At 49.9% G+C, this 131,234-nt stretch overlaps 11 protein-coding genes across 20 annotated transcripts in view; 7 read left to right on the top strand and 4 right to left on the bottom strand.

The window, feature by feature from the left end:
* The window catches only part of MARS1 (methionyl-tRNA synthetase 1), a 17,341-nt gene extending 12,581 nt beyond the window's left edge, over positions 1–4,760 (top strand). Inside the window, exons 12-21 of the mRNA XM_079775908.1 lie at positions 365–535; positions 974–1,069; positions 1,207–1,324; positions 1,702–1,915; positions 2,764–2,895; positions 3,002–3,106; positions 3,194–3,380; positions 4,011–4,082; positions 4,333–4,416; positions 4,539–4,760. Of these exons, the coding sequence (XP_079632034.1) occupies positions 365–535; positions 974–1,069; positions 1,207–1,324; positions 1,702–1,915; positions 2,764–2,895; positions 3,002–3,106; positions 3,194–3,380; positions 4,011–4,082; positions 4,333–4,416; positions 4,539–4,685 (1,326 nt within the window). The 3' untranslated portion in view covers positions 4,686–4,760. The remainder of the gene's footprint in view (positions 1–364; positions 536–973; positions 1,070–1,206; positions 1,325–1,701; positions 1,916–2,763; positions 2,896–3,001; positions 3,107–3,193; positions 3,381–4,010; positions 4,083–4,332; positions 4,417–4,538) is intronic.
* Positions 4,761–4,904: 144 nt separating this feature from the next.
* Positions 4,905–5,509, bottom strand: DDIT3 (DNA damage inducible transcript 3; the record flags this gene model as incomplete). Its single annotated transcript, XM_079775909.1, has 2 exons — positions 4,905–5,286; positions 5,372–5,509. The coding sequence occupies 2 exons, from the start codon at positions 5,507–5,509 to the stop codon at positions 4,918–4,920; spliced, it is 507 nt and encodes a 168-aa protein (XP_079632035.1). The 3' UTR covers positions 4,905–4,917.
* Positions 5,510–6,834: 1,325 nt separating this feature from the next.
* Positions 6,835–9,147, bottom strand: LOC307102360 (DDIT3 upstream open reading frame protein; the record flags this gene model as incomplete). The annotated part of the gene is made up of 2 exons (XM_079775910.1): positions 6,835–6,876; positions 9,085–9,147. The coding sequence occupies 2 exons, from the start codon at positions 9,145–9,147 to the stop codon at positions 6,835–6,837; spliced, it is 105 nt and encodes a 34-aa protein (XP_079632036.1).
* Positions 9,148–11,088: 1,941 nt separating this feature from the next.
* Positions 11,089–17,561, top strand: MBD6 (methyl-CpG binding domain protein 6). 3 transcript variants are annotated; one of them, XM_079773734.1, is made up of 13 exons: positions 11,089–11,374; positions 12,386–12,448; positions 12,599–12,735; positions 13,031–13,133; positions 13,244–13,406; positions 13,589–14,641; positions 14,813–15,474; positions 15,744–15,897; positions 16,078–16,247; positions 16,353–16,766; positions 16,850–16,917; positions 17,139–17,202; positions 17,345–17,561. In XM_079773734.1, the coding sequence occupies exons 3-13, from the start codon at positions 12,623–12,625 to the stop codon at positions 17,417–17,419; spliced, it is 3,039 nt and encodes a 1,012-aa protein (XP_079629860.1). In that variant the 5' UTR covers positions 11,089–11,374; positions 12,386–12,448; positions 12,599–12,622; the 3' UTR covers positions 17,420–17,561. The 3 variants fall into 3 exon arrangements, with proteins under 3 accessions (XP_079629860.1, XP_079629862.1, XP_079629861.1); XM_079773736.1 differs by having other exon boundaries at positions 16,865–16,917; XM_079773735.1 differs by lacking the exon at positions 11,089–11,374 and adding an exon at positions 11,448–11,707.
* A 913-nt stretch (positions 17,562–18,474) lies between these two features.
* On the bottom strand, positions 18,475–33,420 carry DCTN2 (dynactin subunit 2). The gene is made up of 14 exons (XM_079773737.1): positions 33,240–33,420; positions 32,295–32,363; positions 23,271–23,367; positions 23,035–23,096; positions 22,603–22,701; positions 22,200–22,360; positions 21,849–21,999; positions 20,997–21,062; positions 20,745–20,783; positions 20,492–20,569; positions 20,326–20,397; positions 19,986–20,088; positions 19,798–19,889; positions 18,475–18,915 (listed from the first exon to the last, which is right to left on the bottom strand). The coding sequence occupies exons 1-14, from the start codon at positions 33,273–33,275 to the stop codon at positions 18,829–18,831; spliced, it is 1,212 nt and encodes a 403-aa protein (XP_079629863.1). The 5' UTR covers positions 33,276–33,420; the 3' UTR covers positions 18,475–18,828.
* Positions 33,421–36,906: 3,486 nt separating this feature from the next.
* Positions 36,907–69,114, top strand: KIF5A (kinesin family member 5A). 2 transcript variants are annotated; one of them, XM_079775781.1, is made up of 28 exons: positions 36,907–37,262; positions 50,744–50,831; positions 50,925–50,998; positions 51,426–51,530; positions 51,781–51,829; positions 52,245–52,300; positions 52,541–52,628; positions 53,093–53,217; positions 54,879–54,983; positions 55,160–55,308; positions 55,430–55,578; positions 55,741–55,916; positions 59,434–59,502; positions 59,873–60,079; positions 60,389–60,535; positions 61,270–61,458; positions 61,837–61,954; positions 62,308–62,372; positions 62,479–62,588; positions 62,962–63,063; positions 63,589–63,649; positions 63,889–63,960; positions 64,120–64,224; positions 66,746–66,962; positions 67,420–67,573; positions 67,866–67,948; positions 68,347–68,374; positions 68,843–69,114. In XM_079775781.1, the coding sequence occupies exons 1-28, from the start codon at positions 37,134–37,136 to the stop codon at positions 68,919–68,921; spliced, it is 3,099 nt and encodes a 1,032-aa protein (XP_079631907.1). In that variant the 5' UTR covers positions 36,907–37,133; the 3' UTR covers positions 68,922–69,114. The 2 variants fall into 2 exon arrangements, with proteins under 2 accessions (XP_079631907.1, XP_079631908.1); XM_079775782.1 differs by lacking the exons at positions 50,744–50,831; positions 50,925–50,998; positions 51,426–51,530.
* Positions 69,115–76,210: 7,096 nt separating this feature from the next.
* Positions 76,211–88,927, top strand: PIP4K2C (phosphatidylinositol-5-phosphate 4-kinase type 2 gamma). Its single transcript, XM_079774363.1, has 10 exons — positions 76,211–76,481; positions 78,993–79,090; positions 79,763–79,859; positions 80,968–81,111; positions 86,492–86,638; positions 86,828–86,866; positions 87,362–87,475; positions 87,848–88,115; positions 88,280–88,383; positions 88,578–88,927. Exons 1-10 carry the CDS (start codon positions 76,308–76,310, stop codon positions 88,656–88,658), a joined length of 1,266 nt encoding a protein of 421 aa, XP_079630489.1. The 5' UTR covers positions 76,211–76,307; the 3' UTR covers positions 88,659–88,927.
* Positions 88,928–91,896: 2,969 nt separating this feature from the next.
* On the top strand, positions 91,897–97,052 carry DTX3 (deltex E3 ubiquitin ligase 3). Of its 4 annotated transcripts, none has more exons than XM_079774365.1 (6): positions 91,897–92,182; positions 93,472–93,536; positions 93,726–93,800; positions 94,177–94,906; positions 95,806–96,023; positions 96,358–97,052. In XM_079774365.1, the coding sequence occupies exons 3-6, from the start codon at positions 93,772–93,774 to the stop codon at positions 96,431–96,433; spliced, it is 1,053 nt and encodes a 350-aa protein (XP_079630491.1). In that variant the 5' UTR covers positions 91,897–92,182; positions 93,472–93,536; positions 93,726–93,771; the 3' UTR covers positions 96,434–97,052. The 4 variants fall into 4 exon arrangements, with proteins under 4 accessions (XP_079630491.1, XP_079630493.1, XP_079630492.1 ...); XM_079774367.1 differs by lacking the exon at positions 91,897–92,182 and adding an exon at positions 92,190–93,011 and having other exon boundaries at positions 94,158–94,906; XM_079774366.1 differs by lacking the exon at positions 91,897–92,182 and adding an exon at positions 92,190–93,011.
* Positions 97,053–97,362: 310 nt separating this feature from the next.
* On the top strand, positions 97,363–104,858 carry ARHGEF25 (Rho guanine nucleotide exchange factor 25). Of its 2 annotated transcripts, XM_079774361.1 has the most exons (16): positions 97,363–97,555; positions 97,843–97,957; positions 100,205–100,419; positions 100,555–100,650; positions 100,734–100,810; positions 100,990–101,056; positions 101,520–101,623; positions 101,818–101,887; positions 101,997–102,086; positions 102,179–102,271; positions 102,444–102,494; positions 102,669–102,746; positions 102,968–103,168; positions 103,315–103,495; positions 104,014–104,225; positions 104,518–104,858. In XM_079774361.1, the coding sequence occupies exons 1-16, from the start codon at positions 97,457–97,459 to the stop codon at positions 104,626–104,628; spliced, it is 1,860 nt and encodes a 619-aa protein (XP_079630487.1). In that variant the 5' UTR covers positions 97,363–97,456; the 3' UTR covers positions 104,629–104,858. The 2 variants fall into 2 exon arrangements, with proteins under 2 accessions (XP_079630487.1, XP_079630488.1); XM_079774362.1 differs by lacking the exons at positions 97,363–97,555; positions 97,843–97,957 and adding an exon at positions 98,298–99,285.
* A 1,921-nt stretch (positions 104,859–106,779) lies between these two features.
* Positions 106,780–113,943, top strand: LOC307101802 (solute carrier family 26 member 10-like; the record flags this gene model as incomplete). Of its 3 annotated transcripts, none has more annotated exons than XM_079775235.1 (18): positions 106,780–107,122; positions 107,573–107,683; positions 108,173–108,330; positions 108,519–108,683; positions 108,948–109,100; positions 109,794–109,876; positions 110,019–110,166; positions 110,268–110,381; positions 111,349–111,426; positions 111,516–111,611; positions 112,014–112,120; positions 112,233–112,302; positions 112,375–112,488; positions 112,635–112,668; positions 112,747–112,829; positions 112,921–112,975; positions 113,091–113,197; positions 113,766–113,943. In XM_079775235.1, the coding sequence occupies 18 exons, from the start codon at positions 106,780–106,782 to the stop codon at positions 113,802–113,804; spliced, it is 2,058 nt and encodes a 685-aa protein (XP_079631361.1). In that variant the 3' UTR covers positions 113,805–113,943. The 3 variants fall into 3 exon arrangements, with proteins under 3 accessions (XP_079631361.1, XP_079631362.1, XP_079631363.1); XM_079775236.1 differs by having other exon boundaries at positions 113,091–113,155; XM_079775237.1 differs by lacking the exons at positions 109,794–109,876; positions 110,019–110,166.
* A 537-nt stretch (positions 113,944–114,480) lies between these two features.
* On the bottom strand, positions 114,481–120,482 carry B4GALNT1 (beta-1,4-N-acetyl-galactosaminyltransferase 1; the record flags this gene model as incomplete). Its single annotated transcript, XM_079775911.1, has 11 exons — positions 120,413–120,482; positions 119,622–119,840; positions 118,904–119,068; positions 118,663–118,769; positions 118,187–118,227; positions 117,627–117,807; positions 116,557–116,655; positions 116,227–116,417; positions 115,600–115,740; positions 115,089–115,329; positions 114,481–114,698 (listed from the first exon to the last, which is right to left on the bottom strand). The coding sequence occupies exons 2-11, from the start codon at positions 119,837–119,839 to the stop codon at positions 114,481–114,483; spliced, it is 1,602 nt and encodes a 533-aa protein (XP_079632037.1). The 5' UTR covers position 119,840; positions 120,413–120,482.
* Positions 120,483–131,234: the final 10,752 nt, after the last annotated feature.

Genomic DNA, 131,234 nt, shown 5'->3' on the forward strand with positions numbered 1-131,234 from the left:
GTTTTGTAGTTTGCTTAATTGAATTAGTAATGAATCTTGGAAATCTATACATGTCAATTACATATAGGTCTACCTTACCCTTTTTAATGGCCTTATGAGTATTTTATTGTATCAATGCACCATATTTTCTTTAGTTTTAATTTTTTGCTATGATGAACAGTGCACTTCTTTATATACACATCTATACACTCTTGTGTGAATATTTCCATTGAAAAAATTTCTAGAAGTGGAATTGCTATGTCAAAGTCATGAGTCTTTTAATTTTAATATATCGCCAGACTAGTCCAAAAAGTTTGTACGTATTTACCCTTATGCAAACTGTATGAGGCTTTTCTAAGTCAGCCTTCTGTCTCTGCCTTCTCAGCTGGAAGACCGACTGGAGGAATGGTTGGGAAAGACTTTGCCTGGCAGTGACTGGACACCCAATGCCCGGTTCATCATTCGTTCTTGGCTTCGGGATGGCCTCAAGCCACGCTGCATAACTCGAGACCTCAAATGGGGAACCCCTGTACCCTTAGAAGGTTTTGAGGATAAGGTAAGAATCCTATGCTTTACTCATATCTCTTATTATTCAGCCTTGAGACCCTGGGCTAACATAATACATTGTTGACTATGTCTTGTTTGACTGGGTTTCCCAATTTAAAAAAAAAATGAATTTATTGCCAAAACCGGTTTGGCTCAGTGGATAGAGCGTCGGCCTGCAGACTGCAGGGTCACGGGTTTGATTCCGGTCAAGGGCATGTACCTTGGTTGCGGGCACATCCCCGGTAGGGGGTGTGCAGGAGGCAGCTGATCGATGTTTCTCTCTCATCGATGTTTCTAACTGTCTATCCCTCTCCCTTCCCCTCTGTAAAAAAATCAATAAAATATATTTTAAAAAAATGAATTTATTGGGGTTCCATAGGTCAATAAAATTATATAGGTATCAAGTGTATTCGCAATGTTTTTTTTATCCTACCGTGTCTCTCTCCAGGTATTCTATGTCTGGTTTGATGCCACATTTGGATACATATCCATCACTGCCAACTACACAGACCAATGGGAGAGATGGTGGAAGAACCCAGAGCAAGTAAGCAGTTCTTGGTTAGCCTGCCTATGGGGAGGGTGCATGTGTATATGTGCGTTGATGGGGGTAGGATTGGGTATTTGCTCTTTCTGCGGTCTTTGAAGGACTCAGGAGCTCTGTCTTCCAACTATATTCTGTAGGTGAACCTCTACCAGTTCATGGCCAAAGACAATGTTCCCTTTCACGGGTTAGTCTTTCCTTGTTCAGCCCTAGGAGCTGAGGACAACTACACCTTGGTCAGCCATCTCATTGCTACAGGTACCCTGGAAGACTGGACTAGGAATATTCCTAGGGAATGAGGGCTGAGGCGATACTTGGAAGGTTTTGGAAAGGTGCTAGGTCTTGAGTTAGGAGTTGAGATGAGATAGGAAATAATTTGAACATGAGAACTCAACCTAGAAGGAAACAAGAACCTGAAGAAAACAAGAGTCAAAAGCTAAAACTTTGTAATGAATAGAAGCAAACGGGGGGAAGGCCCAAATGGAGAGGCAGGATCTCCCAAGTTCGATTCAGGCCAGCTACTCAAAAAGTATTGCTGGACACCCATAGTTGAGTTCAAAGGAGAGTCAGTAGGTCAGAGAGGGAAGAAAGTGATTTGAGCAGATGGTTCTCATTCATTCTCTTTCTCTGTCCAGAGTATCTGAATTATGAGGATGGGAAATTCTCTAAGAGCCGGGGTGTAGGAGTGTTTGGGGACATGGCCCAGGACACAGGGATTCCTGCTGACATCTGGCGCTTCTACCTGTTATACATTCGGCCTGAGGGCCAGGACAGTGCCTTCTCCTGGACAGATATGTTACTGAAGAATAATTCTGAGCTGCTAAACAACCTGGGAAACTTCGTCAATAGGTAGGACTTGGTGAGGGATCAGTCAGTAGATGAACTGGGCTGGTGCTAACTCTGCTCTATGAAGTGGGAGAGATGGGAATGAAGAGATGCCTAGTGAATGGGCAGGAGGCTGGGAGGGATGGGGAGGATAATGTGGAAAGTGGATTTCTATCAATTGGGACTTGCTCCTAGAACGTAATAGGTTATGTATGCTTGGGGGAAGTTGGTTGTAGAAATGTGATTTAGCAAAGTTGGTCACAAAGTTTTGTAAATTCTTTCTTATTAATGTTCTTTGCAGAATTGGAAATGTGTTTTCCTTAAAAAAAAAAAGAAAAAGTTGCATGCATTTGAAAAGATTAACTGAGGAAAAGGTTTATTTTAGTGTAGAGGTAGGAGACTTCTGCTGTACTCTGGAGTTTTTGTTACTTGAGCTCAATTTCATTTTTGGCCCTATGTCAGCTATTCTGCAATCTAAAGAAATATCCTCAATGTTTACCTACCCTTTCAGGTTTGGTCATTAATCACATTTAACAGATAGTCCCTATTAGAGTATTTGATAGCAATTTACATATATTTCAATTTGATTATTCTGAGTGTTGATTTTTAAAAATAAAACGAACAGTTGCTTAACTTTATCAGGTTTCTTTAAACAAGGGATAATGTATGTGAAATGTCTGTTATGTGCAGTTGCATTCTTAGGGGAGAGAATAAAAAATTGCTTTGTTAAGCTTTGCCTTCCAGCTTGAAGGAGCCAGGAAGTATCAGTTCTGAAAGAATGTAGAATTAAGAAAATCGGGTCAAATTTCTATACGGAGACTGGGAAATTACTCTTTTTTTCTCTCCCCTCTCTTTCCCTTACTCCTATCAAGAGCTGGTATGTTTGTGTCTAAGTTTTTTGGGGGTTATGTGCCCGAGATGGTGCTTACCTCTGATGATCAGCGCCTGCTGGCCCATGTCACCCTGGAGCTCCAGCACTATCACCAGCTTCTAGAGAAGGTTCGGTAAGTAACCTACACCCGTCTCATCTGAGTGGTCTGCTGGCATGTTGAGAACCCCATACTGGTCCCTCCAGGACCTTATACTTTGGCCTGCCTCCCCTCTTCCCAGGATCCGGGATGCCTTACGCAGTATCCTCACCATCTCTCGTTATGGCAACCAGTACATTCAGGTGAATGAACCCTGGAAGCGGATTAAAGGCAACGAGGCTGACAGGTAGGTAAGGAGGTAGGGTTGGCTACAGGGATAAAGTGGTAGGCTGTGTCCTCTTAGAAATCCTAACTAATGCCTCTTTTTACCTAGGCAGCGGGCAGGGACAGTGACAGGCTTGGCGGTGAACATAGCTGCTTTGCTGTCCACCATGCTCCAGCCTTACATGCCTACGGTTAGCTCTACGATTGCGACCCAGCTGCAGCTCCCACCTCAAGCCTGTGGCATCCTGCCCACAGACTTCCTCTGTATCTTACCAGCAGGACACCAGATTGGCACAGTAGGTCTCTGAGGATCAGAAGAGCCATTGTCTCTTTTACTAGTAAAATTCCTACATTTGCCATGCAGTCTTTGGGGAGGGTCAGAGAACTTACTTTGGGCATGGGGCTTTCACAGCTATTCTCTGAAACCCTTCAGCACCCCTCCCCACTTTGCACTTAGGCTTGTTTCTGATATAAAATCCTTGGTATTGGCTCACAAGCCGTGTTATCTGTAGCCCATATTTTCTCATCGTCCTTCATGCCAGAACCCAGTACATGGTACATGAAACTGATATACAGTAGATGTTTGAAATAACACCATGGTCACTTGGTCTCCATAAGGCTAACAGGCAGTGAGCTGTGAATACAGGGTAGCCATTTCCCCTTTGACACAAGATGATCAAGTAAGTCCACCTCTAAACTTTTGCATCAACCTAGCATCGTTTAGTCTTGGGCCCTATGAATACTTTGGTTTTTCATAGTGACTGCTAGGGCTTTTCCTGGGTTCTTTACTGAAATCAGTGATACACTCAAGTTTGTAAAGCATTTAGTCCCTGAATGTCAGTGATTGGGGTTAGAGGGGCCCTCTGTATACTCTGATGGAGTTTATACCTAATCAGTGAATGATTCTGGAATTCTTTTTTTTATAGATCAGTCCCTTGTTCCAAAAATTGGAAAATGACCAGATTGAAAATTTGAGGCAGCGCTTCGGTGGGGGCCAGGTGAGAAAGCTAGACTGTGCTCTCACCCAGCAACAGCCATGGTGCCTTCTCCTAAGTGTCCCTAAGTAGTCCTCACTCATCACTCTTTCCACCTTTTGGCCCTGCTACTTCCTCACTTAAAGTTTTTCTTTCCTGTCTTAGCTAGAAGAGTCCCTGGCGTTAAAGGTAATCACTTTCCCCAAGATGTTATATAAAACTTGAAGTCGGGATATTTATGGTAGCAGGTGATAACTCTGTTATTATTCTCCAGGCAAAAGTGTCTCCCAAACCAGCAGTTGTAGAGACAGCTGGACCACAGCAGATACAAGTGCTGATGGATGAAGTGACAAAACAGGTATGAAGTTTGAATCCTATGTGGGAGACCAGAAAACTTGAATCCTACATAGGTCCTTTCTGTCTCACTATTGTTATTTCCGCGTCCCCCCCCCCCCCCCCCCCACCTCCCTCTTCTCTTAGGGCAACATTGTCCGCGAACTGAAAGCACAAAAGGCAGACAAGAACCAGGTTGCTGCAGAAGTAGCTAAACTCTTGGATCTGAAGAAGCAGTTGGCTCTAGCTGAGGGGAAACCTCTTGAAACCCCTAAAGGCAAGAAGAAAAAGTGAAAGTGAGAACTTGGCTTATAGAGAGTCACTTTAATGGATATGGACAGTAGTAAATAAATATGCAATCTCTATGTACATGCTGAGACCCTTTCTTCTTGTCTACCCAGAGCTTTCCCTCCACTGTAGGTATGGGGTTAAGGGTCACATCATTGACACTCATAAGAAGGTGGTTAGTAGCCACTTCTGGGAAAAGATGGTACTGGCTCAAGGGGGAAGTGATGGTCCCAAGTGTTCATGCTTGATGCAGATTGACCATTCGGTCAATTAGAGCTCGGCGAGTCACCTCCACTTCTCTGGTCAGACGCTCGATTTCCTGCTTGAGCCGTTCATTCTCTTCAGCTAGCTGTGCCACTTTCCTTTCATTCTCTTGTTCTTTATCCTTCATGCGTTGCTTTCCAGCCCGGGCTGGGGATTGACCACTCCGTTTCCGTTTCCTGGGTATTCCTTGGTCTTCCTCTTCTTCCTCCTGAGCCGGGGAGCTCTGACTGGAATCTGGAGAGCGAGGGCTCTGGAAGGTGCTTGTGACCTCTGCTGGTCCTGGCTCCTCAGTCAGCCAAGCCAGAGAGGCAGGGTCAAGAGTGGTGAAGGTTTTTGATTCTTCCTTCAAGGGAATGAGGAAAGGTTGGCGCTATTAGTTGAGATGGGAAAATTAGCATCCCCCCTAGCTTTATGTGTAGCATTCTCACCTCCTCATTTCCAGGGGGTGAGACATAGGCACGCCCGTTTTCATCTGAGGACAACACCTCCTGCAGGTCCTCATACCAGGCTTCCAGTTCCCAGCTGGACAGTGTCCCGAAGGAAAAAGGCAAAGACTCGGCTGCCATCGCTGCAGCTGGATCAGGCTCTGAAAAAGAATATACTTGGGATAGTGGGGGAAGGGAGGAAAGGATAGGGGGTGGAATGAGCACCACAAAGCAGTCAAACGGTTTATACTGCCATTTGGCAAGCAAACTGGTCTGCTGCCTGTTTTTGCAGTAAAGTTTTATTGGAACATGGACACATCTATTGATTTACATATTTTTTATGGCTACTCTTATGCTACAATAGTGGAGATGAATATTTTTGACAAACTGTGTGGCCCTCCATATCTAAAACATTTACTATCTGGCCCTTTAAAATTTACCAACCCCTGGTCTATAAGATATTCCCTCCTTGCTTTTGCCCAGCACTTGGAAGAAGTAAGTGCCTGGATAGACATTCTTATGGGATTGTAGTAAAAGTTAGCTGCCTGCCCTAGCTGGTTTGGCTCAGTGGATAGAGCATCGGCCCGAGGACTGAAGGATCCCGAGTTTGATTCCGGTCAAGGTCACATAGCTTGGTTGCAAGTTCCTTGGCCCTGGTTATGTGTGCGTAGGAGGCAACCAATTGATGTGTCTCTCTCACGTCGATGTTTCTGTCTCTCCCCTCTCCCTTTCACTCTCTAAAAATCAATGGAAAAATATCCTCGAGTGAAAATTAACAACAACAACAACAAAAAGTTAGCCGCCCTGAGAAACTCCATTGGTCGTTTCCAGGGGGCAATTACCACATCAGTTGTGCTCCTTTTTCCTGTGAGGAGTTCCACGGGTTAGTCTTAACTTTGATGGGGATTGAGGTGTGGTAAGACAAACCAGTTATCTTTGTTGGGGCTGACTGCTTACTCAGAGCCATCTTTTGATTAGGACATGTTTCTAAGAATAGTGATTTGGTCACTTTGTTAGGGGCAGGCCAGGTGGATGGATGTGGTCTGACAGCAAAAGTGCTCAGATGCAAACCCTCCTCTCATATCTTTAGGCGTTTTCACTTCTTAGGGTCCCAATAAACCAGTGGTTCTCAACCTTTCTAATGCCGCGACCCTTTAATACAGTTCCTCATGTTGTGGTGACCCCCAACCATAAAATTATTTTCATTGCTACTTTATAACTGTAATTTTGCTACTGTTATGAATCGTAATGTAAATATCTGTGTTTTCCGATGGTCTTAGGCGACCCTGCTGTAATTACAGTTATGAAGTAGCAACGAAAATAATTTTATGGTTGGGGGTCACCACAACATGAACTGAATTAAAGGGTCGCGGCATTAGGAAGGTTGAGAACCACTGCTAAAGGAAGGCTAAACAGCATCTCTTAGGAGTTGGTTTTGGGAAAGGGTTGGTTAACTTTACCTGCTTTCAGGTGTGGTGATGTATGAAGATACACTTCCTTCTTGAACACTGTGGGGAATCAAAGATAAATATGTTAACCATTTTTGGAAGGGGGATAGCCAGGTTCTTTTATCTCCAGCATCCTATTGATCAGTTCTTACTTCCTGTCTTATAGGGTATGGATAGTTAACAGTCCCAGTAGCCATTTTCAAGGACAGAGGAGAGCCTAATTTCCTTTATTTTTAGTTGCTGACATTTGTAGTCCTGATTGCATAATAGGAAAGCCCTGGCCATCTCAGCTTTCTCTAAATTCAAGGCAGGCTTCAAACCTGCCAAGGTAAGTAAGGACTACACTACAGGGAAGGGAACAAATCAAGTGACATTTTTCTAATTCCATTCCCACACTGATATCCTCCAAATTGTACAGTCCCAGTATAGACCTCTAACTCTGTTTTCTAACTGCTTACTTGCTGTCTCCTTTTGGATGTCTAATAGGCATCTCAGACTTCATATGTCTAAAAACAAACTCCTGCTATTCTTCCCCTTCCAAAGTTTTCCCTCTCTTGGTAAATGGCAACTCTAGTAGCTTTGTATCTTCATTGATTCCTCTCCTCTTACACCTCACAATCCAATCCAAACCACCAGCAACATTTCTTAACTCATTCTTCAGAAACCCAGAATCTAAATTCTTCTCCCCAATTCCACTGTTACTATCAAGTTACTATCTCTCTTGGGTGACTGCAGGTTTCCCAGTTTCTGCTCTGACCACCGTTCCCTGAGTCTATTCACAACATGGCAACCAGAGTGGGCCTTTTAAAACTTAAAATCAGGTCGTGCCATTCCTCTGTTCAAAATCACCAGTGACTTCTACTTTCACACATACTAAAGGCTAACATCCTTAGAGTGGCTTAGAAGAACCCACATAGTCTCTCCTTCTCTGCCCTGGATTTCTCACTGACCACTCTCCCTCTTCTCACTCTAGTCCAGCCAACTGGCCTGTTCCCTAAAGATACTCTGCGTGCTCCCACCTCAGGACCTGTTCTTACTGTCCCTTCTGGAAAGCTCTCCCGCATACCTGCATAGCTTACTGCTGCACCTCTTTCAGGTTTTTCATTTAATGGTCATTTCAGTGAGGGAATCCCTGATCACCCAATGTAAAATTAACCCTCACCCAAAGCATTCTCTACCCTTTCATTCTTTAGTTTTCTCTATGTCACTTAACTGTTTACTGTCTGCCTCCTCCCACTAAACTGTAAGCTCTGAGAGCACAATTTTTTTCTCTTATTCATGGGTGTATCCTGGGCCCAAAACTGCACATAGTAGGTGCTTGTTAGGAATGAATGGATAAATTCTCCCCAATCTCTCTTATAGGGAAGGGAGGGTGAAGCCAGAAGTAGAGCAGCAGCTGCCTATCTCTGGGGACTGTAGATGCAATATCGCCCAGAGTGTTTCTCTGCAGGACTGTCCTCCCTGGGGAGCCCTCCTTGCCTTCCAGAGCCTGGAAGGTGGCTTTCATCAGCAGTGGAGCCCCAGGCCAGAGGGCTGTAGAGCCAAACGGGACTGGCCTGATGCAATGGTTACACAGAGATTAGTTGGAGACAGGACAGGGAGAAAGAGGCAGGGACCACTCTCAGGAGAAGGACCATACACTGGGGAGACCCCAAATGACTTCCCACACTTAAGAGATACAGGATGCTCTCTTGTGCAGGAGGCCCAGGAACCTCTGGGGGAAGTAAAAAACCTATCTCCTCTCCCTGGCCATGGGCATCCTTCCTCCCAGGCTGTGTCAGTTTCCTGAAGGTGCGGAATGGCAGTCCCGTGTAAGGTTCCAGAGCCCGACTACCAACGTGGCCATGCTGGCACTGAGACGCTGCCTCCGACACGGGACTAGGGGTGGGGCTGCTGGTGGCAAAGCCAAGGCAGCGGCCTAAGCTACGGTCCAACAGGCTTCTCGACGCGGGGGTGTGTCTTGCTGCTCCGCCTCCCACCAGACTGGCCTAACGCGGAGGCCTGAGGTCAGCAACTGCAGAGAATAGAATAACTCCTGAGAGCAGCCGGGCCCCTTCGCTCCGGGCAGGGGTGAGTGCTGCGGTCGTCCGAAGGAAGCAGGGTCTGTAACACCTCTCCCGAATAAAAAATTCTCCCCATCTCTCCTTCGGACCGTCACTAACTTCATTATGGAGGGGGTGATGCCACATCCTGAAGAGATGCCCCTACTTTGAGGGGACGCGTCGCAAAGATGGAAGAGTAAAAGGTAGATGGACGGTCAGTACTCACCTCTCGCCTCAGATTCCGGCTCTGATTTTGGCTCTGTCGCTGCCACCCGTTCATCTTCAACATGATATGCACTGTGTCTTAGACTCAAGTCTCTGACCTCGGTATCCCCAAGCAGTGATCTTTTAACAGGACCTTGCCCTCCTCTCGGGGGCGGACCCAGAAGCCTACCAATCAGAAAGCGGCACGCCAGTTTTGGCCCCGCCTCATCCCTTACATCCGCCACTCAGGAGCTCCGCGGCCCCGCCCCTATCGCTCCCTCCTGCTTGGGGGTCCAGTTCTTGTTGGACCCGGAAGTGGCTCTGGGTCACGAGGCTCTACCGAGGAGGTGAGTGAGTCATGCGCGCGCGCGGAGGGGGAGAGCTAGAAGGGGGAGGGGAGGAAAGGGGGGCGGGAATGATGCAATGTTTGGCAACCCGTCTGTGCGCGCACGCGCAGGGGACTACGAGGGAGGTGGGAGGTGCGGGTGGGGGAGAGAGGAGAGAGGCGGGGCGCCAGCTCTTAGCACCCTACGGCCCCAACGGCTAGCAACCGAAGCTGCCCCTAGGCTGACGAGTGAAACCTCACTGTTGCTTGTCGTAGGAGTTCTCGGTCCGCCCACCTGGCATTAGCCCCCGTTTTACCTTCTCCATAAAGAGCTCCCATTTTCCTTGGCTCCCCTTCCTGCTAATAATGGGCACAAAGCCTTTTAAACCTTCCTTTGAAAGTTTGCATCCGTCTGCCAGGATTGTCTACATCTCGAGTCTTCTTAAAGGGGTCTGATCTTTTAGCCCCTAACTACCCAAAAAGGAGCCGAGGTACTTGAATCCCCTTGGTAGTCGTTTTCAGGTCCTTTCAGAAGAGGACCCTGAACTTGTTTTGATAAAGTTTCTAATGAGTTCTCAACATGCTAGAATTCATGTTCTTTTCCCGATGGGTCGGATTCCGTTTCCCCACTCATCTCCCCTCATGGCGCTCTGGTGCCCTTCACCAAAGACCAAGACCCGCCCTTTTCACTGTTCCAGACAGTAAGTCCTGTGACTCCCTAATGTGAGGAGCTGGGCATAGGCCTCCTGCCTCCTAGGTGTTTGGGCTACAGTAGTCTTGTTGCCTGGGATATTAAATGCACTTAAGCGCACAACTGCCTTGGACTAGGTTATCAGGAGAGGTCAGATTCTAGCTTCAGCTGCCCCTCACTTGCCCAGGGATCCCAGGCCAGCCACCTCTGTGCCTCAACTTTCTTGTTTGAAGAGGAAAAAAAAAAAAGAGTTGTAAAGGTAAAATAAGACAACTATGAACTTGGAGGCAACTTGAAAAAAAGTGAAAGGCACCATGCAAAATGCGAAATATTTTTCTTGTGCCATTAGGTAGAAAGCAGAGGCCATGTGGTGGCCTGTTACACATCCTGTCATACTTTCATGGGGACAGTGAGTTTGTCTAATTAGAAAATGTCAGAAGGCCGGTGTGATCTGACAGTGACAGGTCTTTGGTCAGGCCTGCTCTGTTGCTCCATTTCTCCATTTCCCCTCTGCAAACGGGGCTAGGGGTGGGTTGGACCAGATGCCCTCTCCTGGTTCAAAGACATGACCAGATTGTCAGTGACAGGCAGAGGTCATGTGACTTGACAGGCCGAGGTCGTGTTGTGACATGCTGACCTGGGGAGGTGGGTCAAGTCCCACCCAGCACATTACTCTGGAAGCCTTTGGGGCGGGGCAGGGCAAGTCGCGACTTTCATCTTTGGGGTCTGGCCCCTCCCGGACCTGGCATCCAGACTCCCCCCAACAGATTGTGGGTTTGGAAAGGGCCCCTCCCCGGGGAAGGCTGGGATTGGCCACCAGTGGTCTGGGAAGAGGCTCAGATCCTTCCGCGGGGGGGCCGCGGGGGGTGTTTGTTCTCTTGGGGATTAATGGGGGGTTGTGGGGGAGGGGGGGAGGCGCGCTCCCGCATGCGCACTGCAGCCCCTCCTGTTGGCTCGTCGTTGTCCGCTGGGCGGGGGCCCGGCCCCGCCCCTCTCCCGTCCGGGCAGCGGCGGCGGCGGCGGCGGCTGCGGCGGTGGCGGCGGCAGCGACGGCGGCGGCAGCAGCCTGCGCGGTGCCTTCTGGGAACGGAATCCCCAGGGCTGCCCCTGGCCCCCATGGCGCATGCGCGGGAGGCCGCTCGGTGATCCGCGGCGGCGGCGGCGGCAGCGCTTCCTGCTAGGACCGGCTGGGGCCGTACCGGAGGCTCGGGCTCCACCGACCCTCCTCCCACTCCCTCCCACTCACCCTCTGGGCCGCAACTGCGCAGGGCGGGGCCGGCCGAACCATGGGCCGCGGTGAGTGCAGGGCCCGGCCCCCCCTTTCCGCCCCTCCCCCTCCCCTCCCCTCCAGTCCCTACCCTCTGCCCCCTCCGCGTCCTCTCGGCCCCTTTCCCTGGCCTCATCCTCACTCCCCCGCCCTCACCTGCCCCACCGTTTCCCTCTCTTAACTGCTTGACTTTTGCCTTCTTCACCTCCCTCCCCTCAGTGCTTTGCCCACCCTCCGCCCGCCTTCTCCCCAAGTTCCTTCCTACTTCATGCGCCTTCCCCTCCTCCCCAAGCGAAGGGAAGCAGGCTGGGTGACAGGGCGCCTTGTTATGAGAGGGAAAGTTTTGAAGCCACCAGTGTGAGGTAGGAGCGATGGTGAGGTTGGGGAGATACTTGCAGGTTTGAGGGGCGGCCCTACATATTAGAGAAGAATCCCTGTTGGAGCTAATTTGAAGTCTGTGGATAGGAGGTGCTGAATCCCCTTGCCTTAGGCTTGGAAGGAAATCAGGAGCTTCTCGGGATCCCGGGAGAAGACAGAGCTGTGATTCCAACCTTTCTTAAGACCCAAATGAACCAGATCAGCAATGGTGGGGGCGAGTTCTATTCGTACCACCCGAACAAGCAGTTGGGCAGCAATGGTCTAGTGACCTGTGGGGCAATCTGTACTTTTTATATGATCTTCCTGGGGGCGGGGGGGGGGGGGGGCAGCAGGGGCCAGACTCTCTGGGAAACTTCCTACTGGCCTGGCATTAAGGGAATTTGCCCACACTCCTGGATGAAGTCTTCTGTCTCTGACCGGGCAATAGGACCCTGCTCTTTATATGCCTAGGGATTGAGCTGTGATGCCTTGGTCCCTGGGAGTTGAGGCTTTGACCTAGGGACTGCATATGTAAAAGGTTGATTGTGGACTCAGCCAGCAGATCCGAGAGTTTTATGGGCACTTACTTCATTAAGGATCTTTTCCTTGAGAGTATCTTGAACTGTTGTGCTCTCTTGAGTTGGGCAGATTCCTGACAGTCCCCTCTCTCTCCTGTTTTGCAGGTGTGGGCTAAGCCGGCGGCCCGGCTTTAGACTGGACCCCACAATGTTTGCAGAGATGTTCAGGTAGCCATGGTGGTGGGATGTCAAAGGGTTCCCCCTCATTCTCTCACCCAGCTCTCTAGGGTCTCCCTACAACCTTTATCTTCCTGGAGTTCTCCCTCAGGTACCCAGCCGTTTAATCCTCCTAATGCCCATGGATGTCTGTGTTATCAGGCACGTGGGAGCTGATTACACACAATGAATGGGGGCAATGAGAGCAGTGGAGCAGACAGACCTGGGGGCCCTGTGGCCACATCTGTCCCCATCGGCTGGCAGCGCTGTGTTCGTGAGGGTGCTGTGCTCTATATCAGGTATAGATTCTCAGAGTTCCCTGAATTCTATCCCCAGGCCCTTCAGTTGCCCGATTGCTGTCTCCCACCCTACCTCTCAAAGCTCAGATCTCTGGTACCCTGTTGCGCTCCTGTTCCTCCTTCCTTCCTCAGCCTTTTTGCTGTCTCTTTGAATCTACTCTCCCTCTCCATCTCTTCCCATATTCCTTACCCTCTGCCCTTCCTAGGAAAGTATTTGACTAAGGAACTGTCATTTAGGAGTGTCTCCTAATTCAGTGTCAACTAACCCCATACTCTCCGACCCTTCCTCTCCCAGCCCAAGTGGCACAGAGCTGTCTTCCTTGGAGCAAACCCGGAGCTACCTCCTCAGCGATGGGACCTGCAAGTGCGGTCTGGAGTGTCCACTCAATGTCCCCAAGGTCAGAGAGTACAGGGATAAGCCTAGAGACAATGCAAATCACTGCCCATGGTAGCCTTTGTCACAGATTCCATCCCCTCAGGGTCCCTGTCCATGCCTTCTACCTCACAGGTTTTCAACTTTGACCCTTTGGCCCCGGTGACCCCGGGTGGGGCTGGGGTGGGGCCAGCATCAGAGGAAGACATGACCAAGCTGTGCAACCATCGAAGGAAAGCCGTTGCCATGGCAACCTTATACCGCAGCATGGAGACCACCTGCTCACACTCTTCTCCTGGTGAGTCTTCTCTACTTTATAGAAGAAAACTGAGGACAACTTAAAGGGCCTGGAAGAGGAATGATGGGAAGAGCTTTATGGGAGGGATCAAGAAGGAAGGCGTGGAGAGCGGCTTGGTGAAAGGAGGGCACAGGGAGGTTGGGAATTTTTGAGGCTAACCCGTAATTTCTCATTTATTGCAGGAGAGGGAGCGAGCCCCCAAATGTTCCACACTGTGTCCCCAGGGCCCCCCTCTACCCGCCCTCCCTGTAGAGTCCCTCCTACAACTCCACTTAATGGGGGTCCTGGCTCCCTTCCCCCAGAACCATCCTCAGTTCCACAGGCCTTTCCCCCTCTAGCAGGCCCTGGGGGGCTCTTCCCACCGCCAAGGCTTCCTGACCCAGTCCCCTCTGGAAACAGCAGCAGTCCCTGTTTCCTCCCAAGGGGCAATGCTCCCTCTCCAGCTCCACCTCCTCCACCTGCCATTAGCCTCAATGCCCCCTCATACAACTGGGGAGCACCCCTCCGATCCAGCTTGGTGCCCCCTGACTTGGGCTCTCTTCCAGCTCCTCATGCCTCCTCCTCGCCACCTTCAGATCCTCCTCTCTTCCACTGTAGTGATGCCTTAACACCCCCTCCTTTGCCCCCAAGCAATAATCTCCCTGCTCCCCGTGGTCCCCCTGGTCCTTCCACTCAACCACCAGTGTCTTCAGCCACTATGCACCTGCCCCTGGTCCTGGGACCCCAGGGAGGGGCCCCCATGGTCGAAGGCCCTGGGGCACCCCCCTTCCTTGCTAGCAGCCTACTCTCTGCAGCGGCCAAGGCACAGCGTCCCCCCCACCCCCCTCCCAGCACTTTACAGGGCCAAAGGCCCTGTGGCCCAGCACCCTCAGCTTCCCACTCATCATCACCCCGTCCCACTCAGCGCCGTCCCCGCAGACCCCCAACTGTATTGCGATTGCTGGAAGGGGGAGGCCCTCAAGCCCCTAGACGGAGCCGTCCTCGTGCCCCTGCTCCTGTGCCCCAATCCTTTTCTCTCCCTGAGCCGTCCCAGCCTATTCTCCCTTCTGTGCTGTCCCTTCTGGGACTCCCCACCCCTGGCTCTTCCCACTCTGATGGAAGCTTTAACCTTTTGGGGTCAGATGCACACCTTCCTCCTCCCCCAGCCCTCTCCTCAGGGAGCCCTCCCCAGCCTAGGCACCCCATCCTTTCCCCCCTGCCTGGGACCTCCAGTGGCAGCCTCAGCAGTGTGCCAGGTACGTAACTGAATGAGCGTGGTAGAGCCCTTCCTCCCCTGGGGTGGAGAGAGGCAGCCACGGCATCTAGGGGAGAGTTTAGAACTCTGGGTTGGGGACAGGGAGGTTGGGCTCTTTGGACGCTGGGATAAAGAGTCTCCTTTGAGCTGAATTTTCTCTTTTCCTTTGCAGGTGCCCCTGCCCCACCAGCTGCCTCCAAAGCCCCCCTAATTCCCAGCCCTGTACTTCAAAGCCCATCTGACGGACTGGGGATGGGGGCGAGCACCACCTGCCCTCTGCCCCCCCTGGCTGGTGGGGAGGCTTTCCCTTTCCCCAGCCCTGAGCAGGGCCTGGCACTGAGCGGAGCTGGCTTCCCAGGGATGCTAGGAGCCTTGCCTCTCCCTCTGAGTCTGGGGCAGCCTCCACCTTCTCCATTACTCAGCCACAGTTTATTTGGCATGCTGGCTGGGGGAGGGGGACAACCGCCCCCTGAGTCCCTGCTACCCCCACCAGGGGGACCTGGCCCTCCTCTAGCCCCAGGCGAGCCCGAAGGGCCTTCACTTTTGGTGGCTTCCCTGCTTCCACCACCCCCTTCAGACCTCCTTCCACCCCCTTCTGCACCTCCTAGCAACCTCCTAGCCTCTTTCCTGCCTCTGTTGGCCCTGGGCCCCACAGCTGGGGATGGGGAAGGGTCTGCAGAGGGAGCTGGAGGTCCAAGTGGGGAGACATTTTCAGGTTTAGGAGACCTGCCCCCGCTATTGTTTCCCCCACTTTCAGCCCCCCCTACCCTCATAGCTTTAAATTCTGCGCTGCTGGCTGCCAGCCTGGATCCCCCCTCTGGGACGTCCCCTCAGGTGAGGATAGGGGGTGATTGGGTGGGACAGAACAAGAGGTAGAATCAGAGATGGGAGCTGGGAATCAAAGGCTTTCCGGTTTCTGTTGAGCTCTTCCTCAGGGCCTTTGGGGAAGGCTTAGTGCTTGGCTAAGGGTAGAATAGCTGTACGAACTGGGTCTGTATTTAATAAGCGTGGCCTACTTCATGTGAGGCTTCAGATTGTATGTGAAAGTACTAAAAATGTATGGACTACTTTACACATGTATTATAAGCATTCTTTCTCCTTAGCCCTGTGTCCTGAGTGCCCCCCAACCTGGACCACCTACCTCCAGTGTCACCACGGCAACTACTGACCTGGGAGCCTCCTCTCTGGGCAAGGCCCCCTCCAACTCAGGGAGACCCCCCCAACTCCTTAGCCCTCTGCTGAGTGCCAGCCTGCTGGGTAAGTCTGAGGGCAGACTCTGGTATGAAAGTGAAGAAAAAAAAAGCAATAAAAATTGGGAGGTGCAGGTGGATGAACTGAGGAAGAAAGTCTTTGACCACTGGATAAAGCCTAAGAGAATAGGATTTGTTCAACTTAATTGGTTTGCCTAGGGAGACCCCTGACTTTATAATTCAACAGGTGATCTGTCTTCGCTGACCAGCAGCCCTGGAGCCCTCCCCAGCCTGTTGCAGCCTCCTGGCTCTCTTCTCTCTGGCCAATTGGGGTTGCAGCTCCTCCCTGGGGGGGGAGCTCCTCCACCCCTCTCAGAGGCTTCTAGTCCCTTAGCCTGCCTGCTACAAAGTCTCCAGGTGAGGGTTTAGGGGTATGTTTGTCATGAGTTTTTTCCCAAACTGGAAATAAGCATTCTGAGTTACAAAGCAGACTGACTTGAGATTTTATTTTTTTGCCTGTAGATCCCTCCAGAGCAGCCAGAAGCCCCCTGTCTGCCCCCCGAGAGCCCCACCTCAGCCCTGGAACCAGAGCCTGCTCGGCCTCCCCTCAGTGCCTTAGCCCCACCCCACAGTTCTCCCGACCCCCCAGTCCCTGAGCTGCTCACTGGGAGGGGGTCAGGGAAACGGGGCCGGAGGGGAGGAGGGGGACATAGGGGCATTAATGGTGAGGCCAGGCCAGGCCGGGGTCGAAAGCCTGGCAGCCGGCGGGAACCTGGCCGATTAGCCCTCAAGTGGGGGGCACGTGGAGGCTTCAATGGACAAATGGAACGGTCCCCAAAAAGGACCCACCATTGGCAGCATAATGGGGAACTGGCTGAAGGGGGTGCTGAGCCCAAGGATCCATCCCCTCCTGGGCCCCATTCTGAGGACCTTAAGGTGAGTGCAGTGACGGAGGCCTGGCTGAAGGGCTCTGAGGAACGGCTGTAGCCATGCTGCCTTTTAACTTTCCCTACACACAGTCCATCTTTTCTCAGGTGCCTCCAGGGGTAGTCAGAAAGTCACGTCGAGGCCGGAGGAGAAAATACAAGTGAGTATTGGGCCCACCACAATCTTGGCCTTTCCTCACTTCTTACTGGGTTTGTAGAAATGACTAAGAGAAGTAGCTTGGTTTTCAAAAGGGCAAATATTTGAGTATGAATAAGGATACTATGCCTTTACTGTCCAAATGTAGAAAGTTTCCCACCCAAACTCTGAAATTCACATGGTGCTTGGGGAGGTGTTCCTGATCATCTGTGCCCCTTATTGCAGCCCTACCCGGAACAGCAATATCTCCCGCCAGGATGTTACCTTGGACCCCAGCCCCACAACCCGAGTAAGTGTGTACCAGTGGGTGGGAGGGGATGTATAAGGGATGAGGCAGGAGGAAAAAATGGTTAAAAGGAGTGGGGAGAAAATAAAAGACTTCTTGATACCTAACTGTTAGATCACTTCTTTCGACTTCCCCTCTTGTATAGGCAGCTGTCCCTCTGCCTCCCCGGGCCCGCCCTGGCCGTCCTGCCAAAAACAAGAGGAGGAAACTGGCCCCATAGCAGCCATACCTGGAGCTGGATCTGACCCTGATTGGGGAAAGCTGAGTGCTGAGCCTTGGGAGCCCCTGCCAGCCACCTGCACCTGTGGACAGTGGGTGGGGGCACTACTCCCCACTCAGAGCACAAATGCAAGCCCTTCCCCTACAATCCCATCCTGAGCCATTGCAGGGGGTAGGGAAGCTCTGCCCCTCCCCCCAAAGCCATGTCACTGAAAAGGCCTTGGGCGGGGGGGTAATATGGCCCGCTCCCCACCAGGCTAAGGGGAATACCCCCTCCCCCAGGTCTTTTATTTGTTTAAGTTATTTTTGCACAAATGACTCTTTTATATTTAATTCGACTTCATTGCCTCCCTTCTTGAAGCCAACAGGCTCAGTTTACAAACCTGTGAGCTACTGTTGGCTGCTGTCCTCCTTCCCAGTGAAAGGTACAAAGCAATAAGCATCATGCATCCTCCCCTCACCTCTCCAACACCCCTCTGTCTCTGGCTCAGGTTGCTCAAAGCACAGATCCTCTCTTACCCCCGTCCCCAGGTTTGAAACACATAGCCTCATTTCAAGGTGTAGCCAGCTTCCATCCTCTGGGATAGAAAAAAGGGGTAAGGGGGCAAAGAGAGCCCTCTGGGACTCTCCCCCCATACACACTACACTGCCCCTTCTCCCCTCCCCCCCATCAAAATGCTCAGAGACGTTGTGATGATGCGACTGAGGATTATGCAACGTGGTCCAACCGGAGCGGCCAGCATGACCAGCTGTCCAGGGGCTGCCTCCTGCCTTTTCTTTTGTAAAGACAAGACCCTTGGGAGTTTTAATTCTGTTTTGTACTTGCCCTGTGGGGCCTCCACTGCTTTTCTATGGGAGATACTCTTAATTTAACAGATGAGAATATTTTGAAACTCTGGCTCTGACTCTGTACTCATTTTTTCCTTAGTTCTTTGGTATGAACGGGTTATAATTTAACTCCCTCTCCTGTAGTAGACAGAAAGTAGCTTAGCCTGCCTATTATGCCATGAATGTCTCAGTGCTGCCTCTTCCCCAGGAAACACAGCAGAGGCCACACAGAGTACAACAGCATTTAATGGTCAGAAACAGTTGTACAGGGTTACAATCAGCCACAGAAACTGTGCTGCAGGACAAGACCCAATCCTTCCCACACAGGACAAAGCAGTATTGGACATGAGCTGGCATGTGGCTGGGCCCAAGGCCTGAGGGGAGACCACCATCTAATATCCCCAGCTACCACTCCAGTCATCAGAGGAGGGGTACAAACCCCACATGCAAGAAGAACCATTTGTTCCCAGTGTCAAATGGGATGGGGATGCAAGAGTTATAATTAAGAGGAAACCCTATGTAACCTGTTAACATAGTTCAAAGGGGTAGGTATTATCCCTATTCTCCATCTCCCAAAGGGGCTCACTTTCCCAGTTTCTTCATCCGTTCATCAATGTTGGCAAAATTCCCCTCAACTGTGGACAGGTTTTCACGCATGGTTGTCTGTACCTAGAAAGTGATAGAGATGTTTTATTCTTTGTCAATTCCAGGTGCTTACCTAGATGAGGACCTAAAGAAATTCTCTTAGGACAAAATGAAATGGAAACACAGCTTATGGGCCTCAGAGCAGGGAGGTTATAGCAGCAGTTTTCAAACTATTCTTGGAGTACCAAGGACCTAGGTCAGGGTCTGCCAAGCAGGCAGGATTCTTAAAAGGGCCAAATAAGATTTTGCTGAAATAGGGGTTTACTGATTGAAAGTTAGAAAATTGCTCCAGAGGAAGAACATTATACCAAGTAAATTTTTTCACTTATTTTGATGGTCCTGTGATGCTGGTCTCTCAACTTTAATGCTCCTCCTCCCCCCAGCACTGAAAACGGTGTCTCAACAGAAACCAAGGACTCACTATGTGCTGGACACTGCTAAAAGAATGAAGGAAGAAGGTGAAACTCACTGCTCAGAGTCAGAAATGAATTGGCAAAACCAGGTTGGAGCCTAGCTCCTGACTTGAAAGCCCATATTCCTTCCAATGTACTATGCTCAGGAGTACCTGGATGAGGACCCAGAGAGGGTAAAGCTAAACTGAGACTACAGAGGGAAAGGGTAGGTTTCAGAGGAAAAGCTGATGTTTACTGAACTAACAATTAACCCATGTTATTTAACCTAGTCCACATAACTCTGAAATAGGTATAATTTTCCAGAGGGCAAGACAGAAGTTCATAGGCTAAGTAAGTTTCCACAACCACTGAAAAGCAGTATGAAGATGCAAACCAAGCCCCTGCTACAAACGATGCCATCAAAGGGGCTGAGGCAGAAAACACTGAGATAAAGCTGGAGAATCTGGTCTGTGTGTCTGAAGAAGGGAGGCAACAAACCAATAACGGGACAGACCTGGGTCAAGAGGGTGGTGTTGTCCTTGAGAGAACTAGCGATCATCTGCTGTGTGGTGTCCAAGTGTGTCAGGAGCTGACCAAACTGCATGGCTACAAAAGAAAGGTATGGGGGAGGTTAGAATGAAAGACAAGAGGAAAGGGAATAAAAGTTGCCTATTTTCCAATTCCTCTAGACATGCTTCCCACCTTGCTCATGCAGCTGCTTGATGGTGACAAGTCTCTGAACCAGCTCAGGAAGGGTGGACGCGATGGGGCTCCAGCGCTGTATGGTTTCATATAGCTGGTGCACCTGGAGGGACAGGACAGGGCCCAGAGGAGTTGGCCTACTTGTCAGTGAAGTACACATGGACTTTACTAGAGTGGGGCGAGGTTAACTAGGTGGGGACAGAGCAAAGCACTACCCTTTCTCAGTTGGCACGGGTTTATAAAGACAGCCACCTGAGGATTCACTGCTCATTACCACCAGGATGACTCAGAGAACATAAGCAGGAAAGGGTAGGTAGATGGGGGAAGATGTCTTCCTGACCTTGCTTTGTGTATCTGCGTCCTCTACAGAAGCTTTATGCTTGGCAATCTCATTCACCTTTCCCAGGACACTCTGCAAACACAGATTTTAAGGCTGATAGGTAAGTGCATCCAGGCCTTCCAAAGTCCCAAGCGATCTGTAATCCACTTTGTCCTCCACTTAATACCTGTAGCCGAGCCTCCACTTGGTCCAAAACTGCAAGGTCCAGGGCGCTCACCTTTGCCTGCAACAGCTCTACAGTCTCCTGGGGGAGGGGGTTGGGACAAGTTTCATAAAGGGGAAAAGATCAGACTAGAAAGAGGCCACCCAATATTCTACTGGGAGTAATTAATATATAGATGTAGACCTCAAAATAATTCTCCAACCCGATCCCAATATCCCCTCGTAACCCAAACACTCCAGTTCTTTTTTACACTCACTGTAAGGCAGGCTCCCTGCAGACCTGCAGAAAGGGGATTCTGGTGGGGAAAAGGAGGAAAGAAATCAGTGATTCTACTATCTCCATATGATTACCACTTTCCCCATCCTTCCTGTTCTAGCTGGAAGCCCACTGGCTGATCCTAGAACTGAAGCCCTTTCCTGACTCCTCCCAGGATTCTGTGGAATGCTGTGGACCTCAGGCTGAGGGTATAGAATGTGAGGATAAGACTAAGAATAGGAGAGCACCTGACCTGAGCATCCTGATTACAGCGTACAGTTGCTTCCAGCTCCGTCAGGCGCTTCTCAAGTTCTGCAACCTAGGGGGAGAAAGGAGGTGAGATTTGCCATCACCTCCCTGCTGCTGCAGTGAGAGGTAAGATCCTGCTATTCTCTGCTTGTCTGCTTGCAAGTCCCCTCTGCTCTCCCCTCTACCAAGGGATGCCTTTCCAAGGAACATATATCCCGTCATAATCTTAAAATCTCAACTGAAAGTAGATGGGTGAGGGGAACATGAAGAATGAGACATCAAGAAGATCAGAAGTTGCCCTGACCGGTTTGGCTCAGTGGATAGAGCGTCAGCCTGCGGACTGAAGGGTCCCAGGTTCGATTCCAGTCAAGGGCATGTACCTTGGCTGCGGGCACATCCCCAGTAGGGGGTGTGCAAGAGGCAGCTGATCGATGTTTCTCTCTCATCGATGTTTCTAACTCTCTATCCTCTCCCTTCCTCTCTGTTAAAAATCAATAAAATATATTTAAAAAAAAAAAAAAAGATCAGAAGCGCCCTAGCTGGTTTGACTCAGTGGATATAGAGCGTCGGCCTGCGGACTTAAAGGTTCCAGGTTAGATTCCCGTCAAGGGCACATGCCCAGGGTTGTGGGCTCAATCCCCACTAGGAAGCATATAGGAAGCAGCCAATTGATTCTCATTTCTATCTCTTCCTCTCCCTTCCTCTCTGTAGTAAGAAATATATATATATTTTTAAAAAGATCAGAAGCACCCTCTCCCCAAGAACTGATCCCTTGGAGGAAGGCAGCAAAGTCTCTAGGGCCACATCTCCCCTGCCTCCCCCTTGGGCCCCCAACCAACACTACATACATACTTACTTTGGCAGCTTGAGAGAACTTGTCTTGCTCAGGCCTCGAATGTAGTTCGTAAGTGACAAGGCTGCTATCTGGGGGGGTCCCACTTGTGGTTTTTCCCCCTGAACCAGCCCCTTTGCTGTTCTTTGTTGCCTCCAGCTGTAGTAGTAGGCGCCTAGGTCAGAAGACCAAGTAATAATATCACGACTTGAAGGATGCAGGCCAGCCCAGCCACTCTTTCTCATTCTACCTCAGAGTAGTCAGCATTAAGGAACCGCGCTAGGCCACCTCTTCCCTTAATAGCCCTGTCACTACCTGGCTGAGTCCCTCTACACCCCAATTAGCAATGATTTCTCAACCAAGTAGAGCACCCACTTAGCCAGAGCTCCATCAGGGTCAGTAAGGTTGATCGCTGCATCTGGTCCCAGCAGCTTCTCCAGGTGGGAAGCAACCAGCTGCTGCTTCAGGGCTGCCAGCTGTTTAGCCAACACCACGGGGGTCAGCTTCTCCTCAGTGGCTGACTCCTTCACTGTTGTCTGGTACGAAAAGTAGACAGTTGAAGGGTGGCAAGAGTGAACTAAGAAAAAAAAAAGGGTCAAGACCCAGCTGTGGCTGGAAGTCACCTATAGCACTGAATACAGATTCGTGTATATTCCTAAACTCTGAAAACCTCAGCCCCCTGGATCCAGGAGCATAGGGAATCTTTCTCCTCCTGCTGGGAGCTCCTCCTCTGTTATATAAATCATAGCAGAGAGAGGAGAAGATAGTTTACAGTTACCTTTATTTTCTCAACTTCAGTTGTCAGCTCTTGGACCTCATGCAATAGTCGCTGGTACTTTTGCTGGGGTGTCTCCTTCACTCCCAGACCCTCTCCAAGCTAGAGAGCAAGCACAAAAGGTGATGTTATACCTCCCACTACAGGGAACCTCAAGAATTTATCCAAATCCTGGGCTTGAATTGTAAGGGTATTACATCCAACTCAGGATCTACTACACCCTACTGAACTGAGATACCTGGAGGCCTGGAGACTCTCCAGAGCTAACAGCAGAGGAATAAAGCATCCTCAAATGCATCCTGCTTGATTCCTCTTTCCCCATCCCCTCTGGTTGGGGACCCCCAACCAGATAGAAACTCAGAATCTGATGGTATCCCTTGATCTCCTACTAGAGAGGATCACTGTACCTTTCCCATCCACACACACACAACAAACCATCTCATAGTCTCCGGATTCATATCCTGTCCTCTTGGTTTTTCCAATACGATCTGAGAAATCTGTCAACAAAACAAGATGAAATTGAGGGCCTGATCTAAGCCCAAGGCAGTCATGGTCTCAGGTGACAATGAAGGTTTCCACCAGGGATCTCTATGAGGGACCCTTTCCCAAAGCAAAAGGCACTAAGGCCTGAGGACAGACTTCCCCCCAGCCAATTTACAGCCCAGTCTCACCAAGTCCCTTTGTCCCCACTCTCTTGTCTTTGAACTTGTCATAGGCAGCATTAGGATTGACAATGATGTGCTCTACACTTGTGCTCGTCAGTTCCTCCTGCAGAAATAGGTAGTTCAGGTGCTGGGCAGTCTCATTCACACTCTAGAACTTCCCCACAAAAACCCCCTATATATAAGTAGACTGGCTCCTACTTTCCAAGCTGCTGACCCAGGCTCGACCTAGGAAACGGAAGCTTCCTGGTAAATTGTAGTCTCAGTTGTATAAACATTAACACCCTGATTCAACTGGGAACAGAGGAAGCACAGCCTCTCCCACTCCCCCGCCCCAGCCAACTGGGCCCTCCCAGTTTTTTGGCACATACCATGCATTCAGGGTAAGAAATGAACCTGACCTCCTTTAACCTTTACTTTTTACCAAAAGTAAATGTCCTTGCTGCTGAGGAAGTCCATTTTCAAGCTAACTTCCATTCTTGCTAGAGGAAAAGAGGTGGAATAACAGACAATCAAGCTACCAACTCTAAGGGTGAATATTAGAACTTGAATATGCTGCTGAAGGGAAGACATCAGCTCTCTGATAGAAAAAGAAGGTTGGCTGACAAAGGGCCTGACCGAAAGTTCTGTTTCTAAGCTGCCATGAAGTCAGGGAATTCAGGGGAAGAGAGACAGGCAAGAACTCACTGTATTATTTTTTAAGGGACATCTTAGAAGCAACAAGCAGAAGCAGTATCTGCTTGCCAAGAATACCTATGGGCAAGGGCCATAGACAAGTCCTGAAATGGAGATAATCCAGCATCTATTCCAAGAGAAGCCCCAGCTCTAGCCCCCCCTGACCTCTGCTGGCTCTTAAGCACTGAAGCTACCCCATAAACGGGGGACATGGTAAAGAAAGGGAATGAGGTTTTACTCTAGAAATTGAGGCAGAGAGGCTCCCTCCTTACTGGTTATCTCCTGGCTGTTCAAATTCCAATAACTACACCAAGACTGGGCACTCAGACTGCATGTCTGTCCTTCAATTGTCAGCAGTCTGACAGCACTCACTACATTACTGAAGGTGGGGGGAGAAGACTCAGGAGTCCTTTTTTGGGGGGATGCTACCTCCACCTTCTACAGAAGGAAGACAAAGTAAGTCTTCTTTTCTTTAACTGGAATAATGGTTCTCAATCCTGGCTGCACAACAGAATCACTTAGAAAATATTAGGCCCTGGCCTAGAGCATCATCCTGATACACCAAGGTTGAAGGATTGATTCAAGGGTGAGGGTTTGATCCCTGGTCAGGGCATATACAAGAAACAACCAATGACTGCATAAATAAGTAGAACAATCATCTTCCTCTCTCAAACCAATTTTTTAAAACATTAGAAAGAAAAAGAGGCCTTGGCTCACCTCTGTATCTTCTGATTTATTGTTCTGGGGTAGGGCCAGTGCAGTAGGTCAGTTTAAAAGCTACTTAGGCTAATATTTCTAATATGCAGCCAGGACCCAGAATCTCTGCCTGTGGGTATTGAGGGGTTGGGGGATGATGGTGATAAAGAGACACAGATGGAGAAAAAGCAGCAGACAAAAGCTCCATCCTTCATCTCCGGTCTGCTATTAAAGAAGGAATCAGTGTGAGTGGAAGCTTTAAAAATAAGGGAAGAGAGGGGGTAAGGAGAAATTATCAACTTTGATATTTCCCTCTTCTTCAGGAAAGTGCTGGGCAGAGGGACAAGAGCTAAAGATTAAGGGAAAACAAAAGGGTTCAATGTCCCATATGCAAGGGCCTAGGGGAAAAAGACAACTGAGTCCTAAATTATTATCTCTTTAATCTTCTCTGAAATGTTATGGCCCAAGCACCCACCAGCCAAATAACTGTGTGGTCTCTAGCCTCTATAAGTAAAGTGTCTGAGAAGGACTCATGCTCAGGAAAGACAACGATATTCTCTTAAAGTTGACACTCAGTAATATGCCACTCCTCTTTGTGAGTGCCCTAATCAAGGCCCATGAAGTAGAAACCCATTAAAAAAAAATCCTCTTAAAAAGAGGAATGGGAGATATAGTCTACAGACCAAAGAAAGAAATTATAGCTCCATTTTGTTAAACCCTTATTATGGGACAGGCACTGTGCAGAGAACCTACTTTCTTATTTACTTTCCTAAAAATAGGGAAGGGGTGGAGTAAGAAAGGTAAATACACAGAACTGTGAGTTTCAGAGGTTCTGGACAGTAAGAGGGATGGACAATGCTTTCACCTCACTATTCCTGATACAGAAGCATGTCCTGGGTCAGGAGGGCTGCCTGACACTGGCACCCCTGAGGAGCCCTCTGAGGGTGTGGCCCTGGAGACAGGTGGGCAGAACACTTCAGTCCTCCAGTGGCACCTACTCCACAGTGTCTCAGAGATCTGGGGGCATGAGTTGGGGGCAGTGTCATTACAGTGACTTGTGAGGTGGGAAAAGGTTGTCAGCTGGGGTGGGGCTGAATAGATGAAAGATTTGGTAGAGACAAAAGGACAGAAAAACAACTGCCCATCACAGCACACCCCACTAAAAAGCAGATGAAAGGTCAGGCTTCTTACCAGCTCCTTGTGGTTTCCCCAGAGGTGAGAAAATCAAGAGTTAAAAGGAAAAGGAGTGGGGAAATGGGGGTGAGGGAGGGGGGAAAAAAAAAAAGACAAAATTGTTATTAGCAAATTGTCACATGCACTACATGACAGTCTTCAAACACACTGCACCACAGGGCCCAGGGAAGCCTAGCAAAATTTGGGGGCCAAGAAATTTCAGCTCGGGTTGTCACATACCCCCAGAAGAAAGAAGAGCTTGGGTCCCTTTCCTCTCTGGTGATGAGGATGTCATGAAGCTTTGCCAGTAACAGCAGCAATTCAGGATCATCTGAGAACTAGTAGTTAGATGTTGCAAGCTAGTGGCATGGAATAGGGAAGTGGGGGAAAGAAGGCTGAGGTGGAGGGGAAGCTGTAGAAATGGCAATGTGAAGCAGAGGCTATGGCAGTGATGGGCAACCTTTTGAGCTTGGTGTGTCAAACTTCGCCAAAATACTGAGCATAACTCGGGTAGTGTGTCACTTTGAGGAAAAAACTAACTCCAAGACTCTAGTCGCAAAAGTTTCATCCTCAGGAGCAGCAAATGTTTCATCCTCGGCATGCGGCCGCGTGTCATCAGAAATGGCTACGCGTGTCATAGGTTCGCCATCACTGGGCTATGGAGATTCTGAGGACCTGCACTGATTGAGGGTCCCTAATTCTCAAGGGAGGGGTTCATGGCTTAAGTTTTCTGTCCCCTGGTTTCTCTAGTGTAGAAGAATCAGGCATTTGGATGACTGAATCAGTCACAATGAGAGTGCTCATGTGGGTCGTCTGGTATAATTTTAGGTTTAGCAGAATAAAATATGTCAGGTACAGATGGTGAGTTTAGGGAAATACGAATCACCTAAATGAAGCCCCATTCTCTTTCTCTGCTGCTAAACGACACAGGGCGGATCCTGGTCCCTCGTGTAGTCCGTTTTGATTACTTCTTGAGTGATGGGTAGCTCACCCTGCAGCTTGGAGGGATCCAGAGCAATTCTGCCATGATGTGCTAGCACAAAGAGTGCAGAGGACACCAAGATTCACAGCTACCAGCCCATGTGCAGAACAGGTTTCTTCTATTCACAAGATTCACAGGGGTTGGAGGGTAGACAAAGGGGAAAGGTGGGAGTATTTAAAAGAGGCCTTATTTTAGTCCAGGCCACATAGATAAGAATCTCATTTCCAGGCAAGACTGGTAAAGAACTACCAGGAAGGGGAATCTAGCTGTACACCCTGCCTCTCCAGGAGCTCTACTGACGGGTAGATAGAAGTGCGGAGGGTCAAATGCTTCTGCTCCAGAGATTTCAGCTAAATATACCTGAACCTCAACCTCTCCAGACTGCCTGTCTGATGCCAGGGTCCACCCTAGCAAAGACTCCTCTCTGAGCTCAGGGTAGGATGAACCTGGGTCCTGTGGTCTAGGCTGGGATGTCTCTACAGAGTGGGTGTATGCACTCACATTTGCACGCATGCAAAACGAGGGGAGGCACACACACTACACATTTCTCTTACTTGCCCCACCAAGCTAAAATCAGTTTGGGAGAAACTCAAGGAGAAAAAGAGGACAATGGGCCATAAGTCAAGTTCAAATCATGAAGAACAATCAGAATGGGGGAGGACAGAAAAATCAAAGCAAAGGAAAATGGCATATTAGTTTGCAAACAATATATGCCACTTCCAGATCTGTCCTATGAGGAATGATGAGATTTTAAGCATAATTCCTGTAACCTGGAATAGTACAGTCACCATGGAAACCTACTACACTCAGCCACCTTGATTGGAAAATTCTAAGTGCCCTAATACCAGGTACTAGCTTATCTGGTACATGATTCCCAATCCCTCTCACTAATGAACTCCCAGACTCCCCAGAGCTGTTTGGCTAAATGGCTGTGCCTAGAGGCAAAACCTGAGGTTCTAGATCAGATAGGGGGAGAGGCCATTGCTGCTCTCTGAGCCTGTTCAGGCTCTATGCCAACTCTGCAGCCAGAGGGACTTTGGAACCATGAAGACAAGGAGCATGGATAGTACTGTAGAATAGAACTGTCCAGGATGGACCAACATAGTGCTGAGCAACCATCCATTTCTAAAGGAGGGGTACAGAAACAGAAAGACTCATGAAAGCACAAATAATCCAAGTTGTTACCTTAAAATTAGCATATAATGCCATTTTTCCTATCCAATTTACCTTTCTCTAAGGGCTCAGCACAGAATATTAAAATGAGTTTTCCAGGCATAATCCACAGACAGCTAAGAAGTGAGGGCTGTGCTGTTCCCCTTGTTCTTCATCCCTGTTTGGAATAGCTTAGTCATTCCTTTTCTCTTAACTCCATTTCAGTCTGAGAAAGGCAACCCCCTTCTACCTCTAGCTCCTAAATGCCTTATGTGCCAAAGCATTCCTAGCCTCCATGTTTCTATCCCATCCTCCATTGGACAGTTTTATTCTGCAGACCTCCCAAGAGGAAGAGACAATGATTCATGGATCATCATTGTGCTTCTAATCCTTGATTTTTGATCTTTAAACATAAGGCCAGCAGGCCCCTTAGTGACCAGCGAGGGACTCATTAGAATTTAAATTAGCTATAACAATAGCACAGTGACAGAGCATTGCATGCGATATGGCAGATGAAAAAAACATGCAGAGAAGAAGCATCGAATGGTCTTACTTGTGCAAACTAGTGTCCAGGCAAGGTGGTGAGGAGGGAGGATGGGGGAAGCATCAGGAAAAACTCAGGTAAGTTCAAGTGCGCCAACAGTCAATGAACACAATCAAGCATACTCTATGATACCCCAAACTCTAAGGAAGAGAACCTACTATTTGTCATTTCAGGCTGGTGCAGTGTCCAGCAGTACCTACCCTTTGGAAAACTGAAGCCTCTGCCAGGGCCCCCCCGAACTTTGGCAGGTCACTTTCCCCCCTTTCACATGGCATTGAGAATAGCTATGGCATAAAGGGAGAAACCAAATCCTACTTCCAGTAAGGTTTTCTAATTTTACTCCCCTTGGCTGGCTGGCTGGCTGGCATGGCTCAGTGGTTGAGCGTCAACTTATGAACACAGGAGGTCATAGTCTGATTCCTGGTTGGGCACATGCCTGGGTTGCGGGCTTGATCCCCAGTGGAGGGCATACAGGAGGCAGCTGATTGATGAGTCTCTCTTGTCATTCATGTTTTTCTCTCTCTCTCTCTCTCTCCCTCCCTCTTCCTTCCTCTCTGAAATCAATAAAAATATATTCAAAAAAATAAATTTACTCTCCTTGTTCCAGCAGTTCAAAAGTCATGAGCAGAATGCCTCACAAACCCAAGGCAGGCTATGGGCCCAGGAGAGATAGAATTCCAGATGGGAATTAGCTTTCTAGACAAGACATTTTAAGAAAAGTTTCCAAACAAGCCCATCATCCCAATAAACCCAAGAGTGTCTGAAATGCAGAGAGAAGATCCTCCCAGATTGAGGAAGATGGGGCTAGCCTGTAGTTTTCTGGCACATTCATTTGAGAATACTTTACTTCCTACTAAAATCATTTTTAAAGGGATAGTAGGAAATTCAGAATCATCTTTACCAAAATTAAAACCCATGGCCTGGCCGGCATGGCTCAGTGGTTGAGCATCGACCTAGGAGCCAGGAGGTCACAGCTTCGGTTCCCTGTTAGGCCATATGCCTGGGTTGTGGGCTCTATCCCCAGTGGAGGGTGTGCAGGAGGCAGCTGATCAATGATGCTCTGTCATCATTGATATTTCTATGTCTCTCTTCCTCTCCCTTCCTCTCTAAAATCAATAAAAATATATTTAAAAAACAAACAACAACATCAAAAAAAACCTTCTACGACTGTCCTAGAATTGTAAAACTTTTATGTTTAAGTTAAACCAGCAATTACAATCTTGAAATATTACAGGACATTATTTCCTTAGGCAGCCCCATTTCTTCTACAGTGGAGCAAACAGAGGAAGGAGGTTAAAAGACAGGGAGGATCAACCCTCTCTGACTATTCCTTTTTATTGATTTCAAAGAGGAAGGGAGAGGAAGAACATCGATGATGAGAGAGAATCATTGATAGGCTGCCTCCTGCACGCCCCCTATTGGAGATTGAGCCCAAAACTTGGGCAAGTGCTCTTGACTGAAATCGAAACCGAACCCTTCAGTCCACAGGCCAAAACTCCATTCACTGAGCCAAACCAGCTAGGGCTGATTATTCCTTCCAATAAAAATCTGGAGATGCCCAAAAGGTTCCATTTGAAACTGGTCATATTGGTTGTCTCCAGGGAAGGGAACTGAATGGTGCAGACAGTGGTGAGAAGAGAAACTTTTGTTCTATGTGCCTATATAATCTATTTTAAAAACCAATAAAATTAAAGTTGAAGGTTACCGAAAACCTCATGGTTCAGTCACAATAATGGTAATATGCACTGTCACCTGTGCTAGGTCTTAGGAGGGTAGATGAGGAGGTAGGCCACTGGTGAGAATCCAAGTCTCATGGACATGAGGTTTCTGGATTATCTAAGTACCACACACTGCTCCTCAAGTTGCACATTTACGTCAGTATTAAGAGCAGTGGCAGAACCGTTACTCAGCTGACTTACCGAAAGCTGCCCTCCTAAGGCCCACAGGGAAATGCAGGAGCCAAAGACATTAGCTGACATCAGGAAACATCTCAGTAGCCACCCCTAGGCTCCTATAGTAAAGGTCTCCCCACCCTTCTCACTCCTCCCTAGTGAGAGTTATTTAGCTGGGGCTTAAATGATGGAATATTCACCATCCAGATCCTATACACTTCTATACCGCATCCTAAGCAATGTGCCACAAGAAAAGAATACTTATGGTACCCTCTCTCCCCATTAGATGTTACTAAAATATACTGTTCAGGCTCAGCAGGGAGAAACAGCCAATCAGGGCTCCACATTCAGGTTCTTCCATGCCTGGAATGGGTGTCATCTTCTTTTTATTAAGAGATATCCCATTACCTTCAAAAGGAAAATTACAATGTGTTTTTTGGTTTGGAAAGGGGGCTACCTGTTTGTATCAAAGTCAGTGACAAAGGGACAAAGTTCCATTCATTATCTCACCATGAAGGGTTGATGTTTTACAGGTAGAGGTCTAGGCCAGAGTTGAGCAGTATCTGAACTGTGGCAGTAGAGTGAAGCCCTCAGCATACACATTCCAGCCCTGTGAGGTCAGAGACAGCTTCCTAATAGTATACCTCTTGGACTGACAGGTGCATATGTAGGTGCCTAAGCAATGACATCTACATTATCTCCAGATACTCAGTCTTGGGGGACAGACTAACATGCCAGCAAGTACAGAAGCCACAATAACACTGAGAGAGGGGACAGGGAAGGTGTTCCCCACAAAGCAGGAACCACTTCCACATAGGGGAAATCAAATAAGGAATAAGTGAGTACGCCAAGCCATACATTGTAAGCCAGCAACCAGCATTCTCCAGAACTAACAGCCCCACAGACATAGCCACAGGACTTACAGAAACGCACATTGAGCCTGTTCCCGCTGACTCTTGGTCACAACTTTATTGAGATCTCACACCATCCACATGACCCTAGCCCAGCTCTCTTTGGAAATAATAGAAACTAAAACACATCCTGTAAGACACGGTAACAAATCTCTGTTCCCCTTTGCACTTACATACAGAATTTTTCACTATGTTGATTTCTATTCACTCAATTTTGTTTTTTCTTCTGTTTCCTATATGTATCCTAACTTCCCCCATTAGTCTGAGTGACTCTTGAGAGCAAGTGCATTTCTTCCTTGCATTGCACCAAAAATAAAAATAAACACCTAATGAACAAATTCAATAAACAATGCTAAGTGGTTCCCCTCATTAAAATGTGTCCACAGCTAATTCCTTCCTCCTGAGTTCTTCTTGGATTTGAAAGAGCTACAGGGCCTCACCTCTACTGATGAAAAAAATTTATGTTCTTCCTCAAATTTGTTTTGCTCTGACCAGGTCCCTTATCTTTCTTCAGTCTCCAAATAATTTTCTTACTCTTTGCCCAACAGATACTGGACAGTCATATAAAAGGGTATTCCTCTCTACTTCAAAGTCTAGCTCTTGGTAGGATACTAACAAACACATATTGAGTGAAATATTTTATGAACTAGAAAGCCTAGACCTAACCTTAAGCAGTTTATAAAAGCTCAAGCTTCATGATTCATTACCATGGAATAGCATGCAGGGGGCTTAGGAGTCACTAGCCCCAAACCTAAATGTTTTGAGATATTTCAATTTTATTTCAAAGGCCAAGGATCAGATCTTGTTAGGTGGAATTCCACTGATCTGACTCTCCTTCCTGGTATTGCTCACTGGTGGCGGCAAGCCCGCCAAGGCCTTGCAACCAGCACACCACCCAGGCTGGGTTGGCATACCCGCTTATTGCGGTGGCTCCCCAGAAAAGAGAAAGGGCCTGCCTGGGGGAGAGGTCAGAGTCCAGAGGAGTCCTGAGGCAGCACATAGTCTTACCGCATCAAACTCTGCTTGGTCATCCTCAGGTAGGTCGCTGGTTTCATAAACATCTGGCTCGTTCCTGGCCTGCGGGTAGAAGCAGTGACCACCTGACTTCATCACACAGCATCCACCAACACCCCTGACCCTATTCCATTTGAACAAGTTAACAGAGAAGGCAGGCTGTGATACCAGAATCCTGTCCCTTCTCTTCCACCTGCCCAGTTAACGGCAGTTCCCATGTCTTAGACTTAGAGGGATTGGGGTGACAGTGGAGACAAGTGGGACTTGATGGTAAATGGTAAGTGTAAGTGATGACCAAGACGTTACCCTGAATCTGAAAGGGCATGGGTCCTTGGCAATCGTTATGTCATCAGCAGGAAAAGGGCTGTCCTCGATTTAGGTCCTGTACACCACTACGCTGGCACAAGGGTTGAGAGTGACTCAGGACCTTAGGTCCTGTAACCCAGCCCCCAACCCGAGAATGCAGCCAGGGCAGCACAAAAGAGGGTACATGCCCGCACGTGCGGGGGACAGAGTTCTCCATCCAGCACAAGGGTTCTGCACGGTCACCTGGTCCTTGGCAGGATGAAGACCATCACTAAGTGGCCTGATATGTGTGTCTGGGGTGGGGCTGGGAGGCTCATGGGAAGATTTGGGGAGACACGGGTGGTGCTGACACGGGTGGTAGAAACACTCGGGCCAAGTGGTAAGGGCCCGGAGACGATTTCTGGGCCGAGAAACCGGCGGCTGCCGGAAGAGGGACCTGGTAGGCCGACCTAGGCCTGGCCCAGTCGGATCAGAGGAGGCCGGAAGGTGCTGCGGCTCGTCCGGCGCGAGCGGCGGGAGCCGTGGGGGTGGTGCAGGGGCTGCAGACGGGAGGGTCACAGGTTGGTGCCTGCTGGGGGTCCTTAGGAGGTCGGGGGCGCGGTTCTAGGGAGCCGAGGCCGGCCCTGTACTCACAATGCCGGGAAGGTCGGCGTATTTAGGGTCCGCCATGGCGGCGGCGAGGCGGGTTTGGGGGACCGGGGCCTCGGCGAAACCGGGGCCGGAGTTCGGGTGGGGGAGAGGCTGGGTCCGGGTCCCGGGCTAAGGCGGCGGCAGAGGGAGTGGCGGAGGAGGCGGAGGAGTAGGAAGTCTCGCGACAGCTGTAGCACAGGAGGATAAAGCAAAAGTCGCGAGAACAGCCCGCTACCACACCCCTGTAGAGGCCGGGGTTGGCGAGAACAAGGCCAGGGAATGAGGTAATGCGAGGACGCTGACTGGGATTATGGGATATGTAGTCTTGGCCCACTGGGGCTTTGGCGGACGATGACAGTAACGCGCTTTTTATTTCATCCAACCTATTTTCTTTAGTTTTTACATCAAACCTGTGAAAGAGTTTTTCTAATTCCCGTTTTTCAGATAAATAAGTTTGGACTCCCCAGAAATTAAATGACTAGATAAAAGTAATACAACTAGGCATGTTGTGACACAGCCAGGACTCCAAAAACAAAGATAACAAATAAACTTTAATAAAGGCTCAGTCTTGTTGGGAATGAAAAAGGTAAGTAATCTTCCCAATTTAGGACTGTCATAAAATACAGGAAGCCTCATTAAATTTGAAATAAACAATAAATAGGCTTTTTAAAAAATGTTTTTATTGATTTCAGAGAGGAAAGGAGAGGGAGAGAGAGAAACATCAATAATGAGAGAGAATCATTGAAGGCTGCCTCCTGCACACCCCCACTGGGGATGGATCCTGCAACCCTGGCATGTGCCCTGACCAGGAATCAAACTGCAACCTCCTTGTTCATAGGTCAAAGCTCAACCACTGAGCCACACCCTGACTGGGCCCAATAGGCTTTTTAAGTATAAGTGTGTCCCATACCATATTTGGGACATAATAGCACAATAGATATTAGTTTTTTATTTGAGATTAAAATTTAACTGGTTATACTGGTTTTTTGTTTGCTTGTTTGAAATATATTTTTATTGATTTCAGAGAGGAAGGGAGAGGGAGAGAGATAGAAACACCAATGATGAGAGAGAACCATTGATCGGCTGCCTCCTGCATGCCCCACACTGGGGATCAACCCGCAACCCCAGCATGTGCCCTGACCGGGAATCGAACTGTGAACTCCTGGTTCTTAGATCGTCGCTCAACCACTGAGCCACGCTGGCCGGGTTGATTTTCCTGTTTTATTTTTCTTCAAATCTGGCAATCCTATCCAAGTTCGTAGGTAAGTGATGGCTCTATGTCCGAACACCCTCTGTGCTCTTAGCCACTTCACTGGTTTCAGAGCTTTGAATTTGACAGTTCAAGAAAATTAAAACAAGAACAACAAAATTTTGCGAGGATAAACATAGTATTGCTACCTTTTCATTTTGCCAAGTACATTAAAGGGAAGAAAATCTATTTACTATTGCCATCATTCCTTAGCAGAAAAGTAAGAAGGACATACTCTCAGAATAAATTCTGCTTTATGAAAAATCACACTGTGTGTGTGTTTTATTTTTGCAGGGGGCGGGGGGTCCTTACCCATAAACCTTTGTCTCTGACCAATGACCCTCCATGGACGAGCATTTTGAAACTCCTTTACTTAAGGATGCCACGCTGGAGCTCCTGGGGGCCTGAGGTTGGGCTGTTTCCCAGGATATACCCTAAGCTTTCAGGATGCTGCAAAACTTAGAAATAGTGACAGACAAAGTGACTAGAGAGATGTTTATTTTCCTGAGTTTGGAACTCATTGTCATTCTATGCATACCCCCTTGGCTCCTTCCAAAGCCTCTATCCCTCTTTCTTCATAGTCCTTTTGCCTTCCTATCCAGTTTAGTATTCTGAACCCTTCCCCTTCAGTTTCCTTAAGACTCAAGGTGGGTTAGAGGTATAGGCCCAATTTTGGAAACTCTCCCAGTTGAATTCTGAATGGTTAGGTCTTGTCTGGCCAGGCCATCATTCTCTCCCCTTCCCTCATAGTGTCTAAGTGACCTTAGACAATTGTTAGGCAGAACCTCTATCCCCTCCTCCCTTCTTCCATCACCCTGCTCCTCCTCTTGGCCTAGAGCCTCAACTCCTGCAGTCTAACTCTGTTGGCCAGCCGAGGCCTGTGATGTGGAGAAAAATCAATTTGGCCAGCTTCTAGATAGTTCTGCCCAGGGGCTGCAGCAGAAGTCTGACCTAAGGGCAGGAAGGACAAGTAATCTCTAGGCTTGGCTTTTTTTTTTTTTTTCCAGAGAAGTGGGAGAAACAGAGAGGGAAGGGGGAGAAACAAAAGAAGAAAGGCCTGAGGTGTTAGAACTCTGTCCAGTAGTAACTGAGACAGGAAACACACTCAAATAGGTGTCAAAACCTGCCTAAAACACAAATTCAGAAGTCTACCCCAGAAGTCCTCTCTTAAAGTCCCACTGGCCTTACCCACCCCATCGCCACCCCTCCTTCACTGCTTTCTGACTCCCTTTCTCTTGCAAAAGTTACTGCTGCCCACTTTCATTCCAGGCCCAACCTATGAGGCAAAAATGAAAATTTTATCTGCTCTTGAATTCTGATAGCCCAGAATGGGAGCTTGTTTTCCTTCAAACCGAGGACCTGGAATGTATGTTGGGACCTCACCGGTTTGGCTGCAGACTAAAGGGCCCTGCGTTGGATTCTGGTCAAGGGCAGGTACCTCTTACCTCGGTTGCTGGGCTTGGCTTAGGGCTGGATCTCTGGCCGTGGTTGGGGCACGTGAGGGAGGCAATCCATGTGGAACATCGATGTTCCTCTCTCTCTTCCCCTCCTTTCCACTCTTAAGAAAATCACTGGAAAAATATCCTCGGGTGAGGATTAATAACAACAACAAAACCCTAGCCAGTTTGGTTCAGTGGATAGAGCATGGGCCTGCGGACTGAAGGGTCCCAGGTTCGATTTCCGCCAGGGCACATGCCGGGGTTGTGTGCTCGATCCCCAGTAGGGGACGTGCAGGAGGCAGCCAATCAATGATTCTCTCTCATCATTGATGTTTCTATCTCTCTCTCCCTCTCCCTTCCTCTCTGAAATCAATAAAAATATATTACAAAACAACAACAACAACAAAAAGGAATGTATGTTGGGGACATACTGGTAGTAGACTGCACCCTGTATGCAGAGGGGAAGGGAATAGCCAAACCTCTGATACTCTTCTCTGAAAAAATGGGACCTGGACAGCCATCTCCATGGGGGTATAGGCCACTGCCCTTGAAGGTTGAGTGGGTTGGGGTGTGTGGAGAGGGACTAAGGAGAGAGGAGAGAGGATTGTGACGGGGAGGAGGATGCCCTGGAGTAAAGGGGGCTGGAAGTGCTCTTGATTCTCTTCCCTAGACAGGCTACAGGCCCTCCCCAGACCCCTATTCCTTTCAGAGGGGTGGAGTCTGCGGGAGGGACCGACAGGTTAGGGATGTGGGATGCAGTGAGTAACTTGGGCAGGGAAGGGGTGAGGACAAGGTTATCTTCGAGAGTTAGGGGTGAGGAGAGGAGGCAAAAGGGGAGGAAAGGTGCCATGGACCTGGGTGATGGACCTGGAGCGGCCCCCACATCCCCGCGCGAGGGAAGCCCCGCCCCTCTCCTCGGCCGCCGCCCCGCCCAGGCCCGCAGAGCGGCGCTGCAGCGCGAGGGGCGGAGAGGCAGAGCGCCCGCCCGGAGAGGACCAGACGCCTAGGTCGCCCGCATCCCGCTGCCGCAGGAGAGAGGAAGCGCGCCCCGGCCCTGCTCCCCAGCCTTCACCCGGGCGCCCCCAGACCTTTCTCGGCCCCAGAGACCAAGCACCTGTCCTGCGCCTCGGCCTCCGCTGAGCTCCCTCCTCCGGAGCACGCACCTCCTCTGCCGCCCCAGGAGAGCACCAGCCCCAGCCGGCGACCACCATGACGGAGACCAACAACGAATGCAGCATCAAGGTGCTCTGCCGATTTCGGCCCCTGAACCAGGCCGAGATTCTGCGGGGAGACAAGTTCATCCCCATTTTCCAAGGGGACGACAGCGTCGTTATTGGGGTGAGTGCCCCTCTAGGAGGGAATTTCGGGGAGGGGGCCGGTGGTCGCATCCTACCCCTCGCCGAGCCTTAGTCCCTGCCTATCACTCTGTGCCCCCTCTCCGCTGTTCATCCTCCATCGTTTCCGCCGAAGCCCCTCCTCTCCCCTGCACCAGGATGGCTGGGTGTGGCCTGGCAGGCCCGCGGCCAAGTCTCTGCAGAGTGGGAGGGGGCTATTCCCCCGCGATCGGGTCACCCCCTTCCCCTTGGCTGCCCCCTGCAGCGTCCCCACCCCCTTACCACCAGTCCTGTGTTTTTCTGATGTTTTCCCTCACCCGTAGAGAAAGCGTGTCTTCCCTTTGTTATTGGCTCATATCTCTACCCCCAGCTCCCAGGAAGGGAGGGAAGGGAAGACTAGTGGATGGACGAGATCCGAGAGGGACAGTCCAGGGTCTCTGCGGAGATGCACAGGGGAATGGGCTCTGGGACCCAGTCCTCCATCATCCCCTGAAATAGTTGCAGCCTGGTCTCGGAGGGAGGGCACAGGGCTGATGAAGCGTTTTCTGAGAAAGACACACATTGATGCCACACCTAGTTTGGGGGAAGCCTCTGGGATCCTAAGGAAATGTCTGCTTTTCCCTCCCAGGTACAGTAGGAAGAGGATTTCAAACCCCCCTAATTCTCCCTAACAAATAAAAACAACCAGACCCTGAGATCCTAACACGTATTTGCTTCTTCATCCTTTCTGTTGATCCAATACAAAGTAGCAAGCCACCTCTACTTCATCATGACAGCCCCTACCCATGGAGGAAATCGTATGAAGGAGAACTAATATCTGCTGTGTGGTTGTTACTCTACATATATTATCTAATCCTCAAAACCACACTCTGAAGTTGGCGTTAATATTTCCATTTTACAGATGAGGAAATTGAGGCCCAAAGAAGTTGAATGACTTTCTCAAGGTCACACTGTGACTTCATGGATGTGAACCTAAATGTGTGGCTCCAAAGCTCGTGTCTTTTTCTCTGTGGCATGTTGCCTCCACAGATTTCTGTTCTGGTCCTTTATGTGTAATGGTCCAAAGGGAATGTCTAGGGAACTCCTCACCTACCCCTCCTTTCCTAGGTTGGCAGGGATTGCCAGGCTAAGGGGTGAAAGGATTGGGGTGGAGTCCAGTAGGGCTTGAGGGGTGCTGGGCCAGGAAACCAGCCACCTTGAGAAGGGAGGGGCACATATGAGGACAGTCCTCAAGGTCAAGAGCACTTCCTATGTATCGTTGATGCATAGTGCTTGGCACAAGGCGTGTTTGTTAAAGAAATGAAAGAAAGAAGGGGCGGGCGCCTGGGCCTTCTGAATCAGTGAGAACGGCACTTAGAGTAAACAGGCCTTAGGAAGAGAGCTGCTGACATGTTCCATCCCAAGGGCCCCAGTCTGGCCCCACACCGAGCTCTCTCACCCACACTGTGAACTCAAATGGGTGCTGGTGCCGTGTGTGTGCTTATGCATGTGGATGTTTGCCACATTGAGAGGGCCCCCATCTCTGTCTCAGGGTCCTTAGGCCTCACAGGCCAGTGGATCAACCGTGGGGGACTCCTCTCTGAATAGTCTGGACAGCAGGCATTAGCTATGAGAGTTGGGGCTTCAGGTCCCTCGGAGATATAAAATCTGAGAAACAGGAGGGAGTTGGTTATGGGGGAGCAAATCCACAAAAGGCTTCTACTCTTATGCCTCGCTTCCTTTACTGTAGATTTTTTCAGGTAAGTCTAAACCAACTCCTCTAGACTCTCTGGGCTGTTCGTCTTGGCTTGGTGAGCATGGGGCAGAGGGTGATATTGGGAGAAGGAATTGTGGTGTGGATCTGTCCAATTCACGCAGCTGAACAGGAGAGACACGGTGGAAGGTGGGGAAGGAAGAGAGACGAGAGGCCCAGGAGGGCCCCCTGCCAGTTCAGAGTCTAGCTTAGCCACATCGCAGGTCCTTCCTTGTCTGTCCTGCCTGATACATGCAGGGCTGTACCTTCGTCTCACTCTGTATCTTCCCTTAGCCCTTCCTGTCACTCTCTCACTCCAAGATAAAGGCTTATGGGGGGCCATTTTGTCTCAGGCAGCATCCTTGGAGCTTGTCTTCCCAGCCTTACTATTCACTTGTCATTCAGGAGGCTGAGGGAGAAGTCGTTTTTGAGGAGACCCTTGAGGATCTCCTCAGGGGCCCAGGGTGTGAGAAGCTCTGAGGAATTAATGAAGGGAACTGCTTCGAGGTGTCTGGGAAGATGAGGGAAGAGTGAAAGTGGGAGAGAGTGATCTGTCCACACCCAGCCCCTGTTCCTTTCTCTAACAGCTCTCAGCTCTGCCTCTGCAGCACGGCGCTGGCTCTGGGCTTCAGACTCTCATTTTTGTGGGTTTTGTCTGCGTGGCAAAGGGCAGAAGAATAAGCTGGAGGGGCAGCTCTGTGAGCCTTATCCCTCCCTCAGTCCCCTGACTAGTCCCAGGAATCTGGGGCACAGGGCTTAGCCAAAGTTAGTGGCCTGAGTCACAGTAGAAGGGTGTCTGGGTCACTGTGTGTGCTGTGTACCTTGTTCTGCTCTGTATGTCACTCAGAACCCAATGTGACTTTTTCACCAGAACCAGTTAAGTGTCTCTTTTTTGGTCTTGGTGGTCAGTGTCCCAGGGCCTGCTTTTCTGTGCAGCTACATTTATACCAGATGTGGGAAGGGTGACAATAAAGAACACACACACACACACACACACACACACACACACACACACACACACACACACGCTTTCTTTCTCTCGCTCTTCTTTTTCCCTCCCTCCCTCCCTGAATCCTTCCTTCCCTCCCTCCTTCCCTCAAACCCTCCTTTCTTCCCTCCTTCCTTCAAGTATCCGTTACCTGCTACCTCTCTCAGGTAGTTAAGTAGGTTCTTAAGGAGGAAAACCCCCAGAACCATCAAGTACCTCATTTGGAAAAGCTAAGTTGGGACCTGCAGGATTATTAGAGCAGTCTTTATTGTTTGGGGTGGCCGGGGATTCCTTTGTTATTTGAAGAGGGGGCGCAGGCCGGTCTCCCCTTAGCTTTGGGGGGAGTCTCATAAAGGAAAATGGAGAGGGGAGGTAATGTTCACTGTGGCCCATGTCTCTCCAGCATTACCATGGCAACAATCCCCAGGGGTGTCACCATGGAAATCAGGCCTGGTGCTGGGAAGTTCAGCCTCTATTAAGCGTTTTACTGAGGGTTGAAAGGTTGGTCATCTTTGGACCCTGACTGTAGGCCTTCCCATCAGTTTTAGTCAATACACATAATGGAAAACTACTGAAAGGTGCTGGGAGACACAAATGGACAAGGAGACAACAAGGAGGCTTGGAGTGGGGTTAAAGGACAGCGGAAAGTCCTGGGCTTCGAGGCTGAAGAGAGGCTCTCCGGAGAGGCTGTGGGGAGTGCTTAGACTGCTGTCTGTGCGAGCCCTTGTGGGTCTCAGGGGCACTCCTCCAAGGAGCAGGGTCTCCCGGAGTGTTCCTAATTTATCAAGTCTTCCCCTCTCTGACATTGTACCAGCTTGTGGGGTCTTGGATTACCTGGCGGGGAGAGGGTGAGGGAGTCTCCTCGGAGAGGATGGGTGGGATAATTGCATAATTCTGAAAATTCGGTTGAGGTTGGAAAAACACAGTGACAAAAAGCTTTAGTTCTGTCTGGAAACATTAGGAGAAATATCCAAATTGGGGGCGGGGATATATGGGGAAGGGGGAAGGAAAAGCCATGATAAGGATCTGACACAGTGTTAGTACTTCAGTTCTTAGATCCCTTTGGCAGTGTGAGTCTGGAATCAGATTATTTGGGTTTGAAACCAGGCTCTACCATTTCTCCGCTGTGTGATTGTGGGCAAGCTACCTACCTCTCTGAACTTCAGTTTCTGCATCTATAAAATGAAATAAAAATAGTATCTACCTCCTAGGATTGCTGTGAGCATTAAATGAGATAATGCATATAAACTGCTTAGCACAGTGACAGGTACATAATAAACTCCTGATAAGAGTTAGATGTTATTATTATTTTTTATATGCCATCTCCCCACAAGCTAGCCTATGACACAATTAGGAAGTGGTTAACATTTTCCCCTCTTACTGATTGTTTCTCCAAACATCCAGGTCCATAGTATCTTCTTGCTCTTCCTCTATCAGTATCATTTTTTTAAAATATATTTTTATTGATTTCAGAGAGGAAGGGAGAGGGAGAGAGAGATAGAAACATCAATGATAAGAGAATCATTGGCCCTAGCCAATTTGGCTCAGTGGATAGAGCATTGGCCTGAAGACTGAAGGGTCCCAGGTTCGATCCGGTCAAGGGCATGTACCTTGGTTGTGGGCACATCCCCAGTAGGGAGTGTGCAGGAGGCAGTGATCAATGTTTCTCTCTCATGGATGTTTCTAACTCTCTATCCCTCTCCCTTCTTCTCTGTAAAAATCAATAAAATATATATTTTTAAAAAGGGAGAGAGAATCATTGATCAGCTGCCTCCTGCACGTCCCCCACTGGGGATCGAACCCACAACTTGGGCATGTGCCCTTGACCAGAATCGAACCTGGGACCCTTCAGTCCGCAGGCTAATGCTCTATACACTGAGCCAAACTGGGTAGGGCTATCAATATCATTTTAATGAATATTTATGAAGACCATCCTATGGGCCAAGGATTGTATCTGATGGAATTTAGAAGGAATCCCTGTGTTCAAGAAACTCTCAATCAATGTGGTAGTCCAGGCTTCGGAGTGGTCTGGGCAGAGGCCTGGGAGGGGGCATCAGAAATGGCTTTTGCTAGCTCGGCCTGTGTGGCTCAGTGGTTGAACGTTGACCTATGATCTAGGAGGTCACGGTTCAATTTCCAGTCAGTGCACATACCTGGGTTGTGGACTCAATCCCCAGTAGGGGGCATGCAGGAGGCAGCTGATCAATGATTCTCTCTCATCATTGATGTTTCTATTTCCCTCTCCCTCTCCCTTCCTTTCTGAAATTAATAAAAATATATTTTTTAAAAAAGAAATGGCTTTTGCTAACACATACTTCCCCAAATTCTGGAGAAACCCCCCACAACATACTATAGTCTGACTCAAAGTAATTGGATGTCAGTTACTTTAAGATATAAATAATGGTGAGATGCGTAGTCTAAAGGCAGAAAATGTAGAAAACCACTGGTCTAGTTATTCTCTTAAAAAGGTCTGACAAAATGAATTTATCCTGTGTACAATCAGTGGAAAATTAAAAGAAATTTACACTTTGACAGAAATAAAAATCTTAAGATAAAGATATGAAGAGCTAGACTTGGAATTTAAGGGAAATGGTAACAGGCCTTCCCAGAACCCTGGAATTATAATCCGTGGCTTTCCCTGCTCATGAGGTTACAAAGTGCACCATTTCTAGCTCTTGGATACATTTTATCCTCACAATACTAAGAATGCCACTCTTCCTCCCTCTCTGGTCTCTTCCTTCTTCCTAGCCTATGCTGAGGGAAAGGGGTTCCTCGGGCAATAAATGCCTTCAGCACTTGGAGAGCGCCCTCCGTTTTAATGCTCCTGCAGCACCCTTTTGAATTCTTTAACTGGGAGTGTTAGAGAGAATATGAGAATGAGTCTGTGTGGGGGGGGGGGTGGGCTTGAGAATTATACTTAAGCCCTTTTGGCTGCATGCCTGGCTTCAAGAGGCATGACTAGACATCATTGGTGGAGAAGAGGTGAGAGTCGTTGGTCTGAAATAAACATGGCTTGTTTATTTCTGTTTCTTGGCCAATGGATGGAAGAAACATTCAGTTATATTACAATTCAGGAATCTAGGTTCAATTAAATAATAAAGAAAGAAAGATAGTACCACTGAGGAGGAGAGGCATCAATGCCACTTTAAATTTGTTTGTTGTAACACTATGATTTTATTCTATGTATTAAAGATTTTATTCTTTGTAATGAAGTGTAATGACAAACTGTACAGATAAAAAGGATGGAAAATTCAAAAAAGTCCTACGAATAACCCATAAACTCACTCACATCTTAAAGAAAGAATCAAGGTAGACTTTTCTTTAATAATATCAAACATAATCTGATTACACATTAATATATTTTGGTTGTTGACAAAGTTAAAATCAAAGAAAAGCACATAGAAAAGACTAAACATCAGTCAAAAGTCCCCCAGCCCCCCCAAAAAAACACTGTTAACAATTTTATATATTTGTTTTTAGTTTTTTCTGCATATATACATATATTTTAATTAGTGTATCATAACCTAAATATTGTTTTATAACCTATTTTTTCACAAAATATCATGGCTATTTTATCATCAAATATTTTACGTAATTTTATTTTTTGAAATGTTTAATTTTTCAATAAGTCTCACATGCACATGTGACAAAATTCAAATAATATAAGAAGGTATACAATGAGAAGTAAACCTTCCTATCTCTCTCCTAGCTACCCAGTTCCCCTTTCAGAAGGCAACCTTATTACCAGTTTCTTGTGGATCCTTCTAAAAGCATACTATATATTTACAAGCAAATACATATACTATACATACTGTTCTTTGATTTTTTTTCTTAACAATGAGTCTGAGAGATTCTTTTATATCAGCACATACAGATCTATGTCATTCTTTTAAACAACTTTTTAACAACTGTATAATTTGTTGTAGGGATATGCCATAATTTATTTAACCAGGTCCATCAATAGGAACCTGGTTAAATAAATTATGGGTTATCCTAGTATTTGCTGTTTTTTTAAATATATTTTTATTGATTTCAGAGAGGAAGGGAGAGGAAGAGAGAGATAGAAACATCAATGATGAGAGGGAATCATTGACTGGCCGCCTCCTGCATCCCCGCTACTGGGGACCAAGCCCACAACCCGGGCATGTGCCTTTGACTGGAATCGAACCTGGGACCCTTGAGTCCACAGGCTGACACTCTATACACTGAGCCAAATCTAATACTGAGCCTAGTATTTGCTATTACAAACAGTTAGATGACCTTGTATATATGACTTTGCATATGTAGAATAAATTTTTAGAAGTGGAGGTCATAAGGTCATAACAGCTAGTTCCAAATTGCCTTTCATAGAGCTGGCCCCAATTTATATATGCCCTCACCAATGCAGTGTATCATCAAACTATTTTGTTTTGACCACTTTGATAGGTTAAAATGGTATTTCATAATCTTAATATGCATTTCTCTTACTAACAATTAGGCTGTGCATTAATTCATATTTTAAGAGCCATTATAACTTTATTTTATGATGTTATATTTCATGATAGCACTTACTGAGGTATAATTTCTATATAGTGAGTACACATGTCTTATGCAAACAGCTGGATGAATTTTATAACATATTTTGACACTCATGTAACCATTACCCAAATTGAGATCTAGAGCATTTCTGTCACCCCTGAAAAGTTCCCTCGTGCCCTCTTCCTATCACTATCACCCCAAGCAACCGCTATGTTGACTTCTATCACTACTGATAAGTTTTGTCCATTCTTGAATTTCATACAAAGGGAATAATATAGTATGTGCTCTTTGTGTTTGAGTTCTTTCACTCAACACATTTTTGAGATTTATTGATCTATTATGACATCATTTTACATAGCAGCAAGGAATAAAATATATGTACATGCCATAATTCAATCAATTTCTTACGTAAACCAGTCCCCTAAATGTTACTATTTGAGTTGTTTTCAATTTCTGGTTATTATAAGCAGTGTGACAATAAACACTCTTGTAAGTAAATATTTGCTACAAATATATCTGGGTCAATGGCTACATACAATTCAAGGTTTGATTATGTATTTCTGAATTGCACCCATAAAAGTTGTATCAGAAAATAATGAGGTGCTCATTTCAAGGAAATTATACTTCCTTGAACCTTCATCTACACTGGGTATTACAATCAAGTTTTTGTTTTCTAATTTGATAGGTAAAAAGTGATGTTCCTGTTAGTTTCCTTTATTTTTATTTTTTAAAAATATATTTTATTGATTTTTTACAGAGAGGAAGAGAGAGGGATAGAGAGTTAGAAACATCGATGAGAGAGAAACATCTATCAGCTGCCTCTTGCACACCCTCTACTGGGGATGTGCCCGCAACCAAGGTACATGCCCTTGACCAGAATTGAACCTGGGACCCTTGAGTCCGCAGGCCGACGCTCTATCCACTGAGCCAAACCGGTTTCGGCAGTTTCCTTTTTTTTTTTAAAAAATGTTGAACATCTTTATTGAACACTTGTATTTTTTTTTTCTGTTGTTAATAGCTAGCTCTTGCTCATTTTTAAAAAATTACTTTATTGATTAAGGTATTACATATCATTGTCCCATTATCCATCAACCCCCCCCCACACACACACACACACACACACTCATGCCCTCCCCCCTGTTGTCTGTGTCCATTTGTTAGGCTTATATGCATGCATACAAGTCCTTTGGTTGATCCCCACCCTCCCCTACCTTCCCTCTGAGGTTTGACAGTCTGATCGATGCTTCTCTGTCTCTGGATCTGTTTTTGTTCATCAGTTTATGTTGTTCATTATATTCCATAGATGAGTGAGATCATGTGATATTTATCTTTCTCTGACTGGCTTATTTCACTTAGCATAATGCTCTACAGTTCCATCCATGCTGTTGCAAATGGTAGGAATTCCTTCTTTTTTTACCACAGCATAGTATTCCATTGTGTAGATGTACCTCTTGCTCATTTTTTATGTTTAGTTTTGTGTTTTTGTTTCTAACTTATGAGAGCTCTTTATCTAGTAAGAATATTAATGTCTTTGTTTTAAAAACTTAAATTTTTCTTATTTAAAATTATGGGGTTTTTATTCTAGAAACATTTTAAATCTAAATCCAAAATAATAAAAAACTCCTAAAATCTCACTCTGCAAGGAAAATCACTATTAACATGTTTTTTTTCTATGCAAGGTATAAAAAAATATACTTTTTAAAAACAGAAATAGAATCATCCTTTACATACTTTTTTTTAGACTGATACTATTTTAAAAACCACATTTTTTGCTTATTATACCTTGCCATATCATTACATAGTTTATAACATCATCTATGTTTTATTTTTTAAATTTAAAAGCATTATGTTGGCTCTGGCCAGTGTGACTTAGTTGGAGCATTGTCCCATACACCAAAAGGTGGCTGGTTTGATTCCCAGTCAGGGCACATAGCCAGGTTGCAGGTTCAGTCCCCAGTCAGGGCGTGTGTGGGAGGCAGCCCATCAATGTTTCTCTCTCTCTCCCTCTCTCTAAAATCAATAATAAAAAAAGAATAAAAGAATAAAATAAAAGCGATATGTTGTCATTGTAAAACATTTAGATATCACAGAAAAAATGTAGTTAAGTATATGCTCCTGTCATTCTGTTCTCCACTGGTAACCACCATTAACAGTTCTGTATATAGTCTTCCATATCTTTTTCCTGAGGTTATTCTATCCATACTCCTGAAAAATATAATCACATTATATACATTGTTTTTATTTTTTTCACTTAACAATCGATCTTCGATATATAATATACGTGAACCAACCTGGCGTACTATTTTTTTTCCAATCTGGCTTATTTTAATGGGGGTAGAATATAGAGGTCTCAGAACCAACGTTTTGATGGATGTTTAAATTGTTTCTAGTTTTTCTTTAATACACATCTCTTCAATGAACATCTTTCAGTGCTTAAGCAAGTGTTGTAAAATGAATTCCTAGCAGTGCAATTGTTGATACAAATTGGTACACACAGAACGGACATTTAAATATTTAATAGAATTGTCCTCCAGAAAGGCTCTATCAGTTTACAGCTTTCCCTTTATTGTAGAGAGTGCCTTCCCAACTTCTTCCTCTTGGTGGATTCTGTTTTGGGGCTTCATAGGCTTTCACCACAGAGAGACCAGATAAATATTTCAGGTAGATTTTTATTATAAGCCATATTTTTCAAATCTTTCAATTATTATTTTTTATTTTTTTATTATGAAAGATAAATATTTTTAATATTAAAAATAATATTTATGCCCTAACTGGTTTGGCTCAGTGGATAGAGCATTGGCCTGTGGACTGAAGGGTCCCGGGTTCGATTCCGGTCAAGGGCATGTACATTGGTTGCAGGCACATCCCCAGTAGGAAGTGTGCAGGAGGCAGCTGATCGATGTTTCTCTTTCATCGATGTTTCTAACTCTCTATCCCTCTCCCTTCCTCTCTGTAAAAAATCAATAAAATATATATACTTAAAAAAATAATAATATTTATTAGTTTTCTTTTATGTACAGAAGTAACAAGAAGAAAACCAAATAATGCACTATTGTCTCACCCTCTTTGACATTAATTAAAAATCCTATCTAATAAAGAGGGAATATGCTAATTGACCATAACACCCTCACAAGATGGTGGCGCCCAGTCCCCTCAGCCCTGCCTCATCCAGCCTCAGTCCCCCAGTCCCCTCAGCCCTACCTCACCCAGCCAGAGTCCCCAGTCCCCTCAGCCCTGCCGGGGGGTGGCAAGCACCACATGCCTTATCCAGCCGGAGTCCCCCAGTCTCCTCAGCCCCACCTCACCCAGTCCCTGCAGCATCCAGCCTCATCCAGCCGGAGTCCCCCAGTCCCCTCAGCCCCACTTCATCCAGCCTCAGTCCCCCAGTCCCCTCAGCCCCGCAGGGGAAGGCAGTTGGGGACGATCATGCTGGCAGGGGAGCAGTTAGGAGTCAATCAGGCCGGCAGGGGAGTGGTTAGGGGACTATCAGGCTGGCAGGCAGAGTGGTTAGGGGCAGTCAGGCAGGCAGGCAGGTGAGTGGTTAGGAGCCAGCAGTCCTGGATTGTGAGAGGGATGTCCGACTGCCGGTTTAGGCCCGATTCCACAGGAATCGGGCCTAAACCAGCAGTCGCTCATCCCCCAAGGGGTCCCAGGTTGGAGAGGGTGCAGGCTGGGCTGAAAGACAACCTCCCCCCACCCCATGCACAAATTTCGTGCACTGGGCCTCTAGTATATAATATTAATTATGGTTTAAAGATGTCAGCAATCCAGGATACAAAATGAAAAATGAAAGCCTTCTCTCTTTCATCTTCTCTCCCCAAAGCCACTGTTTATACTTTTGTGTAATTCCTTCTAGAAAAAAATTATATATATATATATATATATATATATATATATATATATATATGTTGATGCACATTCCAGCTCTAGCCAAGTTTTATTAAAACATGTCTCCCAGCCCTAGTCGGTTTGGCTTAGTGGATGGAGCGTTGGCCTGTGGACTGAAGGGTCCCAGGTTCGATTCCGGTCAAGGGCACATGCCTGGTTGCGGGCTCAGTCCCCAGTGGGGTGCATGCAGGAGACAGCTGATCAATGATTCTCTCTCATCATTGATGTTTCTATCTCTCTCTCCCTCTTCCTTCCTCTCTGAAATCAATTAAAAAAAATATATATATATATACATACACCAGAGTTTGGGGGACATGTTTTATATATATATATATATATATATATATATATATATATATATATATATATATATGACATGTTATATATATATATAACATGTCCCCCAAACTCTGGTGTCCATAGACTTAGAGGTTTATAATTCAGTTAAGTAAAGATGGGCTCTGTAGTAAAACAATTTGACAATTAAGTCATAGTCGCTTTGTACTGCGTGGCAGGAAAATAAGACTGAGAAAAATTTTTTCAAATATATTTTTATTGATTTCAGAGAGGAAGGGAGAGGGAGAGAGAGAGAAAATCAATGATGAGAAAGAATCATTGATCGGCTGCCTCCTGCATGTCCCACACTAGGGATTGAGCCTGCAATCCAGGCATGTGCCCTGACTCGGAATCGAACCGTGACCTCCTGGTTCATAGGTTGACATCAACCACTGAGAAAATTGTCACGTGATGGAGAACAAGCATAGTCTCATTTAATCTTACCAGAAATTTTCCCTTTATAATTATTAGATATCAAATGTATTCTTTGTTTTTTTCCTTGGGTTGTGAATATTTTGGGTTTTTTTTTGTTGTTGTTGTTGTTTTGTTAATCCTCACCCAAAGATATTTTTTCATTGATGTTTAGAGAATGGGAGGGAGAGGGAGAGATAAAGAGAAACATCGATGTGAGAGAGACGCATCGATTAGTTGCCTCCTGCATGTACCCCGACTAGGGCCAGGGAACCTGCAACCAAGGTACGTGTCTTGACCAGTGTGAATGCCGCACCCTTTTGCAGCGAGGATTCAGGATCTGGAGAAGGGGCTGCATACAAACGGATACACTAGACAAGAAATATAAATTTCGAAGGCATCCGGGAGCCAGGCGGAGACCTTACTCTCTAGCAGAGAGGCTCTCTGAAACCCCGGACCCAACATCTTTTATTTAGTTGGATACACATTTGCCCTTTAGGAATGCAAACAGGCATATCAATGGTAAAGTTAAAAAACAATAAAAGGATTATCAGGTTAGAGGATTGCCTTCCAGCGGACTTCTTGCATAATTATGCTAACTTCTTGTTGGTCTTAGCCTCCAGCAGACCAGAATCAAACCCGGGACCCTTCAGTCTGCAGGCCAACACTCTATCCACTAAACCAAACTGGCTGGACAATATTTTGTATCTTTAGCATTCTTATCAGCACCATGATGTATAACATGTCACCTGAATTAAGCAAAGTACCTGTAGGTCTGAGTGACTTGCTTCATAATTTCTCTTTACTTAAAGCTAATTCCTTAAAGGTAGACCCATATTTATGATTTCATATAATCCTAAGGGAGCTGTGTTAATGTTTCCATAACATCTTAGCAGCTCAGTGTATGTATATTTCAATAGGGAACTCTCTCTCTCCATATATACTTTGTATCTTTCACTTAATACTTTTTAAAAAAATATATATTCTATTGATATTTTACAGAGAGGAAGGGAGTGGGATAGAGAGTTAGAAACATCGATCAGCTGCCTCCTGCACACCTCCCACTGGGGATGTGCCCGCAACCAAGGCACATACCCTTGACCGGAATCGAACCTGGGACCCTTCAGTCCACAGGCCGACGCTCTATCCACCGAGCCAAACCAGTTAGGGCTCACTTAATACTTTTTAAAAGTCTTTCCATATCAGGACATATAGATCTATTGAGGAAGATATTTTTTAATTCGGGTAGATTTTTAATGTTAATGAATTGTCTGCACTCTTCATAGCCTATGCCCTGTTGTCTTTTCCCACTTGGTTTCCCAGGGCAGGGGGTCCAAAGTAGTGGGACGCTACATCATGACACCCAGACTGAGGTCCCCTCACACAGTCTCACTGGGTGACACTCCTCAATGGCACCCTCTACCACATGGACACAACTCTTGGCGTCGATACTAAATTTTGTTTTTCTCTCGTTTCCCTCATCGCCATGGTCATCCATGCATATGGATGGTTGAAGAACGAGTGCCTCCTCAGGCTGATGGGTGAGGTTTCAGTGTTTCTTCTCCCTCACACACTGCCTGCTGAAGTCTGCCATCTTTTATTTCCACTCCAGGGGAAGCCCTATGTCTTCGACCGCGTGTTCCCCCCAAACACGACGCAGGAGCAAGTTTATCATGCATGTGCCATGCAGATTGTCAAAGGTAATGGATGTATTTTTGAATGTATTTGTTTAGGCTCCCCATTCCCTACCCCACTTCTCTCCACCAGTCCTCTTTCTCTGCCGTCTTTTCCAGATGTCCTTGCTGGCTACAATGGTACCATATTTGCTTATGGACAAACATCCTCAGGGAAAACACATACTATGGAGGTGAGGGTCTGATTTCCATGGAGGGTGAGGAACTGGGGATAATAATAGGAGACAAAGAAATCTTAGTGTGGGAAGGGCTAGGACTCAAGGGTTGCCTGGTCCAGAGGTAGCTAAGTCTAGAGGATGAACTGAGGAGCAATGATCTAGTGCAAGTTCAATGCAATCCCTTCGGCCTGCTACAGTTTACCCTCCTCTCCACTACTCCAGTTTTCTTTTTTTTTTTTTTTTATCTAAAAAGCAGCAACAATGAAAGTTCAAAAGGCTGTTCAGTTCTGTCCCCTTCCACAAAAAGGTAGACATGGCAGTGACCATCTCCTAACTTAGGATGGTTCCTATCAACTATTACCTTCGTGTTCACCTGCACACCTCTGAGTTGTCTCATTCTTCCTAAGCTCCAACCTTATTCTAGAATACCTTTACTCCCCAGGGAAAGCTGCACGACCCCCAGCTGATGGGAATCATTCCTCGAATTGCCCGAGATATCTTCAACCACATCTACTCCATGGATGAGAACCTTGAGTTCCACATCAAGGTGATCAGGGCATGACCTCTGGGCATCTTCAGATGGGGACTGGGAGGGGAAGATCTAGTATGAGCTCACTGAGATCCTGGGCACCCCAACTTACTCTCTCTTCTGGTTACCTCAGTTCTTCTCCCCTAAGATATTTTCTTCTGCTCTTTTCTTCCCACTACTATTGTTGGAGCAGGTCACATTTAAATTACCTGCAAGTTAAAATTACCTGCACTGTGACACCTCATACTCCTCCTTTCTCCCTAACCAGGTTTCTTACTTTGAGATTTACCTGGACAAAATTCGCGACCTTCTGGATGGTGAGTGGTGTTTAACCCCAGTGGATGGCGTTGGGTGTGAGAAGGGCAAGGAAAAGAAAGATCACATTGCTCTTGGGGTTAGGTACTGTTTGTCAAGATGCAGAGGGCACACAAGGCACGCACATCCATACCTGTGTCCCTTGACTCCACTCACCAAGATTTCCAAAAACTAAAAGGGTCAAAGGATGAGCTCAGATGCCCAGGCCTGCATACAAATAGTCTGAGACGAGCTGGACCCCTGGGGCTGGAATCCTGGAGAAACCGAGTCTTCAGTTTGTGCAGGGAGTTTAGGCTTCACAGGGAGTCTTGCTCCCTTTGCACATAGAAGAAACCACCATCTGAGTGGACTACAGGCTGCAGCGGGTGGGGGGCAGTGGAAGTGCTGGCCTTGCTCACCTGTACTGTCTTGATTCAGTGACTAAGACAAACCTGTCTGTGCATGAGGACAAGAACCGGGTGCCGTTTGTCAAGGTGAGAGGGGGAAAGGGCACCAGTGGGGCCGAAGTATTCCAAGTGTGGGATGGAAGTAGGATAGACCAGTGACCCAGAAGTTGGAGGGTGGGTCTCCTGGAGGGGTGAGATGTGCCAAGGGCCCAGGGAGCGTCTGGGGGCTTGGAAAAGTCATTCTCTAGAAAGGTTATTTTGTCAAAGTGCAGGTCATTTAATTTGCAGATCCAAGTTTATGGGTTATTATCCATTTGCCCCCTGCAGGGTTGTACCGAACGCTTTGTGTCCAGCCCAGAGGAGATTTTAGATGTGATTGACGAGGGGAAATCGAATCGTCATGTGGCTGTCACCAGTGAGTGGGGATACAAGGGGCTTTTGACTCTGGGGTCCGCCTCCCCTCTGTGCCTGTGGGGATTGAGGGACTTGTGAGAAAGCAAGGGAAAAGTGACCTCCAGAGAAAAAGGGACCCTTTAAAAAATTTTAATTGACTTCAGAGAAGGGAGAGGGAGAGAGAGAAACATCAATGATGAGAGAGAATCATCAATTGGCTGCCTTCTGCACACCCCACACTGGGAATCAAGCATGTGCCCTGACCAGGAATCGAACCATGACCTCCTGGTTCATAGGTTGATGCTCAACCATTGAGCCACATCGGCTGGGCAAAGAGGGACCCTTTTTATGTGACCCTGCTGCCTGGGAAATATAGTGGTGGGACCCTCTCTCTTGGTTGGTAGGGGTAGAGGTCAGGCGAAGCCCGGCTGAGGGCTTCAGTCCACAGGGGTTTGTACCAGGACTGTTTCTCCCTTCCTCCTGCAGACATGAACGAGCACAGCTCTCGCAGCCACAGCATCTTCCTTATCAACATCAAGCAGGAGAACATGGAGACTGAGCAGAAGCTCAGTGGGAAGCTGTACCTGGTGGACCTGGCTGGCAGTGAGAAGGTTAGGGTCTTGTGGGGGTCAGGTGGGGAGGGAAGAAAGCCTTGGGGGGAGGTGTCCTTTTCTTAAAATCAAACTAACTTTTAAAAAATTGAGACATAATTCATATTCCATAAAGTTCATTTAAAAGTGTGTAATTGAGTGGTTTTTAGGATGTCTGCAAAGTTCTGCAACCGTCACCCCAAATTCCAGAACATTTTCTCTTTTTTAAAAAATAACTTTTAAATTGATTTTAGAGAAGAAGGGAGAGGGAGAGAGAGATAGAAACATCAATGATGAGGGAGAATCATTGATTGGCTGCCTCCTGGACATCCCCTACTGGGGGTCGAGCCTGCAACCCAGGCATGTGCCCTTGATCAGATTGAACCTGGGACCCTTCAGTCCACGGGCCAATGCTCTATCCACTGAGCCAGACCAGCTAGGGCCAGAACATTTTCATCACCCATTAATAATCCCCTCCCCGGTCCCCTGGCAACTACTAATCTACTTTCTTCTTCTTCTCCCGCCCCCACCCCACTTTAAATTACAATGGTATTTTATTTTTTAAATGGTCACAAGATTTGACACTTCACACACACACACACACACACACACACACACACACACACACATACACACACACACAAATATACCACTAATAAATAACAAAAGTGGAAATACTTATCAAAGTTATAACAGACTTAATGTTTAACTGAGAATCACTTCAACAGAGTAAGACTCTAAACATACCAGACAAACCAATATTTGTTTGGAATAAAGTGTGTAACTTTCTTAATGCATGGGCTTATAGGTGAGTTTCCATGTGGTCAGGGGTATGGTCATAAAACTAATTTTAGCACAGTTGTGCTTCAGACTAAGTTTCAATAGTCTACACAGATGTTAAGGAATGCCCCCTATAAAAAACTAAAACTTGAAGACTTTTTTTCAAGAGTTACCAATATCCAGTAAATGTACATTCTTACCTGAAAACGCCAAAATTAATAGGTGCTGGTATTCAGATCTGATGTCTCAGGTTTTATGACTGACATATCTTAATGCTCCTAGACTTTGGGGTGTACAGAGCAACAATCTAAAATTTCTTTAGAATATAGGGAAAATTAAGATGAGGTGGGCATACATTTCTTGACTATGCCAATAACCCTCAATTCTTCATAGGGATAATCTACTTTCTTCTTCTTCTTTTTTTAAAATGTATTTTTATTGAAATCAGAGAGGAAAGGAAAGGGAGAGAGAGATAGAAACATCAATGACGAGAGAGAATCATTGATTGGCTGCCTCCTGCACACCCCCTACTGGGGATCGAGCCTGCAACCCGGGCATGTGCCCTTGACTGGAATCGAACCCACAGTCCTTGAGTCCACAGGCCAAAGCTCTATCCACTGAGCCAAACCGGCTAGGGCTACTTTCTTCTTGATGGGTTTGCCTTTCCTGGACATTTCACATAAGTGGGATCATATAATATGTATAACATGTAGGTGGGAGGGGGTGGTCTTTAGCAAAAGAATTTAGAGGCATAGAGGAAGGGCCTTCTCTGTCCTCTGTCCTTTTTCCATGTCATCTCCCCTCTTTGGGCTGAGCCCCCCCCCCCCCATGGAAAGGAGGTGGCGAGAGCCCTCTCCCTTTGCAGTGGCTCATGACACACTTGTCCCTTCCTGCCCTGATAGGTCAGCAAGACTGGAGCAGAGGGAGCCGTGCTGGATGAGGCAAAGAATATCAACAAGTCCCTGTCAGCTCTGGGGAACGTGATCTCTGCTCTGGCCGAGGGCACTGTGAGTGTCCTCAGGTCTCCTCACCCTCAAGTTCCCCCTCATCTCCCACCTTCCCCTAATGCTGCCCTTTAACTGTGCCCCTTATTCATGGATTGCACGATCCCTGGTCCACCACTCTGCTTTCCGATTCCCCTGTTAAGTTTATTTTTCTCATTCACATCTCCCTCCTCCCCCAGAAAAGCTACGTTCCATATCGCGACAGCAAAATGACACGGATCCTCCAGGACTCGCTGGGAGGAAACTGCCGGACAACTATGTTCATCTGTTGCTCGCCGTCCAGCTACAACGATGCGGAGACCAAGTCCACCCTGATGTTTGGGCAGCGGTCAGTGGCAGGGTCCCCAGCTCCCTGCCCAGCCCCCGCCGCTCTCGCTCTCCAGCATCAGGCCAGCCTCAGGCAAGCCGTAAGGGAGATCGCCTCACCTTGATACCCTCTCCTCACCCAGGGCAAAGACCATTAAGAACACCGCCTCAGTGAATCTGGAGTTGACTGCTGAGCAGTGGAAGAAGAAGTATGAGAAGGAGAAGGAGAAGACAAAGGCTCAGAAGGAGACGATTGCAAAGCTGGAGGCTGAGCTGAGCCGTTGGCGCAATGGTTAGAGAGGAGCTCTGTGGGCAGGAGAGGTGGTGGGAGGAGGAGGGGGCTGAGGGAGCCAGAGAGCCCTGTCTGGGGTGGTGCTGAGCAGTGAGGGAGGAAGGGCAGGTGGATGCAGCTTTCCCTTCTCCCACCCCTCACTTTGCTCTGCCCCTTTGCCAGGAGAGAATGTGCCTGAGACAGAGCGTCTGGCTGGTGAGGATGCTGTCCTGGGAGCAGAGATCTGTGAGGAGACCCCTCTGAATGACAACTCCTCCATCGTGGTGCGCATCGCGCCTGAGGAGCGGCAGAAATACGAGGAGGAGATCCGCCGCCTCTACAAGCAGCTGGATGACAAGGTGAGGACAATCGGGCAGGGCACAGAGATGAGCCCAGTGGAAGGAGAAGTGAGGGGTTAAAAAATTATGCCCTAACCGGTTTGGCCCAGTGGATAGAGCGTCGGCCTGCGGACTGAAAGGTCCCAGGTTCGATTCTGGTCAAGGGCATGTACCTTGGTTGCGGGCACATCCCCAGTAGGGGGTGTGCAGGAGGCAGCTGATCGATGTTTCTCTCGCATTGATGTTTCTAACTCTCTATCCCTCTCCCTTCCTCTCTGTAAAATATCAATAAAATATATATATATATTTTAAAATATATTTTATTGATTTAATATCAATAAAATATATATCTATATAATAAAAGCCTAAGCGACCGTTACCGCGGTCGACCAGAACGACTGGTCGCTGTGGTGCGCACTGACCACCAGGGGGCAGACGCTCAATGCAGGAACTGCCCCCTGGTGGTCAGTGCGCTCCCACAGCAGGAGCGCTGCTCAGCCAGAAGCCCGGCTCACGGCTGGTGAGCACAGCAGTGGGTGGTGGGAGCCTCTTGGCCTCCACAGCAGCGCTAAGGAGCTGCGAGCCAAGCGGTAAGCAGTGAGCAGGAGGGCGGTAAGGAACAAGGGGTCCCGGATTGCAAGAGAGCACAAGCCCGGCTGAGGGACCCCTCCCCGCTGCACGAATTTCATGCATTGGGCCTCTAGTATGTATATATATATATATATATATATATATATATATATATATATATATTTTTTTTTTTTAATATATTTTATTGATTTTTTACAGAGAGGAAGGGAGAGGGATAGAGAGTTAGAAACATCGATGAGAGAGAAACATCGATCAGCTGCCTCCTGCACACCCCCTACTGGGGATGTGCCCGCAACCAAGGTACATGCCCTTGACCAGAATCGAACCTGGGACCTTTCAGTCCGCAGGCCGACGCTCTATCCACTGGGCCAAACTGGTTTCGGCAATAATAAAATATATATTTTAAAAAAATTATGCCCTAGACCAGTGGTCGGCAAACCGCGGCTCTTTGGCCCCTTGAGTGTGGCTCTTCCACAAAATACCACTTGCGGGTGCACATGTACAGTGCGATTGAAGGAGTACCCTAATCCTACCTAATAATAGACAAATATGCAAATTGACCATACTCCCGACACACCCACAAGCCACGCCCACCATCCAATCAGAGTGAGTATGCAAATTAACCCAACCAAGATGGCTATAGCCACAGAAAGCAAGGTTTCCTAGGTAACAGAGATAAGCCAAGCTTTCTGCCTGCCCTTGCCAGGCCTAAGCCTCCACTCAAGCTACAAAGTTTCAATTATAGAAGGTAAACAAATTCAAACAGAAATGGTGGCAGAATTGAGCTTGAGAGAGCAGGCCAGGGTTGCCCCTGGCAACAGGGGAAGCAAAGCTTTCCACACACCCTGGCCAGGCCCAGGCCTCCATTTAAGGCTACAAAGTTTCAATTATAACCCCAACAGAAATGGCTGCCAGCCATGGAGGGAGCGCCAGGCTTGGCTCCACTCCAGGCTACAAAGTTTCAATTGTAGAAGGAAAATAAATTCCAGATACCAGGGCCTCCGCTTGGGTTGCCAGGGGGTGTGGCTGGCCTGCAAACCACCACAGGCCCCTTGCTCAGGCCGCCCCACGTCCCAAGGGAACCCCACCCTGATCAGGGACACCCTTCAGGGCAAACCAGCTGGCCCCCACCCCTGTACCAGGCCTCTATCCTATCTAATAAAAGAGTAATATGCAGATTGATCATCACTGCAACACACAATATAGTTGCCCCCATGTGGTCAAAGATCCTGCCCCCATGTGGATACAAGATGGCCACCACAAGATGGCCAGCAGGAGAGGGCAGTTGGTAGGCACCCTGCCTGCAAGGGAGGGCAGTTGGAGGTGATCAACCCTGCAGGAGAGGGCAGTTAGGGGTAACCAGGCCGGCAGAGGAGGGAAGTTGGGGGCAACCAGGCTGGCAGCAGAGTGGTTAGGGGGTGATCAGGCTGGCAGGCAGAAGCGGTTAGGGGCAATCAGGAAGGCAGGCAGGCAAGCAGTTGGGAGCCAGCAGTCCTGGATTGTGAGAGGGATGTCCAACTGCCCGTTTAGGCCCTAAACGGGCAGTCGGACATCCCTCCAGGGGTCCCAGATTGGATAGGGTACAGGCTGGGCTGAGGGACAACCCCCCCTCCGCGCACGAATTTCATGCACTGGGCCTCTAGTTAAGTTAATAACAATGTACCTACCTATATAGTTTAAGTTTAAAAAATTTGGCTCTCAAAAGAAATTTCAATCGTTGTACTGTTGATATTTGGCTCTGTTGACTAATGAGTTTGCCGACCACTGCCCTAGACGGTTTGGCTCAGTGGATAGAGTGTTGGCCCAGGACTGCAGGGTCCCGGGTTCGATTACGGTCAAGGGCACATACCTTGGTTGTTGGTTCCTCCAGCCCTGGTCAGGGTGTGTGCAGAAGGCAACTAATTGATGTGTCTCTCTCACATCAATGTTTCTCTGTCTCTCCCTCTCCCTTCCATTCTCTCTAAAAATCAATGGAAAAATATGCTTGGGTGAGGATTAACAAAAAAAAAAAAAAAAAAGAAAAATTAGCTTATACTGCTCTATATGATTTTAATAGGGGTAAGTGCTCATTATTAAAAATGTGGGAGATAAGTACAAATACATAGAAAGAAATTAAAATCACCCATCATCCCACTATTTAGAAATAACACTATTAATATTTTGCCTTTTTCTGTGCATATACCATGTATTAGTAATTGAGATATACTGTATATGTAACTGAATTTGATTTTTTCATTCAGTATTCTATCATGAGCAATTTCCTACTTTGTTAACAGTTCTTCATAAAACTTTTTAAAAAATATATCTTTATTGATTTCAGAGAGGAAGGGAGAGGGAGAGAGAGAGACATCAATGATGAGAGAGAATCATGGATCAGCTGCCTCCTGCACGCCCGACACTGGGACCGAGCCCACAACCTAGGCCTGTGCCCTGACTGGGAATTGAACCGTGACCTCCTGGTTCATAGGTCGATGCTCAACCACTGAACCACGCTGGCCAGGCCATAAAAGTATTTTAAAATGGCTGCCTAATGGTCTGTGTATTAGAATGTATTTAACCATTCACTTACTACAGGGCTTTTACTTTTTTTTTTTTTTTGGTATTGTTCTGCTATTATAATGATTAACTTTGCCTAAGACTTTGCTTTTGAATGATTTAGATAGAATGTAGTGATAGAGTGGGATTTCTAGGTTAAAAGATAGGAATATTTTAAGGTTTTTGCTATGTACTGTCAAGATTATACCAACTCCCAGGAAAAAAGGAATTTAAAGTGAGGGCAGGAGTTGAGGAAAGAAACTGAGGAAATTCAGACGTCTTTTTAGGATATGGTGTTTTGTGTGTTTTTCAAACTCAAAACCTAAACTATCTGGATTTTGTTCAGATCCTGTCTCTCCCTCAAACCCAAAAGTCCATCCCTTCACTCCATCTTCCCCCTTGCCTCCAACAGGACGATGAGATCAACCAGCAGAGCCAGCTCATTGAGAAGCTCAAGCAGCAAATGCTGGACCAGGAAGAGGTAATGGGGAGGAGGGACGATGTGAGAGGAGAGGGGGTTGTGTTCGTCCCTGGAAGCCATAGAAGGGACCTTCTTACAGTCAGATGGGAGCAGGGGCATTCTGCTAGGGTTTAGTCATCCCAAAACTATGGAGGTCTGGGGACTTACCTGGGGCTTTGCTTAAAGCTCAAATTGTGGCATCTCGGTGCTTCTTCATTCTGTTGCCCTATTTCTAAGAAGCCTAAAGCCCACTTCCTCTCGACTCTTACTTTGGCCCTTGCCTCTCTCCTAGAGCTATGCCTGGGCGGGGGGCTCAGCTTCCCTAGAGCGGGGGTCACAGAAGTGGTCACTGGCAGCAGACTCCCTCACATGCCTCCCCTCTCCCTTGAAGCTGCTGGTGTCCACCCGAGGAGACAACGAGAAGGTCCAGCGGGAGCTGAGCCACCTGCAGTCAGAGAACGACGCTGCGAAGGATGAGGTGAAGGAAGTGCTGCAGGCCCTGGAGGAGCTGGCTGTCAACTATGACCAGAAGTCCCAGGAGGTGGAGGAAAAGAGCCAGCAGAACCAGCTTCTGGTGGATGAGCTGTCTCAGAAGGTGGTGAGTGGCCGACTGGGGTCCGGGAGCTCCCCGGCCTCAGGACATCCCCTACATCCAAAGGGACCCTTGCTGCCCTCCAGGGCCGCACTGTGTTTGCACCTTTGCACTGGTGTTCAGTGTGTTGTGAGACCCTCCCACGGCTGCTCACCGCACTTTGTCCCCCTGACCCCGCTCTCTTCCAGGCCCTTCCGCAGGGCCTGTGTTCTCGTCACAGAAGCCACCAGGGTCATGCATGAAGGGAGAGGCCTCTGCTGGGCTGGGGAGGGTAACGGGAAGATGGCGATGGGATGACTGAGGGGCTGTCCCCAGGCCACCATGCTGTCCCTGGAGTCGGAGTTGCAGCGGCTACAGGAAGTCAGTGGACACCAGCGAAAACGAATTGCTGAGGTGCTGAATGGGCTGATGAAGGACCTGAGTGAGTTCAGTGTCATCGTGGGCAACGGCGAGATTAAGCTGGTGAGTGGAGAAAGAGGCAGCAGTTTTGTTCAGGTCTTTTCTGTTCTGGGCATTGGTGGGAGATGCAAGACGGGAGGATCCGGGCTGTCAGGGACACTGAGAAAGGCGGGCCACGGATCCAGGAAACACGCCCTCAAACTAGACCCAGGAAAACAAGTAGAGGCTTGCATAGACTCAACTGAAAATATACCTCTAAAGGGTGCTAAGTAAAGAAGCAATGGAACAGCATATGAGACCCGTTCCCTGGCATATGTGGTCAGTTTGGCTCAAATAAACTCTTATTAAAAGTCTCTCTCTAAAAAAAAAAAAAAAGAAGAAGAAGAAGAAGAAGAAGAAGAAGAAGAAGAAGAAGAAGAAGAAGAAGAAGAAGAAATGGAGATGTGGTTATAGCAGGAGTTAGAGATGGGGGCACAGAGTGAGAAATGATGTATGCAAATCTGTGGCAAGGACAATGACCCATATGGGTGATCAAGCAGAACTGTTTGACTGAAAAAGAAAATCATATTGCTTTATAAGATGGAAGAGGGTGACTGCTGGGATTGGATCTTTGAATGCAGGTAGAGGGATTTAGTGTGAAATGCCAGGTGACAGAGAGCTGCTAAGAGTTGTTCGGAGAATACCTGTCCCACCTGAGTCCCTCTGCATGTGGTGTGTGCGGGGAGAAGCAAAGTGGGAGGGAATGGATAAGAGGTTTTCCGCAGCAAAGCACCTCTTCCCTCCCGTGCCCCCTTCAGCCGGTGGAGATCAGTGGGGCCATCGAGGAGGAGTTCACCGTGGCCCGACTCTACATCAGCAAAATCAAATCGGAGGTCAAGTCTGTGGTCAAGCGGTGCCGGCAGCTGGAGAACCTCCAGGTCGAATGCCATCGCAAGATGGAGGTGACTGGGCGGGAGCTCTCATCCTGCCAGCTCCTCATCTCCCAGGTGAGTGCCAGAGGTTGAGAGCCTTTGGGTGCCGTGGGAGAAAGAGCGTGACCCTGTGGTTATGAGATAAAACTCCTAGCACCTACCTTTATGTCAGGTGCCCAGGGCCAACTGAAGTCAAGGACAGAAGAGCTGGGGTAGCGGGGGCGGGTCTGGGCCAGGGACGTGAAGGTTCAGCAGGGATACTGGCCTCTAAGCTGATGGGGTCTGAAGAGAGGGTCTCTAGAAGCATGGGCCCTGACTGTGCATCCTCATGGAAGGCATAGCAGGAGCAGAAGGCCTGGGGAGAGAGCTGGAGTTTACAGAGGTCTGTGCTGCCCAGAGTGGTGACCTTTGCCCCATCCATCCTCTTCCTCTCGCCAACCCTTCCCCCACCAGCACGAGGCCAAGATCCGCTCGCTTACGGAATACATGCAGAGCGTGGAGCTAAAGAAGCGGCACCTGGAAGAGTCCTATGACTCCCTGAGTGATGAGCTGGCCAAGCTCCAGGCCCAGGGTGAGGCCTTCTTAAACCTCCAACCCATCCATCCTGGGATATGAGATCTCAGAGGGGGCAGGGAGTTGAAAGTGACAAACATCGAAAGAAACCTCCCAACTGCACACTCCCCCAAATGGAGACCAACTCACATGCTACTTAGCAAGCTTTTGCATGTAGCGTATTGTACACGAACCATAAACACTCCATTGTCTCTGCCCCTGCAATATCCACTGGGCTGTCCTAACCCGCAAGAACATCCCGGTGGGCCCATTCTGGGTAGATGTGCCCTGCCCTGCCTGGAGGTCTGGTCACAATGTGAAGTTCTTCCTGGTGGAGGTGGGTGCGGTGTAAGCTGTCTTTCCCTCTTTTAGAAACTGTGCATGAAGTGGCCTTAAAGGACAAGGAGCCGGACACACAGGATGCAGACGAAGTGAAGGTGAGTAGGGAAGGTGTGGAATGGCAGGCCTGGCAGGGCTGTGCTGGCCCTCACTGAGCTGGTGTTGGGGAGCCTGGCTTTGAGCTCGGGGTGGTGTTGTTTGTAGAAGGCCCTGGAGCTGCAAATGGAGAGTCACCGGGAGGCCCATTACCGGCAGCTGGCCCGGCTCCGGGACGAGATCAACGAGAAGCAAAAGATCATTGATGAGCTCAAAGAGTAAGAGTTCCCGAGGGCGGCTCTGGTCTCTACCCGGTCCTCTTGCCCAGCTGTGCCCACTCAAATGCTCCCTCGGATCCTATTCTTTAACTTCCATGTGTCACTCCCCCAACAATGACACGACTTTGCTGCCCAACTCCAGGAGGTTCAGGAGTAAGGCCTCGTCCCAATACTTAAGGCTCTTCTGACTAGATAGCTCAGGGTTCCTTACTCTGTCATGGAAACAGTGGCCTGAGCCTGCCTATATATGAAGGGAGATACATCAAATCTAACTGGACTCACTCGTTCAAGAGGGAAAATGCTTGAGGACTGGTCTTCCCTTTCTCCGTTATTCACATCCTTTTGTTGTCGCCATACCTCTTGCCCTCCACAGCCTGAACCAGAAGCTCCAGTTAGAGCTGGAGAAGCTTCAGTCCGACTACGAGAAGCTGAAGAACGAAGAACAGGAGAAGAGCACCAAACTCCAGGAGCTGACGTGAGTGCCCGGGGCGCCTGCAGACCAGCAGCCACGGAGGCTGACTGACTCAGCCGCTCCTGCAGAGGCCGGGTGCCGTGTAGATGTGAATATGGTGACCGCAGAAAGCAAATGCCTCAAAAGAATAATTTGATGGGGTAGGGAAGGGGAAAAAAAGGAGACTTTCCGAAGTGACCTCTATTGAATATTAGCTGACAGGGAAAGGTGTTTGCGATGTTCTGTTAAGTGTAAAAAGCAGGTTACAAAACAGTATGTTAATGGTCCCATAAAATATTTATGGGATGTACATGAATAGAAAAAAAGAGTCTGGCAAGACGGACATCAAAATGTTAATGGTGGTTTGATCTGTGTGTAGTAGAATCATGGGCTTTTTATGAAACTCATCTTCCTTATCTTTTTTCCACCTTTTCTAATTTCTGCACAGTGAACATGGGTAACTTGTATAATAGGTAATTTAAAAAATGTAAAAGGAAAGGAAGCGGGAGAAGAATCCTGAGAGAATCTTCTGTTTTGCTCCTCCCCCAGATTTCTGTACGAGCGACATGAGCAGTCCAAGCAGGACCTCAAGGGCCTGGAGGAGACCGTTGTGAGTGGTTTCCGTCTGTGCTGAGTTCGCGGGGTGGAGGGGGCTTCGTCTCCTCCCCTGATTCTTCCTATCCCCGTTGCTCCTGCCCTCGGCAAAGTCAGTCTGTGGCATCATTAGGACACCTCTTTTCCTAAAGGATGAGTGACTCACCTGACTGGATAGACTGAAGGGTCCAGTAATTTCAGAGTAAAAGGTTGACCTGGTATTTGGCTACCCCAGTCTTTCATCTTTCTTTCCAGGCCCGGGAACTCCAGACCCTCCACAACCTTCGCAAGCTGTTCGTTCAAGACGTCACGACTCGAGTCAAGAAAGTGAGTGCCGTCCTCGCGCGGGCTCTTCCTGGCCCCCATCTTCTCCTCCTGTTCTCGGGTCCTCCAGCCCTTTGGTCTCCTGTGGGCCGGCTTGGCCTGGCCTGGGTGGGACCTGTTTGGCTTCAAGACAGCCCCGTGTTTCCCTCTGTCTTTAATCAGAGTGCAGAAATGGAGCCCGAGGACAGTGGGGGGATTCACTCCCAAAAGCAGAAGATTTCCTTTCTTGAGAACAACCTGGAACAGCTTACAAAGGTTCACAAACAGGTAAGAGTGGGGGGAAGGAGTGAAGAGAACTCTGGAGGCCAGGTGCCTGGGATACCAAATCCCCGGAGGCCCCTTGGATGTAGGAAAATCTACTTGCATGTTTTCCTTACTTTTCCCACTGATCCCTTCTTTAATACCAGATTTGGTTCCACTTTTACCTTTTTTCTTTGTTCCATGCCTGTTTTCCCTTCTCAAAGCTCCCAACCTGCCTTTGCTCAAGTGGAATCCCCAGGCCTCTATGTTGTTGGAGTGAAAGGTTGAAATGGATAGAGGTTTCAGAGGCAAGGGCTGTAACAATACACAGGGGATGCTGGTCAGATTTTAGCCAGAGATAGAAAGCAGTGAGACACGAAGCAGCCAGGGAAGTCGGGCTTTTTCACGGGGAGAGACGGAGAGAACTCCATCTGCCTAGGCCTGGGGCAGGCATGCAGGGAAATTCAATGATGTCCTCTAGATCAGCGGTCGCCAACCCTTCGGACCTCCCGGACCACCGGTTGGCGACCGCTGCTCTAGATGGCCCATCCAGCCCCGGTTGGCCCTGTGTATTAAGTCCCTGCCTCTCTGTCGCCCTCCTTGCTGCTGCGGTTCCTTAGGTGGATGACTGGGTGTCAAAGGTATGGGGTGGGGAGGTAGAGGGGCAGTCCAAAGGAGTCAGGACAGGAAATGTTTGGTGCAGACAGAGCCAAATAGCTGAGCCTTGAAGACAGGTGCAACAGTTAGCTGGCTCTTTTAACTAATTCATAAAATAAACCTCTACCTCTACTTTATTCCCTTCCTTTCAAATCCACTTTAAAATTCCATATTCTCACTAAACTGGACCTTAACTTCTTTTCCTCCCAGTACACTGTCCAGCACATAGAGTAGACACTCAATACATTTTTTTAAAAAATGACAAAAATCACAGAACTGTGGCCCCATGGTAGTCTGCAGGGTTTGTTTTATTTGAGCTTGCAAAGGACTTTGCTACCATCTCTTTCCCTTTGCTTATTAGAAAAATACATAATTTTATAGCAAAGTTGAAAGACGGGAGAAACATTTGTTATCAGTTCTGGCATTCTTTTTAATTTCTGCGTGTTCATTTTCCTTCTCCACCAAGATGCATATTATATTGCCTTTCCCACCAAATATTGTTATTGTAAAATACACATAACAAAATTTACCACCTTAATCATTTTTTCTCCAGAACTCTTTTCATTGTGGAGAACTGAAACTCTATGTCCACTAAACAATAACTCCTCCTTCCCTGCTCCCCCAGCCCCTGCACCTGCCATTCTCCTCCCTGTCTCCATGATTTTGACCACGCGTAGAAGTGGAGTCATACAGTATCTGTCCTTTGGAGACTGGTTTATGTCACTCGGCATAATGTCCTCCATGATCATCCATGCTGTGGCAGACGTCAGGAAACCACAGGCTGTCTCTCCCCGCCCCCCCCCGCCCCCCAGCCCCGGTGAAGACTGTGCCTCTGCTCCAAATCCCAAATTCCAAAAGCTACTCACTCACAGGAGAGAGGACTCCTCAAAATTTCCTACCTCAGCGGACACAGGCTAAAAAGGAAAATGAGATGTAGAAACTTCTTCATTAATCGGACCTTAAACGGCCAAGGCTATAGCCCCATTAAACTAAGTTATTGCCCCAGCAAAACACTGTTCGTAATCTGTAAACTGTCCAAAATTAAAGGGGTACAGAAGTATTTCCAGCTCTGTCCCTTCTCCCAGCATTGCCAGTCACACTGATTCCCCTGCTGTCTTCCAAGGCCGGCTCTTTGGCCAACTATAGTGCCCCTGGTCACGTGTGAGGCCCCGTAAAAAGCTCAGGACATCTTTTCTGGCTTCAAGGTGGTTGCTACCTGTAGCTTAATTTAAGTGGGGGAGGGACAGCTCAGGAAATCCTTGACTGTGAAGGTAATGAGCTCAAATGTTTGTGAATCTCAAACATTTTCTTTCCTTCCTATGGAGCATCGTGTGTATGTGTGGGGGTAGAAGGGGAGGTGGGGCTCCTGTATTCCAGCTTCTGCTCCTGCTCTGCACTGTACCTCACCTGCACTCAATGCCATATCCACTCTCCAAACTGCTACTTGCTGCCCCACCCTGTGCATGCCCATAAAGCCATCCTGGGTGAGGGGTGCCTCATCCCCATGGTTGCCCTGGGGCTGTTGGTTTGGCACAAGCTGGGAGACATTGGGGAGGGGGGCATCTCTAGGCCAGGAGGAGACTGGGACAGGGCGCTATCACAGGAGTTCTGGGCTACAGTGGAGTCGGCATGTTTTGCTGCCCAGAAAACAATGTGACGTTTCATAATGCCTGACCATCGTTTGTTCAGCGAGAAGGAAAGAACTGGCTAAAAACAGCAAGTTAGGTACAGGGACTGAGGATTTTGGGGAAACAACATGGCCTCCAAATCCTCTGACTCGGTTTTGTTTTTCTTTATTCTCTCTCCCCACCTGCACCCCACACTCCGCTGCTGGCTCTGTCTTGGGCCACCTGCCTTTCTTCCTGCCTCTTCCCTTGGGCTCACCCCGCAGCTGGTACGTGACAATGCAGATTTGCGTTGTGAGCTTCCTAAATTGGAAAAACGACTTAGGGCTACGGCTGAGAGAGTTAAGGCCCTGGAGGGTGCACTGAAGGAAGCCAAGGAGGGCGCCATGAAGGACAAGCGCCGGTACCAGCAGGAGGTAGACCGCATTAAGGAGGCCGTTCGGTACAAGAGCTCGGGCAAGAGAGGCCATTCTGCCCAGATTGGTGAGTGGGGAGTGGATGGCAATAGGTAAGGGGGGGGTTACCACCTGGGGAAATTCCTACGTGTCAAGAAACTACATTATTGGTTTTTACTCTACCTGCCCACTCCCAACCATACCCCCCAAAGTATAAAAGTAAATCCTATCTAATAAGAGGGTAATATGCAAATTAACCATCACAACGTCACAAAGATGGCGGTGCCCAGTCCTCTCAGCCCTGCAGGAGTCCCCCAGTCCCGGGGGGGTGGGGGCGGCCACTGAGAGCGGGCAGTGTGAGCGGCCTGTCAGAATGCTTACTTCGTCACCGTGGATGGGCCTCTGGGCCGCTGAGAGTCTCTGGGCAGCGGGCGTGGAGCGGCCAGGCCCTGCAGAGAGCTACTGGTGCACGGATTGGTGCACAGGGCTACTAGTTATCGTATAAGCAACTCGGTTCAACTCCAACTTTCCTTTCTTTATTACAGCCAAACCCGTCCGGCCTGGCCACTACCCAGCATCCTCACCCACCAACCCCTATGGCACCCGCAGCCCCGAGTGCATCAGTTATACCAACAGCCTCTTCCAGAACTACCAGAATTTGTACCTGCAGGCTGCACCTAGCTCCACCTCAGATATGTAGTGAGTGACCAAGGGCATAGGCTGGAACCCCAACCCAAGACCCTATAAGGCATAAGGTTAGGTCAGTTATTGGCTGAGACTTGATTCTTCTCCTAAGTAGCTTCATTAATTCTTTCTCATTAATCCTTAGAAGGTGGGCATCTGCCTTCCCAGCCTGCGACCATGTTTGTTTTCTATTCTCTGGGGAGTGGCGGGGTGTATGGCTCCATCCCTGAGGGTGTGGATGTGTCCTTGGCATAGTGAAGGGGCGGGGGGTGCCAGAGGCTGCATCTCTCTGCTCTACTCCACCCAGTTTTGCAAACTCCTGTGCCAGCAGCGGGGCCATGTCTTCTGGAGGCACCTTGGCTTCCTACCAGAAGGCCAGCATGGACAACGGTGAGTGAGAAAGATGGGTCACCGGCCTTTAGGATCCCCAGGGCAAGTCAAAAAGTATAAGTGACCCTGTACCTACAGCGTGCACACTGCCCATCCCTTCAGGGGCCTGGATTCCTATAAGTAGATCCCTCCCATTACAATATCTGTCCCCGCCCTTACCTTCCTTCCCCCTCCTCCTCTCCTGCAGGAGGGCCCCGGGAGGCTTCTTCTCAGCATCATGATGCAGCATGGGGCAGCTGTAGATAAGAGTGCCACAGGCCCAGATGGCAGCGAGGCTCCAAAGAGTGTTACCTTTCTCTCTAAGGAATTAGGATGGGAGAGGGTTGGGGAGACTGTTTCTAATGCCCAATCTCCTTTTTCCTCCTCTAATCCTGTGTCCTCAATGATGATCTCTTCAGGAAATGCCACAGATATCAACGACAACAGGTACACCCGTCCCCACTGCTCTTGGGTTCTCTGGGTGGGGCCAGAAGAAATGACTAAATGTCCCTCGTGCACCTAGTTAGACGTCCCCTGGAGCCTTCCGGGGAAGGAGGAGGAAATGAGAATCTTTCTTGCCATCACTGTGTAGTCCAGGAGATCCAGTCCCGCCCCTGCCTCGGTGCAGAATACTGCCCCCTCCTCCAATCCCATCTGAGGCTTCTCCCCATCCCAGTGATGGGAGTTGGTAGGAAATGCCCTGGTTTCTCTCTTACCTCTGGGAACTTTGTGACCTTGAGCAAGTCCATTCCATCTCTCTGGCCTTGCTTTCCCCTGTATTCCTGTAAAACCAGACTAGTCCCTGCCCTTCACTGCCTCACAGGAATGCTATGAGAGCAAGGTGACAGGAATGCTTTCATTTACACGGGGCTGACAGCTGACAGCGCTGTGACTATGCTGGGTCTCTTCTCCCAGGAGTGACCTGCCATGCGGCTATGAGGCTGAGGACCAGGCCAAGCTCTTCCCTCTCCACCAAGAGACCGCAGCCAGCTAATCTCCCGCACAGACGGCTGCGGACCTGCACTTCCAGGTAGCTTCAGGCCTCTTCCTCTGACCACCTCAGGTTCCTACTTTCTTGCCCTCACCTCGTGTTTCTTCCACTTTTTTTAATAATCTCAAAACTTTTACTACACAGCTGTCCCCAACTCCTGCCTTTCCCTTGGAGGGGCCACATTTGTGTTCCTCCAGGTCCTCTGGACACTCACCTCCCTTCCCTCTTACACTTTCCTTTTGGCCAAAGGAGTAACCAGGGTACCGCCTCTCTGCCACTAGGGGTCACTGCAACATGTTAAAAGAAGGGAGAGGGGGTGGATTCCGAGCCACACACGGGTCAGGGAACTTGGGTAGATACCTCCAAGACTTTGGGAGATCATCTCAACCCTCCCTCTGCCTCCACCTTAACATAATGTTGGATGGATAGGTATTTTCCAAGACATCTCCAGTAAAGGAGATGTTTGATTTATTCCTGCACCTGTGTCCTGTTCTCCTTATATCTGTCTGTTACCAATGAGTTCCAGGAAATACCCGAAGCGTCTAATTTTTTGTTGGAGGAGTGTTAGCATTCCCCTCTCGTCTTGCTCAGTGGAGGAGGAAAACAGCTGTGTCTCCACCTCCAAGCCCCGCTCCCTCCTCACCTCAGGCCCCAGGTCCTCTCCTGTAGCAGCACAGGCACCCTCCCGGTTCTTGTGTGTCACCCAGCTCCTCGCCTTGATGGCTTTAGGGCCCAGAACTGGGTACTGTGATCCTGTTCTATGGCCCACTTCGGGTCCTTGGAGAACTAGAAATGAGAGGACACAGCCAGTGTCTTACTGGGCTGCATCCAAACCGAGCCCTCTCTGGGGGTTTTTCCAAGACAGTAGGCCAGGCACCTGTAGGCAGAAAGGCAGGAGAAGCAAAGAAGTGGGAATGCAGAAGGAGGAGTTAGGAAAATCTGGGGTGGAGGAGGAGGGGCTGGGAGGATAGTGTCCGGTTGTTGGTATTAAAGGAACAGAGCTGTAAACCAAAGTCTGTACAAATGTCACCCTGTCCCTATCCAGTGGCTGGGCAGCAGGTGGTTGCTCACAACCTCTTTCTCTTTCTCCCCAGTTTCTAAGAGGGACTGAGGCCTCTTCTCTCAGCATGCTGCAAACCTGTGGTCTCTGATGCTAACTCCCTCCCCAACCCTTGTTGTTCGATTATACTACGTTTGATGTCTTCTCTTACTCTGTATCTCTTTGTATCGGTATATCAAAAGCTGCTACTATGTCTCTCTTCTGTCTTACTCTCTAAGTATCTAATGATGTATTTAGCAATTTCTAAACATAGTATACCCTCCTCATTTGGGGGAATAGGGAGGAGGGCAAATGTCTCTTCTTTCTCTCACATATGCGTCTCTCACACTGTGTGGTGTTAGTCACGGAGATGATAAAAGGTAAAACGGGAGCTAGAGGGTTGTGACCCTTCACACACACACACACACACACACACACACACACACACACACACACACACAAAGCCTTAAGCAGAAGAATGTCTTAACATCACAAAAAGATACAGAAATAGACTCTTCTTCCTCCCTCCTCTTTCACATACAGCACAGGGGAGGGTGAAGTGGGAGGACTACTAAATTACATGTAGAATTTTCTTCGCCCGAATGGAGGGATTTCAGGTGTGCACCCTTCGCCCGAATGGAGGGATTCCAGGTGTGCACCTCTGCCCTTGAAGTCTGCCTTTTGCCCCCCTCTTCCTGTTCTCTCCTGGATGACTAAGAGCAGAGATTGCCCAAGGGACCACTTCCCTTGCTCCTCAAAACTCCTTTTGATATTCTTGACCCCAGAGCTCCTGACCAGAACCTACAGGGCTTTGAAATATTTCGGAAGGTTGAGGAGGCAGACCCTTCTGACAGTCAGTCAAGTAGCTGCTCATCTGTCCATGGTGATATTTACAGGCAAGCATAGTCAAGTGAGTGCTTCTTCGGGTTGAGGGCGAACAGGCTGGGAAATTCCTAAGTATTTTTTGCCATGGTGATGAGCGGGGTTCCTTTCTCTGCCCCATATTGGGATGCATTTCTTCCCATCTCCACCTTTTGGTTTGGCGGCTTCCAGTTCGTTGGCAAAATGTCTATCTTGCGATGCCTTTCTTTCAAGCTGGAGCCTGCCTTTTCCCCAATTTACACGTAACAAACTTTTTTTTTTTTTTACAAAGAGTTCCTTCTATAATATCCCCATCTGGTAAGTGCACTTTAAAGAAAGGGGCAGGGCAGATTTTCCAGAGGTGGAGGAACCCCAGGGCTGGAAGTGGGTGTCTCTTCCCCCAAGCCCTTCAACCCTCATGCAATGGATAGGACTACTGTTTTGGTTTCAGACATCTTTTCCTTCTCCATGGTGCTAAGGTGGTTTTCCAGGTAACTGCAGGGATGGAGAGTGGAGGTCACAAGCCAGCCCAAATTAAGGAAGTCTGATGCCCAGATACCCAGTCTTATCGAGGATGGAAGAACAGGATCCGCCAGCAGCAGGGCAACCATCCCCGAGCTTCTAAGTCAGGGAAAAAAGCTCATTGTGAGAGGCTGTGTTAGCCCAGGCCTCCAAGGAAAGAGTCCTTTCTCCCTTTTAGCAATGAAGGAGCAATGCAGCGGGAGGGGAGAAATGTCCGAGGGATGTGGAATAAATCCAATGCAGTGATATTCAAACATTTTTCCAAAGAAATCTTATATAGAACCCTAATAGAAAAAATTACTAAAAGTGATGCAGACCTGGGCAGTTTGCATTTTCTTTGTTTGGTAGTAAATGCTTCACTCGTTGAGGAGTCCTTGAACAGTCCTAAGAAACTTTGAGAGTTCTGTAGAGTAGTTTGAAAACCACTGCTCTGAGGAATGGAGTTCAATCTGACTTCCCTGTCCTAAGCTTGCAACTCATAGCAAAGAGGGAAAAGGTGGGTGGGTGAGCCATCCTCTCTCCGAGACCCAGGTGGGGAGGAAGAAGATACCTGTGCACCTGTAGACTTGTGCTAATATTTGCCAGGAGGGCATTTAAGAATCCAGTGGGTTTTACATAATCTTGCCACCAAATGATTCTTTTAAAACACATAAGAGAATGTGAAGGTAGGGCAGATGCAGAGGGAGGTGATAGAGGAAGCAGCCTTCTCTTTAGCAAGAAAGATGTAAGAGAAATAGAATTCACTTACATTCGTCAGAAACAACACACACACAAAGCCTTCACCGGAAGGTTCACTCTACATCTTCCTCCTCCCCCCAACACTCACTGCATCCCTTTCAGAGAGCCAGGGTTACCACAGGGGCCCCTGGCCGGCCCACTCACATCTGCCAAATGTTGCATGCCAGTGTGGAAGACAAACCAAAATGCACAAACCCCAGTGTGTATTTATTTGATGTACATAGATACCTTTAAAATAAAATAAATTCAATGATATCTGTATGGTGGTGTAAATCTTTTCCTTCCCGTCTCTCTTTTCCTTGCATATTATGGCATTTGACAGTGTGGTATATATCCTTCCAGATGTTTTTCTATATATTTACACACAGAGTGTTTTCCCCCCACTTGACAATATCCTGGGAATCATTTCATGTCAATATACATAGATTTACCTTATTAAAACATATATATATTTTTTCATTGATTTTTAGAGAAAGTGTGTGTGTGTGGGGGGGAGTGAGAGAAAAACATCGATGTGAAAGACACATCAATTGGTTGCCTCCAACACACACCCTATCCAGGGCTGGGGATTGAACCTGCAACTCAGGTATGTGCCCTTGTCTGGGAGTCAAACCCGTGACCCTTTGGTGCTAGGGTCGATGCTCTAACCACTGAGCATATTGGCCTGCGCTATTTATCCTATAACTTATTCAACCATTCCACTATTGGTGGGCATCTTTCTAGGTTGTTGGTAATTTTTTATTTATTTATTTATTTTTTCAGAGAGAGGAAGGGAGAGGGAGCAGGAGAGGGAAAGAGAGAAAGAGAGAAACATCATTGATCATGCCCCATACTGGGGATCGAGCCCACACCAGGACATTTGCCCTGACCAGGAATTGAACCAACAACTTCCTGGTATAGGGGACGATGCTCAACCAACTGAGCCACACTGGCCAGGTGGTTGTTGGAAATTTTTAACAAAAAAATAATATCCTGTTCTCATTTCTATCCCAGACCATCTCCTCAGCCCCAGCATCAATTTGTTCCTTTCCAGTGTGTCTCTATCTTGCCTTTGCAAACAGCTCAGTTCTTTTGTCCCATGACCATCTCCCACAATCACCCTCCTTATCCCCATTTTAGAGCATACTCCTACCTGTCTTCTCTACTCATGCCTCAAAGCTGCTGAGATGAATGGAGACAACTGCACAATGAAAACACTGGGGCAGCTAAAAACAAAAAGCCTGCAAACCTATCTGGACCTTCCATGCTGTTTAACCTTTCTTCTGTGTATCCTTACAGTTTCCTCTCCTACCCCCAGGGCAACTAGTCTAAACCCTTACTCCTCAAGACCCCTTCTCACCTTCTCTCATAAGCAACAACTCTGCCTTAAAGGGAAATTTTAGCTTGGCCGGTGTGGCTCAGTGTTTGAGCGTCCACCCATGAACCAGGAGGTCACGGTTTGATTCCTGGTCAGGGCACATGCCCGGGTTGCGGGCTCAATCTCCAGTAGGGGGTGTGCAAAAGGCAGCCAATTGATGCTGATGTTTCTATCTCTCCCTCTTTCTCTCTCTCTAAAAAATCAATAAAAACATTTTTTTTAAAAAGGGGAAAATTAAGGTTATTGAACATGAACTCCTTCATCCCCCCCATACACACACCTTCTTACTTACATATATCTGCACAGATCCTTTCCTTTCTCTCTCCCTTCTGACAAGTGATAAATCTCCCTTCTCTAGGTTAAAGCAAGTTCCTTCTAGATCTTTCATTCTTGAGATACTCAGAGATTAATATATAAAACTAGAGGCCTGGTGCACAGATTCGTGCACCAGTGGGGTCCCTCAGCCTGGCCTGCGGGGATCGGGCGAACCCAGCTCTCCAACATCCCCCGAGGGGTCCTGGATTGCCAGAGGGCACAGGCCAGGCCAAGGGACCCCACCAGGGAGGGACCATGGGAGGGCTCCAGGGCATGTCCCACCTGTCTCGCCCAGTTCATCAGGGCAATCGGGGGCCAGCCAGGGAGGGACTGTGGGAGATTGGCTAGCCCCCCTGGAAGGAACACGGAAGGGCTCCAGGGCATGTCTGGCCCCTCCTGTCCAGTCCTGATCAGCCAGACCCCAGCAGCAAGCTAACCTACTGGTTGGAGCATCTGCCCCCTGGTGGTCAGTGCACGTCATAGCAACTGGAAGAATGAACAGTCGGACACTTAGCATATTAGGCTTTTATTATATAGAATAAGGTAACTAAAAGTGATGCAGACTTGGGCAGTTTGCATCTTCTTTGTTAACTTCTGTCCAATGATTTCTTCCCTTGTTTTTGTTTTTGTTTTTGCGTTTTTATTTCAAAATATTTTTTATTGATTTTTAGAGAGAGAGGACAGGAGAAGAGAGAAACATCAATGTGAGAGCATCCATTGGCTGCCTCCTGCACGCCCCCTACTGGGGATCAAGCCCAGAACCCAGGCATGTGCCCTGACAGGGAATTCAAAGAGCAACCTTTTGGTGCACGGGACAACACCCAACCAACTGAGCTATACTAGCCAGGGCTTCCCTTCTCCTTCTAAGGTCTCCCTTAAAGGTCCCTCTTTACTGTGTGCTTCTCTTTAAGAGACGCCCTATCTTGTTTTCTTAATACCAAATATCCAAAAAAAAAGTCCCAGGCTTCTGTCCCCACTTCCTCTCCTCCCACTCATTCTTCAACCCACCTTGATCTGGCTCTTGTTCTGGTGAAACTGCTCCAAAGGTCACTAGTTACCAAGTACAATTGGCACTTACTTCTCCATCCTTGTCTTGCTTCACCTCTCTGTAACATTGGACAGTGCTCTTCACTCAATCCTTCTTGAAACGCCGCTCTCTTGGCTTCTGTGCCCCTGCTCTCTCTCCTGGCTCCTTTACTTCTCTGGCCACCCCTTCTCAGCCTTTTCCCAGAAGTCTTTTTTAAAAAAATACTTTTAAAACATATGTTTGTTTGTTTTTAATTTTTAGAGAGGAAGGGAGAGGGAGAGAAAGATAGAAACATCTGCACCCCTCATCCCCCGACCCCCTCCCACCCCTGCCATGGAGCCTGAAACCCAGGCATGTGCCCTGACTGGGAATTGAACCGGTGACTTCCTGGTGCCTGGGTCCACACTCAGTCACCCAGCCACACTGGCTTCTTAAGTACTGGTGTACACCAAGGTCCAGCCCTTGGTTCTTTCCTTGCTCTCTCTCTGAGAGATCTCATCCATGCCCACAGATTCCACAACAATAAAATCTGTATTCCCAGCACAAACCATTCTGCTGAACTGCGGGCCTGTATGTCCAATTGACCTCAGGTACCCCTACCACAGTGGTCGGCAAACGCGGCTCTTTGGCCCCTTGAGTGTGGCTCTTCCACAAAATACCACGGCCTGGGCGAGTCTATTTTGAAGAAGTGGCGTTAGAAGAAGTTTTAAGTTTAAAAAATTTGGCTCTCAAAAGAAATTTCAATCGTTGCACTGTTGATATTTGGCTCTGTTGACTAATGAGTTTGCCGACCACTGCCCTACCATGTTCCAAACTGAACTCTTTTTGCCTAAACTTCACCTTTTCATGTCGCCACCATCTCTCTTCACCTCAGCCAGAAGCCTGCGATTCATTCTCAATGTCTCCCGTTCCCTCAAACTCCCCACATCACTAAGAATTTTCCAAATTGACATCAAACGAGACCTTTAGATGCCATCCCTTCTTTCCATCATAACAGCTACTGTTTTAGTTCATCACCTCGTGCCTAGACTTTGGCAGTACTCCAGGCACCCTCCGGAACCATGCAGAGTGACCCTTCTAAAAACAGGCACGTGTAATACCTTAAAATCATTTAAGGGTTCTAGTTCGTTAAATGCTTTGGGGTTACCCTCAGCCGGGAGGTTACTCCTAGAAACTGGGCAAAACCAGCAGGCGGCGACTTTGCAGCAAAGAAGCTCCCGACCGAAGAGTGAACAGGCCAGCCCAGGCCGCACCCCCGCGGCCTCGAGGACCTGCGAGGGCCCGCGGACCGCGCGCAGCCTCCGGGGACACGGCCTCCGCGCGCCGCCCCAGCGCCAGGGGAGCCCACCCACCGCAGTGCGAGGGGCCCCCCCGCGCGGGGCCAGGGGGCGGAGCCAGCGCCGCCCCGCCCACCCGCCTGCAGGCCCGCCTCCGGTCACGTGACGGCGGCTCAGGTGAGCACCGCTTCCGGGGTCGGGAGCCCGAACGCGGCCGGCTCCGGCTTCCCGTGGGTCGGGTACGCGGGAGGCCATGGCGTCCTCCTCGGCCCCGCCGGCCACCGTACCGGCGAGTACAGCGGCCCCCGGCCAGGGTTTCGGCTTCGCCTCCAAAACCAAGAAGAAGCATTTCGTGCAGCAGAAGGTGAAGGTGTTCCGGGCGGCTGACCCACTGGTGGGCGTGTTCCTGTGGGGCGTAGCCCACTCGGTGAGACCCGGCCCTGGCCCCTCGGTAGCCCCGTCCGAACCCCTCAGGCTCCTGCGCCTCGGGGCGCCCCTGACTCCGGGCTCCCGTCTGCGGTGCCCCTCGAGCTGCCACTTTCCCCTCCGGGCTGCCCCGTTCTCTGCTCACCAGCCTCCAGCTGTATCTTCTCACTCTAGACTTTTTTCTCCACCGTAGACTTTGTCTCCCTCTCCACCCTTGACTCATCCACGCTAGTTCCGCCTTCCCCGCCCGCAATCCAGCTCCCTGCCTCCCTGCCTCCCCGCCGGATCCAGCCCCAGCCCCAGGCTGCGGAGACCGGCCGGCCCCGGCTCCCGCCGGAAGGACTTTAGGGGGAGTGGCTCTCCTGGGTTGGTGGTGGTGAGGTCTCCGCCGGAGTGTGTGGAAGGGGAGCAGGGAGGGGAGCTCCATCAGGGGGATCGTTCACTTTCCTTTCCACCTTACTTTCCAGCTGCCGTCCTTGACTTTGGAACCTTGGCTTTGAGGGAAGCTCCAGGCTTCCCGGACCTTCTAATCCTGCTGTCCCTTCCTTTCCCTTCCGAGGTACAGCATTTCAGAGAAGCTACCCTCCCTGAGCCTGGCGGTTGCGCTCACTCAGCCTGTGGTCTTAACTGCATTCCCATTGTTGGCTGGAGTGATGGTGTTTGGTGTTCAGTGGGGGTCCTCTTGGACTGAAGCTCAGGTCGTGGGGACACTGGTGGTGAACTTTAGAAACTGCTGCGGAGGGTGTGCCCGGGAATCGGGAGGAGGCCCAGGAGGCCAGTGCTTCTCCTTTCCTGAGGCTACCTCAGGTGAAGGAATCATGGCCATGGCACCCTTCCCTTAGGCCTGGCGTCGGAGGCATGCAGTGACCTTGAACGTGACAGGCAGTATTTTATAAATCAACTTCCTTGAATTGTTATAGTTATGGCAGGGTTGTGGATGTGGAAGGGGTTGAGGAAGAATACAGTTTTTGTCACATTCTTAATTTGTGGTTTAAAATATTGTCTGGGGTCTGTCAGCTCCCTTTTGCATTTGTGGCTCCGTGGACTGCACCCAGCTCCCTGGGTGGTAATGTCTTACCAGTGTAAGGCTCTGGGTATGGGCAAGGCTGATGGAGGTAGGGCCACCTCTCAGGTGTACCTTCCAGGTGACTCATCCATCCCTTTGGGAAGCTTAATAAGAAGGGTTTTCTTTTAGTAAGAATGGAGGGAATTACACATAAGACCTGCCTCAGCTTCCCTAGGTATATATACCTTAGCCTCAGCATGCTACCCTCCAGCCAACACACATTTACTTCAAGTGTTTGGAATGGAGAAATTCTTTTTTTTGTTTTGGAATGGAGAAATTCTTTGAACATATGTCTTAGTGATGACTCAGCCTGTGTTACAGCCGATGGCAGAGGGGACATGAAGAACTATAGCTGAATTTTAGGCTGGGAATCTCAACTGGCTTTTTTTTTTTTTTTTTTTTCCTGCAGGACTGTGATCTGTCCTCCTTTTCTACCAAGAATAAGAGGATTTGGGTTTCACGGTAGTGTATGGGATTTAGATTAGACTGCACTTCATAACCTCTGTCAAATGCTCAAGTAAGGATAGGCAAGGCATCCCTCTATTCATTTAATAAACACTGAAAGACCACTGTGTGCCCAACGTTTTGCTAGCTAGGCAGCTGAGAGATGCAGGCACCTAGCACTGGTCCTTGGAAGAGCTCACAATCTAGATGGGGAATTTACATAAACTAGCGATTAGGCTTATGATAAGTGCACTGTTACAGGTGGGTGAAAGATACTGTGGCAGCACTGGAGAGAAGGCACTTCTTCTCAGGAACCCCCTTCCCACCCTGAATCAGCAGGCTGAGGAAGCATGTGATGTATCCATCCTTTGGTTGTGGGTTGGCTTGACTTTCCCTCTTAAATCAGCTGCTCTTCTTTTACTTTACACCTAGGCAGGTGGGACCTACTGCAGAGTACTCGGTCAGAGTGGTCTGGAAGCACTGGTCCTCTTTGTAAGGAGATGCCTCTTGCAGGATATGGACATCTTTGTTCTTGTTGCTGTTGACCCCTCAGAGTCCCATTAACTCTCTTGTGTACTTTTAAAATGCCTTTTGTTTTTAATGGAGCATGGAACTGTTTGTCTTGGGTCTGCTGAGGATAATTTTTTTTTTTCCTCTAGAATTTCTCAAGCTTTAAAAATAGTCCTGAGTTGCTTACAGGGTTTGCCTGATATAAAATGACTGTTGTGAGCATGAAGTTCCTCGGGGGCGGGAGTGTGAGGGGCTCTGTGTGAGGGTTGCTTACTGTAATCCTTGTTGGGCAGCAGAAGAGCTCAGAGACCGTCTCTCTCACCTCTATCAAGTGAATGCATAAGCAGTGTTTTTTTTAAAAGAATGAGGTTTGAGTTGCCCTTTTCTGACTCTTGCTCAGTTGCCCTTTTCTGATTCTTGCCCAGACACAGTATATGAGTAGTTCTCTACACCCCTACTCACTCACTCCCTATTCTTGTTTTGGCTTATCAGATCAATGAGCTCAGCCAGGTGCCTCCCCCTGTGATGCTGCTGCCAGATGATTTTAAGGCCAGCTCCAAGATCAAGGTCAACAATCACCTTTTCCACAGGTATGTGGGAATTCCCACCCTTCTCACATCAATCTTTGTAGAAAAGAGTAAATAATTTAAGAGTTAAGATTTAATGAGTTGAAGGTTTTAGATTTAGAAGGCAACTTATAAGTTGTATTGTCTAACCTCCTTCCCAGTGCACAAATTCAGTATTGTGCAAAGAAACCATTAAAACAGTTTTCAGTGTTCCCTGTACCCTTATATTTATGTACTAGTTTATCTCTTCTCTTGCCTAGCAATTCCATAAAATAAATTCATTTGGATGCCATTACCATTAGTTTCTGATAGGGACTCCCTGAAAAAAAAAATCTCGCTAAACCCTCCTAGTATCAGAAGATGCCATTCTAAAAAGTGGCATGTATTGCCAATTTTAGGGTGTCTCTTACTTGATTGAGATTTGGGAAATGCTGTTGTTTGGATGGGCAATAGAACCTAATTCTACTTAAGTCATTTACTAGTCAGGTGACTTAAGCAACTCGCCCAACTATCCTGAACCACAGCCTCCCCTTCTATAAAATGGGAATAATATACCTTTACAGGACCTCACAAGGGTTTTATGAGAATCAAATAAGGTAATATATAGGAAGGTACTTTGTAAACTGTCAAGTCCTCCATAAATGTAAGGTAATATTGTTACTTTGGTTTTTTTAACCTTGAAAACCCCTTTTTCAGGGAAAATCTGCCCAGTCATTTCAAGTTCAAGGAGTATTGTCCCCAGGTCTTCAGGAACCTCCGTGATCGATTTGGCATTGATGACCAGGATTACTTGGTGAGAGTTTATTATGGGCTGATGTCGGTCCTTTCTCCTTAACAACTGGGGAAGCCTTGTGACAGCCATGTTTGGAGAAATGAGACCCTTGGCAAGTATGATTCTTTACCTTTTTGTTGTCACAGACATCTTCAAAAATCTGCTGAAAACTATAAACCTTGTCCTTGAGGGGGGAAATGTAGATACATTAAACATTTTGGCCCCGGACGGTTTGGCTCAGTAGATAGAGCTCTCGGACTGAAGAATTGAAGGGTCTCAGGTTTGATTCTGGTCAAGGGCACGGTACCTCAGTTGCAGGCTCGATTCCCGGCCCCAGGCAGGGCCTATGAGGCAAGCAATCAATGTGTCTCCCTAACATTGATGTTTCTCTTTCTCTTTCTTCCTCCCTTCTACTCTCTCTAAAAAAATCAATGGAAAAATATCCTCAGGTGAGGATTAACAACAACAAATTTTTTTGGCCCTGGCCAGTATGGCTCCGTTGGTTGGAGTGTCATCCTGTACAGAAAAAGGTCTCAGGTTTGATTACTGTTTAGGGCACATACCCAGGTTGCAAGTTTGATCCCCGGTTCAGGTGCATGTAGTGGGCAACTGATTGATGTTTCACTCTCACATTGATGTTTCTCTCTCTCTCTCTCCGTCTTCCTCTCTCTCCCAAATCAATTTTTAAAAGAGCATGTCCTCAGCTGAGAATTAAAAAAAAATTTTTTTGCACCACTTTCAGTCCCTATATAGACACCAGATTAAGAAACCCTGCTCAACTTGTTATGCCAGGGTTTTATCTACTTTCAGACATATTCAGTTGACCATTATCCTATGACTTGCATCTCTGTATAAAAGGGGAAGAAAGCCCTAGCTGGTTTGGCTCAGTGGATAGAGCATCAGCCTGCGGACTGAAGGGTCCCAGGTTTGATTCCAGTCAAGGGCACATGCCCAGGTTGTGGGCTCGATCCCCAGTAGGGGACATGCAGGAGGCAACCAATCAATGATTCTGGTCATTGATGTTTCTATCTCTCTCTCCCTCTCCCTTCCTCTCCGAAATCAATAAAAATATATTTTAAAAAAAGAAAAAAAAGAAAAGAGTCCCTGGCTTATTGTGTGTCCCTAACAGGTATCTCTTACCCGAAGTCCCCCAAGTGAAAGTGAAGGCAGTGATGGTCGCTTCCTTATCTCCTATGATCGGACTCTGGTCATCAAAGAAGTATCCAGTGAGGACATTGCTGACATGCATAGCAACCTCTCCAACTACCACCAGGTGAGGCCTTATTTTTTCCCTCCTCTCTCTAATCATAGCTCGGCTGCCAAAGCACACAGGGAGACTTCCTATCCCTTTTCCTCCTTTACAACCTATTCTGCTCCCCAAGAAGTACTTGACACCATGTTTTTTTGTTTTTGTAATTGGAAAAAAAATTTTTTAATTTATTAAATTGATTGGGGTGACGTTGGTCAACATGAACATAGAAGTTTCAGGTGTGGGTTTCTTTTATTTTTATTTTCTTATACACCATGTTTTTTAAAAACTAGAAATTTCTGCCCAAGTTGGTTTGGCTCAATGGATAGAGTGTCGGCCTGAAGGGTCCCAGGTTCGATTCTGGCCAAGGGCACATGCCTGGGTTGCAGGCTCGATCCCCAGTAGGGGGCGTGCAGGAGGCAGCCAATCAATGGTTCTCTCTCATCATTGATATTTCTATCTCTCTCTCCCTCTCCCTTCCTCTCTAAAATATATTTTTTAAAAACTAGAAATTTCAAAAAAAGAGCCTCTGTATAGCTATTTGTGTTTGTTTAAATAGAAGAATTTAGACCATGTTCTTTCTCATTTGGTACTTAATGATCTAAAACCACTGTGGATTATACATAAAGTCCACGTGTGTAACAAAGTCTAAACTATAGACTTATAATTAGGTGAAGTGTTAGCACCAAATATACTATCTGGAATAAATGCAGTTTAGGGAGAAAACCAGGGTAAGTACACAATTGGGATAAACTGTAAAGTAGAAGCCATGATCATATCCAGCCCTAAAAAGGATTAGGGAGCTATTGTGGCTGATTAGCTTAACCTGGCATGTGGAGTTTGTGGAATATTTTGGTGATAAAAACACTGCCTAGCCCTGGCCCAGTGGCTCAGTCAGTTGGGAGTGTTGTCCTGTGCATCAAAGGGTTGTGGGTTCGATCCCTGGTCTGGAAGTATATGGGAAGTGGCCCATTGATGTTTCTCTCCTTTACTCTCTCTCTAAAAAGCAATAAAAACATGCTTGGTTGACAATTAAAAAAATAATAATAATAATGAAAGAAAAACACACTGCCTGAATGTTTTTCTAATGAAGAAAAAAAATCTCACTAAAACCAATGAACAAGGAATAAATGAAAAACTCTAAAAGGAATATTTGTTTTAGCCAACAAATATTGAATGTTTTTAATTGCTAGACCCTGTGTTGGGCTGTGGAGAAAGAGGTGAATGAAATGGTCATGGCCTTTGAGGATCTCTTAATCTAATGGCAGAGTCCAGTAAGTTAGCGTTAGCATGCAGCAAAATGTGTACAATAGTAGAGGTAGGTACAGAATGCTCTGGGGGGTGCAGAGGAAGAGCATCCCAGCCCATTGGCGGAAGGAAATATACTGGGAGGCTCAAAGAGACTTTTTTTTAGAGGGGGTATCACAGTAGTTGATTCTTGAAAGACTGGTAGGGACTAACCATTGGGCAATGTGCTAGGCAAAGGAAAAACAGCACTTGTAAAGGCACAGAAGCATGAGAGAGCTTAGTGTTACAGAACTGCAAGAAATTCAATGTGGTTGGAATATGGTATTGTGGAAAAATAGGCAGAATCCAGATTGTGAAGGGTTTTATAAACAACAGAGTTTGGACTTGATCCTGAAGGTGGTTTGCAGGAGAGTGATATGTATGTTACTTAGAAATATCCATGTGACAGCATTTTACAGAATGGATTGGAGGGAGGACTATTGGGAATGGAGATACCAGTTAGGATCTATACTAATAAAAGGGTAATATGCAAATTGGTCAGGACACCCTCACAGTAACGACCAAACAGCAGGCTGCGTGGGGCAACCAGGCCGGCAGGGGTGTCAGTGAGGGACGACCAAACAACTGAACAGCAGGCTGTATGGGGCGACCAGGTCGGCAGGGAGGCAGTGAGGGGCGACCAGGCCGGCAGAGGGGGGCAGTGAGGGGTGACCAGGCCAGCAGGGGGGCCATGAGGGGCGACTAGGCCGGTGGGGGGGGCAGTTGGGTGTGACCAGGCCAGCAGGGGGGCAGTGAGGGGCAACCAAATGACCGAACAGCAGGCTGCATGGGGCGACCAGGCTGGCAGGGGGGCAGTTGGCAGCAACCAGGCCGGCAGAGGGTGGGCAGTGAGGGGCAACCAGGCTGGCAGAGGGGGGCAGTGAGGGGCATCCAGGCCAGCAGGGGGGGCAGTTGGGGGCGACCAGGCTGGCTGGGGTGGGGCAGTGAGGGGTGACCAGGCTGGCAGAGGGGGGCAGTGAGGGGCAACCAGGCCAGCAGGGGGGGCAGTTGGGGGCGACCAGACAGGCTGGGGTGGGGCAGTGAGGGGTGACCAGGCTGGCAGAGGGGGGCAGTGAGGGGCAACCAGGCCAGCAGGGGGGGCAGTTGGGGGCGACCAGGCTGGCTGGGGTGGGGCAGTGAGGGGCAACCAGGCTGGCAGAGGGGGGCAGTGAGGGGCAACCAGGCCAGCAGGGTGGGCAGTTGGCGGCGACCAGGCTGGCTGGGGTGGGGCAGTGAGGGGCAACCAGGCTGGCAGAGGGGGGCAGTGAGGGGCAACCAGGCCAGCAGGGGGGGCAGTTGGGGGCGACCAGGCTGGCTAGGGTGGGGCAGTGAGGGGCAACCAGGCTGGCAGAGGGGGGCAGTGAGGGGCAACCAGGCCAGCAGGGGGGGCAATTGGGGGCGACCAGGCTGGCTGGGGGGGCAGTTAGGGGCGACCAGGTTGGCAGAGGGGGGCAGTTGGGGGTGACCAGGCCAGCGGGGGGGGGGGGCAGTTAGGGGCAACCAAACGACTGAACAGCAGGCTGTGTCAGGTGACCAGGCCAGCAGGGGCAGCAGTAAGGGGTGGCCAGGCCGGCAGAGGGGGGCAGTAAGGGGCGATCAGGCTGGCGGGAGGGCAGTTGGGGGTGACCAGGCCATCGGGGGGGGCAGTTGGGGGCGGCCAGGCCGGCAGGGGGGGCAGTGAGGGGTGACCAAATGACCGAACAGCAGGCTGTGTGGGGCAACCAGGCTGGCAGGGGCAGTTGGCGGTGACCAGGCTGGTGGGGGGCAGTTGGGGGTGATCAGGCCAGCAGGCAGAGGCAGTTAGGGGTGATCAGGCTGGCAGGGGGGCAGTTAGGGGTGATCAGGCAGGCAGGCAAGTGAGCAGTTAGGAGCCAGCGGTCCCGTATTGTGAGAGGGATGTCCGACTGCCAGTTTAGGCCTGATCCCTGAGATCGGGCATAAACCTAAACCGGCAGTGTCGGACATCCCCCGAGGGGTCCCAGATTAGAGAGGGTGCAGGCTGGGCTGAAGGGGAACCCCCCCCATGCATGACTTTCGTGCACCAGGCCTCTAGTCCTACCTAATAAAATAGTAATATGCAAATTGACCACACCTTCGCTACGCCCACCATCCAAAGCCACGCCCACCAGCCAATCAGGGCGAGTATGCAAATTACCCACCAAAGATGGCGGTTAATTTGCATACGCTGAGGGAGGAAGGAGTGAAGACTGAAGACAACTTAGAAGGAAGACAGAAAAGCAAGATGGCTGCCAGAGGGAAAGTCCGGGTGGGGCGAAGTGGAGCGGGGCGGGTGCAGGCGCGGCGGCGGCGGCAGTGCATGCGGCCGCAGTGGCCGCTTGCAGGATTTTTCCTGCAAATGGGCTACTAGTGTAATTATAATTGTCTAGGTGAGACATGACAAGGACCTGGAGGAATAATGGCAATGGAGATGGAAAGGAAGACTTAGGGTAGAGTTGTGGGAATTAAGGCAAAAGCACCTCTAAATTCCCAGTTAGGGGGGTTCAGGAAGCTCATTCACTAACACTTGGAAGCAGAAAAAAGAAACAGGTTTTTGGAGGAAGACAGTTGATTTAGATATGTTGAGTTTGGGGTTTCTGCAGTTGATCCAGATATCACTGTCCATCAAGTGTTTGGGAAATGGAGTCCAGGAAAGAGGATTAGAGTAGAAGTCTAAATTTGAGAGTTAAAGGTGAAGAGGTGGTAATTAAAGCCATGAGTATAGATAAGATTATTGAAGGGAAGTGTGGAGTGAAATGAGAAGAAAATTGAGGACAGAACCTTAAGGAGCAACTAGAGAAAAGATCCTTTAAAGAAGACTAAGGATCAGTGGACACTTGTAATTATGCCCCACTTCATTTCATACAGGATTTGAGGACAGAGAGGAGGGGAATCAGAAGAGTTGTCTAATGAGAACTGAGGGTGAAGAGAGTTTTAAGGAGAGACTGGTCAGTAGTATAAAGTGCCATTCAGTTGCTACAAGATAATGACTAGATATTCATTGAATTTGGCAACTGAGGGATTTGGGGGAAGGAGGAGTAGAGTGATTCCAGAGGAGAAATGAGGGTATATATCTGACTTCACTGGTTTGAGGTATGAATGAGAGATAGGAAGTGAATTGATTGCTAACTACTTTTCTGAGAAGTTGGTTATGAAGAGAAATAGGTAGTAATACTGAGAGAGAGAAGCATTGGAAGAAGAAAAATTTTTGCCCAGCCAGTGTGGCTCAGTGGTTGAGCGTCATCCTATGAACCAGGAGGTTATAATTCGATGCCCAGTCAGGGCACATGCCCGGGTTGTGGGCTTGATCCCTAGTGTGGGGGATGCAGGAGGCAGCCAATCAATGATTCTCTCTCATCATTGATGTTTCTATCTCTCTTTCCCTCTATCCCTTCCTCTCTGAAATCAATAAAAAAATATATATATAGAAAAGGAATACTTTTTTAAAATTGATTTTAGGGAGAGGAAGGAAGGGGTGGGGAGAGAGAGAGAGAAAATCGATGTAAGAGAGAAACATCAATTAGTTGCCTCCCATATGTGCCCTGACTGAGGATCAAACCCGCCACTCGGGTATGTGCCCTGACCAGGAATTGAACCTGCAATCCTTTGGTGCATGGGATGACACTCTAATCAGTTGAGCACACCAGCCAGGGTGAAAGAGGAATAATTTTTTTTTAAGAATCCAAATGATAGGCCATCAGGCAAACATTTTTACTGGGGGAATCTAAGAAACATTGATCTGGATAAAATCAATTTGTTGATAAACAGATGTAATTTCTAATTCTGTGACCATTTGCATATAAAGGTCTAATATAAGGATAATAACACCCCCATTTCCCATCTGAAAGAAAGATAAATATGAAATGAGAGAAAGTACTTTAAAATTAATAATTTGTATAATGTCTAGTTATGCAAATGATTAATCTGAGGAGATGAGTATTCAGAAACTTCACAGATGACCAGAGGCATCTTTAGAAAGTTCCCACCACTTTTGACCTTGTAACCTCTCTATTTGAAGTTTTCTGCTCAGTCTGGAATGATAGTGTTTGAATGCCCTTCCCTAAGCTGTTTGTGTATCTGCTGCTCAATCTCTTTCCATTTCTTCCTCTCTTCTACCCAGTACATTGTGAAGTGCCATGGTAACACGCTGCTGCCCCAGTTCCTGGGGATGTACCGAGTTAGCGTGGACAATGAAGACAGCTACATGCTTGTGATGCGCAACATGTTTAGCCACCGTCTTCCTGTGCACAGGAAGTATGACCTCAAGGTACAGAGAGGATAGATAGGGTGGAGGGGGAGGCTCCTGGTGGCCTGAGAGTGGGGAGGGCCTGGGAGGCTACTGAATGATTTATTTTAAAGGAAAGAAGCCTATGGGTTTGAATACTCTTCTTAGGAGCTGGATCTTGACTGTTCTTTTAGACACTTCTGCGAACTTGGTCTTTGGGTCTCTCCACAGGGCTCCCTAGTGTCCCGGGAAGCCAGCGATAAAGAAAAGGTAATACTAATTTTAGGGTGAGGGATGGGGGAAGGCAGGTGAAAGGGATCTTCTTAGGATAAAGAGGAAGGGATTACCAGAAGAGAGATGTAAACTTGTCCCAATCCATGGATTGTGTGGAAGGGAAAATGGGAATGGCTGCTTTGTCATTGGTTATTCCCTGTGCAAGGTTTGGGGATGGGTGAGGATATCAGACTTGAAGAGCAAAATGCTTAACCTCCACCTCCCACTCTGGGCTCTCCTATTCAAGCAGCTATTTTTACTTACTAAGAAGAAAGAAATGAAAACCATAAAGAGAAAGTAGTGGGATGTGATTTGGGGCACAACTGGAGTGACTGAGTCTGGGGAAAACATTGGAGGTGAGAACAGACTCTGAGTCAGCATCCCAGTGTGGAGATCACTGAGTTAGAGACAGAGCCCTGGGTACAGCAGGGTTTTCTGAGACCTTTGGGGAAGAGATATATATTCCCAAAATGTCCCTTTACCTATTCTCAGGTTAAGGAATTACCTACCCTTAAGGATATGGACTTTCTCAACAAGAACCAGAAAGTTTATATTGGTGAAGAGGAGAAGAAAATATTTCTAGAGAAGCTAAAGAGAGATGTGGAGGTGATGATTGGGGTGCTCTGGGAAATGGCTTTGTTTTCTTCTTTGCTCCCCTCAGGGTAGTTGTCTCTCCTCCCGTTCCCTTTATTCTTTGGGTTCTCTGCATTTAGGGAGTTGGGTATGAGACATGAAAACCCCCTAGCGGTGATGCATAGGGGGCGGGGGAAGGGGGGCGCGCTGGAATGAGCTAAAAGGATGATTTTAGACACCAGGACATTTAGGTACTAAAGGCCAATGTTATACTACCAACCCTCAATTTTTACACTTCCTTTCCCAGGAGGGCCCCAGAAATTCAGGGGTGGTGGGAGGTATAAGGGTGGTACCTGGGATTGGGGAGGGAGATTTGAGGTATCTGATTTGTCATTGGGGTCTCAGTTCCTAGTGCAGCTGAAGATCATGGACTACAGCCTTCTGTTGGGCATACATGACATAGTTCGTGGCTCTGAACCAGAGGAGGAGGGGCCTGTGCGGGAGGAAGAGTCAGAGGGGGATGGGGACTGTGGCCTGACTGGACCTCCTGCTCTGGTGGGCTCCTATGGCACCTCCCCTGAGGGTATTGGCAGCTACATGCTTTCTCATCGGCCCCTGGGCCCTGGAGAGTTTGAATCCTTCATTGATGTCTACGCCATCCGGAGTGCTGAAGGTAAGAGAGATCCTGGAAATTTTAAGGGTGGGGAGGGTAGTCCTTGTAGGACAGAGACCGGGGTGCTGGTTGGAGAGGCTGGTTAGCTTTCAGAGATCTGACTGGTTCCTGGGGAAAGGGAATTGGGACTATACTTGCTCTTCATTGCTGGTTACTCTCTCCAGGGGCCCCCCAGAAGGAGGTGTATTTCATGGGCCTCATTGACATCCTGACGCAGTATGATGCCAAGAAGAAAGCAGCTCATGCAGCCAAAACTGTCAAGCATGGGGTGAGGGTTCCCCGAGGCCTTTCCTTTCCTGTCTTGACTATTCCTTGGGAAGAGAGAGCCTCTTGTGCCAGAGCAGTGGGGTGACAAAAGGATGAAGTGTTGGGTATGGAAAGGGTGGGGAGTGGGATAGAGGATGAGGAATGCGGAAGAGTGGCGGGATGGCCTGACACCATGTTCCATACCTCTTCTCATAGGCTGGGGCAGAGATCTCTACCGTCCATCCTGAGCAGTATGCTAAGCGATTCCTGGATTTTATTACCAACATCTTTGCCTAAGAGACTTCGTGGTCACTGCTACTTTATGTTCAAGGTGGTGGGGTTCTGAGAGCCTTGGGGGAATTGCGGATATTCTGGTCACTAGTTCTCTTCCTCTGCTAAATTCAGGCTACAGGCTCCTTCCTTCCAAATAACTCCATCTTATTGAGTAGGCTCTTCCTGGCCCTCAGAAATACATCATCTTTTCTCCCCTTTGTCCAGTTTTCTCCCCTCTCTTTCTCCCCTTCAACATGTCTGCTTGCTTCATTAGAGTGTTACTGTTGATTCTCTCCCAAGTGCCTTGATTTTTGTAAAATATTCTGTTGTTTCTATAAAAGTAGAAGAATCTGGCGGGAGGGGGTTGTTTGCTGTCTTCAGGACCTGACTGGACAGATGGAACTGGCTCAAGCAACTACTCTGGATGCACTTTGTTCTGTGGGATGAACACTAAGTGTCTGAATTTTGCTGATAACTTTATAGAACTCTCTGGGGCATACCTGCTTCCTGGTAGGCCCTGGGATGAAAGACTTTCAAGATACTACGGGTGCAGGCGTGCACACATGATGAGATGTGGCCAATCTTACACACACAGGTGGGGTGGAGAGTGGTCAGCAGGCTTGCACCTCCTGGAGGTGGGAACTAAGAGGCCTCTTGTGATTGATTATGTAGAAAACTGGAGAAAGTCTCTGTCAAGGATGGACTCCTCTCTCCAAGCTCTTCCCTCACCCCACTTCAACCCTCACCTCTGTACTTCTGGACACAGGAGCCCAGAGATGGGTGGCCAGAGTGTTCAAGGCCAGGTGAAGGTGTTGACTGCTGCTGTCCCTCCTCAAGACCACACACCCCTTCTGGCGCTGGAACCCTTCAGTGGAGGAGTGACCAGTTCTGTAGGCTGCGATGATAGGCCAGGGGTCTAAGGTTCATCCCCCACGTTAAATTTCTTTTCTTCATGTCTAGCCCTCCCTGAGGTGTTATTCCCAGGAGAAGGTAATGTCTCTACCTGGGTCAACCCTGGACATTTCAAGAGAATGGAGGTCTCAAGTATAGGAACCTCCTCTACCCACTGGAGGTGTGTGCCTAGCACACTTCCTTCCCCCACTCCTTCTCAAACCCTTTTACCAGTTGGATTTGTTGTTCTGTTCTCTTCCACCCCATCTTATTGCTACTGTGTCTCCCAGTCATCTTCACTCTCTATTCCCAGAGAGGAATCAGAGCTGTAACTCCATCACCCAGCCTCCTCCAAAGACAGTGGACTGGATGCATGATATTCTCAGAATGTAGAGGATCCTGATGCGCCCAGATAGTGTCCTCCCCACCCTCCAGTGCCTTTGGGGCAAAGGCAGCCATTCTTCTTGCTATCCTCCATACCCCTGAGGCTTCTACATTTTAAAAAATATATAAAGATGGATACCAGCAACTGGCCTGTAGGGATGCAAAGATTATTTGCTCTTTATCTGGCTGGACTGATCTGTCTCACAAGAAGTCACGAGGTCATAAAGAAGAATTCCTGCCCTGGCTGATGTGGCTCAGTTGAAGCATCATCCCATACACCAAAAGGTTGTGGGTTTGATTCCAGTGAGGGTACATACCCAGGTTGCAGGTTCGATCCCTGGTCAGGATGCATATGGAAGGCAACCGATCAGTGTTTCTTTCTCCCTCTCCAAAATAAAAGAATAAAAGTAAAAACAACAACAAAATCCCCCTCCCCCTCCCCCTCCTCCATCTTTGACTCCAAAGTAAGTAACTAGAGGAGTCCCAGTTAAGGATTGGGACTTACAATACCATCCTGCCCAGAGCCTACCTTTCCCCTGGTGAATGCACTAAGACTCCATGACACCAGCAACTGTTGTTCTTTAGGAATGGGTTTTCTGACCATGTAGCTGATGTATCATGAGCAGTATGGTCTTCCATTTGTTGCTTCTAATTTTCATCTTTTTTATTAACTAATATAAAAGATATTGTGTATTTACTCCCATTGCTGTCACTATATAGAAATTAAATTATGGAATCTAAATTCCTCCACAGAAATGCCTCTTTTTTTTTTTTTTTCCTTTTCAGAAGAAGCCTGTGCTTAGGATTGCAGGGACCAGATGACAAATTCTGATCTTTAAGGTGTTGAGCCCCTAAGTAAGGATGTAGGTTTCTACTTAGATGGCTGTGAACTTAAAAGGTTGTGAGGATTGTGGCCCTGGCCAGGTAGCTCAGTTGGTTAGAGCATCGTCCCAATACGCCAAGATTGCAGGTTCGATCCTGGTCAGGGCACATACAAGAATCAATCAATGAATGCATAAATAAGTGGAACAACAAATCAATGTTTCTCTCTCTTCCTCTCTAAAAATCAATAAATAAAACAAAATTTTTAAGTTGTATTGTGCATTCTCCAACTTTATGAAAGTTGAACTATGGGAGCTAGGAAGAACAGAGAAGTGACCCTCCCTGGTCCCCCAGGATTCTGGGCTTGGTCACACCCCCTATCTCTGTCAAGGTGTCTCTCAGCCCACTAGCTAAAAGGAATTCAGTTTTCCCCCAGGCTTCTTGGGAAAGATGTCCTCTGCCTGGAGGGCAGAAATAGTACAGCAGGGTCCTGGGAAAGTGGAGAAGAAAGTGACCAACCCTCCAGCCCAGAAGGGGAGTGAAGAAAGGGGGTGGTGGACAGAAGCTGTTGCCAGGCTGGGAGACGGCACCTCCTGGCTGAGGAGGTCTGGCTGGTGGGAAAGCCTGGCTCGATGTGGCCCCAGGGAAGCGAGTTGGAGTTGGGCCGGGGCGGAGATTGCTCTGACGTGGGAAGCAAACAGCAGAGCTTTTTTTTTCCTTTGAGAGTTTTTAACTATTTGAGCCATAGACTTGAAGCCACCCCCACCCCAATGCATTTTTAAAAAACGCAATCGCTTCCCATTCTGCACTAGCCTCAGTATCTCCGTGGAAAGAAAGCAATCAGAGGCACCCACCGCAGCTGGGAGGGGGCACAGGCGGCAATCTAGGAAAAGGGAGAAGGGGGAGGTGACAAGCAGTTTATTCCTGGGGTTTATTGTTATTTTAGTTCCACTGCTTTTCACTGTGACTCTTCTTCCCATCCCACGTTCTTCCTCAAAGGCCCTTCCAGCACAAGGATCCCAATTTGCCGTCTCCCCGTGCACCTCGACAGGCACCCCTCGCCCACCCGCCACCGCCGGCACCCGGGCGGCCGCGCAGGGGCGGGGGCGGGAGGAGGGGGAGGGGAGGGGAGGGGAGGGGGCGGCGGGCGGGGGCGTCTCCGAGGGATGTAACCTCCGACCCTCAGCTCCGCGACGCCGCTGCCTCCCCAGCCTGGGACGGAGCCTCCATTTTTGTTTTGGGGGCGAAGGGCAGGGGCTCGAGGGCGGCGGGGGTCAGAGGAGACAGTGACTGCCACCTGGGAGGGGTGCAGTCCCCTCCCTTTCCCTCAGTTCGCACCCCTGCACAGCCCCCTCCACCTTCTCGGGTCCCCCCCCTTGTTGCTAAGGCCCAGGCCGTCATCCCAGCAACAGCCTCAGTCATGTGACCGGCAATGGCGGCGCTGACGGGAGGTAGGTGAGCCCGGCGCCCCCACACCCACCGCGCGCCCCCCGGGCCCCGCTCGCCCCCCACGCACTCTCCCGCGGCCCCTGCGCCCCCTCCTCCGCCTCCTTCCCCGCGCGCGGCGCCGGGGACCCCTTCACGCCCGGAGTTCCTCCTCCTGTCATCCTCCAGCCTTGGCCTCCATTTGGGGGTTCTAGGGACCGCGGTCGGGCAGACGAGCACCCACACCCACTGGAGGGGCTCCGGGGGCTCCGCGAGCGGGGACACGGGGAGCTGGTTCCGGGTCGCGTCTGGCGGGAGGTCGCCGGGGAGGGGGCGCAGCCTCCGTGGGCGCCCCCGGGGACCTGTCCTTCCCGGCGCCCCGCCCCCAGTGCGGTCCGCAGGGAGGGACCGGCCGCCGGGCCGGGGCTGCCCAGGAGGCACCGGAGACCCAGCGCTGACGGCGGCCCCGCCTCCCGTCCTGTGCCAGCGGGACTTGGAGCAAGAACGCCTAGGTCCTGGGTTCCCTCTGATGGGGGGTGGGGGGGCCCACCTGGGTAGACAGCATGAACTGAGGGAACTGTTCCCTTCTGGCCTTGAAGGAACTGTGATGGTGGCACAAATGGAGAGCTGCACCCCTTGGGATCAGTCAAGGAATTGAGGTCACACCAGTGGCCCCTCTTTTCTATTTGAGCTGCATTTGGAGGTGGTGTAGGGACAGCTCTGTAGCTGAGCATGGCAAGACTGGGGGGAACATCACACTCCTCCAGTGGAGTCCCTGCGTGACCCCACCCCCACCCCCACCCTAAATACAGACCAGTGGCTGACAGACTTGCACTTGGTGTGCTGGTTTAAAAGGTGAGAGTGAGAACTTTATTGCAGGGGCTGCTGCCACTTAGTTTGCATTCCAAACAGATTTCTGTAGAAGAAACTGGGATGGCTCTCAAGGAAGGTCCCCCAGCCATGGGGGCTGGATTACTTGGAAACGTGGAGCAAGGCGGGGAGTTGGGGAACATAGGAAATATTCTTGTCCATGTGATCTGAGGGAGGTGGCAAGGAAAACCTCCATCTGTGTGGGCTTTTCCCTTCCTGACTTCCCTTTTCTGTTCCCTAGGCTTTCTTGAGAGCCTCAGAGCTGGGAAAGAAAAAAGGAAAGTTAGCATGTTAAAACTCCTTCTTAGCAACTTAGGGAGAGGCTGGGGATGGGATTCCACAGAGAAGGAGAGGAAATAGAGGAGTTTTTCTTTTGTTTCTGGGCTGACTGAGGAAGATGGTAACATTTGTCATCATAACCTTTTACTCTCCCCTTCCCCCCCAGTCCTGGTCAGCTGAGTGTGGAAATAGAGGGATTCCTGCTGCTATTGTTGTCCATGGGCTTTCAAGGTATCTGCCACCCAAGGGAACCTCAACTTTCACCTTTAAGTTGGTTTTCTTCATTCTGTGTGCCAAGCAATCCCATCCCCAGTAGTTTACATCCAGGTTCCCGTCTTTGTTGTGTGGGTTGTTGGGTTGGGCATGTGGGAATGGGGCCAAGGGTTCTCACTGTCTCTCCTTTTCCTGTCCACCCACCAGGTCACACCACCTACAAGTAGGGAGCAGGGACAGAGAAAGAGCCTGCATGCCATTTCTAAGGTCTTCAGGATCAAAGTGAGCAAAAAGGAGGGTCAAAAATTCTCTCTCCCTTTTTCAAAAGACAGTTTTCACTCAGAGGGGGGAGGGGCAGGTTGTTTCTGTGACCTTGGGAGGAGTGGAAAGAGAACCAAGACTGATGCTTGGTTTAGATGAGAATAATAATGTTATAGAAACTTTCTTGCTCTTCAGTGGGTGCTGGGGATTTGAAAGAGAAGAGGAGACAGAAAATGAACTTGGGGGAGGAGTTAGTTGGGTGTTGGACTTGGAGAAAGCAGAGATAATACAAGGTTGGAAAGGAACCTAAAGTAGGAGGCACTGATGTTTGTCAAATGGGGGACCCCCCACCCTGAGTCCCTTTCACCCTGGGGGCAGTGTCGTTCGTCCTGTCCAGAATGGCAGCCTGTGGAGGCACCTGCAAGACCAAAGTCACTGTCTCCAAGCCTGTGTGGGACTTCTTGAGCAAGGAGACACCAGCCCGGCTGGCCCGGCTGCGGGAAGAGCATCGTGTGTCCATCCTCATCGATGGCGAGACTTCTGACATCTATGTTCTCCAGCTTTCCCCACAGGGCCCTCCCCCCGCCCCTCCCAATGGGCTCTACCTGGCCAGGAAGGCTCTTAAGGGGCTGCTGAAAGAGGCGGAGAAAGAGCTGAAGAAAGCTCAGAGGCAGGGGGAGCTTATGGGCTGCCTGGCTTTGGGGGGTGGGGGGGAACATCCTGAGCTGCACCGCCCAGGCCCACCCCCTCTCCGAGCAGCCCCACTCTTGCCCCCAGGGGCACGGGGGCTTCCTCCTCCCCCTCCTCCCCTGCCCCCTCCCCTTCCTCCCCGCCTCCGGGAGGAGGCAGAAGAGCAGGAGAGTACCTGCCCCATCTGTCTGGGGGAGATCCAGAACGCCAAGACATTGGAGAAGTGTCGGCACTCTTTCTGTGAAGGCTGCATCACCCGGGCCCTGCAGGTGAAAAAGGCCTGTCCCATGTGTGGCCGCTTCTATGGGCAGCTGGTAGGCAACCAGCCCCAGAATGGACGGATGCTGGTCTCTAAGGACGCCACACTCCTACTGCCCAGTTATGAGAAGTATGGCACCATCGTCATCCAGTATGTCTTCCCGCCCGGTGTCCAGGGGGTAAGGAGACTACCGCCTGCCTTTACCCTTTGTTTCCCTCTCTCCCCCAGCTCCTTCTCTAGGAAAGCTAGGGGAGGGTGAGTGTGTGTTTGAGATGTGATACAGTTTTGCTGTTTCCACTGTATGCCTTTTGCTATATGACTTCCCACTCAATGCCCTGGAGCTAGGAGGTCCCATGAGGCCCAGCTTTTCCATCCCCACAACCCCATAGCACACATGAAAATCGGGTATCAGAGGAAGGAATTAAATACTATTTCCAATTCTGTAAAGATGATGGCTCAGGTGCAGGCAGGCACAGCAGGAAGGGATCTAACCTTTCTCCCAGAGCTGGGAGTGTTACTCCATGCCAGACTTATGAGGGAGCAAAACCTTGATGACTGTAGGTTAAAATAGAAGTGATCAAGAGCCTACAGGTGACTTCCTGCTTGACAAAGAGTAATTTCCAGTTCTGCTTTGCAGAGGGATGAGGAAGCTCTGAAGAAGAATAGAAAAATGGAATAGGTTAGACAGTGGAAAAAGCATTGGGAGTGTCTTCAGGTAGAGAAGGGAAGGCTGAAAGATAAATTAGCCTGTCTTCACATTTCTGCTGAGTTATCCGGAGAGTAAGGACCAGCTACCTTCCATCACTTCTGGGACTCCATTTGTTGCTGAATTGAGACTTGAAGGATTGAGACCAGGAGAAAGAGCCTCTTAACAATAAGGACTTTGTCCAGAAATAGGCTCCTGCTGCCCAGACCCTAGAGTCTCTCCTTGCCTGAAAGGCTGTCAGCCTGTCGCTGCCCTGTCAGCCTTCACTGGGTGTGTACAGACAAAAGGCTGGCCAGGATGAACCTCCATTGGCATTATGGTCTTAAGAGGTCCAGCTACTCACTGCCCACTTCACTTCCCCCTCCTCCCAGGCTGAACACCCAAACCCAGGAGTTCGGTATCCTGGCACCACTCGGGTGGCCTACCTCCCGGACTGCCCTGAGGGTAACAAGGTGCTGACCCTGTTCCGAAAGGCGTTTGACCAGCGTCTCACCTTCACTATTGGCACGTCAATGACCACAGGGAGACCGAATGTCATCACCTGGAACGACATCCACCACAAGACCAGCTGCACAGGGGGACCCCAGCTGTGGGACACTTCTTCATTTCCCTCTACTTGGCTCCTCCCCTTTGTCTGTTTCCACTGAGAGAACAATTCCCTCTCTCTGGGAGCCTCCTACTTGGAGTGGGCCAGCCCCAAACTATTCAACCATCTCTTCCATCCCAGTTTCTCCTACATTTAACCTGGTCCTGATATGCCCAGTTTAACCTGCAAAAATAAGCAGAATTGGGCTGATTTATCTCGGATTTGGATTACATTAGGGGAGGGAGCAGAGGGCCCACAATGGGGCACCCAGAATGAGTGTGAGCATGGGGATAAGGCTGAACAGCTGACCCTGACCCTCATTTTTCTTTGCTTTCAGGTTTGGGTACCCAGACCCCACCTACTTGACCCGGGTGCAAGAGGAGCTGAGAGCCAAGGGTATCACAGATGATTGAAGGACATCCCCTTGCCAAGGCCCCTGCCTTTGTCCTCCACCAGGACCCAACAGAAGCCTCTGTTCTCTTCTCTCCCTCTGCTCCCCCATACCACACAGTAGGGGGCCTGTCTGACTGGGGAGGAGTTCAGAGAGGGATGGGGCAACCCCTTCCTCTGTCCCCACAGGCCAAGTGCTTCAGTGCAGTGTGAGCTGCTCCTTCCGGCAGAGGCTGTTTCTCAGGCTCTGCTCCCCTCTGGTGTACATACTCCCAGTCTTCCTGCCCCTCCATTGCCCTTGGCTTTTTCTGGTCTGTCTGTGCTCCAGTGACTAAGCTGAGAAAGGACCTGGGTGGGCAGGGGAGGGGTCTTGAACGCCACTCCCATCCCATACTGTTCCACTGCTGAACTTTGGTGCAGGGGAGGGGGAATCAGCTGGTGTGAGCCCCCATGGAGCGGCCCTGTATGTTCTTAACCAGTTCCCCATCTACCTGAGCCTTGTCCTTTCCTGTGTCTTTGTTTCTGTCCGTCTGTCTCCTGCTCTTCTCCGCCCCCTGTAAGGAGCCTCCTTACCCTGTTCTGGAACTGCCGCCAAACTGTAGCTTTTAATTTAATAAAAATAAAGTAAAATATGCAACTCTCTGCCACACCCGTTCTGTTCTGTGGACTGGTGGGGGCGGGGTGGGGAGCGGGACCTGCTGAGAAGGGGATGGGGGTGGATGAGGAAATCCCTGTGGGCCTCCCGAGTCTCTGCCGGCCCAGGGCCTGGGGAAACGGCATGTACTTAGTGCGATCCACAATAACACTGCGAAGCCCCAGGTCACGCTTCGACTTGGAATCAGTATTAAGAGGGGTTGTTGATGCACTATGGTTGTAGGAAGGAACAACCCTACCCCTTTTGAAAAGTTTGGCTGGGGTGGGAGTGGGGGCGGAGCCGGGCAGGGGGCGGACTCGTCAGCAGCAACTCCCCGGACGCGCGCAGGCCTCAGAGCCCCCCAGCTTCCGTACCCCTCGGCCTGAAACTTGGAGCTGGGTAGGGGTCCAGCATGAAGCCCCCAGACCGCCCCGCCCCTGGCCGCACTGACCGGATACTGGGGGTCATGGGGGGCATGCTGCGCGCATGCGCCCTACCCGGGCAGGAGGGGGTAAGAAAGGGCGAATGTGGTGGGGTTCCGCGGTCTTTAGGGGGCTTCAGGACGGCTGCACCCCACAACTCAATTTACCCGCAAAAGCAAATTTTGCGGGGCGCCCGCAGGAATCCAAGAGTTCCATTAAGAGGGCCGTAGCCATGCTCTGGGCGAACCGTTCCCTCCACCCCAGCCTTGGCGACCCTTTCACAACAATGTGGGTTTTGACAGCAGGGAGAAGGGGAAGGGGAAGGTTAAGGCTGGGCGTGAAGGGCGGGTGCCTGACGGTCATTCTATCCCCGCAGCCTCCGAAGAGAAGCCCCCTAGGGCCGGAGGGGACCGAGCCAGAGTCCGCCTGTACGGAGGGGGATCAGAGAGGGGAGCGCGAACCTGAGGTCCCCGCTTGGGCTCCGCTGCCCGGTAAGAAGCTGGCGGTGGGGTGGGGCACAGTTTGCCATCCTGCGCAAAGTGGAAAATTAAGAAAAAATGCTGCCCTTATTAGCATAAAGGTTCGCATCTAATTTGCATGAGACCCGTTTAATGGCTGAGACCTCCACGCTTCTTCTCGCCCTCTAGCCTGCTGTGTGTCCCCCCCTCAGCCGGTCCCGCGCCCCCGCAGGCGGAGTGTCCCCGCGCCCCACCCCTGGCCCCTCGCCAGCCCAGGCTCCAGGACTTCGCCTTAATTGGTGATTAGCTTCGGCTGGAGTCCCGGGCCAGGAGGAAAGAAGGGTCGGGTGAGAGGGCGGCACCTGGGCTGTGTTCCCCACAAAGAGCCCCCCATTCACGCACCCCCACCCGGGGGGGGGGGCTTGTCCACCTCTGCCCGGCTAGGGACAGCCCAGCTCCAGGCCCTCTTCGCACAGGCCAAGGCCGCATCCTTCGGGCTTTCTCCACCGCAGAGGCGGAGTGGCGATCCGTGCGGACCCCGCCACGGGCTTAACCCCCACCCCGCGCTCCGCAGTCCGAGCCGGAGAAGCAGGAAGGAGGGGAACCCCCGGGCTGGGGCGCCCAGGATGCGGAGGAGGGGCAGAGGCGCTGGGGACGTGGAGTGGGAACGTGGTGGTGCTGGGGGAGGGGGGATTGGGGCGGGAACCCGACACTGGCTAAAGGGGGAACGCGAGGGAGAGGGCGGAGCTGGGGCGCAGAGGCCCCTCCCCGCGGCGGCACAGCGGCTGGGCCTGTTATTCGTCTCGCCGCTCGGCCGGGACCCGCGCAGCGCCAGGGACTCGGGGAGTCGCCCCCCCTCCTCCCCTGCCCGGGCCTAGAACCATCCCCAACCCGAGTGGCCGGAGACGGAGCTGAAGCGGCTGCCGCATCCCGGCCCAGCCTCTCCCACCATCCCTCCCATCCCCGCTGGACATCTGGACCCTGGGCCCCGCACCGACAGGGCTCCGGAAACCCTCCCCGCCCAGCCCCGCGGCCCGGCCCGCACCGCCCTCACTGCGGAGCCCCCAGCCCTCCTCCAGACTAGACTTCCGCCTCCCCCTGGACGCCCCCTCCCGGTCCCCTCCCTCCCCCCCTCGCCCAGCCTGGAGCGGGGGTAGGAGGGAGGGGGGGTGTGCGCCCTGCTGCGTCCCCGCCCCGCCCCGCCCCCCGTGATTCCCCCTGCATGGCCGGCCCGGGTGGGGGGGACGGGGGGGGCCCGGGCGCCATGCGGGAGGGGCACAAGGGGGGTCGCTGTGCCTGTCCCAATGTGATCCGAAAAGTGCTGGCGAAATGCGGCTGCTGCATCGCCCGGGGGGGACGTGGTGAGTGTGAGGTCTCCAGGGCTCAGCGTTGAATGGGGGGCGGGCTGAGGGTTCAGGACTTGTTTGCCCTGGCCCTAGGGATTTAGAAGCTGGAGACTACCTGTATTTTCCAGGAAATACTTAATAGATGATCTCGAAGATCCCGTCTACCTCCAATTTTCTAGTTAAGGAAATTGGGGAAGGGGCAGGGCTTTCCTGTAGTCAGCTGGGTCGGAGAAAAACCCTCCACCATCCCCTTGGGCCTAGAACCGCATCTTCCCTCACATCCTTGTGCTAAGATCCTACTTCAGCTCTGAAGAGGGCCAGGGGGGGTGGAGGAATGAGGAATGAGAGGATCTACCAGGGGCTTTCTCAAAAATCGCAGCTCCTCGGTCCCTGAACCCAGGCCAGAAATAACCCAGATAAGCTTTCCTAACTTGCCCCTTCCGTTGGGTTTGCGCATGTTGGGGAGGTGGGCTGCAGACGGTCCTTTTTTATGATAGTGATCACTGACGTTGGTGGAGGAGGGGCTGGGGGTGGCAGATGTGCTGTTAGCTCTTCCTACCCCGCTTCTCAGAGAATGGTTTGTACCCATTGGAAGGGGGAGGGCTGTAGGAGAGCAGATGGCCACCCCCAGCTTCCAGTGTCTGTCCAGATGGCTGCCCCCACCCCCATATCTGTGCCATGCTCAGGATATCAGGGGAACCTCCACGTGTTACTGGGGGTTCCAGGCCTGGGGAGCCAGGCATTTACTGTCCTTCCAAGGGTGCCCTGGTGAAATGTTCTATCCTGGCTAACTCAAATGAGGACGGTAAGAGAGTGAGCCCTGGGAAGAGGGGCTGAGCATCAGAGAGAGGAGACTCTGAGAGCTTCCTAGGGATCCTGAGTCTGGAGCTAGAGCAATATCTATCACCCCTTTTCTCTCTCCCCACCCCATTAGAATCCTACTCCATTGCTGACAGTGAGGGGAGTATCTCGGCTTCAGCTGCCTCGGGTCTGGCTGCCCCCTCTGGCCCCAACTCCGGCCTCAGCTCTGAACCCTGTTCCCCGGGCCCCCCAGGGCCCATCAGTGGCCTAAGAAGATGGTTGGATCACTCCAAACATTGTCTTAGTGTGGAAACTGAAGTAGATGGTGGCCAGGCTGGACCATATGAGGTGAGTAGGGAACACCACAGAAGCATGTAGGACATCCATGCAGGACACTGGGAGATAAGACAAGTTGGGGGCTATTGGTCAATAGGGAGACACAGATACTGTCCCTGACCTCGGGCACTTGACCTTGGCCCCTAGAACTGGATGCTGGAACCAGCTCTAGCCACAGGAGAGGAACTTCCAGAATTGACCCTGCTGACCACACTGTTGGAGGGCCCCAGAGATGAGACGAAGGTATGATGATGAAACGGGTCTGGGTGGCTCCCCTCACCCAAGAGGCATCCATTTGCTTCCTCTAGGATGTTCTTTTCTTTCAGCTACCTGAGGAGGAGAGTTTGTCCCAAGCCCCCGAGAGTGAGGAGGAACAGAAAAAGAAGGCTCTGGAAAGGAGTATGTAAGTGTCCGCATACTCTGCCTCCCTCCCTGCCACTGTACAGTGTCCAGAGGACTGCCCCTCACATTTTAGATTTGAGAATTGGAATTTCCTCTGAGGTTGGTTGTGGAAATGAAGGGGCTTCTAGTCCAGGAGAGAGAAAGTGGCTAAACCAAGGATGTGCACTCCTTTCTTCCCAGGTATGTCCTCGGTGAACTGGTAGAGACAGAGAAAATGTATGTGGAGGACTTAGGACAGATTGTGGAGGTAACTCCCCTTTCCCTTCCCAGCCCTGACCCAGCCCTTTCCCTCTGCCCAGGGCTAATTTTAAGAGATGCCTTGCCCAGCTGGCATAGCTTAGGGGTTGAGTGTCAGCCTATGAACCAGGAGGTCATCGTTCGATTCCTGGTCAGGGCATATGCCCAGGGTTGTGGGCTCCATCTCCAGTAGGGGGCGTGCAGGAGGCAGCTGATCAATGATTCTCTCTCATCGTTGATGTTTCTGTCTCTTTCTCTCCCTCTCCCTTCCTCTCTGAAATCAATTAAAAAATTTTTTTTTAAATAGAAAAAAAAAGGAAACAAAAGAAAAATTTTTTAAAAGAATAAAAGATGCCTTGATGCTCCTTTGTCCCACCTTCCCAATCCCCCTACATCCTGCACTTATTATGGAGGGAGTGTTCCCACCAGGACTGGCCCCACATACCTATGTGCCCACCCCAAACTTCCCACAGGGTTACATGGCCACCATGGCTGCTCAGGGGGTCCCAGAGAATCTTCGAGGCCGTGACAGGATTGTGTTTGGGAACATCCAGCAAATCTACGAGTGGCATCGAGAGTGAGTGGTGGAGCCCTGAGAGCAAGAGGGAGGGGCATTTGTCTGGTTGTCTCAGTGTCCCATCCATGGCCCAGGAGCTATTGTTGCCTGAGGAGGGTTTGGAGAGGCTTCAAGGGGAGCATTACTAGGGCAGACAACCCTAAGTTGCAGGGGTGGGGATATTTGACCTATCTTTTCCCTGCCAACCCCACTAGCTTTCTCCTGGGGGAACTACAGCGGTGTTTGAAGGATCCTGATTGGCTGGCTCAACTATTCATCAAACACGTGAGGCTTGAGAGGGTAGGGCTGGGGAGGGGCTTGCGAGTGGATGGGACTGTGGAAGTGCTCTTCCTTTTCACTCATCTTGCTCTTTCTTAAACTTTACACCTCCTAGGAGCGCCGGCTGCATATGTATGTGGTATACTGTCAGAATAAACCCAAATCAGAGCATGTGGTGTCAGAATTTGGGGACAGCTACTTTGAGGTCAGTGGCTGAGGTACCTTGGGAAAGGAGGGACGGAATCCTCATGAGCAGGCTTTCCAGGCTGCATAACCCCTGTGTATCCCTGTCTCCAGGAGCTCCGGCAGCAGCTAGGGCACCGATTGCAGCTCAATGATCTTCTCATCAAACCAGTGCAGAGGATCATGAAATATCAGCTGCTGCTCAAGGTCAGGACCACCTTCCAGCTGGCTGGGACAGCTGTTTCTTCATTCATCTCCTCAGGGTTCCTAAGGCTTCCCCCAGACTTCCTAGAGGCCTCCACCTGTGTCCTGGGGGAGGCTGTGAGAGCTTCTGAGAATGTCCTCATGACTTCCCTGAACATTCTTTTCTGTGTCTTAGGATTTTCTCAAGTATTACAGTAGAGCTGGGATGGATACTGAAGAGCTGGAGGTGAGGACTTCTAGGTCTTCCAGGACACATCACACACACCTTTATCTTCTTAGCCCCCTGGATTCCCCCAGCTCCTTGGGTGGTATAGAGCTGTCTGGTTTAAGGGGAGGCTGTAGGGGGTCAAAACATGGCTCCTTCCTAATGACACTGCTTCTCTCTTCACTTGCATCCCAGCGAGCTGTGGAAGTCATGTGCTTCGTGCCCAAGCGCTGTAATGACATGATGACCCTGGGGAGACTGCGGGGATTTGAGGTATGGGGATGGAGCAGGAAACCTGAGGACCAGTGCTCTTCTGTCTCAGTTTGAGATTCAGGAAGTCCTTATGGGGAATTGTCCTCTCTTGGTGCTACCCTGTGGTTGGTTGGGAGTGTCAGGGGAAGGAGGGAGGAGCAGAGAGTTGCCTCTTTTTTCTTCTTGTTTTTTTTTTTTTTGTGTGTTTTTTTTCTGGAAGACCAACTGTCCTTTGGTTCTAGGGCAAACTGACTGCTCAGGGGAAGCTCTTGGGCCAGGACACATTCTGGGTCACAGAGCCTGAGGCTGGGGGGCTTCTTTCCTCCCGGGGTCGTGAGCGGCGTGTCTTCCTCTTTGAGCAAATCGTCATCTTCAGTGAGGCCTTAGGAGGAGGAGTGCGAGGTGGAACACCGCCTGGATATGTGTACAAGAGCAGCATCAAGGTGGGGAGGGGGCTACAAGGGACGGGTTTGACTGGGATGAGGGGAGGCCTCTGAGAGGATGCCCGGCTCTTGGATTTGTTGGAGGGGGCAGGAGCTAGAGAGGGCCTGAAGAATTTGGGGGCACTATCTCCTATTTGCCAATCCAGGTGAGCTGCCTTGGACTAGAGGGGAACCTCCAAGGTGACCCTTGCCGCTTTGCTCTGACCTCCAGAGGGCCAGAGGGTGGGATCCAGCGCTATGTCCTGCAGACTGCAGATGCTGCAGTTAGTCAGGCCTGGATCAAGCAAGTGGCTCAGATCCTAGAAAGCCAGCGGGACTTTCTCAATGGTGAGTTCTCACCCTCTCTCCTCCACATGCTCCCTTCTGAATCCCTTACTGCCCAATCTCCCATCCCTGCCCTTTGACCCTGGCTTCACTTTGTCCCCTATTCCCACTTCTCTACTAATAGCTCAAGAATTGGTAACTCAGCCCTAGCTGGTTTGGCTCAGTGGATAGAGTGTCGGCCTGCGGACTGAAGGGTCCCAGGTTCGATTCTGGTCAAGGGCACATGCCAGGGTTGTGGGCTCAATCCCCAGTAGGGGGTGTGCAAGAGGCAGCCGATCAGTGATTCTCATCATTGATGTTTCTATCTCTCTCCCTCCCTCTCCCTTCCTCTCTGAAATCTATAAAAATATATTATGTATATAAAAAAATAATTAGTAACTCAGAATACTCTAAAGGTCAATTTACATGGATGACACCTTTGGAGGGAGAGCAAAATGGGAGGATGGCCTGAACAGAGCCCTGAGGGAAAGAAAGGACCTGTCTCTGCTGTAACCCTCCTTCTGTTCTTCTCTTTGCCCCAGCATTGCAATCACCCATTGAGTACCAGAGACGGGAGAGCCAGACCAACAGCCTGGGGCGGCCAGGAGGGCCTGGGGTGGGAAGCCCTGGGAAAATGCGGCCTGGAGACCGGGCCCAGGTCAGCACACACAGGCCCATCAATGGCTCTCTCCCCTCCCTGCTGCTGTTACCCAAAGGGGAGGTGGCCAGAGGCCCCCTGCCCCTGGACACACAGGTACGAAGAATGGTGTTGCCTGGTTATAGGGGTAGAATGGGGAGGGCCTCTCTTGTTCCAGGATCCCCAAATCCTTCTCCCCCCTATCATTCCTCTTCCACTGCCTTCCTTCTGTCTACTCCTTTCTACTTCCCATCTCTTACCCTCCTCCCTCCACTTTAACTGATGGTCTCAGGTAATCTAAGATGTCTGTCTGGCAAAAGGTGCCTTCACTAGGGGCTTACACTGAAAAGAGAGGAGTCGGGGTGGATTCCTGAACTTTTTTGATTCTCTAATTTGAGTCTTTCTTCAGGCCCTCAGTGACATCCCCCAGATTCCTCGTGACTCTCCTTCAGTTCCACCAATTTCAAACACCCCTCCCTGCCAGGCCAGACTTGCCAAGTTGGATGAAGATGAGCTGTAACTGGTAAAGACCATGGGGGTGGTGCTGACTCAGCTACTCTCTTCCCCAAGGAACTTCAGGGCAATCCTTCTGGCACTGCTCCAGAATTCCTCCCTCTTGGTGTATCTGGAGGTGGGCAAGGCTGGGAGTGGTGTCAACTTGGAGGAGGGTACCTAAACTCAAAAAGACTTCTTTCTGTCCCGGGAACACAGGTTCCTTCAGCTCCCACCCCTATGCATGCATCACAGGTCCTCCACAAAAGAAGGATATGTGGGTGGGTGGGAGGGCTGGGGCAAGGGCCAAATAGAAAATATTGGTTTTGATTTTGTTTTTTCTGTTTTCTGAGAATAAAGGTTTTGTTATATCACTGAGGCTACTGTCTTGGCAGAGGGAAGGGGAGGCTTTGGTAGGGGTAAGTGGGGTGAAGTGGTACGGAAGAGATCAGCTGACCTCTCAAATCAGGTTGAGCAGGGGCTGGTGAAAGGAGAAGGGCACAGGCTGTAAGATAAAAGACGTTGCTACCTCTCAGTCCAGGCCTGGGACTTGGGGCCACTGGAAACTCTAGATCCTTGATGAATCCTCCACCTTACCCAGCCCTTCTTTCTCTCCCATTTGGCCTCTGATCTAGACCCCACTGGAAAGCCCAATGTAATCTGATTGCCCACCACTCTCCCAAAATCCAGACGCTAAAGTACCAAATGCCAACGTACCTTTCCTTCTGAGGCTTCCATGCCCAGCTGAGGTAGAATGGGAAGGTGGAGAGGATGCTGGAGACCACGGCCCCTTCTGTCTCTGGGTCTTCTTATTTTTGCTGTCTGGGAAGTCATAAGGCATGTCCACACTGAACAGGAATGGATTTCTCTTCAAGCCATAGACCCAAGATTGTAGAGGCCAAAGGGGGCTTCACCCCTCCCAACTTCTGGGACAGCCCAGGGACAGAGAAAGCTAAACGTGCAGAGATCCATGTCCAGATTCCCTGTCCTGGGTCCTTGGTCATCGGTGTGCCACTGTCCCTTTGTCCCCTGGGCCTGGTCACGTGTACTTGGGCTTCCTCAGCAGACAATAGACTGCTAGGGTGGGGGTGGTGAGGAGGAGCTGGAGCCTCCCTGTGGGGCTGAGGTCCCTCTGGCCGACAATGCGGGGAGGGGCCTCTTAAGGGGGAGACAGGACGTACAGCCCAGATAAGACTTAGGGGGAACAATAGAAGGAATTGAAGAAGAGAGACCCACCCTCACTGTTCCCCACCCCCAGGACTTTGGGGTCAGGGACTGGGGACCTGAGGGTGATGGGGAGGGGTGCTAAGGATTCTTGAGAGTGGAGGAGGGGATGGGGCAAATAGGATGCTAGAGCTCAGAACCTCTGCATCTCTTTAGGGATCAATGGGGTACTTGAGGTGGGTGGACGGGTGACTCTTCTATACCTAATATAACCACAAATATGCATTTGAGTGCCTACTTTGTGACTTGCACTTGTATGTAATCTATGATGTTTTGGGGTTTTTGGCTTCTAAGGAAAAAAAAAATTTCCTATCAGTTCAGTATTCTTTCTGGGGTCCTGAACTGGGGATTTAGGCTCAGGCTCTCCCGCAAAGATGTGGAGTGGTGGTTCTCTGTCATCCTGTCTAATACATATATCTGCTTCTCACCTAGTTGTTTGTGGAACTGAAGAGGCCAGCAGACCTCCTTACACTTTCTTGGGGACAACCTGAGCCCCAAGAGGCTGTGGGTCTGGGGAAAGGAGACGCTGGGGTCGGAACCGCTGAACTCTCTTGCTCAGTGGCTCTAGGAATGAACCTAGAGGAGCCAGCTTCTGCCTTGGTCCAAAGTGTCGATTCAAAGGGAACTCAGTGAAGAGGTGCAGAGTGAAAAGGCTTAGGAGTGGAAAAGTGGGGGTTAGGTATTGAGGATGTGCTCGCCTTTTGGCTTATCTCTCTGGTCCCTAAACCTTTCCACAGCCCTCTCCCCTAGCTGACTCCAGAGCTTGCGACTTGGCCAAGGATATCTGAGGAAGCCCCTAACACAGAGACGCCCCCTCCCCAAGCTGCAGCTCTCTTCAGCTGGTAGAAGGGCGCCTCCAGGGCCGGATTGGGCCCTGCTTCAGGGAGGCGGGACTCAGGCTAGCCGGTGGAGGGGTATTTAAGACTGGGCGGAGCTGGAGGTGGCCAAGGGCACAATGAGTGGGCTACTGGGCGCCGGGACCTGCTCAAGCCCAGGGGAGGCCTCCGACCTTAAGTTCCCACTGGGCGCCAAGATCAGGGAACCTCTCACCCAGGCGCGGTTCCAGCAGCTCTTCGGGGGCGCAGAGCAGGCGCAGGAACTACTGGCAGAGTCCCGCGGGTCCGGGCTGTGCGGACTGTGGAGGCGGCGGGCCCGCGCCTGCTCCGGACCGGGGGCGTGGCGCCTGTTGCTGGCGCGGCTGCCCCCGCTGCGCTGGCTGCCTGAATACCGCTGGAGGGCCTGGTTGCTTGGGGATGCGGTGGCTGGAGTGACCGTGGGCATCGTGCACGTGCCCCAGGGTGAGCGGCCCCAACACCAACCTGTCAGAGGGCTGGGGAGACCCAGGGGGTGGGAACTCGGGAGCGAGGTGGTGGGTTCATGTGGTTGAGGGTTCGGAGACAAGTTCTGGGTAAGGACTACGGAGCTCCATCAGATCCCCACCCCCAGCTGCCCTCACGTGCGCAATCCTTGGAGAAGTCTTAGGCTCGTTCCGGCTCAGGGAACTGGAGAGAAGAGAGAAGCACAACGCCTGCCCCCCAGGTCTCCGCCGGGGTTATGGATCTGTGACCTTGTCCACCCAGCGACTTCCCACCAGGCCCGTTAACCCCTCAGTTCCCTCTTGTGGCAAGGTTTAGCGTCCCCTTGCCAGCCTCTAAGAGTGGGAAGGGGGCAGCATCCTGAAGCTGGGCACCCTCCATTCCCTCCACCCCATCAGACCTTTCCTTCCACCTCTCCCCTCCCTCCCCCAGGCATGGCTTTTGCCCTCTTGACCTCCGTGCCCCCTGTGTTTGGCCTCTACACGTCTTTCTTTCCCGTCCTCATCTACACCTTGTTGGGGACTGGAAGACACCTGTCCACAGGTGAGTGACCCAGTGACCTCTGTGGGGTGAAAATGGACAGGGGTTTGAGGCTTCCGTTCTTGTAAGCTTCCTAGCTCTCATCCCCCAACGCACCACCGTTCCCCTGCCATGACCCTCTGACCTAGGCAATGCTTATTGGGGGTGCAAAGAGGTGGGAATTGACTCAGACTTTTCCCTCCTCATGAAATTGGGTTAAGTTTTCTGGGATTTGGAGGAGGGGAGAAGGGATGTGCAGTCACCCCAAGGAGCCGGCGATTGCAGGAGGGGGTGGGGGTGCAGTCGGGACAGTGTTCGCCGCTTGTTGCCCTCCCCTAACCGCCCTGGTTCCCGGCTTCCGCACCGGCTTAGCCTCGCGGTCTTCAGCCGGGCACAGCTTCTAGGGCGCGAGGTGCCCCGGCCCGCCGCCTGGGCCGAGAACGCAGAGCCGGGGCTGTCGCAGCGCCCCAGGCGGCACAGCGGGTCATTTCTGCGTTTGTCCTGCGGCCCTAGGAACGTTCGCCGTCCTCAGCCTCATGACGGGCTCCGCCGTGGAGCGGCTGGTGCCCGAACCGCTCGGGGGGAACCTGAGCGGAATCGAGAGGGAACAGCTGGACGCCCAGCGGGTTGGGGCAGCTGCGGCCTTGGCCTTTGGGAGCGGGGCGTTGATGGTGAGGGAAGACCCGGGGGACGGGGGGCGGTCCACGCTGGGGGCCTGGGGTAACTGAGCCAGGGGAAAGGGTGGGGCAGGTCGCCCGCGCCCGCCTGGGTCAGAGGTGCGCCGAGAAACGGGCACCTGCGCTCCAGCTGGTCCGCTCCTCCTCCGGCAGTGACCGGGCATCTCCCCCCCGCCCCGCAGCTGGGGATGTTCGCGCTGCAGCTCGGCGTCCTGTCCACCTTGTTGTCCGAGCCGGTGGTCAAAGCGCTGACCAGCGGGGCCGCGCTGCACGTGCTTGTGTCCCAGCTGCCGAGCCTCGTGGGGCTGCGCCTCCCGCGCCAGATCGGCTGCTTCGCTCTCTTCAAGGTGGGCCGGGACGGGAGGGCCGCGGGAAAGAGGCTTCTAGCGGTCCCGGAGGAGGGCAACCGGAAAGGGAAGGAAGGAAGGACGAGAGGAGAGACGTGTGTAACGGGGGCGGGGCGGAAGAAAGGGTAGACCCAGAGGCTGAAGGAGGGTCGCCGCGGAGGCGGAAGCCCTGATGGGAGCCGGGAGGGCCTTGCTTGGGTCTGGAGGGCCCGCCGGGGACAGCCGCCCCCAGCTCGGGGCCCTCTGCTCACCGCCCGCCCGCAGACGCTGGCCGCTGTGCTGACCGCACTGCCCCAGAGCAGTCCGGCCGAACTGACCATCTCCGCACTCAGCCTGGCGCTGCTCGTGCCGGTCAAGGAATTGAACGTGCGATTCCGAGACAGGCTACCCACCCCGATCCCAGGGGAAATCGTCATGGTGAGGACGGCTCTCGGGTACCGGCCCCCCGCGCCTCGCAAACCCTGCCCATCCTGTAGGAACTGGCCGCTGCCGCCCCCTAATGGAGCGCAGAGAGGCCACAGCCAGAGGTCCTGCTTACACAAGTGCTTTGCTAGGCTTCTTCCCAGAACTCTTTGACCCCCCGGAATCCCACACCCACACATTTCCTCTCCTCCCCAGCTCCCAGAGCGCCTTCTTCCTCCTTACAGCGCTCGCCTCCACTCCCATCTCGCTCCTTGCCGGGTCCTTCACTGTAACTCCCTTTCCACACTTACCTACGTTTCTCTTTCCAAGTCAATAAATGTTTAACGTCTCCAAAGATACCCTACGCACCCGCAGACATGGCCAAACTTCCCTACGGAGAATGGCTCGGTTTTGCCTCCTAATACCCACATGCCTCCCTCATAGGAGCCCCCCCCCCCCCCGCCATGGGGAGGTAACATTAGGGGGTTGTCTCCTGAGTGAGAAGGATCCATCCATCTCTCTCCATAGCCCCAGAGAGGTATCACTCCTCTTTCATCCCCACTCTCCTTCACTCTACGTTAGTTGCCGGGCAGCCATCCCAAACACACCCAAGCTCTCCTGCATTTTGATCCTCTCTCATGTTGGGCCCTTGTAGCCTCTGCCAGGGGACCCGTTTCCTCCCACGCCCTAATACACGCTCTTCCCCAGGTGCTTCTGGCCTCTGTGCTCTGCTTCGCCTCTTCCCTGGACACGAGATATGATGTCCAGATAGTGGGGCTGCTGCCTGGAGGGTAAGAGAGAATGAAAGAACACCAGGGTGCTCCTCTCACACCCAATACCCCCTTTTGTCCTGCTCCACCCTTTTGGTCTCTGTCTTCCCTATAATCCCTGGTACACCCAACCCATCTTCACCTTGGATCCCTCTCTCTCCAGATTCCCCCAGCCTCTCCTCCCCAACCTGTCTGAGCTACCTAGGATTCTGGGTGACTCACTGCCCATCGCGCTGGTTACTTTTGCTGTGTCCGCCTCCCTGGCCTCCATCTACGCAGACAAGTATAGCTACACTGTTGACTCCAACCAGGTGTGTTTCCGACTGAGGTCTCCAACCTCACTCAGGAGACAACCCCCTAATGTCACCTCCCCATGCCTTTGTCTCTCTCTTCATCTCACTGTCCACCCCAGGAACTCTTGGCTCATGGTGCCTCCAACCTCATCTCCTCGCTGTTCTCTTGCTTTCCCAACTCGGCCACATTGGCCACCACCAGCCTACTAGTGGACGCTGGTGGGAACACCCAGGTAAGCGTGCGTCCTTGAGTGAGGAGAAAGGGTGGGGTGGGGAAGGGGGGGGGGGCGTCCAGGTCCAAGTGGTAGAGAAACAGGTGGCAACTATATAAAGGAGGCTGGGCCCTAACCGGTTTGGCTCAGTGGATAGAGCGTCGGCCTGCGGACTCAAGGGTCCCAGGTTTGATTCTGGTCAAGGGCACGTACCTTGGTTGCGGGCACATACCCAGTGGGGAGTGTGCAGGAGGCAACTGATCGATGTTTCTCGCTCATCGATGTTTCTCTCTCATCGATGTTTCTAACTCTCTCTCCCTCTCCCTTCCTCTCTGTGAAAAATCAATAAAATATATTTTTTTAAAAATAAAAAATAAAGGAGGCTGGGACTCTGTGAGGGAGGGTGAGGGAGGGGATGGGATTATCTAGGTCGGAGAGAAAGAAAAAAAACTAAGTTCCATTAAGACCTTTACTGTAAGCACTTACAAAACTTATGGTGCCCCATATGTAGTTCAAAGTAAAAACATTACTAAACTGTAAAATAAATTTGAGACAAAATTCTAATTTTCCCCCCCATAAGGACATTTTCACTTAAAAAGAAATATCACATATCAAAGTCACCCCTCATATTTTTATATTTTTGGTTCCTGTTACTCAGTTGGTGCCCTAAGCATGTGGTTAGCCTGCTTTTAGGGTAATCCCACTGTGGCTTTGAAGATGGAGGTGGGTTACAAAAATAGAAAAGTTGAACTACATCTAGGGGAGACGAGTGAAGGAGGCATTTAACTGGGGGAGAGGGAAGGGTAGGTGTGCATGGCAGAATATCAGGGAGCTGGTGAAGAGTGAGGAATATCTATCTGTGTGGGAAGGGACTTGGGAGGACAGAGACTTTCAAGGAAGACGAGGCCCGGTGGGCGGGGAGACCACCTCTCACAGGAGGTGGGAGAGGCTCCCTCCCTTTGCTGCTTCCATTGACCCTTCCCTTCAGCTGGCAGGCCTCTTCTCCTGCATGGTTGTCCTGTCCGTGCTGCTGTGGCTCGGACCCTTCTTCTACTATCTGCCCAAGGTAAGGCGCAGAGGCCGTGTGGCGGTGACCTGGAGGGGCGGCTGTAGTCCAGAGTATTGGGGTGGTTAGTTCCTTTCCTCTGCCCCAAGGCTGTCCTGGCCTGCATCAACATCTCCAGCATGCGCCAGATGTTCTTCCAGATGCAGGAACTTCCACAACTATGGCGCATCAGCCGCATGGACTTTGTGAGAAACAGCAGCATTGCCCTCTCCCACTTTCCCAGCATCCCCAGCCTCTGCCCTGGATCAAAGCTAATTGTCCTAGTCCTAAGTTCTGTAAACCCCCCCCCCCCCCCAACATGCATACCTCTTAATTCCTTTCCTCCGAGACAAGATGAGGGGTGGGGTTGGAACCCCTTCAGACCTGAATATTTTTAACTCCCCCGGTGGTGCCAGGCCTGGGGTCAGTGTGCTTGGAGTGTATCCATCGTTGGGTCAATCCTATCCCTTCCTTCCGTCTTTCTTTCTGCCTTCTGAGCCATCCCTCCCCTTCACTTGCCCTGGCAGCCACTGCCCCTGGATCCTTTCCCTTAGCAGTGATGGCCTGGCCTTTCTCCTAGGTATTTCACGTCCATCTATGTCCTGCAGGCGGTGTGGATGGTCACATGGGTGTCTGTAGTGACCCTGAGCGTGGACCTGGGCCTGGCCATAGGTGTGGTCTTCTCCATGATGACTGTGGTCTGCCGCACCCAGAGGTGGGAGTAGAGATTAGGGGAGTCAAGATGAAGGGGGGGGGCGAGAACAGAGTGCTTGGGGTGACTTCTCAGCCAGGCCAGGCTGGGAATCTGACCCCAGCTCCCTGCCTAGGGTGCAGTGTGTGGCACTTGGACTAGCTGAGGGGACGGAGCTCTACAGGCCACTCAAAGAGAGCCACAAGGTGGGTGGGCTACAGCCAAAGAGGGGAGGGATGATGAGACCTGGATGTTTATCTGACCCTCTGACCCCTTAGCTCCTCCAGGTCCCAGGGCTCTGCATCCTGAGCTATCCAACACCTCTCTACTTTGGGACCCGTGGGCAGTTTCGGCATCACCTAGAGTGGCACCTGGGGCTTGGCAGAGGCAAGGTGAGGGACTTGGTCAAAGGGGAGTGGGAGTTCTCTGTGAGTGGGAGGCAGGTGGGTTTCCGAGGGGGATCCTTGTGCTCAAGGTGTGCACGGTCATGCTTGTGCCTCCCAAGTGGTGACCGCTCTTTGCTCTTTTCTACGCACAGGAGACTCCAAAGATAGAGGGCCCACCTGATGCAGGTGAGATGGGATGACGAGGAGGAATGTTTGGGAATAGTGCCTGGGAGCACCTGGGTACTCTGCCTTCTCCCATCCTAGGTGCTGAGCCTGTCAGAGTGGTGGTCCTAGACTGCGGTGGTGTCACCTTCGCAGATGCTGCTGGGGCCAGAGAAGTGGTACAGGTGAGGAAGAGGGAGGTTAAGGAGAAACTCCCCTTATCATCCCAGGCATACTCTCTGATGTAGGGTGTAACCCACTGCCCCACCTCTGCAGCTGGCCAGCAGATGCCAAGATGCTGGGATCCACCTTCTCCTGGCTCAGTGTAATGGTGAGGTGTGGAGTATGGAGGGAACTGGAGCCTGGGGAATGGCCGGACACTTGGGGGAGAGAAGAGGACACAGTGTGGACCTAGAGCCTGAGAGCCTGACCCCCTCTCCACACAGCCTCAGTGCTCAGGACACTGACCCAGGCAGGACTCCTGGACAGAGTGACCCCAGAGCAGCTGTTTGTGAGTGTCCAGGATGCAGCTGCTCATGCCCTGGAGAGACTGGTGAGGGGACAGTAGCAACAGGGGTGGAAGCCAGGAGGTGCTGGGCTGTAGCAAGTGAGGAGTGAGTCAGGGGCTGAAGATCCAGGCAGAGGGATTTAAGAAGGGGGCTGAGGAGGAAGATAAAGGAAGGGATGGGGATGAAATGATTAGTTAATTTATCAAGATTAAGCCAGGGAACCCTGGCTGAGTGGCTCAGTTGGTTGGAGTGTCTTCCTATATATTAATAATAATAATAATAATAATAATAATAATAATAATAATAAATTTGTGGGTTTGATTTCTGTTCAGAACACATACCGATGTTGTGGGTCCAGTCCCCAGTCAGGGCGCATATAGAAGGCATCTGATGGATGTTTCTCTCTCACATCAATGTCTCTCTCTCTTTCCCCTCCTCTCTCTCTCTCTAATCAATAAATATATTTTGGGTTGAGGATTTAAAAAAAAAATGAGTGAAGAGCCAAGTAACTCAAGGTCCCAGAGGTGTTGGTGTGCCCTCAGACTGCCAAATCCTGGACGAGGAAGGGAGGCGCACTCCATCCATTCCTGACACGTGCCCTCCCTTTTTCAGGAGCTCACTGGTCCGAAGACTTGCACAGTATGGGTCTGACCGGGACCCTTGGAGTATGGAAGGCCCAACAATACGTGTGTGAGGGCCTTGGCCCATGAGCCCCCTTACTGGATGTAACTAATAGAATAAAGCTGAGAGCCTCTGGGATTCATGAAGTGAGTCTGGGTGTCTGCACACCGCCCCTGGTGCCCCTTCCTCCATGCCCACAGCATCGCAGAGACACAACTAAGAATGCTTTCACCTGTGTGTTCACTGGCCCTCACCCCAGCTCCAATCACCAGGTCTCTCCATGGGGGCGGGGCTGCAGCCAGTGCACAGTCCTGGATCCAGAGATGGGGGAGGGGGGCACAGTCCTGGGAATACGTGTTGGGGCCTTCCCCACCCACTCAGTCACCAGGAGAGGAGGGTTTCCACTTGAGGTTCTTAAGAGTCCTTTGGGCTCTTTGGCACTTGGAAAGTGACGCCCCACCTCCATGACAGGGGTGGAGGGAGGACTTGGCACTGGCTGTGGGAAGAGTTATGGCTCCATCACACCCCTGGGCACTCACAGGAAGGAGGAGTGTCACCAGGACTAGCCCCTATTTGGGATCAGGTTCTGAAGGGGACTGGGGACAGTCAGTGGAGTGGTCACTGGGGGTAGTGGGGTTTGCTAGAAATTTCTGGCAGGGACAAGAAGGCAGGCCCAGCCTGACAGTTGAAAGGCCCCGAGTGGCCGTCACTCCGCAGTCATGCACTGCAGTTGGTGTTTGAAGAAGAGCAGGCGGTGTTTGGCCACGTGACTTCCGTCCAGCGATCCTGGGTAACGGTACCGGGCATAAGTCTCTGTCCCAGGATCCCTGGATGTCCAAGGCAGCTTCAATTTGGACGCGTGATCCACTACGACGTCTGAGCAGGATCCCACCCGAAGGGAACCGAGTCCATCCAGGAAGAATTCTGGGGGTGGAGGAAAGGGGAGTGCACAATGAAGCGTCTTGAGAGTGCAGAAGGCCAACCGTCAGGGAGAACTGAGATTTGGGGTATGGAGGGTGCACATGCACAGACTCCATTTCTAAGGGCCAGGGGAAGTGGCTGGGAGTGGGGTAGAGGTGGCAGTGACCACAGAGGTAGGGGAGTTCAAGGTGGACCCAGCAGCTGTGTTGGGTGCGAAGGTCTACGTGGTGTGCAGGCCAGGAGGCAGAAGCGCTTTCTCTTGGTAAAACTTCGAAGAACTGCTCTAGGGGAGCCGGAGGGCAGCCCTGAGCTCCGCTGGGGGGCGCCCTTGTCGCCTGGCCGCAAGGAACCTCGCCTCGCAAGGGGACCCTGCCGGGAGAGGGCGCCACTCACCCAGGTGCGCCACACGGTTGAGGCGCGGGTCGAAGCCGACCTCTCGCACTTTGTCGGTGCGTGCCAGGAAGAAGTTGACCACGCCGTCCGTGACCACGCAGCCCGGGAAGCCGACGAGCTCGTGGTGAAAGCCACGCCTTTGCCGGAGGCAGTTCCCGCGGCCCGGCGCGCCCGGCTCCACGCTCAACAGCTGCCGGTAGGTGGTGGCGAAGCCCGAGATCTCGCGCACAGCGCCCCCGACCTGCGGTGAATGGGAGGATGGCTCCAGGAAGGGCGGGGACTGGAAGGGGGTAGGTCTGTGCTCCCTCCACCCCCTCCCCATCCCCGCCCCCCGGGCACCCCGTGGTTCCCCTGCCCTGTCCTTTTCGATTCTACCCCTTCGGGGCCTAGATATACCCCAGGCTCCGCTTCTTCATCCTCTCTGGTCCCAAGGGCTGGCTGCTCTCCAGCCGGGGTTTTAACCCCCGGGAAGCCCTCTTTCTCCACCCCCATCCTGCGGCCCCTCCCCTACCAGGTCCAACGGCGTCCGTTCCAACACATCCACAAGCCTCTCCAGCTGCGTCCGGGCGGTGAAGATAAAATCGTCGTCCACCCACAGTACGTACTTGGTGGTCACCTGGGACACGGCCAGGTTCCGGCCTGCGAACCAGCCCTGAGAAGGGTATGTATGGTTGGCGAAGCCGTGGTTAGGACAGACCTCTTTGCCACCTTTCCTTTTCACTCTTGATCACTCTAAACAGCCTAGACCCCTCTCCACACTTCGAGTTCTTGTGACTTGCGGGGAGCTAGGTAAAAAATACAGTTTCCCATTGTCAGAGGTTCTGAGTCAGTGTTGGGGGGCCGGGGGGGGGGCGGTGTCTTGGAATGCATTCAATTCCTGAGTGCATTCATTCAACTATTTATCACGCACCCACTAGGTACTAAGCACCATTCCAAGAATGCAGCGCGAATAAAATAGACACGGTTACATGATTTCTGCTTTCACCGAGCTTACATTCCAGGAAGCCTCAGGGTTCACAGGCATCCCAGTGGTTTTGAGGCAGATAATCCGGGGAATCACTCACTACTCTGGAGACTGCGCGCGCGCGCCCCCTCCCGGTGCCCTGGGGCGCTGGGTTCAGTCTGGCTCGTGGCGCACCTTGCCAAAAGGCATGAGATAGTGCTCGATGTGGGGACCGCTAATGATCTCTGGCTTGTCACTGTCGTCGGCGATGATCACTGTGACGGTCGGGTAGAAGCGGCGGATGCTGGCGATGAGTGCCCGCAGCCGATTATAACGAAGGAAGGTCTTGGTGGCAATGGTGACCAGAGCGCTAATGTTGTACTGGGCTGGGAGTGAGGGGCAGAATTAGGTGCAGACAAGGAGAGTGGATAGTGAGGAGCAAAAAGACATCTTCTCCCAGGCAGCCCTCTCCCAACTTGTTCCCCACCGGGGCTGTACCCATGTCCCTGCATGCACAAGCCTCACCTCCCTGTGGTAGAGAGCCAGGTGGGTACAGCCGAGGGTTGGGGAGATGTCTTATGTGAATGGTGAAGGACGCTTCATGTCCCTCGGTGGAGAACCGGACTGGGAAGAAAGGACATGAAATGTGGAACAGCATTCTATTTTTAGTAAATAAATATTTAAGTGCTTATTCTGTGTATCACCTTTCTAAGCCCTGGTGGACAAGAACGCAATGTTCTTACCCCCATGGAACTTACATTCTAATGGATGGGAGTGAGATGAGAAAACATTTCATTTAAAGCTAACCTTTATTGAGCATTTACTATGAGCCAGGCACTTTTTAAATTACCTTAAGTGGTAATTTAAATATGGACTCATTTAATCTTCACAATATGAAGTAGATTCCTACTACAGAAAAAGAAGGCACAAAGAAATTAAATAATCTGCCACATTTAGACAACGATTTAAGCAACAAAGCTGGGATAGAAACCTAGTCTGGTTTCAGGTTAAGTAAATAAGAAAAGTTCAGTTACTGGTAAATATTGAATAGAAAATACGACAAGTAATGTGATAGTGAAGAGGAGACATTTGAGCTGAGATCCAGATGACAAGAAGGAGCCAGCCATGCAAAAATCTGGGGGAAGAACATTCTAGGCAGAGGGAACGGCAGGGGCAAAGGTCCTAAATGGGAGCAGGTTTGGTGTAGCAAGCCTTAGCAGGTAGGTCCCTTCGGCTTGAAGTGGGAGCTTTGGGAGATAAAGCCCTTTGCCCTATAGGAAGTGGTGGGCTGGGAATAGAGCTTGAGTCTTCTGGCTCCTGGGGCAGGTCACTTCCTGGGGCCCCCATGGTTGGCCTGAGGAGGGGACACACCCAAAGCTCAGATTTCCCTCTGGCCTGCTCTGGCCCCAGATGAACAAAGGCCTCTTCTCTCCCTCCTTGGCCCTGCTGGCCTAGCTGAAATGCCCATTGTGTGGCTGGGCAGCTCTGGCCATTGCCCGAGTATCTCCCACACCCTCTGCCGTTTGCCTGGCCCAGCCTTTCTGGGTTCTCTCTGTTCACCCAGACTGCCCCTACCTCCACCCAGCGCCTCGCACCTGTGTCTGCTGTGTTTGCCTGGTAGCTTCGGCTGCTATAAGTGACCAGTTGCAGCTGCCGATTGAGTTGGTCCAGTCCTGAGCTGGTGAGGGTGAGATTTGGCTGCCCCTCCCCCGTGAGAGTCACTCCAGTCACTTCCCCTGCCACGTCCCATGTGCCCAAGGAGGCAGTCAGGTTCACCTGGGAGAAGGTATTGGACAGTGCAGCGTTAGCCCCCAGACCTACCTCTTGCTGCCCTGATTCCTCCATCCCGCCTTTGGCAGCCCTGTTTTCCTTCCAGCATCCTTTTTTAAAAATATGTATATTTTTATTGATTTCAGAGAGGGAGGGAGAGAGAGATAGAAACATCAATGATGAGAGAGAATCATTGATTGGCTACCTCCTGCACGCCCCCTACTGGGGATCGAGCCCGCAACCCAAGCATGTGCCCTTGACCAGAATCAAACCCAGGACCCTTCAGTCCACAGGCCGACGCTCTATCCACTGAGCCAAACCTGCTAGGACCCTCCCAGCATCCTTGATGCCCACTTGGCCTCCCCACCCTCCTGTTCCTTCTCACCTGATATACTTCCTGACCAGAAGCAGCCTGCAGGCTCAGCCCTGGGAGGAAGGAGGGGGATGAGAATCACAGACAGCTTTGCTCACTTTCTCTTTCCTTTTTCACAACACAGAACTTCTTATCCCTTCCTCTTGTTGAGACAGCTGGGCACAATGGCTGAAGTAGCCTAGAGTAATTGTTTAACTCCTTCACATCAAAGCAGTAGCTCTTCTATGGCCTGCCCTACCCTTGGTCAGTCTGCAAAGAATAGATTCTTTTCTCCAAACTTCCCTAGTTATAGTCTTCTGCAATTCTTGACAACTAAGAATCCCTTCTGTCCCATCTCCCACCTCATGATCCCCCTGCTGACCTCAAGTCCCTCTTGCATCAGAAGACCCGTGCCTCGAATTCCAATCTCCCCTCATTCCTCCCCACCCAGGTCAGGCTCTGCCACTCCCATGGTGGCTTAGGTCACCCCCTAGGACCTTTCTCCCCACCTGGCACCAAGATGCTCCTGAGGGGCTGTACCTCCACACCCTGCACAGGATATTGTAGGGGGCAGTTGGCAGGGGCAATGAGCAGTTGGTCAGCAGCAGACTGGCTCCTGTCAGTGGAGGAGGGGAAGAACGGAGGGAGAGTCAGGAGGAGAGGGGCTCTCCCTCCTGTGTCCCCCCCTCCCCCCCAGGGCCACCTACTGCTCTCCACCAGCACAGTCATGCTTTCCTTTCATGCTGGTACCTTGAAAGGAAGGCCTGGAACTCCTGTTCCCTTGAAGCAGAGGCAGCCTTCAGCTCCTCAGGGTCAAAGGCCTTGGTGAAGTCCGTGGCTTGGACCTGCCTCTGGAAGGGGAGGTGAAGGCTACCGGCGCTGGACTCACAACTGCAATTGTTTCCAGACAGCAGCCTGGAGCGGGGGAGGGGGAGCAGGGGGAGGGGGGGGGGTCATCAGAGCCCAGCCATACAGCTCCATTCACCCCACAAAACATTTACACAGCGCCCTTCAACCCTGCCCAGCCAATATCTGTCCCCCTAAACACTGCTCTCCAAATAGTCCCTGGGAGGAGGGACCCTAAATAGGATGACCTATTCCTAAATCAGGATTTCCCAGAGGTGCAGAACAGGGCCAAACTGCTAAGATTTCAGGGTTTTCCACCCACCATTCAGGACCCCACCGGGACTTTGCTTTATGTGGACATCATAGAGTTTCAGGGCCATCGCCTGACTGCACACCCTCCCTTCCCCATCACCATGACAAGGTTCAGGGAGGGCAGATTCCCCCCCCCTCCCCCCAGGCCAAGACTCAATAGCCCCCTCCACCTCCCACCTCACCCCCACGATCAGCCAACCAGCTGGGGAAACCCAGGCATCAGAGCGCAGCAGTGGAGAGAACAAAAGCGCCCCCCCACCCCCCCACCCCGAGTGAGTGACGCACTGTGGCCACCCCTCCTGGCACTCACCCCACCACTTGCTCCTTGATCCTGACGGGGATGTGGGCATAGCGGGGCTCAGGGGCGAGGTCCGGCAGCTCTGGCCTGGGGGGACCCTGCAGGGGCGCCCACAGCGAAAGAGGTATCCGGAGGTCCGAGGTTTCCCGGGTCCTGGCGTACAGGAGCCCCAGCGAGGCGCCGACGAGCAGCAGAACAAGCACACAGAGGGCCCTGCGGCCCAGCCGCATCCTGGGTGGGCAGTCGGGGTGGGAGGGTGAGAAAGGTGGGGCGCAAAGGCGTGGGCAGACCCTGAACCCCCCGCCCCGCTTCCCAGGGCGCTCTCCACATTTTGCGCGCTAGGGTCTGTACAGCGAATCGTCACCCCTACCCACTCCCCTCCCTCCCCCGGCCTGGTGTCTCCCAGCCTTCTCGCCTCTCTCTCCCGCATCTCCGTCTCCTCTAACACCCGAGGCCCAGCATCGTGATGCGAGGGACCTTTGGATGCGGAGGTTCCCACGCGGCCGCGCATATGTAGAAGAGCCCCGCTTTATTAGGGCAGCGAGGGGCCCCCAAGCTCGTCGCTCCCCCCCACCCCCACCCCGAGCCCGCGCATCCCCCCACTCTTCGGTCACCTGCCCCCGGGTGTGCTACCAAGGGCGGCTCCACACCTTGCCTGTCATGAAAAATGCAGAATCACGCCCGCGCTCCTGGGTGCCCCCGGCGGAGGTGACCCGGTGAGTGGCCTCGGGGGGGACCGAGTGGACGCGCGAGTGCGCCTCCTCCCACCTTCAGCTCGGCCCGCACCCGGCCAGGGCACTAACCTGTCTAACGCTCTAAGGCCGCGGCGAGATTTCGATCCGGGCTGCGCCAGGCTCTCAGCGCCGGCCTGGGGGTCCTCATGAGGCTGGAGGCGGCCAGATGGGAGAGCCGGGGTGAGCCTGAGAGCGTGGGGGATCCTCCTGCCTCCCCGGCGCGCCGGAGCCCTCCCGCCTCCGGACTCCCTGGGCTTTGTAGATTACGGTGCTGGGGTGGTGCTGGGCGTTTCCTGCCTGGGTGGCGGACGGCGTTGAGAAACCGCCACACGGCGTCGAGATACCAGCCGCAGGGAACAAAGCCAGGTCTCCCCTGTCTCCCTTGCTCGGGAGGGCTCGGGCCGCCGCCCGGCGCTTCAGATCCCGGCGCCGCGCGGCTCCGCTTCAGGCTCGTTGCGGCGAAGGCTTCAGCTCCGCGCGGGGAATGCGGGCGCCTTCTGGTGGGAGCGGAGGACATTGCGGGGGCCCGAAGCCGGCGTCCAGAGGTCCTTCTCCCTTCACCCCCCACCCCCCATCCCAACCCACCCAGCCCTTCGCCTCTGAACGGTTGGGGGTATCTCAACCGTCTGCACCCAACCCTGTTCTCTGCCCTATTCGTTAGGAGCCTCTTTCTCATCGTTGATTGGTGTTAATTTTCATCATGAGCTTTGACATCTTAGTTTGTTAGTTTGTCTTTTGTGAGAGTTTCTTTCGTGTGTGTGTGTGTGTGTGTGTGTGTGTGTGTCTTGGTTAGAGGTCCTTGTAGATGACAGAAACCACTCTAGGGGTTTTTTGCTGGGTCTGAGGTAGCTTCCAGAGTGGTTTGGGGGGCTGGTTTTTGCGTGGGTGATAGTACCTTCCACAGGCTTTTGGAAGTACTTGGGGGCATTTTTGTTGGTCACAATGACTGGCAAAGCTACTGGCAATTGATGGGCTAAATGTCCTACCACGAATAGCACAAGCCGAAGTAAGAAAGACTTGTCCTTCTGTTAGATAGGGCAAAGATCTCAAGGGTCTGGGCCAGCGATTTTCAACCATTTTAAAAAATATTTTTTTTTATTGATTTCAGAGAGGAAGGGAGAGGAAAAGAGATAAAAACATCAATGATGAAAGAGAATCATTGATTGGCTGCCTTCTACACACCCCCCACTAGGGATCCAGCCAAGGAATCCAACCTTGACCTCCTCCTGGTTCAAAGGTTGATGCTCAACCACTGAGCCAGGCAGGCCGGGCATTTTCAACTTTTTTTTTTTTTTAATTTCATATCACACTTAAACTAATTACTAAAATTCGACAGCACACCAAAAAGTATATCTTTTGCTGACAAAAAAGTAGGTATAATTTTGATTTGATTCATTTACACCAGACGGCTGTTACTGTGTTGGCAGTTGTCACTTTAAAAATTTGACAATCTAGCCAAAACCGGTTTGGCTCAGTGGATAGAGCGTCAGTCTGCAGACTGAAAGGTCCCAGGTTCAATTCCGGTCAAGGGCATGTACATTGGCTGCGGGCACATCCCCGGTGGGGGGTGTGGTGTGCAGGAGGCGGCTGGTCAATGTTTCTCTCTCATCGATGTTTCTAGCTCTCTATCCCTCTCCCTTCCTCTCTGTAAAAAAATCAATAAAATATATTTAAAAATATTTTGACAATCTAAGGGAAAAGAGGTCAGTGCCTCAAGTATTGCATGTTTAAAAAAAAATTTGTGGACCTGTTGAAATCATTTGTCTGGGCCATCCTTACAAAATGCTGTTCTTGTTAAATGTTAAAATGTTGCACAATATTTTTCAGACCAACTACAACAGTATAAGCTTCACAGGAACCACTCTGATAAGTGTAGCCAATTGCAGAAATGAAATCAACATGTAATTGGCCAAACAGTGTCTATAAGCAATGGCGAAGCCTCCCTTCCCAGCGGCAGAGCTTTGGCTCTGCAGCCTGTCTTTTTTACTTGCTGCACGTAAATAAGAACTACCTTGCAACAACTAGTTCTTGTTTTTGAATAGAGCACTCCAAGCAGCAAACCTCGAGTTTGGTAACAAGTTTGGTAACTCAGACGGGACACTTTTTTTCTCTTTCTTTTTGGATGGCACTCTCTTAAAAGAACCCCTTCTTGGTCTGGTGGGGATGCTTGTCACGAAGTCTGCAGCAGCACTCCTCAGCTGTGTCTCCACTGGACCGAGGACCTGTTCTGTGGGAGATGCCCGCTGTCTGGCCTGCCTCCACAGCAAAGTGGACCTGTTTCACTCAACGCTTTGGGAGGGAGACAGGTGGGTCAGGCCCCTGAATTAGTGTTCCTATTCCCATTTTGGGTATGGGGTTGTCGGAAAGATAGCTTCAGTTCTGGTGTGTGTTTGGTTTCTGGTTGGTTGGGCAGGATTCAGGGCCTGAAATAGGTCTAACTCTGGAGGGTTGAGAAACGCCTGTGGGGAAATCCAAGACATCCTTGTGTAACAATCTCTGGTCTGGTTGTCTGTCTGTCCTGCAGGAGTTGGATTTTGTTCTTTGTATGGACATTTGTGTTTGCCTTATTTGTCTTATATGTAAATGTGCTGGCTATGGGAAACTCAAATTTGATCCCTGAATGGAGCCCTTTGGGGGTACATTCTTCAGAATTGGATAAAAAGAACCCTGTTTATTTGACTTAAAGAAATGAAAGTGCTTATATAAATTAAGAAATATAGTGCTCGACTGGTGTGGCTCAGCAGTTGATCATCAACCTATGAACCAGGAGGTCACGGTTTGATTCCTGGTCAGGGCCCATGCCTGGGTTTCGAACTCGATCCCTAGTAGGGGGCATGCAGGAGATAGCCGATCAATGATTCTCTCTCATCATTGATGGTTTTTTTTTCTCTCCCTCTCCCTTCCTCTCTGAAATCAATTTTTAAAAAGGTATGACTCATTTGTTATTTTTTTAAAGTAATTTACTGGTACCCTGTCCATTAATAAAGAGCATATATCTGCAAGGATGGTTTTGAGATCACTGACTCTGAGCAGGTGCAGTCATGCATTTTCTTGTGTCAGAGCCCAATCAAGTAGCTCAACTTCTGAGTAGCAGCTCATTAGCTTCCCTCCTCTCCTCTGGAGTGGGGCAGGTCAAAGTGAGAAAAGATTGCTCTCTTTATCCATAGGCAAGATGAGGTGCTTCTAAGCTGTGTCTCCTCCTTGGGGAGTGGCCCCCGCTCAGCCTGGGCACAGGCCCTATGGTTGTGGGGAGTCTTCTGACTGGCAGTGGAATGGGCTGACCTGCGTGCTTGCCCAGCTGTGGAAGCAGCAGGGTGGAGCAGCCCAGCGCTCTGTCACAGCCACGGGCAGCCATTGACATTTAGGAACAGAATGCTGTACTGCTAAGGCAGTGGTCGGCAAACTCATTAGTCAACAGAGGCAAATATCAACAGTACAACGACTGAAATTTCTTTTGAGAGCCAAATTTTTTAAACTTAAACTTCTTCTGCCGAAACCGGTTTGGCTCAGTGTATAGAGCGTCGGCCTGCGGACTCAAGGGTCCCAGGTTCGATTCTGGTCAAGGGCATGTACCTTGGTTGCGGGCACATCCCCGGTAGGGGGTGTGCAGGAGGCAGCTGATCGATGTTTCTCTCTCATCGATGTTTCTAACTCTTTATCCCTCTCTCTTCCTCTCTGTAAAAAATCAATAAAATATATATTTTTTTAAAAAACACAAAACTTAAACTTCTTCTAACGCCACTTCTTCAAAATAGACTCGCCCAGGCTGTGGTATTTTGTGGAAGAGCCACACTCAAGGGGCCAAAGAGCCGCATGTGGCTTGCAAGCTGCAGTTTGCCGACCACAGTGCTAAGGTGTGAACTGGAAGGGAGACAAGTGCAGGGAGGCCACACCACCCAGGACCTTCCTTTTAGCAGGTTGGGTCTGAATTGTGGCATGTGAGTCAAGCTGTTAAAGCAGGCATGCTGGGCCTGTCCTTTGCCTCTCACAGTCCCACCTGTGTGAGATATAGGGGAGGCCTTCTCAGCCCATCTTCCCTAGGCAAAGTCCCGGAGAGCCAGAAGTGAGAGGGCTGAGAGGAGCCAGGATGTGTAAGGGCCGTAGGAGGTGCCACTGCTCAGTGTGGGTAACTGAGACCAAGAGAAGAGGCGAGGCAAAGCGGCGCCTTGTGTGAGCGGCCCCTGGGGCATCGCGGACCCTTACTTTGACCTCCTGTTTCATTCTGATTTTAATAACCGGAGCCTGCACTTATTTCAGTCTTCATTTTCAGTCTTGAGTTTCTGTTTCCAAACTGGGGACAAGTGGTGGAGGAGCCACAGTCTGTGAAGGATGGAAACTGTGTTATATAGACCTCTGGTGATCTGCTCATCTTAAGGCTTGTCCCAGTTCATAATGGGCAATGGGTTTAGGGGGGAAAAGAGGTTGCAAGTAAGTGTGTTCTCCCTGCCACCACGAGTGGCTTTTCTGCAGTGCCCTGTCCCAAGAGAGCAGATGCAGAGGGCCAGGTCAGGACCTCCTCCCCATCCGCCCTCCCTCCCAGGCGGGTACAGCTCTTTACTTGGCCCCGTGGCGAACATCACTGTGCTTGAGAAACCACGGCTCACCGACCGGATATTGTGTAGAACTGTCAGATCTGGCATCCCTTCCCCCTCTGGGATTGCTGTGCTTCCCCACTAGGCTCACCCTTTGTGCATGGCCACTTCCTGCCCAGATCCTACCTGTCCTTCAAAGTCCTAGATACACCTAGCCGCTCAATAAGTGATTTCTGAATAAAAACCATGGCTTGGTGTCCTGGATCATATGGGAGAAGATTCAAATATGCCAGCACCTTCCCCCTTCTCTCCCTTGTTGGCGTCTTTGTCCTTAGGGAGGCCATCACTCTGGCCCACCTTGCTTATTAGATCCCCACCAGGGTGGGAGTTTCTGAGTGGCAGGGCCCCAGTCTCCTTGATTTCCCCCCTGCTTCTGCCTCACCTCTATGGCACATGTCTCCTGTTGAATGGTGCTCTCCTTATGCACTTCTGTTCTCAGGAATCCAAGAACCTAGGGGACATTCATAAATCAGGCAGCCAGAGAATTTCACTCCTCCAACTCAAAGACGTACCCTGTCATGTTCCGCAGGTAGCAGTCACAGAAGTGTGACTTGTCCCTATTCCCTCAAGAATGAGGAATAAAAAATCTGGCAGAAGTGGGGGGTGGGGGTGGGGGGGCTGGTTGGTGTGGTGACTCAGTTGTTTGGATTGTTGTCACCCTTACACCAAAAGGTGGGAGGTTCAATTCCTGGTCAGGGCCCATACCCAGGTTGCAGGTTTGATCATCAGTTGGGGCACATGTGGTAGGCAACCCGATCGATATTTCTCATATCAATGCTTCTCTCTCCCCCCGCCGCTTCCTCTCTCTAAAATCAATAATAAAAAAATTTAAAACTTTTAAAAAATTCTAAGGGGGGAATTGTTAGGTAGGACAAAGGTCTCAAGGTCTAGGCCATTCTTACTATATGCTATCCTTGCTAAATATTAAAATACTAGTGGCCCAGTGCACAAAATTTGTGCACAGATGGGTCCCTAGCGGCTGCCGGCTGCTGGCCAGGGCCTTCCTACATTCCTCACTGCCCCCTGGTAGTCAGTGCACGTCAAAGCGAGCAATTGCACTCCTGGTAGGTCACACTCCCGAGGGACACTTTGCATATTAGGCTTTTATATATATAGCTAGCATATCCTGCTGCAACCTGAACACCAGCAGGCTGGGTGTTCACCATCATGCCTCCTGCACTGCCCTCCCCACTGCTTCCCTTTTGGCACCCCAAACCCGGTGTCCCAATGGGATGTGTGCCCAAGCTGCCATCTCGCTCTCTAATGCCAGCGCCACCTACAGCTCTAGTAGAAGGATAAGGGGGCGGGTAAGTAAGGAGGTCTCTGTACCACAACTCATACAAAGCAAACTGCCTGCAAATCGACGGTGGTAAAGCACCAAGGAAGCAACTGGCTGCAAAAGCCGCACACAAAAGCGTGTTCCCTCTGCTGGAGAGGTGAAGAAACCGCATTGCTACAGGCCTGGTACAATGGCACTCCGTGAAATGAGACGTTATTAGGAGTCCACTGAACGTCTGATTCACAAAATTCCCTTCCAGCGTCTGGTGCGAGAAGTAGCTCCGGACTTCACATCAGATCTGTGCTTTCAGAGGGCAGTTATTGGCACCTTGAAGGAGGCAAGTGAGGCCTGTCTGGTTTTTGAAGACACCAACCTGTGTGCTATCCATACCAAACGTGTAACCATTAGACACCTAGCTAGCACTACGCATACGTGAAGAAAGTGCTTAAGAATTCACTGTAACGGAAAACATTTCATTCTTTTTTTCTATTCTTTTTTTTAATTCTCATCCGAGGACATGTTTATTGATTTTTAGATAGAGAGGAAGGGAGGGAGACAGACAGAGAGAGAGAGAGAGAGAGAGAGAGAGAGAAGAACATAGATGTGAGAGAGATATCCATCAGTTGCCTCCTTCATGAGCCCTGACGGGGACCAGGGACCTAACACACATCCTTGATATGTGACCTGAAGGGAAACAAACCTGCAACCTTTCAGTGTACTGGATGATGCTCCAACCAACTGAGCTACACTGCCCAGGGCTTTTGTATTCTTTACTTTTCAAAAAAAGTTTAATTTTTGTGTTGAGATAAATTATCTTCACTTATATCAGCTAACTTCATAAAAGAGAGGTCAGAAGGAAGAGTGTTTATACAATATTTATGATGAAATTAAATATTTAGCATGAAATTATATAATCTGTGTTAAAAGTCATTTTATGTCCTTCCATAGAGAGGAATTTCAGTTGCATTAGTCTTTTTCATTGAAAATAAAATAATTAAAAAAGAACAATCTTACTGCCCAATAACTTCATTATGTCATTGTGAAGCCCCACAGGTTCACAATTTGGATTTCAAGAAAAGTAATGCACTCTGTTTTCCATATTAACTGCAGTACAGGAACATAGCCCTTTATAATGAGATAGTGTGATTCATAGATGCTTTTCAACAATGAAGTTATTCTAAATCTAACTCTTTAAACAAGTATGCAAAGATTTCCACAGTCATACAGGGGGACTTCAGAGGGCATATTAGGGTTGGTGGAGTTCTTGAACATTATGTATGTTCTTTGACATTGAGCCAAGAGCTAAATCTACTATTTTTTAAAAACGTATCTGAGGCCGAAACCGGTTTGGCTCAGTGGATAGAGCGTTGGCCTGCGGACTGAAAGGTCCCAGGTTCGATTCCGGTCAAGGGCATGTACCTTTGTTGCGGGCACATCCCCAGTGGGGGGTGTGCAAGAGGCAGCTGGTCGATGTTTCTCTCTCATCGATGTTTCTAGCTCTCTATCCCTCTCGCTTCCTCTCTGTGAAAAATCAATAAAATATATTTTTTAAAAAGTATCTGAGGTTACGATGCATTTCAACTTATTTCAGGAATGTTTTAAATACACAGAAAGAAATGATGAATTGCCCAGTAGATATTATTTTCTTCTTTGGAGGGTGGTGGTGTGGTGGTGGTGGTAGGGGAGCTCTCTTTGAAACAGGTTTCAGAAAAAACAAATATCCTATATAATATCCTATATAATAAAAGCCTAATATGCTAAGTGTCTGGTCATCTGGTTGGCCTTTCAACCAATCAAAGTGTAATATGCTAAGGCCGCTCAACTGTTCACTATGATGTGCACTGACCACCAGGGGGAAGACGCTCTGACCGGTAGGTGAGCTTGCTTCTGGGGCCCAACCAATTGAGACTGAGCGAAATAGGCCAGACATGCCCTGGAGCCCTCCCACAGTCCCTCCCCACCTGGCCAACCTTGCACGTCCCTCCCTGGCCCCGATCATGCACCGGTGGGGTCCCTTGGCCTGGTCTGCACCCTCTCGCAATCCAAGGACCCCTCAGGGGATGTCAAAGAGCTGGTTTCAGCCTAATCCCACAGGCCAGGCCGAAGGACCCCACTGGTGCATGAATTTGTGCACCAGGCTTCTTGTATATATATATATGGGAGGTATATTTAAAAAGGTACCGAGGTTAAACAAATCTTGCTAATTTAGCTATATAAGAAAAACAGTGTGGTTCATGCTCAATTGCTTATGCTACTCTTTGTTGATGTGTATGGGTTTTGCCACAGGTGGAATCATTCATTGATGCATTCGGTCACCCCAAATATATTGAACACCTGTTATGTATCAGTTTCCAGTTCCTGGAGTTGCAGAAGGAAAGAAAGCAAACAAAGTTACTTCTCTCCTGAAGATTATATTCTAGTAGTGAGGTAAAATAAATGAAATACATATTTATGTTAGGTGGTGATATATGCTATAGAGAAAATAAAGAGGAGTATAGAGGTGGGGGCAACTAGTGGTAGCCCAAAATTAAATTACTTTAAACTTTGAAGCAGAATTTGAAACACACCTGTCAGAGCCACTATCTGGAGAAGAATACAAACTGTGTATCATATAACCCAATTACAATCAATGAATTCATCAATAATTGTTGTTGAGGAGTCCTCAAAAAACAATTATAATACTAAAAACAGCACAAGTTATTTGTTGAAAATGTATTGAAAATATAGATACTGCATTAAACATTTTATACATATTATTTTTGTTACAATATATTTTTTAGGTATATTTTATGTTTTCCATTTTAGAGATTGTAGTAGATTAAATATTGCTTTATATGACTTACAGTTCCTTCCATCAAGAAGTGGAACCTAGCCTTGGCTGGTGGCTCAGTTGGTTGGCGCATACACCAAAAGGTTATGGGTTTGATCCCCAGTTGGGCATGTACAGGAGGCAACCGATGTTTCTCTCACATCGATGTCTCTCTCTCTCTCTCTCTCTCTCTCTCTCTCTCTCTCTCTCTCTCTTTCTCTCTCCCTTCCTCTCTCTCTAAAAATCAATGAAAGTATATCCTTGGGTGAGGGTTAAAAAAAAAAAAGAAGTGGGACCTATTTCACAATTGGTGCCTCGGACCATTGGGTGACAATATGTTTCCTGGTAGCAGTTGTTGTTCCAGGATGTTAATGGCTCCAGGATGCTTATGGCTGGGCCTTGAGCTGAATTTAGCAACAGGTTTGGCAATTTAATAGCAGCTCAGAGGTATAGTCCCTTTCATACCATTGTTGATGTGAGTTTTCCCATGGCTCATTGACAGCAATTCTGCAATAACTTCACCTCTAGGGCTTGCTCCATCCTTTTGTGACCATGGATGGACCATAAAAAGACAGCTATCAACAAACCGAGAAGCAGGCCCTCACTAGACACCAAATCCTCCGGAACCTTGATCTTGGACTTTCAGCCTCCAGAACTGTGAAAAATAAACTTTGGCTGACAAGTCCAAAGTCTGCTGAGCAGGCCAGCAGTCTGGAGACCCAGGGAAGAGTTGATATTAATCTTGAGTCCCGAGGCACTAACTCATTCTAAAAAAAAAAATTCTCTTCCTGTTATTGGTAGTTCTGAATGTTAGATTTTTTTTTTTTTTTTACAGAAATCAGATATTGGCAGTGTTTCCATTTCCTTTTCTGTATGAATTTTTAAAATATAAATGTGGGACATAAAGCATTAATACAAGGCAAAATGTTTCGGTGAACAAGTTTCAGCGGTTCAACTTTATAACAATTATAAATAAACCTGTTGGCACTGGCTGGGTAGATCATTTGGTTAAGAGTGTTGTCCCAATACACTAGGGTTCAATCCCTGATCAGGGCGCATACAAGAATCAACCAATGAATACATAAATAAATGGAACAACAAATCGATGTTTCTCTCTCTCCCTCTGTCTCAAAAATCAATAAATAATAGATAACTAAGTAAACCTGTTAAATTTTTCTGGGCAATGCCAGCATTTGGATATTTTTAAAGAAAGTAAATTTCTTGCCCAAACGGTGTGGCTCAGTGGTGGAGCGTTGACTTATGAACCAGGAAATCATAGTTTAATTCTGGCCAAGGGCACATGCCTGGGTTGCGGGCTCGATCCCCAGTAGGGGCGTGCAGGAGGCAGCCAATCAATGATTCTCTCCTCATCATTGATGTTTCTATCTCTCTCTCCCACTCCCTTCCTCTCTGAAATCAATAAAAAAAATTTTTTTTTTCTTTTTTAAAGTTAATTTCTTGCCCTAACCGGTTTGGCTCAGTGGATGGAGCATCGGCCTGCGGACTGAAGGGTCCCGGGTTTGATTCCGGTTGGGGGCGTGTGCCTTGGTTGTGGGCACATCCCCAGTGGAGGTCAGCTGATCAATGTTTCTCTCTCATCGATGTTTCTGTCTATCCCTCTCCCTTCCTCTCTGTGAAAAATCAATAAAATATATATTTTAAAAAAAGTAAATTTCTTAATGATGGCAAAAAACAATGTAGCACAATATGTTTCAGACCAACTGTATATAGCAGGGTTGGGGAGCCTTTTTTCTCCCAAGGGCCATTTGGATATTTGTAACATCACTAGAGGCCCGAATATCGTGCACTGGCGGGGGGCGGGGAGGGCAGGGTCCCTCAGCCTGGCCTGTACCCTCTGGCTGCCCGGGACCCCTCGGAGGACATCCCCCAGGGGGTCCTTAGCGCTGCCACAGAGGTGGGAGAGGCTCCCGCCACTGCCACTGCGCTCGCCAGCTGTGAGCCTGGCTTCTGGCTAATCGGTGCTCCCCCTGTGGGAGTGCACTGACCACCAGGAGGCAGCTTCTGCATTGAGCATCTGCCCCCTGGTGGTCAGTGTGGGTCATAGCGACCGGTCTTTCCACTGTTCAGTCAATTTGCATATTAGGGTTTTATTATATAGGATTTTCAGGCTATAAAAAATTATCAATTTAAAATTAACCTGCTATATTTGGTCAAACATTTAATTAACTCGCCCCTAATGCCAAACCAAAT

The sequence above is a fragment of the Cnephaeus nilssonii genome (genome assembly GCF_951640355.1).
Source record: "Cnephaeus nilssonii genome assembly, chromosome: 6".
NCBI classification, from domain to species: domain Eukaryota; kingdom Metazoa; phylum Chordata; class Mammalia; order Chiroptera; family Vespertilionidae; genus Cnephaeus; species Cnephaeus nilssonii.

Coding starts and splice junctions, on each gene's coding strand:
- DCTN2 (XM_079773737.1), bottom strand. CDS start 33,275: ATGGCGGACCCTAAATACGCCGACCTTCCCGGCATT. Junction 23,368..32,294: donor ACCAAGCAGAGTTTGATGCG/GTAAGACTATGT, acceptor CTATTTCTGCAG/GAGGAACTGACGAGCACAAG. Junction 20,784..20,996: donor GCTGTAATCAGGATGCTCAG/GTCAGGTGCTCT, acceptor TTTCCCCACCAG/AATCCCCTTTCTGCAGGTCT.
- KIF5A (XM_079775781.1), top strand. CDS start 37,134: ATGACGGAGACCAACAACGAATGCAGCATCAAGGTGCTCTGCCGATTT. Junction 50,999..51,425: donor GGAAAACACATACTATGGAG/GTGAGGGTCTGA, acceptor TTTACTCCCCAG/GGAAAGCTGCACGACCCCCA. Junction 52,629..53,092: donor TCGTCATGTGGCTGTCACCA/GTGAGTGGGGAT, acceptor TTCCTCCTGCAG/ACATGAACGAGCACAGCTCT.
- DTX3 (XM_079774364.1), top strand. CDS start 93,424: ATGGTAACATTTGTCATCATAACCTTTTACTCTCCCCTTCCCCCCCAG. Junction 93,801..94,176: donor CTAAGGTCTTCAGGATCAAA/GTGAGCAAAAAG, acceptor CGTCCTGTCCAG/AATGGCAGCCTGTGGAGGCA. Junction 94,907..95,805: donor TCCCGCCCGGTGTCCAGGGG/GTAAGGAGACTA, acceptor CCCTCCTCCCAG/GCTGAACACCCAAACCCAGG.
- ARHGEF25 (XM_079774361.1), top strand. CDS start 97,457: ATGAAGCCCCCAGACCGCCCCGCCCCTGGCCGCACTGACCGGATACTG. Junction 100,420..100,554: donor GCCAGGCTGGACCATATGAG/GTGAGTAGGGAA, acceptor CTTGGCCCCTAG/AACTGGATGCTGGAACCAGC. Junction 102,495..102,668: donor TGGATACTGAAGAGCTGGAG/GTGAGGACTTCT, acceptor CTTGCATCCCAG/CGAGCTGTGGAAGTCATGTG.
- PIP4K2C (XM_079774363.1), top strand. CDS start 76,308: ATGGCGTCCTCCTCGGCCCCGCCGGCCACCGTACCGGCGAGTACAGCG. Junction 76,482..78,992: donor TGTGGGGCGTAGCCCACTCG/GTGAGACCCGGC, acceptor TTGGCTTATCAG/ATCAATGAGCTCAGCCAGGT. Junction 87,476..87,847: donor AGCTAAAGAGAGATGTGGAG/GTGATGATTGGG, acceptor TTGGGGTCTCAG/TTCCTAGTGCAGCTGAAGAT.
- MBD6 (XM_079773734.1), top strand. CDS start 12,623: ATGAATGGGGGCAATGAGAGCAGTGGAGCAGACAGACCTGGGGGCCCT. Junction 12,736..13,030: donor GGTGCTGTGCTCTATATCAG/GTATAGATTCTC, acceptor TTCCTCTCCCAG/CCCAAGTGGCACAGAGCTGT. Junction 14,642..14,812: donor CAGCCTCAGCAGTGTGCCAG/GTACGTAACTGA, acceptor TTTCCTTTGCAG/GTGCCCCTGCCCCACCAGCT.